Genomic DNA, 144,179 nt, shown 5'->3' with positions numbered 1-144,179 from the left:
ACATGCTCTCCAAGAAACATATCTTCCCTTCATTATTACAGTTCTACTACACTATGAATACAAGGCCATGCACCATGTGGATATGAAATAATAATTCATTAATAATTACTTCTGGGATAATCTCATCATTTAAAATTTAGCTTTGTGAAAATTTATACAGTGTTTTAAAAAGAGTAAGGAACAATCCCTTGGATTGTGACAGTGTATAAGCAAAAATAAGCTGATATTTAATATATTTAAAATTGTTTGTCTGCTCTAACTATTGTATGAACATCACACACACACGCGCACACACACATATACACACACTCACATATTCTGGTTATATCCTAAGTATAGTTCAGTGCTAAGCAAAGTGAAAAAGTCAGAAAATAACAGGGCAGAGATTACAGCAAGGTTACAGTTGGGGGCAGGGGAATAGCAGCTCCTACAGAATAATAGGTTTTAAATTGGAGGTCTTTACTTAAAACCCTCAGGAAATAAAAAGGGTCAAAAAAAAAGGGAAAATTGCATAAGTGTTATATTACTTAAAAAGACAATCTCGTTTCTCTTTCAAAAATTGCTGTATTTTTTGGAAGATGCCTTTGACAATGGATGTCATCACTTAAGGACCATTGCTCAGTGAAAAAGTGATCACGAAACCTGACTTTTATGGTACTTAAATGTTTCTGCCAGTTTATAGAAAATGATGACATTTTGACCACTTTGATTTAAAGAATTGAAAACTCAAAAATGTAAATTAAGAAATTAAACTAATTCTTAGTGTTTTTTTATTTTGCAATCGTGAAATATTTTTAAACAATATTTTTAAACGTCATTTTAAATCAAATTAAAACTTTATCGACTAGCATCCAAAATGAAATTGTGTGATGTGTTTAAAAGAAAAGCAGTCTGCTTCTTCAGTCGCAGGGAAAACAAACAACTAATCAGGGCAGACCTCTCCATGTCATTTTATTTTTACACATTTACTTTAAGAATCCTCTTAATATTGATAGCATATGCTAAAATCATTGTCTGAACTAAGGTTTTGTAATGTCAATCAGAAAAGAATAATGTGTTTTAATTTCTTTTCTATGTAGAATTTAAATAGGTATTACATAAGAGACAAGAACTCAAACTTAGTCAATATGTTCCATTCATGATCATTGTAAAGACATGGGATTAACAAAAGCTCATGCATTACTTCCTAACTAGATATACAAATGGAACTTTGTTTCATAAATTTGTTATTTCATGAATCACATGCCTGGTACATGGTATTCTCTCATTTTTTAAAAAAGTAATAAATTATTTTTCCTATAGTCATTAGCCTGTAAATTCAGTAGACATAAAATTCAGTAGACACTGAAGGCACGAGTTCAAGTGAATTCATGCTATGAGATTTTATAAATGAAAAAAAAAAAGATGGAGTAAGGAAGGAGAAGTCAGAATGGCAACAGTAACCTTGGGGTTGATGTCACCCATTCTTCAACCAGTTTCATGGTGTTTAATACCTCTGCTCCCCAGGTGGGCAAAATAGGATTGGGTGAAAGATAAATACAACACCAGAAGAGGACAAGAGCTTGAGTCTCAGAAAAAAGTAAAGAAGATGCAGGAAGAATTAGACAAAGGCCACAGATGAAACAGAGAAAACGACAGAGAATTTGACAGTTATTTTCTAGTGAATATTCAAAGTAGGAAAAAAGTTAAATTCAAACTGTTTTCTTCTGTTTGTATTTCACTAAAGCTTATTATTATATTTAGGAGAAGGTGTATGACTGACATCAAAATTTTGGTGATTGCTTATTCCAGATTGGAATAATAGCTGACATTTGGGGGAGTTTATCATGAACCAGGCACTGGGATCATTATATTATGTATATCATTTCGTTTAATCCTCATAATGACTCTAAGACATGGGCACTATTATTATCCCAATTTTATGGTAGGCAACTGGGCTTAGAGATGTTACATAACTTTAAGTTTACTTATTATGGTAAGCTCATGCAGCTAGTTTCAGTCTGAGGCAAGACTTCAGACTCATGTTTTTTTAATCCAAAGTTTTTAAACCCCTAGGCTACTGAAACTGCAAGATTAATGAAATTCAAATATGCCTTTGAAATCCAAGTGCAAATTTCATTTATTAGTAATCGCCAATGACTCAATTTAAGTGTAAACTCCTAATTAAACAAATAGTTTAATGTGTGTGGTGCGAGCAGAGAGGTATTTTGTAATTTTTTTCTCACATTCATTTTCCCTAATGAAGACATTTAGCTAGGATTTTAGCCTTGACGAATGTCATATGAGCGTATAAATATCTCAACACAGGTTAACATATGTTTTCAAATAAATGTATATAAATATCTGCATATTCATTTAAATAGATAAATACATGTAGATAATGTATGTGAGAATATACTTAGAAATCAATATATAAACTTGTATGTAAGAAAGGTTTTATATCTGTCAGTCCCCAAATCAATGGGTAGATTTAATGCAAAACAAATTTTAAAAATCTAACATAATTTTCAGAGAAATCATCAAAATTATTTGTCATTTCATCTGGATAAATAAAGAGAAAGAGATTACTTGCTTTGTTAGGCATTGAAGTGTTATAAAGCTTAAATAATTAAAGCACTGTGATGAGACCAATGAATAGAAGAAAATAGTAAGGCTGCAGTCACTGTGTGCATACAGTATATGATAAAGCAAGTATCTTAGACCAGTGGAAAAGACCTTGGTTATTTATTAAACAATACAGGGGAAAGTGAATATTTGTGGAAAAAACTAAGTTAATTAAACTGCTGCTTTCATGAGGATATAAAGAAGCTAGAAAACTCAAAAAATGCTAATATATTATCACTGAAATATGGTCAAAAACCATTTTTTAATAATCACAAAGTTGATTAAATTTTATTCAAAGATTATCACTCCTTTTTTTCCTTTGTAACTAAATTCCCATTAGTGTACTTAATCTAGTATTCTGCATAAATCTTAGATTCATTAAACAATGCTGTTTATATAAGAATTAAGGAGTACATTTTAAGAATATATCATCTTTTTCACTTGCTGTATATATATATTTCCTGTTGCCCTCTTTCCTTCTGATACTTTCTGAGAGCAGGAGGCTACCTTTTCTGTTTTCTTAGAGGAGAAGCTGCTCAAGTTTAAAACTGGGATGTGAGTAAACAATGGTGAATTTATAGCCACCTTAGACCAAACCCTTTGCAAGGCACTAGACCTTGGTCTGTGCCCGTCATCCCTGCTATAGATACAGACAAAAGAGAGGGTAAGGAATGCAGGTCCTGGGTTTGGGCTCACAGTCTTATAAGATGGGTATAAGTCTTTAAAATATCATTGAGAGATCTTTTATTACTGTGAGTTCTGTTGAGTTTGTTACCCTGCAGAGAAATGCCGGTAGAAACTTACTTGTCCTTCCTGCTGGAACAGTTATTTGGAGTGATTGCAACTGGGATTTTTCCTACTATGCTGGATTGGGGGTGGGGCGGGGGGGTAGGGGATTGGTTTTGCCTAAACCTTTATTCTTCCTTTCTCTCCTGGAGAAACTTTCTTTAGTGGGGCTGGTAATTTTAATTGTGGTTTCTGAATATCGAGGGCATGTTTTATAAAGTATGTATCTTAAATCCAAGTTATCATCTTTATGGCTTTATTTTCTGCTTGTTGTCTTAGTGGCAACTTTATTTTTTTTCTATTTTTAAAAATTTTATTTATTTATTTATTTATGGCTGCGTTGGGTCTTTATTGCTGCGCACGGGCTTTCTCTAGTTGCAGTGAGCGGGGGCTGCTCTTTGTTGCAGTGTATGGGCTTCTCATTGCGGTGGCTTCTCTTGCTGCACAGCATAGGCTCTAGGCACGCAGGCTTCAGCAGTTGTGGTATGCAGGCTCAGTAGTTGTGGCACGTGAGCTCTAGAGTGCAGGCTTCAGTAGTTGTGGCACACGGGCTTAGTTGCTCTACGGCATGTGGGACCCTCCCGGACCAGGGCTTGAATCCATGTCCCCTGCGTTGGCAGGCGGATTCTTAACCACTGTGCCACCAGGGAAGTCCCCAACTTTTTTTTTAGTTATGAAAATTTTCAAGCATATGGAAACTGTGAGAGAATTGTATAATGAACATCCATATATCCATAATCTAATGTACTCTAGATCTTAATTTATTAATATTTTGGTTTTCTTGTTGACATATTTTATATCATTCCCTCTAAACTTGCTAGCTTCTTTTGTAAGGAGGGACATTCCTTCATCAAATATAACTCTCTGGTTACCCTGAAAGACAGTTTCTACTCGAAAGGCAAGGTAAATTTTTAAATCTTTCCCTTAAATAACTACATTTCAGAGTCAGGAGTTGGTGGTAAAGTGATCTCCAATAGTAGCAATAAGGGGATTTTTGTCGTTGTTGTTTGCTTTTTTTAAAGCACCATTATAGGCTCATAGATTTTTATATATTAAATTGTGTAAATCAATTACAGTTATTCTTTTTTTTTTTTTTTTTTTGTGCGGTACGCAGGCCTCTCACTGTTGTGGCCTCTCCCGTTGCGGAGCACAGGCTCTGGACGCGCAGGCTCAGTGGCCATGGCTCACAGGCCCAGCCGCTCTGTGGCACGTGGGATCCTCCCGGACCAGGGCACGAACCCGTGTCCCCTGCATCGGCAGGCGGACTCTCAACCACTGCGCCACCAGGGAAGCCTCCAGTTATTCTCTTTGATGCTTAAATTGTTCAACTGTGGGCTGTAGCCACCCACCAATTTTCTTCTGGCTTGATTACCCATTTCTCATAGGGTGGGAAGCATGATTTGCTGAGAAGGGCTGCATTAATGGAGAGTATGAAATTAGGCTTAGAGGTGGAGTGATATCAAACTTAGTTACCTTTACCAAACAGATGGCAAGGAGAAAAAGCTGAGATTAAACCAGAAGGGAAATATGCAGCGTTATTTTGACACGCTACTTTCTTTTCTAGATGCTAAGTATGATTTTTAATGGATACTTAAAATTATTTTGTTCTGCTACCCATTAAGTTGGGAAGAGCTTCCTTGAGCTCAACTCTTTCATTCATATTTTTGTCTGGATTTAAGGGAGAAGTGTAAGCAATCCTATGAGCCATTTGTTTTCTCAGAGTGAGATGATTTGCAATGGAGAAATATCTCAAGATGATGTTAACTATTTTCCAATGAATTCCAAAGTGTTTTCTGAATTTATTGTCAAATAAGTTATACTGAAAAATATAACTAAAACTTTTGGTTTTCTTGAATTTTTTCCATGTTGAACTTCAAATCCTCTATAAGAATGATTACTTTTCATACTTAGGCAGGAGGAGATCAAACTATTTGGGTCATTTGACCTATCAGTATCAGAGGAGTGGATACTTTCAGTGGAGAGAAATGTAACACATCTGCGCAATTCAATTAAATTATGAGACTAAGCAATGAAACTAAATTCCAGTCACCTGAAATCTAAGTACTAAAATATTCCAGCCTTCAGAGAAATATGAAATTGGGAATAATGGTTAATGCTCATTAAATTATTTGTGTATCTTCTTTTATCAAGCATAGGAGATGCTACTGCTGTTATGATAAGCTGCTATAACAAATAATGGCCATTTTCCAACTCACCAATATGGGATTGAGATGAAGGAAATCTGAAAAGGAAGACCCCCACAGGTGTACTTAAAGATGGAAGGATTTGGTCCCTTTCAGCATTGACTTTCCATGGATTATTATATCCCCAGGAAAGTTTCAGGAGATGTGTGTTTAAGCCTTGGAAAAAGCGGTTTGCATTCATTATTAACAGCAATAGTAATAAAAAAAAAAAGTGTCAACACATTGTATCACCACATTCTGTTCCTAACGTTTATAAATACAGTCTCTAAATTACACATAATTTACCCTACGTCAAAATGAAACTAAACCAAACAAAAACAAAAAATTATTTATATTTGATTTCTTGCCTTTCAAAATTCTTCCGACTTTTAAAAAATATGTGTGTGTAAAAGGATTGATGGAATAAGATGCCTTTCATGTAATTAATATTCTTCTTTGGCAGAAGCAAGAAGACGGAGAATGGAGAAAACAATAAAAGAAAAGGGAAGACAACCACCTGCTGAAGGTCAAGCAGAGGGGCTGCACTGGATTACTTAATTCCGTAATATCACAATAAAGGTAGCCGTTACTTTTATTGTAGCATATTGGTGCTTCTAAGAGCACTAACAGTGAGAAATAAATGAAAATGGCTTTAGATGCTGCAGATGACAGTGGGAGGCCAGGTTTAATTCACCCTTATGAAGTCTTCTTGAATTGTGTCACTTGTAGAATTTGTACTTGACTTTTGGAAACATAAAATGTTCTTGCCACTGAGAACTAATTAAGAAATCTGGCCCTCTGTGACTGAGCTCATTTTGTTCAGGTTGACTGCATGTTCAAGTTTGACTCAAGATGCGCATCTAATGTATACTGTGACCGCCTATTTCAGATGGATTAAGATAATTGCTTAGCTCAACACTAGTCTGATACATTCTGTGAGAATGGCATTCAAAGCCCTTAACTGAGACTGCTACCAAATCACCACTCCAGGTTTTTAAGAAGCTTGAAGTGCAAAATTTAAAGTTTTGCTTTGGAATGAATGCATAGTAATCCCAGGCTACCATTAGCAAATAAAGAGGAGGATGTACCTTGCAGCAGGTAACAACATGGATGGATCTTGCAGACATTAGGTTAAGTGAAAGAAGCCAGGCACAAACCGTAGGTACTTATGACTACTTATATGAAGTTCAAGAACAGACAAATGTAATCTGTGCTGATAGAAGCCAGAATGGGAAATGGGTATTGACAGGGGCACCAGGGAAACTTCTGGGGTAATAGAAATTTTCTGTATCTTGATCTATAATGGCGACTCAGGGTATAGGTCTATAAAAATTCTCTGAACTGTACCCTTTCTGCATTTTACTACATGAAAGTTATAGCTCAATGAAAATAACCAAAAGAATTTTGTAAAAGTACTTAAGTTTAAACTGATTAAAAACAAAATAAAATGAAAAGTTCAGATTATTTGGTCAAAGGCCCCAAATAATTTCATCTTCACAGTGCCATCATTTGAGTGCTGTAAAAGGTTATGAGCTCCCGCTTCTGTATTTAACTTGCCTTTTCTGCTATGCAAACTCAGCAAAGGCATCAAAACTTAGTCCATATGAGCAAATTTAGTGCACTCAGTCTCCTGTGTCTTGTTGTGTCAGGTGCATGTCAAGCAGAGAAGTAGAGAAGTCAAGTCTTCCATGAGGGCTAGGACCACAAGACTGGCCTCAGGAATTCATTCATGGAATAAATATTTATTGGTGCTCTCTGTGAGCCAGATGCTCCTACAAGCACAGCAGATACATGGGGGAACAACTAACACAAGATCCATACCACCGTAGACCTTCCGTTCAGGATTAGGGAAGAGAAGAAAACATGCAACTTAAACAGAAAAGCACAAAATACTCTCAGCTGGTGGTGAGTGCTAGGTAGGAGGGACCATTTGAGATCGGGTGGTCTGAGAAGGCCTCTCTGAGGATGTGGCACTTGATCGATGACCTGAGTGATGAGGCAGAGCTAGCCATGCAGAAAGCAGGGAAGCTGAACCAGGAGGAGAGAGCAACAAGTCAAAGCCCCAGAGGAGAGCAAAAACTTGACATGTTTGACAAATACAAAGAAGGCCAGGGAACTAGGGGGGACATGGTATAAGAAAAAATAATAGTCTTGGAGGCCATTTTAAAGAGAATGAATTTAATTCTAAATACAATAGCAAACCATTGGAGTGTTTTAAGTAAGAGATAGTACAGATGGAGAGAAGTTAAACTTGAGGCATATTTGGAGGTAGAACCGATCAGGGATGTATGGATTAAATAGCGGAGAAGAGAAAAAAGGAGAAATTTTAAATAACTGCTTTGTTTTAGGCTGCTGGCTGTAGTGATAATGATGTCATTCACCAAGATGAAGGAAAATTGGGGATTAACAAATTTGAGGGGAACGTGAGTTCATTTTGGACAGACTGAGTTTGAGCTGTGTTTCAGCCATCTCACAAATGAGCATATTTGACTTCAGTATATGAAATAGTAGTATGACATGAGGAAGATCAAAGACATCATCCAAGTGAAAAAACAACTTCGAGTTTATCCCTCAAAATGATGGGCCAATTGTATTTTTCTTGAATGAAGATGACAGAATTTTGAGAATCAACAGGGAGAGGTGTTAACAACAGTATCCTGCTGAATTCATAAGACAGTAACATACTAGAAGGAGTAAGGGACTGGACTCATCCACACCATTGTTCTATCATGTGGCAAAACATTTCCAACTTTTTGGATGATTGCGGAGTGAAAAGTTCTGGAGTTTTTCAAAACCTAGGACTAGCAAAGGTGCTATGAAACAGCACTCTAATACACCGTTGTCAGAGATGCCTGCCAACTGGTCCCACATTTTTAATTAAAATTGAAATGTGTCAGCCCTTTGGCAAAGTATAATCACTTCTATTAATTTTTCCAAAAGATATTTGAAAAGGTGTATAAAATTATTTATTTTTGCATTGATTTGCAAGCAGTTCTAATATATGTAACTAGAAGATTGGGTAAATAACTTTTGGTTTCTTATACATAATGGAATAGTATACAGCCATTAAAAATAAAAATCTGTATGTACTGAAATAAAAGAATATAAAGTGTGTAGGTAAGGGAAAATTCAAATTATAGCAAATACAGTCTAATCTCATTTTGAGTGAAAAAAATATCTAGAAGAAAAGATCAAATTGTAGTTAATTTTTTTCTCCACGATTGGGTTATTTCCATGATGTATAGATTTTTGTGGTAACCACATATTACTTTTGTGAAAGAAAAGAACCATAAAAATATTTTTCAAAGCTATCCAATGCAGAATTCATATGAAGCAGAGTATATGAAACTTAGCTTTTCAGTGTTAGGAGTGCTGAAGCAAAAAAAGTCACAAAATCTGATATAGTTTTGAGGGGACTATGGCTTTTACCAAAAATTAAAAAATAAAAAAAATAAGACTTTTGAATATAAGCTTGAAACTAGACTTACAAGAAATGTGGGCAAAAATCTATGCTAACACCTGAGCACCCCTCCTTCCTCCTCTACCTGGTATAATTTCCTCCAACCAGACTGTAGTCCTAGCTAAGCCATCACAGGGTTCACAGTTTTTCTCAAATGCTCAATCACTTTGGGAAGGAGACCACTTAGTTTTCTGATTTTAATTATTTTATACATGATTATAAAGATGGACCAGAAGAAGGCTATGTATCTTCAGATGAAGGGTTCATATCATTAAAATTATTTTGAAGGGAAGAATTTTGTCATAGAAATGTCAATTCTTCCAAAGTTACTTTATACATCGCATGCAATTCCAGTTAGAATCTCAAAAGAGTTGCTTTTTCGCTAAATTTCTTTTGGAAAAGTAGAGGTCTGAGAATATTGGAGTTAATTATGAAAACACAGAATCATGAGGGAGGACCTGCTTTTATAGGTAATAAAACATACTATAAAGCCATTATATTCAAAGAATATTTTCTTCACTTGAGAATAGAAAAATAGATCACTGGAATTGAATAGAGAGTGAAGAAATAAATCCCAATATACTTGACATATAGTTTATTTCAATGTGAAAAATGTTTATGAGTTAATGTATGGTGTTTTCATAACTGGCTACTCATGTGAAAAAACTAAGGTGGATCTCTACCTCACCACATGTACAAAAACAAACTCCTGAAATGCCTAAAAGCTAAAATATAAAACACAAAACAATAACAAGCTTAAAAAATTGTATCTCTTAACTCCTAACTAAGGATTGGAGAGATATATAACAAAGACAGGAGACCCAAAAACTATAAAAGATATATTCGACTTAATAAAATTAAGATATACTTCTACTGCAAAATAAAAGGCAATACTTGAACACATATAAAAGATAATCTGTTACAAATTAATTTTTTTAAAACCAACCAATCCCAATAAAAAAGCGGACAGGGCCTCCCTGGTGGCGCAGTGGTTGAGAGTCCGCCTGCCGATGCAGGGGATACGGGTTCGTGCCCCGGTCTGGGAGGATCCCATATGCCGCGGAGTGGCTGGGCCTGTGAGCCATGGCTGCTGAGCTTGTGCGTCCGGAGCCTGTGCTCCGCAACGGGAGAGGCCACAACAGTGAGAGGCCCGCGTACCACAAAAAAAAAAAAAAAAAGCGGACAAAGGATATAGACAGTTCAAACAGAAGTTAATCTAAATGGTCAATAAGTACATGAAAGACGCTTAACATTCAAGCTGAAGAACTAATAAGCTGTTGGCTAATACTGAAGAGTGATAACAAGTACTTCTTTATCATCCTAAGAAATTACTACAAGCAACTCTATGCCAATAAAATGGACAACCTGGAAGAAATGGACAAATCCTTAGAAAGGTATAACCTTCCAAGACTGAACCAGGAAGAAACAGAAAATATGAACAGACCAATCACAAGTAATGAAATTGAAACTGTGATTAAAAATCTTCCAACAAACAAAAGTCCAGGACCAGATGCCTTCACAGGTGAATTCTATCAAACATGTAGAGAAGAGCTAACACCCATCCTTCTCAAATTCTTCCAAAAAATTGCAGAGGAAGGAACACTCCCAAACTCATTCTGTGAGGCCACCATCACCCTGATACCAAAACCAGACAAAGATACTACAAAAAAAGAAAATTACAGACCAATATCACTGCTGAATATAGATGCAAAAATCCTCAACAGAATACTAGCAAACAGAATCCAACAACGCATTAAAAGAATCATACACCACGATCAAGTGGGATTTATCCCAGGGATGCAAGGATTCTTCAATATACGCAAATCAATCAATGTGATACACCATATTAACAAATTGAAGAATAAAAACCATATGATCATCTCAATAGATGCAGAAAAAGCTTTTGACAAAATTCAACACCCATTTATGATAAAAACTCTCCAGAAAGTGGGCATAGGGGGAACCTACCTCAACATAATAAAGGCCATATATGACAAACCCACAGCAAACATCATTCTCAGTGGTGAAAAACTGAGAGCATTTCCTCTAAGATCAGGAATGAGACAAGGATGTCCACTCTCACCACTATTATTCAACATAGTTATGGAAGTCCTAGCCACGGCAATCAGAGAAGAAAAAAAAGAAATAAAGGGAATACAAATTGGAAAAGAAGAAGTAAAACTGTCACTGTTTGCAGATGACATGACACTATACATAGAGAATCCTAAAAGTGCCACCAGAAAACTACTAGAGCTAATTAATGAATTTGTTAAAGTTGCAGGATACAAAATTGATGCACAGAAATCTCTTGCATTCCTATACACTAATGATGAAAAATCTGAAAGAGAAATTATGGAAACACTCCCATTTACCATTGCAACAAAAAGAATAAAATGCCTAGGAATAAACCTACCTAGGGAGACAAAAGACCTGTATACAGAAAACTATAAGACACTGATGAAAGAAATTAAAGATGATACCAACAGATGGAGAGATATATCATGTTCTTGGATTGGAAGAATCAATATTGTGAAAATGACTATACTACCCAAAGCAATATACAGATTCAATGCAACCCCTAACAAATTACCGATGGCATTTTTTACGGAACTAGAACAAATCATCTTAAAATTTGTATGGAGACACAAAAGACCCTGAATAGCCAAAGCAGTCTTGAGGGAAAAAAATGGAGCTGGAGGAATCAGACTCCCTGACTTCATACTATACTACAAAGCTACAGTAATCAAGACAATATGGTACTGGCACAAAAACAGAAACATAGATCAATGGAACAAGATAGAAAGTTCAGAGATAAACCCACGCACCTATGGTCAACTAATCTATGACAAAGGAGGCAAAGATATACAATGGAGAAAAGACAGTCTCTTCAGTAAGTGGTGCTGGGAAAGCTGTACAGCTACATGTAAAAGAATGAAATTAGAACACACCCTAACACCATACACAAAAATAAACTCAAAATGGATTCGAAACCTAAATATAAGACCGGACACTATAAAACTCTGAGAGGAAAACATAGGAAGAACACTCTTTGACATAAATCACAGCAAGATCTTTTTTGATCCACCTCCTAGAGTAATGGAAGTAAAAACAAAAATAACAAATGGGACCTAATGAAACTTCAAAGTTTTTGCATAGCAAAGGAAGCCATAAACAAAATGAAAAGACAACCCTCAGAATAGGAGAAAATATTTGCAAATGAATCAACGGACAAAGGATTAATCTCCAAGATATATAAACAGCTCATGCAGCTCAATATTAAAGAAACAAACAACCCAATCCAAAAATGGGCAGAGGACCTAAATAGACATTTCTCCAAAGAAGACATACAGATGGCCAAGAGGCACATGAAAAGCTGCTCAACATCACTAATTATTAGAGAAATGCATATCAAAACTACAGTGAGGTATCACCTCACACCAGTTAGAATGGGCATCATCAGAAAATCTACAAATAACAAATGCTGGAGAGGGTGTGGAGAAAAGGGAACCCTCTTGCACTGTTGGTGGGAATGTAAATTGATACAGCCACTATGGAGAACAGTATGGAGGTTCCTTAAAAATCTAAAAATAGAACTACCATATGACCCAGCAATCCCATTACTGGGCATATACCCAGAGAAAACCATCATTCAAAAAGACACATGCACCCCAATGTTCATTGCAGCACTATTTACAATAGCCAGGTCATGGAAGCAACCTAAATGCCCATCGACAGACGAATGGATAAAGAAGATGTGGTACATATATACAATGGAATATTACTCAGCCATAAAAAGGAACGAAGTTGAGTCATTTGTGGAGATGTGGATGGATCTAGAGACTGTCATACAGAGTGAAGTTAGTCAGAAAGAAAAACAAATATCGTATATTAACGCATGTACGTGGAACCTAGAAAAATGGTACAGATGAGCCGGTTTGCAGGGCAGAAGTTGAGACACAGATGTAGAGAACAAACATATGGACACCAAGGGGGGAAAACTGCGGTGGGGTGGGGATGGTGGTGTGCTGAATTGGGCGATTGGGATTGACATGTATACACTGATGTGTGTAAAATTGATGACTAATAAGAACCTGCAGTATAAAAAAAAAAAAGAAAGAAATACATGGTAATAAGTAGCCTCATACATTGCAGTAGATCTGTAAGGTGTAGTGTTAGTGAAAAATAATAAAGCAAATGATAAGTACCTGTGATAAGATCAGCATGTATGATATACCATAAATATATATATACATGTGGAAAAGGGATATGTTGAAAGGATGGTCACCAAAATATTAATTGGGGTGATCCTGAATGTTGGGCTTTCAAGTGAGTTTTGCATTCTTCTTTATACTTCTTGAATAATTTTTTTTAGTTGGTATAATGCTAAATCCTCAAGTAAAATTTGTGACAAAATTAATTCTTATGAACTCAAAACCATCCAAATACACCCTTCTTTCAAACTTTCCTCCCCTAATTTTATTTCCAATTCAAGTTTGGTTGGTTTGGTTTTATTTTAATGGAGGGAGATGAGATGTGAGAAAACATGCTCACCAAGGAACAGGGCGTTTGGATGTCCCTGAATGAGATTCAGATGGGATGACATCATACGGCACTAAAAGTTTCCATTTCATCTCTTCTCATTCCATTTTAGTAACCTTTGACATTTGGAGGAACAAAAGCCTACAGTCATTTTCACTCTTCTCTCACTCCAGGGCCTCACACAACAATTGTCAGGCAATATTTGCACCATTGATAGAAATAACAGCCTGAACCTGCCTTTTGTCACTTTGAGCCCAAGAGAAGACAACAGAATACAGGACAAATGAGCTTTTTCTTTGACATTTCTTTAAGATTCATTCTCCTCCTCGTATTTTACATTTCCTGGTCTACTACCCACACCCCCGGTATCATCCCAAACTGAAATCTGACCTGGCACCATCTACCGGCTGGCTGGCCTGGTGGCTTATAAAGATTGGTTGTGATTAGGCACAATGTGGGCTACAATGTAAGCCTGTGTTACTAATAACAAGTGGGACGGACAGCGTGGAGAGACAAGAAGTGCTCTTTATTCTCATCTACGTTACCGGAAAAATAGACATACACAGAACCAGTGCCATGTTAAGTTTTTTAAGGCAATAAAAGTGTTTTGAATTCCTCAACATCCTACGAGTTTCAGTTTTATAAAATGTGCCATCTATTTTCTTTCTTTTCCCTCAAGTCTTTTAGCATCACACATTTAGCCTGGCTCTCTCCCTTGTCTAGAGGCCAGGGAGGGTTCCCAGCATATGCTTGTGCAAGAAAAAGGGATGTTTCCCTTCTTTCCAACCTTGCCCCCGCACTCTCTTCATGCAAAGCTGAGAAGCAGAAACGCTATACAGATCCTCCAGAATCTCCTGTGTGCAAATTCCAAAGGAGTTTAGAGTTCTGAGGAGTGTTGGAAATACACAGACCAGGAAGCCTGCCCCTTCCCTAGCCCTGTGTTCCCAAGGCAAATCCCTCTGGTCTCCATGGATACCTTTCGCTTTCACCAGAATGTGACCCATTGGCCTCTCTCCCCATTGCCCTACAGAAAAGGAGCCCAGGCATACAACAGTCACCTGGTGATCCAGGAGCCTATCGGAATCTGTCTTAGTTTAGTTCATATTTATTGCACGTCCACTGCATGCAAGGTCCTTGCCTGGAGCTAAATAGATGAATAAGCCAAAGTCTCTGACCAGGAAGAGATGGGTTTCTATCAGTACGGTCAGATAAAAACTAATAAAATAAGACATACTAATTACTATAACAGAGGCATAATCAAGGTTTGATGGAGTATAGGGAAGGGGTGATTTAGTTCTTCTTTCTGGCACAGGAAGTTGGAATAACAAAAGTGGGGAAGAACTTTAGAGAGATGTAACATTCGAGCCCGGTTTGAAAATACAAGAAATTACATAACCCGGAAGTGGAGCTCAGTGGGGCCTGTCTAAGCTGCAAGAACATCACACGCAGTGACAGCAGCTTGCCAGGGCCTGGTACGGCTCCATGGGGAGTAGCTCTGTGTCACTAAGGTGTAGGGCAGATGTGGGAGGGCCTGGAACTATAGACAGCTGCCAGGGTGTGAGCCATCTCTTCACCTTGTTAAAGAGCTGTCTCCAGCTTTTTATGGAGGAACAGACTTAGAAGCTTGTTGGAAATCAAAGGCCACAAGGAGAGAGACCCAATCAGAATGACAATGGGCATGTGGTGCTCAGTTATTGGTGCCTGTTGAAGTCAAAGAAAATAGTTTAGGAAATAGCAGAATTCCATCAGGTAGAAATGATGGAAGCCTGAGTCAACCCTGGGTGACAATGATGGGACAAATGGGCAAGGTATTTGTAAATAGAATTAGCTTAACTTGGCATCTGATCAAGGGTAAAAATGGGATGGAGGGAGAAAAGCAGCGTTATTCCCTTTGTTGTACTGCCAGTGTTTGAAAAAACACTATGATGATGTCTTCAGCTCATGACACCGTTGGGGGCTTGGGAGATTATTATACTAAGTTAGATAAATTTTGGTGATTCAGTCAGGAACTCTTCACTCTTTAGTTGATGTAGACACTATTTACAACTTCGGGCATTTTGCATTATAATTAATGTGACTTTTATGGAAAACTGTACCCTAGTAGGAAAATGACAAGTCCAATTTACAAAACTGTGTAGAATTCAAAGTAATATATCTCCAAGCAGTAGTATATATCTTCATATGCTGGAGATATGACGTCAAGATTCAGATACCCCATACAGAAATAAGACATGTCAAGCACAACAGGGATAGGACCACAACTGCATCAAAATAAACGTAGAGCTCTGACAACTAAAAGTCTTCAAGTAACAGCAACCAGTTGAAAGGAGAAAAAACCCGCCAGCCACCAAATATAAACAATGCCTTGTTTCCATATTCCTTTGTACCTTCACAGTCAAAAAGGCATCTAGGGCTTCCCTGGTGGCGCAGTGCTTGAGAGTCCGCCTGCCGATGCAGGGGACACGGGTTCGTGCCCCGGTCCGGGAGGATCCCACATGCCGCGGAGCGGCTGGGCCCGTGAGCCATGGCCGCTGAGCCTGCGCGTCCGGAGCCTGTACTCCGCAACGGGAGAGGCCACAACAGTGAGAGGCCTGCGTACCGCAAAAAAACAACAACAAAAAAGGCGTCTAGATGGGGTTATATACAATTAAAAATTATGACTAGAGATTCCTAACTGAAGAACAGCATTAGGCCATAAGCTTGTACTTAGGAAAAATCAAGAATGTTCTTTTGGAAGATGCTTAAATTGTTTTTATGTAAGGTCACAATAGTTCAGCTTTTATTTTTATCTGATTCTTGTTACTACTTATTTTTATTGTTTGGGGTTTTTCTTGGGTAAATTGGTGTGAGGTGTGGTGGGTAATGTGAAGCAAGAAGTAGTTAAGGCTAGAATTTTTGTGCCTTGGATCAGGCAGCCTCTGGACCACTATCCCTCATTCTCGTCTCTCTAAACCAGGAAGAACAAGAAGACAATTCAAACTGCCCACTGCACGTAATCCCAGCTCTGCCACTTAACGCATCTGTGACCTGGAGCAACGTCACTCAATCTCTTTGTACCTCTGTTTCTTCACCCATAAAAAGGTATAGTGACCGCACCTAATTATAGACCTGTTATGAAGATTAAGTTAGCTAGCGTAGGTAAAACCCTTAGATCAGTGTCTGACACGTATTAAGCCATAAATAACAGTTGTTGCACTGTGACCATTACTGGGGTTGCTAGTTTATTCTGGACTTTTTCTCCCTGATGTGGGCAATAAGATCAGTTGCATTTAAGTGCATAATAACACTTCACTGATTTGGAATAGTTGAAGAATAAATTATTAGCAATTTTTTAAAGATCTCCTCCCCTAATTTTTAATTCCATCCATTGTTGTTTAGTTTCTATATGCATCCACCCTGGCCCAGCCCTCAGAGCAGAAAAAAACTCAGCATAGAGGGAAGCACTTTAAAGCAACCTAAATAAGGAAAATAGCAAGTTCTGACTGACATGAGGGCTTAGGAAAGCCATAGGGCCTGGTGGTTCCTAGGGAACTGAGTGCGAGGAAGATCCTTTTAGGAGCTGGTGGCCTAAATGGGGAGTGGGGATGGGGGCGGGGGTCAGGGTGCGAGCGGACAGGGTAGGACTAGAGCAGCCGGGAGCGAGAGACACGGCAGCCCGGGGAGTAAGAGCTTCTTCCAACCTGTACTTCTTCTCCACCCCCTTACTCCATTTCAGCCTCTCTAAATTTCCTATCGACTTCATTATTTAACATTGTAATTATTCAAAATGCTTAAAACACATAAAACTATACAAGATTTTGGGTTCTGTGGAAAAGTGTCTTTCCCCAACTATTTAAAAAGAATTATATTTCTAGGGACTTCCCTGGCGGTCCAGTGGTTAAGACTCTGCACTCCCAATGCAGGGGGCACAGGTTCGATCTCTGGTTGGGGAACTAAGATCCTGCATGCTGCACGGCACAGCCAAAAAAAATAATAAAAACAGCATAATCAATAAAGTAGAGCTTAAAAAAAAGTATCTGAAAAAACGAATTAGGGCTTCCCTGGTGGCGCAGTGGTTGAGAGTCCGCCTGCCAACGCAGGGGACACGGGTTCATGCCCCGGTCCGGGAAGATCCCACATGCAGCGGAGCGGCTGGGCCCGTGAGCCGTGGCCGCTGAGCCTGCACGTCCGGAGCCTGTGCTCCGCAGCGGGAGAGGCCGCAGCGGTGAGAGGCCCGCGTACCGCAAAATAAATAAATAAATAAATAAATAAATAAATAAAATAAACGAATTATCTTTCTAGAATTTGAAAAAGAATAGATACATTTATATGTATAAATGAATCACTTTGCTGTGCACCTGAAACTTACACAACATTGTTAATCAACTATACTCCAATATAAAATAAAAATTAAAAAATATTTAACAAACAACAAAACAAAACAAAAGAATTGTCTTTCTAAAATGCAAATCCTGAAACAAAGGAGAATTATACCAGCTATGTTGGCATATCACAATGGCAGTAAGGGATTTTTACTCTTTGAGTGTACATTTCACGTTTTTATTTTACAGTTCCAAAAACCTATGCCTTTGAAAAGTACAATAACAGAAACTTTTTATAAATCAAACTTGTATTGCTCTTGGTCGATTTTGTACAGGTTTTATTTCTTTCACCCCGAGGTCCTTGGAGTTTTATGACAGGAAAATGAAGATGGTTTGGCCCTCAGGAGAATTACAAATACTTGAGGCAGCAGGAGCAGGGCCTGAGTGCAGGCCTGAGATGCAGGTGTTCAGAGTTCCAATTCCAGCCTTAGGGAGGCTTGCTGGGTGCCCTTGGGCAAGTCACTTAACCTCCCCTCGCCTCTCTTCCCTCACTGCTAAAGTGAGGGCATTAATGCTCAGTTCCCTCACAGGGTGGCAAGTGGATTAAGTAATTAGAAAACTAGAGTCTCTTCCTCTGTAACCTTTAGGAGATGAGAATTTAACCAAAGGATTCTTAAGTGTGTTAGAAAACAAAAACAAAGAAAACAGAGTGAGAGCTACACAGAACAGAAATTTAGTTATCATTACAAAAGAACACTGGAGACGACCGCTTCATTTTACCTAAGCAGAAAAAAAAAATGATTTCAGGACACATTATTTTCAAATAAAATCTCACTCTCTCTCTCTCTCTCACACACACACACACACACACACACACACACACACACACACACACACACAGATACCCTTCCCTCATCCCCTCACTGATTTCTATTTTAAAGTATTTCACTTATGTGGTCTCAAAATAGGAAACTTCTAAATAGAATCATCAGCCTTAAAACAATGTTTGAAATAATTAGGTTACAAATTCTGGAGCCCTTTAATGTGGCTGCAATTCTATAACTATCTGTGCATTGCATGTATGGCCCTATTAAATGTACCAGGCACCAATGTTGCCGGCTGTCAAGAAGCAAAATGAAAAATAGTTTTAATAGCTGCTCTTTGACCTGTTTTATATTTTATGTCAATTATAACAGCACACAACCATGCATAATTATGAAGCATAGATGCATTAAAATGTACACATAATTTGTGTTCTTATGGCAACCATTGCATTAGGCTCTAGAAAACAAACCTATTGTTATAAGTCATTTACACATTAATCTATTAGTATTAAATATCGAAGACAGATTTGTCTATCCATCTGTTTTGAATCATTGTTAAGTAAATATATCTTTTGGAGGGGTGGACAAAATCTCTACATAAATGCACTGTAGGTGCCATCTGCAACATATATTATAATACAGAGTTTAGCACCATCGTGCATAGCAACTCCAGCAAAGACAGTGCCATGTGATTGTCATTTGAATGTCATTTTTAAAAAATGATCTGGTATATGGACAGAAGGAGAAAATTTTTTTTCTGGCATAAAAATTCCTTCATTTGACTGTCCTGTGGTTTTTGGATTTCTTTCTTAAAAGCTTATCTTCTTCCTAGGATAAGAGGAAAATAATTATTTTAATGCTAGGTTAATGAACAAAAAAGTATGTTTTCTCTATTGCAAAATCATTAAAATACCAAGAAAAAAAAATCATTTGAAAGTATCTGATGAATCATAACAGTGACTCTGAGAACCAGGTAACCAAACCAGAAAATGACCTGTCCACACTATAGATGAAAAAAAGCAGGGATTTTTCAAGAACAGTTATATAACCCCGATTTTGACTTTTCAGCATACTCATGATTTTATGGACATAGAGTGAGGCTGCTGGAGTGGAGGGCACAAAAGGGCGGTGCCAAATAAGAAATAGAAAACAGATTTCCTGACTTCAGGTTTTTTCATTTAGTGTCTTGTTGCTCATAAACCTGGGAGAAGCAAGACTCCACTGGCCTGTCAGTTTTAACCCTGTTTCCCCAGCTCTGAGCAAGTGCTTTCGATGTCAGTCCCACCATACCTCCTCTCAAAGTTAGGTCTGTCCAGGAGAATGAAAAACTCAAAGGATGGAGTTGAGGGCTTGGGGTGGGAGGCAGGGTGGGGCAGGGTGCTTGGTAGCGAAGACCCGTTCCCCCCAAGTCCTGGCTAAAACCACTGCTATTTGAATTTCTCTTGAATTCACTTTAAGTGATCCCATTGCTTTCTTGTGGGTGACAGCAAGAATCGGAACAATTTTAAACACGCATTTCTGAAGTTTCATCTGAGGTGTTTGACTCCTCCGTTCCTTGTTTCTTTTGTTAAATGTCTGTAAGTATAGATGTTCAGAATTTTTATTCCATTTCCACGTAACTGGACTTTGAGTGCGGAGGCTTATATCCTTATATCACTTTCCTTTAACCTTATATGCGGAGGCTTATATCCTTTAACCTTATATGCGGAGGCTTATATCCTTTGAGTGCGGAGGCTTATATCCTATATAAGTGCGGAGGCTTATATCCTTATATCCTATATCCTAGGATGACTTCCATCTACAGTGAGTATTTAATTCACCCGTATTGAGCAATTTATAGGTGTTACATCCCTTGCCAAGGCATCGCTCAGGTATTTTTTAAGCTTTCCTTTGTTTCAATTATGAGAATTATTAAGCTTCTCTAGAACCTTGAGAATATTTGTCTCTAAATGTAATATTTCCGTCTTTAAATAACCATGTAAAATTTTAAATGTTTGGAAGAGAGCTGGAAATATCTGGCTTTGATGGACTTTTTTTTTTTTGCGGTACGCGGGCCTCTCACTGTTGTGGCCTCTCCCGTTGCGGAGCACAGGCTCCAGACGCGCAGGCTCAGCGGCCATGGCTCACGGGCCCAGCCGCTCCGCGGCATGTGGGATCTTCCCGGACCGGGGCACGAACCCGTGTCCCCTGCATCGGCAGGTGGACTCTCAACCACCGCGCCACCAGGGAAGCCCTGATGGACTTTTTAAACTTGTGACATTTTAGAAAGAAAAATTGCTCTGCACCAATACAGCTGGTTCCTATTACTTAAAATTAGCCAGTAAATAGAGCAGCTTTCCAAGGAGAGTTGCTAATGGAGAAAAATGGAAACAAAGGGAGGAGGAGGAGATGACTGGAGACAGAAGAAAAGATGGTACCTAGTAATGGAAGAGGAAGGTTCTAGTGAACCCCAATCCTAGATTTCCAGAAAGAGCTGCCAAAACTCAGACGGTGGGTATACAAACACATGGGAATTCATGTTTCTGACCCTCAATAGTGAAAAGCTCCTCTGGATAGCTCTGGGGCACGTCATGGGGTGGCCCAAGAGGCTGTAAGTGTTTTATGGAGAAGATTTTGAGTCCGGGAAGCCACTGAGAATGCACTGGAGAGGAAGAAATGAAGATCACGGGCCAAACAAGACAGAAAGATGCGCTCACTTTTCGGAGTGTTTCCAAATTTAAAATGTTAAAAGATCACCAGTTTAAGAAAAATAACAAAATGGTTAGTTCTTCGCAGGGCAAATTACTGTGTATTGTCTTCAGGGTGAAAATTATTCAGTACGTAGGCAATCCTAGACCATTTACTCGTTTTCAGCCCTACTTCCTCAAATCCATGTTCTCAGCACTTCATCATTCCCATTTGTTTAACTCACAGACGATTAACAGTGTCTGTGATTTGCTCACTCCCATCTACTAAGATGAAGTTTTTAAGCTTTTTAAAAGTATTAGTGATTCATTTTACCCATTTAAAATCTTACAGGAATGGGTTTTCTGCCTGCTATTATGCTCATATGTGTCGTGTGCTGGTTTGACAACACAGTTTCACTGACTTCCAAGACTGCTTCGTTTGTCTACACTTAATTATCCAACCCTGCTAAAATTAACTTTCCAAAATAGCATTCTTACACATGCCAGTTACAAAATTGACTACAAAGAAAGTTCTGTGCATTTTGGTGGGTAATATTTCAGGCCAAACTGTTTGAATTGGTGGCACATCTTTACCATTATATTTAAGCATCTGAACTTTCTCTCCAAATTGTCTTCATATCATGACGCCTTTATCCTTAGTGAAATCTACTTGTTTTAATCCTGTGCGACCATCTCTATCCCCATTTCCCAAGCAGTGGGACAAAAACTCTTTAGTTGAAGTAAGAATCCCTTATTTGTCACAAGTGCCAATACAAATATGGCTTTGTTAAGTTCTGCTTGACTCCTTTTGCATTCTAAGGAACTTTTTTAATAAAGAAATTTTAAAATTTATTAATTACCTTATCTATTAAGAAATGACCAATTTGACTTATCTCTTTAACATATCAGCCCAGGACTGACAAGCAATATTTGCACATTTGGCAGAAATTACCATCTCAGGAGCCTGGCTTCCCTTTGTTATTATAAGGAGGCCAACATTAATGGCAATGATTGCTGGATTGTCCCCTTGGGGAGGCACAGCTGCCCATCTGCCTGGTGCTAAACTTTAGTTTGGGACCATGGGCCTCTATGAAAAGGACAGGACCCATCTTCAAGCATAAAGCATGTGGTAGCACTTCTCAGTTCTTCAAGCTTGAGGAGGGGAGACTGGGGCAACATTGTAATGCATACCCTAATTTAATTAAAAAATAATTTTCATACAGCTCCAGATCTGAAAGTGACAAGTAATATTTAGGCAGAAGATGATACTTCATCTCATCTTTAAATATTCTTTAAATTTTACACGAAGCACCAGGGGATTTTTTTATTTGGCAAAGAAAATATGTTGTGCAACAACATGCAATCTGGCCTTCAAATTATTTTAAACTTCATCATCGAAACAATACATGCATTAGTATATAGAGTGTAAACTGCATAAGCAATTTCCTATGCATTTTAAAGTTTACTTAATGGAAGCCTGGGTGTCCATGTAAACTCTGCAGTTAGATCTGAAGGTGTATTTTCAGTGGCATTACTTCTTTGTCCTAAAGATCTAAAGATGGACATTATTTTTTAGGGGAATCTACCTAGTCCTCAAGTGAGAACATCCTGGAGTTTCTAGAAGCTTTAGCGTTCAAAGATATCGCAACCAAAAAGGTTTATTGAGTGCACTATGTGTCAAAATTGTTTAGAATCACAAGAAAAAGTTATTGAGCTTATTTTGAGAAAGTGTTCCATTTAGTTGCCGATCTTGTAGAAGAAAAAAAGAAGAGACTCAAACTGATTTAAGAAATAGCTCTCTGGTTATGAGCTTTTGTGATTTTATAAAGGCTGAACTTCCCAGGACTGGCCTAAGAATACTATGGTCCCAATTAAACTGTGATATGCAGAAAAGGCAAAGAAAACTACACCAAACTTCTGTATCTCTGAACCACCAAAGGGTAAGGAAATCAAGGCAGTCCTTGTCTTAGACACATGCTAAAAATCAGATTACTCAAACTATACAAGGTGATAACATCCAATGAATCTAGTATAACGCAGTATTTGTTATGGGCCTACTTGGTAAGAATGAAAAGGACTTATTCATTTCACTTTGGACCATCCCTTGCATTTGAACAGAAAATCGGACTGATAAAAGCTCAACATTTGGTCTGGAACCAGCAGATTGCTCCAGGGAAAAAGCACCAGCTATTGTAAAGTCAGACCAGGTTAGAGCCAATCGGCCGCAGACGAGATTGATCTTCAAAGCATTGCTGGCATTTGGGAGTTTCTGTGACAGCTACAGGAAGGGCTTTCATTCTTCTTTAACTTGGTGGCCGGCCTGCAAGCTACTATGGGAGTCCCTTCCCCCTAATCCATACTGTTCAATTGTCAGGAAAGCTTGTAAACAGGAGCCTCCATCAGTTACCTCAGAGTGGTTTGAACAAACTAACATCATAACAAGAGTGTTTATGGAAAAATGCTTAAGCACTGAAGCAGAAAGGGCTTAGCACTGATCAGACCTCTCTTCCACCTTTATTCTTCACTGTTCACATTGAAATGCAAATATCAGCGCAGGGTTTCCACTGGCTTGCCACTCACAAATTGAAAAGCAGTTTTTATCTATGCAAATGTAAGCATGGTAATTGAAGTTAATCAATCAATGCTAGCTTTCACTAAAACCTTGAACATGATTGAATAAAGTAATTATCATTCAGCAGAAAATGATGAAGTTGTAGACAGCATGAACCTTATTAAAGGAGGATTTTGAGTCACAATGGCTTAATTTAGCTAACAGCCCAGCCTGAGCCCAAGCAACATACTACTCTTGCTGCCTAGAATTGTTTTATGATTAAAAAACAACAACAACAACAATAATGAGGGTGGGGGAAGGTGGAGGTAAGGGTAAAGGAGTGTTTTTTATTATTATTTTCATAGTGCTGGATTAATAAAAACTACTTCTCCTGCTACAAAGGAGGAGCCATAATTAACTTTTAAAAGAAAACTCTAAATAGATAAGTGAACAAAGATCGTTATGAGGTTTTTTTTAATGTGGCCAACAGCACCAATGGGCTTTTAATATTTATTGTTATATTTTTAACATAAATGAATGAAATAAAGTGAGCATCTCGGAAGTCTTTGTAAAATACCCATAAAATTAGATGAATATTTCCTTATGCAAAAGTAACCTCATAAGATACATAAATCAAAGGCTAAACTCTTAAAAGTATGATTTCAAACATAATTTGTATTTTTTTATTGACTTACAGCAGTTTCAGTAACAGAATGTATGCTGCATTTTGCACAGCTTTCAAATACTTGCATTTTTTTGGAGTGCCATATATTCAGTTACTTGCTTTGATTTACAAAAAACAGACTACCAGAAAGTGTTTTCATGTTAATTCTAGGGTGCTTTTCTTTCCAGTTTCTTTATACTTTTATCTATTCTCATGTATGATTTATGTTTTTTTGAGGCCATAAAACAAAATTATTTTATTTAAACCAGAGTTGAATACTATTGTTGAAAAAATCATTTCAGGTAGCATAAGGGAAATAATCCATCTCTGGAAAATGTAATCAACAGTTAGTGTGCAACATAATGTAAACTGATTATGGAAAGAGGCTCAATTTAGCTTTTTCCAATGTATTTTTCAAAAACAAGGTTAACTAGCAATATTTAGATTAGAGTAGCCCAGCAGGATATGGTGACTCTTAAGAATCTACAGCAATTCTATTGGATTCAATTAGATTGAAAAAATTAAAGGTCTGTAATCCTGCTAATATTGTTGTACACCCTTAGGGAAGTCACTCCTCCCCCAATTTCATTTTACTTGATGCATTTTACATTTAGTTTATTTTGGATAACAATTTGTCAGATTAAATCTACATTCCCAATTGGATAGCAAAAAATACCTTTTCATTTATTTATTATTTTAGAATATATAGTGCTAGCATTTTACTCAAACACACATCTCCATGTACCCAAATTTCCTAAAACTTCAGTAAGTGTATCAGCCATCACCTGTATCAATGAATAAATTACGTGACACAAAAATAAACTCCGAAGTTTACACAAGCATTGAATGGATTGTAGTAAAAACAGTTCTGTTTTTTTTTTTCCAGCACACGTTTCCTCTGAATGTAATTGTCCTGCCTCCTACTGCTTAAGTAAAAGCCACCTCCTTATTTATTATTTTCTATTCCATCCACAAAGCATTTAAGTATCAGAGCTACTGTGGCAAAGTGACGTTAGAGTACTACATAAAAATAGTTCAATAGAATCAAGATGTCATTTTTATTTGGATAATAACGTGCATTAAAAGTATGATATTGATTGTTTACCTTAAATGCCCTAACAGCAGAAAATTAGTCATTTCTGACCTTTTATGGTTATATCCCATTGCAGGACCAACTTGGGACACAAGTTAATACATCTCATTTTCTTATTTTTACTCAGATGTGATACTAAATGTAGCAAGGAGGACCACAAGGTAGGGGTGATATTGTCTTTATTTCTGACCCTTCATTTTCTGCAACAGCCAGGAGTTATATTTTGGATTAAAAACAAACTCTTAAGTCATCATGCAAATCAATTGCCAATATATTCACAAAAGACCCAAAGTATACAGAATATTTGTGTTATGTTGTTTTAACGGTTTTTAAAAAATCCCTAGCACTCAGAGAGAGTAAAAAACATCTATATAGCACAGTAAATAATCGACCATCATATAATATGTACATTTCAGGGAAGCCTGACTTCTGATAAAATGATTTTCAAACTTCGGGAGAAAGAGGATATTTTAAGTGGGCACATCCTAAACAGTTTTACGTGTGTGTGTGTGCATGTGTGTGTGTGAATGCATTTTTTTTTTTCCAGCTCACCAATTCTAAGTTTTGGTCCTGATCTGACTGCACCATTTGTGGAACTGTACAGGACCAAATAACTGGATACATAAGAGGCTAAGAAGCTGCAAATTATTACGGCTGCTATTTTTTAACTGCTGAACGCACTGAGAGAATACAAAGTTTTGTTAGGGAACAGTTTTCCCCTTGCTACCTTGAAAACTCAAAGGAAACCCTGAAAGCCCAAATCCTAGTAAAATAAAATCGATTTAAAACAAGTCAACACTTTGTGTTCCAAGGTCTGTTGCTCTCTAAGCTTTCCCTGCTGAAGGTTTTCTATTAATTGAGCCCTCAGTCCAATAGTGGGCTCTCTGCCTCTGGCCTTCCACTGTCTACCATAGCTGTGATGGTTAAAAGCTTCTCCGGTTTGTCACAGAGTTTAATATGCACCCTACATAATTATGCAGGATTCACTGTGCTATCAAACTGCAATTCAAATTAGTTCAGGATTAAAGGCACAGAACAGTACTGCTTCCTTAATTGCATTGTACTGTGCTGATCACATTCAAATACCCATTACTCATTCCCTCTGTGGAGCAATAAGTCAGGGGGATTAATATTCAGGCAGGTGACAGGGCCAAGCCATTAAAAGGCAGTTATGCAGAAAGCATGGCTGGTTTTATTCACGTTAATGAAATCAGTGAAATGAAACTGTAATAGATTTATCAAAGCTCAGATGGATTTGCTGTAAATCAGTTTGATTCAAGCAATCAAACTGGACAATAGAGATAGTTTTCAGCTCTAGCAATGGGTGTCAGGAAGCAGCATGTGAAAAGTGCTGATATTCTTCACGTATGAATTTGATATCCACCCCATGCACAGGCCTATTCCCAAGCCACTGCTGCTAATTTTTTTGTCTTTTGAACTAGGTGCCAGTGGCTGATAAAACAGAGAGCATATCATCTTAATACAGCACTTACACTGTTTTAATTCCTCATTTTTAAGTCCCCCCAGAACATCAATTCTTTCCAACTGCTGGCTGAGCAAAAAGGAAAGTTTGATAGAGCACAAATCAGCATGGCTGCCCCGCTACTGCCCGGAAGAGGAACGCAACTTTGGCCAGGGTGACTCCATGCAATCTTCACGAATGTCTCCTGCACCAACACTTGTACAGGAGGAAAAATGATCAGATCACAATTTCAGAGTGTGATGGGCTAGGGCAGGAGGAGCTCGAAGAAGCTGAAAATTTACTTTTGTTCTGGGTCTAATGAAATAATTTGGTATCCATTAGAGGGCAGCATTAGAACAAAAACTCAGCACAGCAAGGACGGTATCCCCTGCAGATAGGCAAGCACCTTGGCGGGGCGTAAACTTTTTCAATACAGTAATATTTTCCAAGGGTAAAGCCAATGAATGGAGAAGATGGGAGCAAATCCTAGTGTTAGAGAAAAGCAACGCCAGGAACAGCATGTGCCAATGTAGCTTTAGGGAGTTTTCTGTCCTACATTAACTCCCTCTCCCTTTTTAGGGTTAAAGTAAAAGTACTTCTGTCTTGAGCTTAATGATCTCGTATTTTGCGGACCGTGTGTCTGATGGAATGGCAATGAATTGTGAAATAAGTGATCCGGTTTTTGTTTTCTTAAAAAGTGCACCATGTATTGTAGGTTATACTCAAACTACTCTAATTGGTCTAATTTTTATTTATTAGAAACAAATTGTTCAAGAACGAAAGCCAGTTTTTAATGATCCAAAACAGAAATAAATGTTCTAGTCTATTAGCTCCTATACGGAATAAATCAATATTAAAGCTAATTAACCCTTTTCAAAGGCATTTTGTCCCAGGTTTTTATTTAATGGTTCAGTGCTGCTTAAAGCATGGATCAAGCTGGATAAGCTCCATTTAAAAAATGGCCCATTTTGAAAACAGTTTAGCAGCTCACTATGACGAATATATTTATCAGGATAAACTTGACTTTTTCAGTTGTATAACTAACTGCCCAGGGTTCCTTAAAAGATCTGATAATAAAATAGAGATGAAAAGCCACAGACAAATCTGTTCATCTGGCAACGTTATAACGTGATAGGAACTGCTTTCATTCACTGCTTTTTAAAAAATATTTATCTTTAGAAATATGTTAATCGTTACTTTTGAGGATATTCCTAAGGACAGGAGGAGGGAGTCTCCATATAAGATATTTCATTCCAGGTCATATGCGAAATGCAAACCTATGATTTGTCCTTTTTGGAAGAAGCCATGATTTTTTAATAGTGTTCAAACACAGTGCAAAGCACACACCTTTCAGGACATAAATGACTACTTTGACATATGAAACCCAATGAAAATTATATACATTATTTAAAGAATTTGGCACTCTTCTCCTTTTGTTAGACTAGCAAATCACAGAATGTACTTTAATATCAAGCTATTTTTGAGTTATAAAACAGATGATATATTTTGTACATGAATTAAATTCTTCACAGTACCAGAGGAATTAATTTGTGATGTTATGAAATTTTGATTAGCCTGCTGTAAAATCAGAATTGTTTACCACAAGTGTCTGGAATCTGACCCTTACAGTCTTTCCAAACAAATAATGAAATGAACTGGGGCCGGGGGTGCGGGGGTAGGGAGGGCAGGGTAATTTATGAAAACATGGTACACCATAATTTTGCCATTTTTCTGCAATAAGGATGGCAAATGATTCATAGGATAAAATGAAATATTTCTCACTGTCATTTCAACGGATCTAAGATTTACAGCTTCTTAACTTGGATAGGAAAAACTCTGTATGCATAAAAATGAATTGTAAATTAATTAATGATGGGGATGAAAAACAACAAAAAAATTGATTTTAAGCAAAGAAGAGAAAATCTAACAAGCAACAAATTAAAAGGGAGAAGCAGCAGCTATTTACTCTAAGACCTTTGAAGGAAGGAGGGAGTGGAGAGGAAACTGCTTGCTTAAAGGAGGGCGTTAAGGTCAGGTTAAAGGAAAGTGATATGTTGATCGACCATTACATTTACATCGCTTAGACAAACAGAGGAAGGTAGCTTTTAAATCAAAATCAGATATGCCTACATTAGATTTTTAAAAGAAATCACCAAAAAGTTAGAGCCAGTTTTATAGTATGAGGTTGGATAAAGAAATCCTATGACCATGAAGAAAAAACAGCCTCCAATTCAAGATTCTCCTTTACCTAAACTGTTTTTTAATAGGCACCAAGGCCAAAAGAAAAGAAAAAAATACTTTTCCACTTCCCAACTCCTTGAAACACCGCACCGAAGGAAAGCTAGCAGCCAGGGAAGGAGCAAGCCCGGGCTCTACAGGAGTCACTGTACCTGGAGAATGAGAGCAGATTCTGCTTCAGACACAACAAGGTGGGCTTGAAGGGCTCAGAAGCGGGTGGAACCACTTGTACCACGTGCCATGCTCTACTATCCAAGTGACACTCAATCCTCCCGTCTCTTCCACTGAAACATGATATATTATCTACGACTACAGGATACGCGCACCTTAACCGACATAGTTGCAAGCAACCCCAGTGTGAATATGGGGAACTAACAGGGAACCGATGGTATGGTTTGCTAAGCAATGCAATTCGATGCCGCATGTGGAGAATGAAGATAGCCCCGATCATTTTGCAAAGGTAGTATTTTGTTTAGACCAAATAAATTTTACTATTCTGGATCAAGCATTTAACAAAATGCCAAGGTATTTATTGATTTTTGACAAGGCCCCACCGCCTTCTTAGCACAGGATCTGCAGGACTATCTCTGGTGTCATCATGGCTCACATACCTCACCTTGTGTGCACGTATTTCACAAGTGTGGTAGCTAATTAGGTACCTAAAATACAAAGTCCAAGCACAGAAGGCTCATCAACTCCATCTCCTATACAGAAATACTCTCGTTATGAGGGTGCCCGAACAATTTAAAACTTCTGTGGTCTGTTTCCTTCCTAAGTCAAATGTCATCAGGTGAAATCTGCCACCGATGATAATGCAGTGTTGACCAAGACTGCAAAATGTCGATGTGAGTATCCATTTCTCTTTCTTTGATTACCATAAATTCATTACCATAAATTTTGAAAACTGGGAGCAATGTATTTTGACAAATTTTATGTTGACAAATTTTAAAGTGCTATAAAATTTGATAAGCTAAATCAATGAACAATGTTTTGAGCTGCTATATATTTTTTTCCAGGCATTGAACAAACAATTCATTGTTCCAAGTCTGTCTGGGGTCCAGTTCTCTGGGTTATTCTATACAATTTCAAAGAAACTTCAGAAGCTCACACAGGCCTTTGAGCACGCAAAACCAAGAGGCAGCGCTTCTGAACCACAAATGGAGACGATGTTCCATATACATGTGTAAATTAAAACATATAAAATAACACAGGCATTATAAAATTTGTGTTAAAACTGGTAACAGCTTTACTGATTTACTGACAATGAAAATATATAGCATTTTTTCTGTCAGAGCATTTATCAACACTTGGCAACCCTACACTAACTTGACATGTAAGATGATCAAAATGGATTATGTAATCTTTCCCATTCATTTCTATTGATTTTACTTATGATAAAATTCATCAGTGTGCCTGGAAACGCTGAGGCTGAAAGGCTCTGGTTGACAAAAAAAAAAAAAAAAAAAGAAAGAAAGAGAGGAAAAAAAGAATTCAACAGAGTTGAATAGGATGAATGTAATTTTAGAATAGGATTGCACAGATAGAGAAGTCGTGCCCTAAAGCCTCCAGCAACAAATTAATACAAATAAACGTGGCAGTCTCATAAAATTGCATTGGTCTATGCAGGGATTCACTTTTGAGATAAAATTACAAAACTGCAAGTGAAAATAATTAATGTGTGAGTGCAATTAAAAATACAGTTTGTGAAGATATTTTCAAACTTTTTAAACTTCAACAGTAATCAAAGTTATTTCTCTGACTGCAAGTAACATCAAAATGCCAGTAAATGGCCCATTTTAATCAGTTTTATTGATTCATGCTTTCAGTTCTTATTCAGTTAAAAACAAGGCACATTAAATACATCCTCTTATTGCTCTATAAATGCATGCAGCTCATTCTGTATATCAAGAGTAATAAATAATGGTGATAAAACACCAAGACAGTTATAAAAATGACAACCCAGCCTCAAACATAGTATTTAAGAGTCCAATCTAGAACAATAACCCAACACAATACATAAAAAATGCCATATATGAAAACATGCAGTGTGTATATCGACTCCAGTACTGGGTTTATACTTGATATTCTTTAAAAGCACAGTAGGGCTCTTTTACTCCCTAAAAAGGATCGACATAATGCAAAACAGTGCAAGTTATTAGCATCGTTGACTTCAATATTATTACATTCATATGCCAAAAATCTTTACAAATACATAAAAAAAGAAATAAGATCAATGATCATTCTTACAGTATGTTTAGTAAAAGAATGAAATTTCTGTTGTACAAAGGAGTAAGCTACATATATTTTGAAAAAGACAAAACAAAGCTAGAAACTAAAGCAAAATAGGGAGCATGCATTTAGTCGTAGAAATCCTAAAGTTACACTCAGTAGAAACTGATTGAAAGCAAGAATGTTGCAGCAGCATGAAGGATATGAGGCAGACAACCTTGGCTTAACAAATAATCCAGCGTTATCACTATTGTTATGACTGTGGGAAGGGCTACTGAAAGGAGCATCCAGCTCTCCACCACAGATGGGGGTTCCTTCACCTGAATCCCCTTAATAAAGCCTCTTTAAATAAATCACTTGATAAAAGACAATCTCTACACACCTCACACCCACCCCAACAAAATCAGCTGATACATGTTTATACAAAAAGAAAATAATTCTTTTGTGCTTGGAATAAATTTTGAATCACACTCACACCTCCCCCCACCCCCCATTTCTTCTCTCCTTTTCTGAAATCAGGTAAAGAAGCTGTACAGGTTTAATTAAGCACTTACACAAAAATGCAGGGGTGCTTTATTCACAGTAAAGACTTGGAACCAGCTCGTTTCCAAGATGAGTCTCTGGGATCGGTGAAGGAGCGTATGTTTTAGAATTAGCAGATTTTAAGCAAAAGCAGATGTGCTCAAAAGAAGAAAAGTGCATTTTTCTTTGTCCTTAAAGGAACTTCACTCATAAAAAAGCATGCAGAAACAAGGCCTCTTTTCAAATACAGCTCTGCCCAGCCCAGTCAGGTTATAAGCCTTATCCCTACTGTAATGGATTCAGGGAGGATACAAGTCATCCTTGTCTTGATTTAACTAGAAAAGGAGAGAGAGAAAGAGAGAGAGCACAAATGTACAGTATCGTGGTACATCACCTCTGATGTTTTAAAGGACAGCTCTTCTATCTATTAAGGGTCACTGGGCTCTAAACAGTGAAGTTATTGTCTTGATAGAAAAACACTAAGTTACAAAGCCACATGCTTCTATTATTAAAAAAGAAAGAAAGGAAGGAAGGAAGGGAGGGAGGGAGGGAGGGAGGGAGGAAGGAAGTAAGAAAGGAAGGAAGAAACCAGTGTAAAAAAAAAAATTCACACCTTAAAAGAAAAAACTTCACAGTGATACCTGGGAGGTCACTTTCTCTGTTTTAGGTTTTCCTTTAGGCAGTGGCAAGTCTAAACTTCATTTAAAAGCAAAATGAGTTAAGGTGCTGTCTTCACTGTTTATTTCAGAGGTAGGGGTAGGGGCTTAGGTGAGTGAACCTCCAGTGTGTATATTATGGCAGACAGGCTCATACCCCACGTGAATGAGGCATAAAAGATATTCTACAATGTTGACATATATAGAAATAATAGCACAAAAGTGTTTATGTACCAGTTTGAAAAATTAAGATCTCGAGTCTGCACAATGAAAACCTGACATTAAATAAAGGGTCACATTTCCTATTTCATACACAACGTGATCTTAAAAAATAAAAAAAGTAGGTAGTTAACTTCACAAGAGGAAGCACAATGAATAAACATTCAGATGACTGGCTAAAATGCCACCAAACTATTGTAAAAGCATACATTGGCCCTTTAAATTCAGTATATTACATATTTACTAAATTCTGGGCAGATTGATTTTTTTTAAACATTTTTATTGGAGTAAAATTGCCTTACAATGGTGTGTTAGTTTCTGCTGTATAACAAAGTGGATCAGTTATACATATACATATATCCCCATATCTCCTCCCTCTTGCATCTCCCTCCCACCTTCCCTACCCCACCCCTCTAGGTGGACACAAAGCACTGAGCTGATCTCCCTGTGCTATGCGGCTGCCTCCCACTAGCTATCTATTTTACATTTGGAAGTATATAGAGAGTGGTATGGGCAGATTGATTTTTTTGTCTTGTTTTGTCTTTCTGTGAGTGTGTATGTGTGTGATGGGGGAATGCGTGTGTGTGTGCTGAGTGTGGTTTTCTCTATTTCTTTCTGTTTGAGAACTTTTCTATTGAGTACAGAAGGAGAAAGGCTTTAAGCAATTAAAATGACCTTGAACACTGCAATTTTGTGGCTTTTTATAAATAATTGTAACTAAAGTTAACTAAAAGCTATTTCTATCCTCTTTTACTATCGGTTTACAAATACTCCCCCAAATGATGCAATAACCTGAGCAAAATAGGTCATGTTTGACAGTGTCACATGCTTCAAGATCTAGGATTTGGGGATTGAAAATGGTGCTATAATATGTGGATATATAAACACAGGTTTTTAATCCTTAAATTCATTACTACTGTAAAGATTTGAGAAATTCAGTCCCATCCCAATGTATCCAACTTGCCACTTAAATGCTGGTTTTAAAGTAAGAAAAGCAAGGATCTTCCTGGCAACTGTAATAGTCAAAGAAAAACCAGCAGTGACTGGGGAAAAAAAAATGAATTGCTGAGATGAAACTATCACTGTAACTCCCAGTAAATGTCAATGCTATCCTTATATCTTGTACCTGTGATTCTGGAAGCTTTCAGAGTTTCTCTGAGATTTGCTCCTATACCAGATCTAAACTTTTTCTTCCTTCTCCAGTTTTGCCAGTCACGCTCTAGATATAAAGTCTGGATGGGGAAGGCAGACAAGCTGGAGGAAGAAGAGGCTGAGGGGTCTCCAGAAACACTATCGTTTTAATAGGTCCTACCCCACTCAACTTCTTTTAAGAACAAATACTATCAACAAGCTTAATGTCCAGAGCTTTGTGCAAATCAGGAAATGTTTCCAGCTTCTTTTGTTCAATTTCTGCCAAAATATTCTGCCTCTAAAACTGACTTAGACTAAATGAATAAACAAACAAAAAGGGAGCATGTCCAGTCTAACAGGTCACAAAATAAATGCAAAACATTAAACCAGTGTGCATTGAAAATGAGAGAAAAAAAAAGATAAAATACACTTTTAAGAAGCTAGATTGAATGGCAAATACAAATAAAGGGTATACATTGACATCCTAAAGCTTTGGAATGTTTCCCAGTGTTAAAACAAGGCAGCTATCCATATCCACTATTTTAGAGCGGTGTAAGTCATCTCTGGTTTGGTACATGATGATTTGTTGTTCCTATGTTTGTTGGCTGTGGACTTACTGCTCAGACTCACAGTCCTCCACAACTTCGGTCCACGGGGATGGGAACTCTTCCGTCGAGGTTCTCTTCTGCAGTTTTCATGAGTATAGCAAGCCGGCTTCCAGACACCCTTCCTTTTTGAACAGCACTCATCAGCTTAAAGAGAAAATAGGCAACAGATTCAGAAGGCCAACCAGCTTCCTCCCTTCTCCATGGCATTTTAATGGTTACCTTTGCAGCAGGCAGGGGTAATTAAGTGCCCCCGTCGAAAACCGCAGCAGGTACTACAGCTCACTTAAGAGTACAATTTTCAAACATTTCCAAAAGGGGGAAAGGGGCAGGTATTTTGCCACGGCTGCAAAAACTACACCTATCTGGCAAATCAGCCTGCCTTTAAATGCAAATCGAATGCATCACTTTTTGCCTCTTAATGTGCTCAGAGCATATATTTTTTGGAGTAACTCAAATATTGAATCTTTAATTCCATTTTAAAATCTTAAAAGGGAATCTCAGGGATTGAACAAAGACAAACCGTGACCTATATTTAACTACTCTTTTTTTAGTGTTACTGTACTTGACAACTTCAAGTCCCCCAAATCCAAATTCCTTAAAGACTTTTTAAAGTAATTTACATTTAAGTCCTTGAAAATGGACCCAGAGATCTACCTTAAGAATTAAAAGCACTCCACAGCCCAGATTTTAGTTAATTCATTTTTATCCAGTGGATAAAATCAGAATTAGTCTTGAAATTACATGCAGTCAGCAGGCAAACGCCTTTAATCTGGAAGGCACTGTGCAATTATCAGCATGGGGATTTTTTTTTTCCTATTCAAGTTGATGTGGTTTTTACTATTTTCTTGATCTCACTTCCTCAATCTTTCTTATCTGTTTGTTTTTTAAAGAACTGATTTAGTCATTCATCAGAAATATATATATCTGTAAATCCTCAAAATATTTTTAGGGTTATAGATTTTAGCCTAAAGAAATACATTTCTTAAAAAAGACTCTGAATAAGGGTCAGAGGCATCTGCCAAGGGGCTGGATCAGAATTTCATGACCTTATTAAAAGCTGTTTCACAAGCTATTGCTTATTAGAGATGGACTCCTACATGCAGAAGTGTCATTAGAGCCCAAACCTAAAAATAAAGTCATGTAACCATACAGTATCTATAGAGATCCTTCCATGAGGATTATTAAAAAAAAGTCTATATTCAAAATGGTGTTTAATGGGATAAACATGGGCTCTTAATCTTCAGGGAAGGAAAATATTTTATGAAAAATAAAATAAAACCCTGAAAACATACTTTGCATCTGATGAATGGTGTAACAAAGAATGCTGACATCTACAGATGGAACAATTGATTGTTTATCGTCTTGCCTCTGATTCCATAACGACTTTCAAAGTTTATCAGCGCTAACAAAACTGAGAGAGCTGGAGTTTTTTTTCTTTATCCATAAACATTGTATGATGTACCAACCTTTAAAAACTCAAAGTCTTCTTCAAACATTACATGTATCTTGAAACCATATTACGAGAAAAAAATAGTATTTGGGTGTGAATATATCTCATAAGAAATATTGTCAGCGTTTTTAAGTTGAAAATTACACTGTGTATTTGTACTTAGTAGAAGCATGAATAGTCTCTTTCATTTAGAATTGGACAAGAAATACTCAGTTATTAAAAAAGACTCTACAAGAAAGCCTGCAGATGGTTTAAATTATTTTCTACGTGTTTAACTCTATTGCACTCAAGAAAATTACTTAACACCCAAACCACATAGCATATCCATAAAATTAGACTCACTGTTTCTAAGACCCCAGGTCCTTGAACCCTAAATGCTGTTGTTTATTTACAACGTATATGAAATGAAGCATTAACTATTTATCTGAAGAAAAGTTTTCTAAACTCCTGAGACAGAAAAAAAAATTTTCTCACAGAAAAAAACAGACAAAAAATGTATGAAATGGTTTCTAATTCCCAAGCATACGTTTTAAACTCAATTTCAAATGTCCACTTAGTTAAACAGTAAGCTAAAGAACTAAACATTCTTTTTTGTAATGCTGGACACAACCTGTGAAAATTTTCTGCATTTAGATTCAACAATGCTCTTATCTGCAGCTCATCTCCAGAGAGACAATTACCATTTCCTTTGCCTTGATCTTGTTTGTTTAACTTGACACAGTGAAGAAAGGGCTGACATTGACCAAAATCCCCAGCATTAATTTATTTCATGTTCAGCATTCATCATTGCCATGGTGCAAGCAAGACCTGGCATTCATTTGAAATACCTGCCCAAGAAGCAGTACAGAAAAACCCTGGCTGCTTGGAAACCAATACATTCTTCGTAAGAGCAGAGTCCTATGGACAGTTACAAATAATGTATGGGTTTGTTGACTTTCTTTCTTTTAAGGAACTTTTAGGAATGATGTGTAGCATCCAGTAGGAAGTTAAAGTAACAAAATTTTCTTCCTTCCTGGTTATGATTAAACAACTGAGCCTTGAGTAAGTGGAAAATTAGAAATAGAAATGCTTGAATTACATGGTCTTGACCCAGGAATATAGGTTTCCTTTCTTTTGCTCTTCAGGTTCGTTCTAATGTAAGAATATAATCATTGCACGTTGGGTTCTCAAGTGAATATGATTCTCAAATGAATACAACTCTGATTTATTTAAACTTCCTCGATTAAAAATATACTTTCCACATTAGAAGTAAAGAAGGGTCCGGTGGTGGTATCCCACGGCATACTCTTTTTTTTTTTTTTTTTTTTTTTGCGGTACGCGGCCCTCTCACTGTTGTGGCCTCTCTGGTTGCGGAGCACAGGCTCCGGACGTGCAGGCTCAGCGGCCACGGCTCACGGGCCCAGCCGCTCCCCGGCATGTGGGATCCTCCTGGACCGGGGCACGAACCCGTGTCCCCTGCATCGGCAGGCGGACCCTCAACCACTGCACCACCAGGGAATCCCACGAGGCATACTCTTTATAAAGCACACTTCTGATTTAGTCCTTTAAGCCATAATTAACTTAGATTTAATCTAAATTGCCCAGCGCAACAGAATGTGTCTTATAAAAAGCAAAAGAACATGCACCACGTAAAGCCTTATCCTTAAGGGCAGACATATCAACCTTTGCTGGCTTCAAGCTTTCTTCTTTTTCAGAATGAGGTGACAACTGTGTGGACTTCAAAATCCATTCCTGAATATAAATTGATGACCAATAGATAAAAAGAAAATACACTTGTTTCCTTTCACTACAACTCACCTGCAAAAATTCATGGAGTTCAACCTGTCCATTTTTATTCAGATCTACTTCATTCAGAATTTCATGTAGTGTATTTTCATCCATTTGGACACTGATACTCTAAGTAAAAGGAAAGCACAAAATAATGAAGTTTCATTAGAAATTATGCATATCACTTTATCAATGTTACCAGCCTTTCAAAAATTCAGAGAGAAATATTACTTATAGAAAGCACTAGATGAGAAAAAAATTATCTAGTATAATCTTTACATTCTTCTGCTATCAAAGATGTTGAACCAAAAAAAAAATATTACCTCTAATACACGCTGAACATCAACAATGGTAATAAAACCTTTTTGGTCTGCATCAAACTTGTGAAATCTCTTCTTGTACCTGGAACACAACATTGAATAATGGAAAAATATACTTAGATAAGTGAAGACAAAGAAAGAGAGATACAGAAACTTATTAGAAGTACCTGTCAATGTCTGAAGGCAGTAGGCTAATTTCAGAGTGATCTGTTAACTGTTCTGATCGAGATTTATAGCCCATTTCATAATACAGAAACTTCCTGGCTGTTTCAAGTTCTTCCTAAAACACAGACACACACAAAGTTCAAAGATTTATGGAAAGAATTATTGATTTTTTTCTTCCTTTTTTTTTTCCACATGGTTTTCTAAAATGAAAGCTCATCTTCATTTTTCTGGCCAGGTCAATTTTTTATTTCCTCCAGTTTTACTGAAGTATAATTTTATTCAATAAAATTCACCTATTTGGGGTATGCAGTTCGATGTATATCCCACCACAATCAAGATATAGAACATTTCTATCCCCCTAAAAAGCTTCCGTATTCCCATTTGCAATTGATTCCTGCCCCTGACCTCTAGCCCCAGGCCACTGATCTGATTTTGTCACCAGAGTTTTGCTTTTTCTAGAATTTCATATGAAAGTGTTCATATAGTTTGTAGTCTTCTGTGTTTGACTACTTTCATATAGCATGAAAATTCTGAGATTCATTCATGTTGTTGCATGTTTTAATATTTTGTTTCTTTTTACTGCTGAATATTCTGCCACAGTATTGACTAGCAAAATCTATGGGAGATTTGGTGACAAAAGAGCAATTAGAAGTGAAGAAGACATCCAGGACTTGAACAACGATTATAATGTGGCATACGGTACCAAGACAGACATCATGGGGTTAACTAATTCTAAAATTTTGTCACTAGGATGCTGGTAGTTGGGTAGAAGTTACAGAGTCAGGAGAAGAAACAAGCTATTCTATTGAATAGTTACTCTTCCTGTTTTCAATGATCTCGGCCACAACTGATACTACCTATTGCTGAGAACACTGTCTTTCTTAGATTTCATCATGCCAGTCTCCAAACTAAGAACTTCCAAAATGACTCTATTGTGCTGTATATTGTTCACAAATAGTCTCTTTCATAAACACACACACACACACTTCTCCCCCCATAATTATACTTCTCAACCCCATTGATGTGAGTCTGGACATGTGATTTACTTTGGCCAATGGCACATGAATGGATATAATATATGCCACTTTTGAGCAAAAGCTTTATACAAAATTGCACAGTTTTGCTTAGCCTCTCTTGCTCCTGTACCATAAGAAGGGCATGAATCAGAGATATCTGAAGCCAGTCTGAAATATGAAGAAGAACCACAGCAGCTAACATGCAGCCTTCAGGTTATATGAGTGAAAAGTAAATGCTTGCTATGTTAGACCAGTGAGCTTCTGAAATTGTTATACAGTATAACATAGAAAATGCTTACGAACACAAGTCTTAAATTCCTCAGACTTCCCCTCAAAGGATCTGACTAAATCAATTTGTAGACCCAAATTCTGGCCTGTAGAATAGTGCCAGTGCAAAATGAAACAAGGAAAATAAAACAATAGCACATACTCTTGCAGGAAATGTGTTTATATTTCTTTGTTTATGTCAGTGACGAGTCCCTTTGCTCCTTTTTCTTTGGAAGATAAATTTTTTTCTGAGATTACTCCCTTCCTACTTTCCTTTCTCTTAGGAGACATATATATTTTAAAACATAAATATATATATATTATATATATATATATAATATATATATATTAGCTGAGAGAACTTTTTCGCATTTCTAACTTTTCATTTTGCTATGTAAGAACATTAGGAATTTTATTTTATTATATATGTTTATTATATATTTTTTATTATGTATAACATAAAATATTTATTTTATTACACACACATATACATGATTTATAAGGTATACATAAAACTTGCCTTTGAAGTCACCAAGGGCATTCTTCACTGGCAGATTACTCTCTTCACACAGGAAAATCCAATAGTTATAAATAAAACTATTCTTCTATTGCACCAATTTTGCCCAGTCATTTTCTATAAAACTGGTTCAACGTTTATCTCCTTGGAAGTGGCATCTCTGATACGTCCCTCCAAGAACAAGCTCTTCCTCGAGTCATGTCCCTTTATTACCTATGTAATTTATCCATACTCCATATCAAGCAAGGAATCATGGAATTTAAAGCTGAAAGGGCTTTTTTCCCTAGAAGTCATCCAAAGTACCTCCCTAACCCCACATTTCCTTTACAATGTTCCAAAAATAGAAGCATGAGGTCTCCATGTAAAGAAGAGCTCTAGCAATAGGGAGGTAACTCAGTTCCACTGAAAGCAGCCCATAAAGGGAAGACTCCAACTGCTAAAAATATTTATGCTGAGATTAAATCAATCTCTGCAATTCTTAGAATTTGTTTGGGATCAGTGCAACTTTCTTACAGTAATTTTTGTTCGTTTGTTTGTTTTTAAGTTGGGAGGGGTTGTTTTCAATGAAATTCCATGGAAGGAAAGTGAGAGTTTATTTTTTTTTAATTTTATTGAAGTATAGTTGATTTACAATGTTGTGTTAATTTCTTCTGTACAGCAAAGTGACTCTGTTATACATATATATATATATATATATATATATATATATATATTTTTTTTTTGTAGAGTAGGATCCAAGCTTTATCTTCAAGATACAGTATGTACATATATAAATATGTGGAAATGCAATGTAAGGACATGCAAAATGGTGGGGTAATACACAGTTTGTAATTTCTTATCTTTTTTTTAATATTTGAATTTTATTTATTTTTTATACAGCAGGTTCTTATTAGTTATCTATTTTATACATATTAGTGTATATATGTCAATCCCAATCTCCCAATTCATCCCACCACCACCCCCTCCCCTTATAGTAATGTTTTATAAAGTCTAAGTTTTTTTTCCCTGTATCACACCACAACAAATATCTAAGGATAGAGCTTTCCTCTTTAAGAATTTTCTTTAAGGAACTACTCTCCTGCATGAGACATGATTTTAAATCCCATCATCATGCTGAATAATCTCTCCCAAACCACAACTAGTCTGTCATATAATAAAATGATCAGAACACAACATAATACTCCAGCAGAGATCTGGCAAGTACCTAGAAAGAAGTAACTATCAGCTTCATCAATCTAGAGATATGATTTCTATTAGGCAGCCTAAGACTGTAATTGCATTTGGGGGCAGCCATGATCCACTGTTACCTGCTGTGCATTCACAGTTAACGAAAATCATATTTCTTTTTTGCATGTGCTACTGTTAAAGTCTTGTCAAATCTATCATGAATGGATGGAGTTGTTTTTCTACCTAATGCAAGGTTTGCCATTTATGTCTATTAAATTATACCTAATGTAATCTCACCCATTGCTTCAAGTTGTCACCAAACATTCACTCTCCCTCCAGTTCCTTACAGGTACACCAAAGACGCATGCCATCAATGTCGTAATCTAGGCACTTGAACCACAGTAGACTAGGTCAAGACCAAAGACAGAATCCTCATGACCTGCAATCAAAGACCTCTTCTGAGGACAGTGATCATCTGACTGGTTACAAATCCACCAATTTTAGAAGATATCACATGGGGCTTCATAAAATGCTTCATGGAATCCAAATGCATTATGTCTATAACATTTCCTCAATCTAACAAACTTGTTGCTCTTTCTGAAAACAAATATGTCTGAAATGATTTCTTACTACCTTCCAGTGATCACTACCTTCTTGCTAAATGCTGATAAAACAAACTTAAAATGCCATAACCTAGAAAACTGCCCAAGACCAATGCCAAGACCACTAAGTTATAGGTTACAAACTATATTTCCCCCCCTTCTCCCTTTTTGGAATGCGGTACTACATTTGCCTACCTTCTGTCTTCTGGTGCTCTTCCTATTTGCCATATTGCCATAATATTTTAAAGCTCAACAGTACTTAAATAAATCCCATCTGCAAATTCTCTGAGTACCCTGAAGTATAACATTTCTGGGTTGGCATAGAAACTCATTTAGAGCAGCCTCCTATTTGAATGTCTATTTCCTCTTACCAATATTTATTTTGCTCTTCTCACAATGAAAATCATTCTCCTTGACAAAAGAGGAAAAAAAGAAAAATAAATTGGTATTAAACTATGAGTTGAAAGGTTCTCTCCCTTCTCCAGCAGTCAAGGATTTGGTGCTAGTCACCTTGAGCAACGACCTAGGTTAGGCCTTACTTGCATTCTTTTCCATTTTTAACAGTTATTTTTGGTGTTTTTAGCATTTTTGCCAACACTCAGCCAATTCCTGACACTGTTCATACACATCCTTATTAGTCCTGGATACCCTTTCATTGTTGAGTACGTATCTTCCATCTGTTTGATATTTGGTGCTTATTAGCTTGCTTTGTCCATAGTCACTCCATTTCTTCACTTGCTTCCCCTTTATTCTCCTTGCTGGAATCAATTTTGAAATAATTTCTTTTTGTGAGATACCCTCAATCTACTCGAGTGATCTTCTCTTTAAAGTCTCTCAATGAAATGCATGTTTTGTCTGAAGGTTATAATGTCTACCTTACCAAATAATACGGCAGCATTTCCCAAAATACATCCTAAAGCAATATTAGTTTCCCTTTCTACCAGCCCTTCCAACAAGTGAGAGTTGGGTCCGTCTCCAAATAAATTGCCTTTTGGAAACTGACAATGCACATAAGCATTTTAAAGGCACCAAATTATCTGCATTAAAGAAAATGGTTTCATTTGTTTAACTCAGAATTTCCCAAACTCTTTTGACCATGTAGCCATCTTTTCACTGATGTTATATATTGATATTTATTTATAATTATGTATTAATTTATATAATTGTGTAAAACACAACCTGACAATGACACATTCTCTAAATGTCTTCACCAACTCCTCTGTCAGTCCCCAAGTCCCCTAGACAACACCTTCCTCCCTAACCATTTCTTCCAAGTTGGCTGCCTTTGGTCTTGAGTAACAGTTCTCTAAATCTTTCTATAAATTTTGGAAAATATACACACATTTCTGAGGTATATATGTGTTGTAACCACTCAATTAAATTTGAAGATCCCTGAAACTATGAGCTATTTATTATTCCTCTAAAATATTTGGTATAATGCTCAGTAGACAAGTCACTCATTAAGTACTGACTGGTAAAAACAACCACAATTCATCTACAGAGAGTTATTTATCACCTTGTTCCTCTTTCACTTTTGCAGGTTAAGTAATCCCAATGCTTTTAACCTTTTCTCAGAAGTCCAGCTTTCTAACCTTTAATTCTTTTTTCCCTCTCCTTGGTTCTCTCTAGACTGTCCACAGTTCTCATTAATACTCCTATGTCTCAGATACTGAGTAATAACTTTAGGTCTTTTATTTCTGTTATTTTGTTTGTTAAGGGGGATGGGAGACTATTTCTGAGTACATAAATCTGCTCATAAAATCTAAACTGAAGTTAAATCTAGTTTCCTCGGGAGGGCTGAACACAAGCAGTTTACAGAATTTTCTTCCTCCTTCTTACCTCCTACAGCCTGAATTCCTGGCACAAAGTACCTTCCTGCACATTCAGATCATTTCAACCATAATTTTTACAGGAACACATTATCGCCAGTCCTTCTATATGGTAAAAATGATTGGCAGTAGCACAAGAGTAAGTTTCATTCTTGTGTTGCCTCAGTATATAGCTTTATTTATTTATTTATTTATTTATTTTTTGAATTTTATTTATACAGCAGGTTCTTATTAGTTACCTACTTTATACATATTAGTGTATGTATGTCAATCCCAGTCTCCCAATTCATCCACCACCACCACTCCCCAGTATATAGCTTTAATTGGCCAAACCAAAACTTAAAACAGGAAGAGCTATAAACCAGTCCGGCCAATGCAGAGGCAACAGGGCAGGGTGGGAAAAGGGTATGCTCTGGGATCAGAACACCTGGTTTCAATCCCAGTTCCACAACCTACTAGTTGTATGAACTCTCACGGGGACTTTCTCCCTAAGCCTGTTTCCTCAACTATAAAATGAGGGTAAAGGTTATGCTTGACAGTGTTGTGATAGGATTGAGGAACTCTTTTCAAACAGTGATTTCTACCATCAGTACACTACATACATGGCATTAGAATTACAGGAGGAGAAAATTTTAAATGTAGGGCCATGGTTTCACCCCTGAAGACTCTGATAGTCAAGCCTTCAAATCTGCCTTTTTCCCTACCATTCCCAGGTGACAAATATGTAACCATCTTCAGGCATCTCCACCACATTGAAAACGCTTTAAGGACAAGACCTATGCCTGGTCCTTCCTTACACCTTCAGCATGTGACATACATGCTCAATAATGTTCATTCACTCATTCAATACACATTATTTAGGGCCTTTTATATGCCAGGCTCTGAGGGTACAGAAAAAAACAGATCACATCCCTTCCTTTGGGAAGCTTACTTCCGGGAGGTGAGGCTGACAGTAAATAAACTAAATGCATGGTATGTCAAGTGAGTATTGATGCTAAAGAGAAAAATGAAGGAGTAGAAGATGCCATTCGGATTGGGGGCTACTCTTTTATTCAGTCCAGTGAAGAGAGACCTCCCTGGAGTGGAGACCAGGAGGAGGTGAGGGAGTAGGCCATGAGGACATCTAGGGAAGAGCATTCCAGGGAGAGGGATCAGTAGGGCTTGAATAAAGAAAAGCAACTCAACCTGTGGGTTGGAGAGAGTGAATAAATGGGAAGAAAAATGAGGGGGATCAGAAAGGTGGTGGCCAGATTACAGAGGGCTCCTGTTATAATGATCCATGTAAGAGATGCTGATAGCCTGAATCAGGGTGACAGCAGTTAAGAAAGGGTTGAACTCTAGCCATTCTTTGAAGACAAGTATGATGAGGTTTGCTGATGGGCTTATTAGATCAAGTATGAAAATAAGATTTAGGCCCAAGCAACCAAAGAGTGGAATAAGTATTTACGACACGGAGAGGTCAGTAATGGCAGTAGTTTGAGGAAGGCAGGAGGAGATCTGAGAGAGATGGTGCTGTGGACTGAGTTGTATCCCCCTAAATTCATATGTTGACAGCCTAACCTCCCACGTGATAGGATTCGGAGATGGGGCTTTGGGGAGGTAACTAGCTTTAGATAAACCTCATTGGGATTAGCACCCTCAGCAAGAGCTCTCTCTGGCTCTCTGTGTCCCCCAGAAGGCATCTGTTTCAAAGCCAGGAGGAAGGCTCTCGCCAGAACCCAGCCATCTCACCTGGCACTCTGATCTCAGATTTCCAGCCTCCAGAACTGCGAGAAATAAATGTCTGTTATATGAGCCACCCAGCCTGTGGTATCCTGTTATAGCAGCTTGAGTAGACTAAGACAGGTGGTGTTCAGGAAGGAGGGAGGAATCAGCTGTGTCAAGGCCACTAACTGGTTGAGTAAAAGGATAACGAGAGCTGACAAGCACTCATGTTGAGCAACATGAAGGTGCCTGGGGAGTGTGACCAGAGCCACTACAGCAAAATGGCCACGAAAGAGCCTACATGGAATGGGTTCAAGAAAGACTTGGGGGGGGGGCAGGAACTAAACCAATGAACACAGAGTATTTTCTGAATAAATACATGAAAATGCCTCTGCACATCACAGTAGTTTGGTTTAATTAAAAATCATGACAGTCTTCTGTTTATTACAAGGAGCCCAGGGTTGTATAGGTGGGCATCTGAGTATCGCTGGCTTTCTTTTTTTAATTTGGATATAAATATACAATTTCAAATGATACAAATCAATAAGCATTTGGTGGTCAGGCCATAAAACCACAATTTCCTACCAAAGGCAACCTTGCAGGAGTGTGAATTTCACTGTAGAATACATTCTAAGAATGTTTTCAATGAAAACCAGAAAAGGTTCTACCCACAATTGTTATCATCTTACTTTTTCAGGAATTACGACCACAAATTTGAGAACATTTTTCTATAAGGGATTTTCCAAAAACAACCAGGAAGAATATTCGGTTATAAGGATATTTGTTACAAGAATTTGTTAAAACAAGGTATTTGTTACAAGAATATCTTTCCAGTTTCCTAAGGCCTAGCAATATTAAACACACACACACAGGAACTGGCAGGCAATCTAAAGTCACCATCAAAAACTATGCTAGCCTCCACTAACAGATTAAGACATTGCATGTCTATAATGGAAACTGGTTTTAAAGACTTCTATACAATACCTCTTTTTTGGAATCACCCCAGCTCAGTTCTCTGCCCATCAGTTCAACAATCCTGGGTAGGGCCTCCTCTGCTGCCTGGACATTTAGAAAGGCCAGGCGAGTACGACGTGAAATCATATCCACTGCAGTGCAGGCATACTCCTTAATCCCATATTTCACCTGAGTTTGAATTAAAGTAAAATTATTAATTTAGGCCTTTTTTAAAAAGGGGGAATAAAGCTTCACTTAAAATTCATGCTTAGGAGGGGCTTCCCTGGTGGCGCAGTGGTTGAGAGTCCGCCTGCCGATGCAGGGGACACGGGTTCGTGCCCCGGTCCGGGAAGATCCCACATGCCGCGGAGCAGCTAGGCCCGTGAGCCATGGCCGCTGAGCCTGCGCGTCCAGAGCCTGTGCTCCGCAACGGGAGAGGTCACAACAGTGAGAGGCCCGCGTACCAAAAAAAAAAAAAAAAAAAATTCATGCTTAGGAAAAGTGACCTTTTTCTTTACATACTCTGGTTCTTTAGAAGGCATGATACATAGTGACATCATACAAGTTCCCCATCTGCCTGCCAAAGAAGATTTGGAAACTGGGACAGTTTGGGTAAGAGTTATTAATGCCTTCTCCTTGAATAGAACCTGGTGCAAACATGTAAATTGCATCACTTTTCATTTACCATCTATAGTAATCACCTCGTTGTTCATACATGACACGGATGTTAATTTACATAGCTGATTAGGGAGGAGATATGGGGATATACGTATGCATATAGCTGATTCACTTTGTTATACAGCAGAAACTAACACAACACTGTAAAGCAATTATAGTCCAATAAAGATATTAAAAAAAAGTTATGGTCTCATCTCTTTTGGCTATCCAAAGTTTTCTGTCTCAGAGTAATCAGATGACAGAAGTCTTGCCTTCAATCAACAACAAAATGCTTACTTGACACCCATGTTTTTAAAGTGTAGTGAATTATAAATGAATATAAAGTGTCAAGTCAAGATACGGCATCAGGCAGTGCGTAAGTGGTACAAACTTGAGGAGCTACAAGTTCTTAAAAGGGGCAAACAACTGTGAATCAGTAAGATTTGAGATAGCTCCATGGAGGAGAAAGAAATCCATATTTTCTATTATTATGTTACCACTATCAATATCACTTCAGAGTTGAAATTAAAATTTTGCAAATGAAAGGAACTGTACTGGGCAGACGTTTTACTCCAGGTTTTAGCTGATGTATGCACATGAAAACTTAGCTATATATTATTTCTAAAGAGGATGAAAAGTGAACAGATGAAAGGTATCCCCTGGCACACAGGAAATGGCCACTCACGTACCTCTGCTTCAATGTATGGAAATTCTGACACAAGACGCACCCCAACAATGGGCCACCGCTTTCCCGTCACACTCGCCATTTTGGCCACCTCAAAAGCCTTGTCACCATAGGTGGCAGCAAGATGTTGGGCCACCTAAGGAAACAAAACTGCATCAGGCAGGTCCTCTGAATATCAACAGCTTCTAGGTACAAAGCAAAACAATGTACATGCTTATCTTGTCAGTTTTGTTTTTTTTTTACAGCCTGTAACTAAAAATCCTAGGAGAGTGTTAGATTTTGATTTCGTGGGAGGAAAATACTTTGGCTCCAAATGCTTAGGCCAGCACTAATGCTACTACACATGTATTACTGTATCAGTGACTGATGAAGTTTCAGCTTCATTCTGCTCCAGATATCACATCTGAAGAACAGCCTTCCTTATGCTCGAGACAGAAAGAATTTGGGAGGTCCTGTCTGCTAGGAACAAGCCAAACAAACTCCAGATTCTAAAACAGAAACCAAAACGTGCATTGCTTTTTAGGTGACTAAAGCACCTAAAAAGTGCTTTTTCCCATTAGTTCACTCCCACAGTACACAGACAGAAAAAAACCCAGCAACAGGAAACTCGAAATCATGGAGGCCACATGGTTGCCGATTCTGTTACTGGCAATAGTGAGATTAGCTCAAGAGTAAGATGATGTAGCAATGCATGCCCACCTCACTTTCAAGTCCATAATCCTGGACAAGCCTGATGTAGAGTGTAGGGCTCCAATCTTTGCCCCCTTGAAGGAAAAGCCCAACTGTTCTACTTGGTCCTGCTTTCAAATTGTGGGCCTTGACTGCAGCATTTATGGCATCTTCTGCCATAGATCGATAGGTTGTCCACTTTCCACCTACAAATACATTGATAAATAATTCATTAGGTTACCACCCCTTGTTTTTCTTATAATTAACCATTTATCAACTTATTAATAACAAAATTCACCTGTTGTTTATAACAAATGTGGCAAAGCAATGCATAAGATTTTACTCAGAATCATTAAAAAAAAAAAAAAGTCCCTGTTCTTTAACATTAAAAGGGATTCTGGTATGAGAATTTAACTCAAGCTGCTTTAGATATAAAGCACACCCAAACAACAAGGTAATATGCCATACCTGCTATAGTGATGAGGCCACTCTCACTGATATCCACGACGTGATTTCGGGAGATGGACTGTGTATCTGCAGACTTGGGATCTGTAACAAGGGGGCGAATACCGCTCCATGCTGCCAGGACATCCCCTCTTCTTACTGGGAAGGATCAATGCCAAGGGTTAAGAGGATTACTCAAAGACGTCTCAACAAAACTAAAATGATTAGAAAGCAGAAAAGAGTTCAGTAAAAGGAACATATGAATATGAACTTTTAAAAAGAGGGAGTATCCTTAAATATAAGAACTAAATGAGTGGGTAAGTTACAAGAAAAACTCAAAGAATTGTTTTGTTACAAAGATAACCTGGAGGAAAAAAGTAAAAAACTGGAAAATCACTGACATGGGTCCCAAAGAGGAAACAAAAGAAACAAATGTTAGCAACCCTCAGCTGGGACAATCTGCAGTAGTTAGAAAGAACAACAACAAAGCAGAAACAAAATAAAAACAAACCAAAAGAGGGCCTCCCCGGTGGCGCAGTGGTTGACAGTCCGCCTGCCGATGCAGGGGACACGGGTTCGTGCCCCAGTCTGGGAGGATCCCACATGCCGTGGAGCGGCTGGGCCCGTAAGCCATGGCCACTGAGCCTGCGCGTCCGGAGCCTGTGCTCCGCAACGGAAGAGGCCACAACAGTGAGAGGCCTGCGTACCGCAAAAAAAAAAAAAAACCAAAAGACATGACTTGTTACATTTCCCCCTAGAGTATATCTTGCTATCTCTACTCAGGGAAGACAAAGATACTTATTAGGAGCAGAGGGCAGTCAGGATTTCAGATCCCACTCACCCCTTGGTCCTGTGTTCTTGTACAGCGAACCTCCTATACATTTAGACACAGCAGACGCTGAAAAGTACTTAAATATATATCTAGCGAAATCTTGTGTAAAGAGTCACAAAGACTCTTTGATGTGACTGGTATATTGGACTAGTCAAAAAAAGAAAAGAAAAGAAAAAAAAAAAAGCACCTAAAAAGTACAGGGGAAAGATCCTAAAAACAAGTATTACTGCATGACAATCTCTCCATCTTGATCTCAAACGAAAAGAAATTTCTGGTAAAGATAACTTCAACTAAGGTAATCTGACATATTTTAGCTCAGCTCCTTAAGGACCACACTCTAAACCTGACTATAATCCGAAAGAAGAGGTACCCATACACCTCTATGGGGGTGTTTAATCAAACCCATATCCCAACACTGAATCTGAAACAAAGGGAGAGTAAACCTCATAAACTGGTGCAGAAAGCCTAAGGCTTGCAGTCTTGTTAACTGGTAACTCAATGTAGGGATTCCATCCCTAGATCTGCCCCTTTGAAGGTTGCATCCTCTTCAGTATGTTTAATTCTGACGGCCTCCATGCAATGGGGGTTAATTCTTGCTCCATACAATTCCACAAAAGTCTTGTAAAACCTCAACATAGATCATGCAATATTTTAATCTTTACAAAAAGCTTAACTAGGAAATTACCACTATTTTCCATTAGAGTTCAAATTGCCCTCAGAGTCAAAAATAAAACTTAGCCAACCACTTAGAACGTCACTGTGGTCACTGCAAAGTCTGCGGAGTGTGTTCTCTGAAATTCCTTAGGTAGCCACACTGATCAGGAATTTGGTTTCAGTTCTTACAGCCTTCTGACTGATCTTAAAATTATTCTGTGGAAAACTAGACTTTCTAAATTTAAAGCACATGCAAATAATCTTTGTGGCAAATGCTTTACCTTTTCTGGTATAACAGGCAGAAAAATACATCTATGAAACTGTACTGTCTGAAACAAAAAGACCAAACTAAAACACTTGAGTTTTTCATTCATGGAGGAAAATTACATAAAACATTATGTATACTGATACCATTTTTAGTCCTTACTTTTGAAATTGATACTCAAAAAAAGAAAAGAAAACACTAACAGGAAGAGTTCATAACATGTCAGGAACCTTAATTTATTTTGCCTGATATCTTAGCATTCAGCTTTTTAGCCTGAGAATTATATCAGATGAATATTGGGATTATATTTATTTAAAAAGATTCATTTAAGGATAATCAAATTTTAAATCATATTTCAAGTATGAATCAGGCTTTATAGCCTGCAGCATTTTTATGTTATTAGGCTAAAGTGTGGTTGGATCAGGTGATCTATCATCTATCAGTTTTCTCCCGACCTTGAGATTTAATGATTTTTATGGATTATTCAAAATGCCATTTGCTGCTGAAGAATAAAAGCACTTTTTACCTCTCTACCATCCAAATTAAGTAATGACCAGTCAGGGCTATGGTATAACCTAGGCCCACAGGGCACAGCATAGCTAAACACATGAAACATGAATTCTAACCTCTTGTAGAAAAGACAGCAACAAACTAAACTAACAGGTTTCTCTCTTTATTACTTATTCACACACACTGGAAACCTTGTGCCCTGTTAAACAAACTCTTACTAAAATTCTCTTTAGAAAGAGATTCAAAAGCAGTGGACAGATAGCATAGAGAACCTTCCAAAATTGCCAGGAACTGCTGCAGCCATATTGTAACCATGGGGGAAACAACCATAGCATGAAGCCTACCTGGGGGGTGGTGGAGTGAAGAGAAATAAGGGCCCTTCGCTAAAGACATTGCTCAATCACTAAATTAATCACCTCTTGAGGCTTCTTATATCTGGAGATCTTCTTTTACATGATAATACATTATTTATTTTATAATAACAAAAAACAAAAAATACAAATTCAATGACTCTAATAAATTGAGTGCTTCTCTAAATGTCTACGTAAATACCTCTAGCTTCTGTAGAGCAGCACTGTTCCGTAGACTTTTCTGCAGTGATGGAAATGTTCTGTATCTAAACTGTCTGATTCACTAGCCACTAGCTGCATGAGGCTATTAAGCACTTGAAATGTGGTCCATGCAACTGAGAAACTGAATTTCAAATTTTATTTCATTTTAACTAAATTTAAATAGCCACATGATATGCACATGTACAGGCTATAATATTGCATAAGGCAGTTCTAGAGTAAAACCACCAAGTGGTAGATCTCAGACTTGTCCTGGTTGATCATCAAGCTGGGTATTTCCCCCATGGCCACCTTGCCCATGTCTTCAATGGAGCATCCTTTCAGTGAAATTTGACAGTGGGAATATAATCTGCTGTAATAGTATGAGACACCCCACCTCAAAATACTTTATGGTCATAACATGTTCCATATTTACCATTTCAAAGTATCCTCCTCTCCTACTAATCTCATCAATTCAAAGAAATGAAAATATTTGTACTAAATTAGGTACTCCTACCCTCAAGTTCTTACCCAGAAATCGGTTCTATCATTTAGGTTGTAGCCAAGAGTAGACAGTGAACATCACCTACTTTAACTCTCCATGGTATAACATGTGAAGAAAATAACTCAACTCAAGGATTTGATGCTTCAGAGCTCAAAGATTCATCTTGATTTTCCTGGTCCTCATACCGTCAGGATAGCTAAACAAGATGGCATTACTGCTGCATTTTCCTCACCATGTTGAAAGTCTTTGGCAATGTCAATTCTAGTATTTCTCAGTACCTCAAATACTGTATCAAGTAGGAGTCATGTATCGTGATCAATAAATATGAAATGGCATATTAAAACATTCTCTGAATTTTTTATATCAAACAAGAGCTGACATTACAAAATCAAAAGCAATAATATTTTGCCTTCTGAGTCAACATGCTAGACTTTAGGTTTCTAATGACTATATATTTAAACAATTGGATATCCTCTTTTAAAACAACTGAACACTTTAATAAAACAAGATGACAGGAAACAACACTACTATTAAAGTTGAGAAAAATTATCACTTAACACCACTTATGAGAGTGGCTCACCCAGTTGATGTTTTTTTTTTTTAACATCTTTATTGGAGTATAATAGCTTTACAATTAGTTTCTGCTTTGTAACAAAGTGAATCAGCTATGCATATACATATATCCCCATATCTCCTCCCTCTTGCATCTCCCTCGCACCCTCCCTATCCCACCCCTCTAGGTGGTCACAAAGCACTGAGCTGATCTCCCTGTGCTATGCAGCTGCTTCCCACTAGCTAGCTATTTTACATTTGGTAGTATATATAAATCCATGCCACTCTGATTTTTAAGTGCCAACTGCCCAGATGTTAAAAATCCCATGAGTACTCCAGAATGTATAAAGTACTTGTTGATATTTTCAGAAGGATAGTAAGGAAATAAAATACTCCTTCTACCATCATGTTTAAGAATTATTTTTATTACAACCCTGATAAATAACTCATTCAGGTTTTAGTGTATAAAATATATAAAGAATAAAATATAAATAGTAAGGTTGAATAGACATTTTTCACAGCTGGTTGAAAAGCCTAAGTGCTGTGTAATTGTTTCCACTTATAATTAATATTTTTATTCTTAAAAACTTGGCAAGACAAGTGTTGGTTTTAAAAGTTAATAGAAAATGGAGCCCACAGGAAGTAACAATTAAGAACTAAATGTGCGCTTTTGCTTCACATCAGTTATTTAGCCATACATTTTGGGGTGCTCTTTCTCATGTTTGCCACTTTCAAAAAATCAATGAAAAGCATGTGAAAATATCTACGTGAACACAGGGGAAACAGTGTCAGAAATCAATACCTTCTCTACCAGCATGTTTAACCTGAAGAAATGAAGTGTTAATCACAGAAATAAGATACCATATTACATTTATAAACTAATGAAACTAGAAAAAGCAAAGCGCGTGACACTATAATTAAACAGCTGGAAGACATCCAAGCCTGTGTAAGTTGATAACCCTGGTACAATCTCTGGCAGTGAAAAGGCAGGTCTGCAGTGAGTTGATACGGCCAGCTCCGTTGTTAATTGAATAACAGGCAATCTATAAACACTACTAATTGCATATGTGAAAATCTGTGTACAACTAGAGAAGCTGCTTAGAGAAGCACTCTGGAAAAACTACATGGATAAAGCACTCTGCAAATCTTCTGTCTTCCTCAATCCCTTTAAGTCACAGCTTAGTTTTGCCACTGCGTCCTTCTGATTAACCTCTACACAGCGGACTTAATGATACATTTTTCAAAAGATCATTTTTCTTCCTAACCCAATACACACTGCACAGCTATCAATTACCCGTTTCAGAAGAGAACAAACAAGTAATCTAGAAAATTCAGCCTGTGAATGGAAAGCTTTCTAAATCGTGAAAGAAGACATGGTCTTATTCCCAACAGGCAAAATGCTTTTCAGAATTGTTCCGATGCATTTTGCAGAAGTGTGGCAGCCGCTGCGAACAGCATGGAGTGTTAAGATTTGACACTTTTTTTTTTCTCAAGGATATAGCCATTTGGGGAGGCTCAGAAACTGTTGTCAGAATTTTACTTATTCATCCGCTTAATAAATCCTTTTAAAATGATTATTTCAACCCTGGTGAATACAAACCATTTCAAAAGTATTTCCTCTAGGATCTACACAAATTTTTTAGTTTTTAAATCTGTAGAGAGAACTGCTTGGCCCAAGGGATTGGTTATGAGAAATGAAACCTCCTCTACTTTAACATTCAAATCCAAATAAGGCCAGTCGAGAGCAAAGGTCACTATCATTTTGAAGGTGTCTGGCAGCTTCCATGAAATGAACTGAGAGGCTTAATCCACTCCCTAGTGGATATAATATCACATCATGCGACAAACCCGGGACTACCAATTGGAATACCGCATAATATTTAGAAGCACAAGTATTAGAGCTAGACTGACTTGCATTCAATATCATGGCTCCAACATGAATGAGCTATGGGAAGGAAACAAAGTCACTGGGCCTCAGTTTCTTCATCTATAAAATGGGAATTACAAAATAAAACTAACAAGGTTGTTACAAGGAATCAGAGATAATATAAGCAATATGCTTGGCAGAGTGTGTAGCATAAAAAGTGCTCAATAACAGTAGAGTTTTAAAAAATAAAGCATGCATAACCCACTGCAGACAAATGGAAAGATTAAAATATGTGTAGCAACAGCATGTAGTCAAAAAAACTGAACGGTGCCTGAAGCCGAGTTTCTCTTTCACATTTCACCAGTATAGAAGAGAGTATTGGGTTTCACCAAAATTCCTTGGAAAAAATACAAATTTGAATGTCTTTACTTTAGATATAGACATACTCTAGATAACTAGCACTCTACCAAGACTGAGGGTAATTCCTCATATACTCGGAGGCCTTCAGTCCAGTAGAAATAAGAATGAAAACAAACCATAAAGAATCATTGCTGATTCACTGCTTTTAAAAGGATAAGTTGATAAGTAAGAAAGGTGTGACAAAGGGTGAGCATAGGGAAATAAATGAAGTACATGAAAGAGCTGTCACTTCTGCTTTTACCCTGGTTATTTGCTACCTGGAGAATTTGTAATCTCAAGAGTCCCGAGAGCACCAGAGGAAAAGCCTGATTTACAGTGTTCACGTATTAATTTCAATCCGCTTTTACCAAAAATCAAAACTGACAAAAACTCTTTGTTAGTTTCACCAATTAACCTGACTACCAAAAGGTATGTTAACTGAAAAGACCTCTATAGACCAAGCAGGTCCCAGCAGGTATTACCAAGTCTCCTACCTATTAATTAGCAGAATAAAAGTGATGGGTACAGGCTCAGTCTCTGTTCCAGTCCAAGGCTCATTTTACTGATGGAAATCCCCACCCACGATATGGACACAGCAGCCTTTTGGAACCTATACCTATTCCCAGCACAGCCCGTATAAGCAGTTAGATTTCTTGTTAGTGCATTTGAACTTTAAGAATTTGGAAACTGTCAACTATAGCTCTCTGCTCTTGAATTAATTTTATTTCTTGCTCTAACAATCTAAACTTCCTGTTCTTATGGCCCAATATAAACCCACTTTTAACAAATATCATACCCAGGTAAATGTGAAATAAGCAGGATTCATTAACAATAATCAATACATTAAAATACAATCATACCCAGATGAAGCTCCTCCTACTTTGCAAAAGGTGAAAAAAAGAGCTGAAATTGAAATGCATTTTGAGTACTTAAGTATGGATATTAAACAGGGCATGACTATTTCTTAAACAACTATGTTTGAGTGTTGAGTATGTGTGTGAAAGAGTATAAATTTAGCCACACAGATTTCAATTATGTGCATTTAATACATTTATACTATTATTATAGCTATCCAAAGAGAATCTACTCAAAATGAAATTACAACCATTATTTGAAATTAGAAGAAACTAAAACTATACAGTATGGATCAATCAATTAAACTAGGAGAATCCCCCAAACCATTTTTTAAAGCAGTTTGTTTGTAAATGTGTGATCACATAATGAAAAAAATTTTTTAGGGAAAAAGGACTCATAGATGCTGCTGAGTCACCTTAAGACAAAAATTGTGTCTTTGCATGTCCTCCATTGAAGCCAACATTATAGGAGATTCCTGATATAAACAGATGAAGACTATTTTCAAAAATCTTAAACTTTCTACCTTAATATAGAAAGATTTTCAAATTGCTACCAGCACCAAAAACCCTGAAAGCACCTATTACTAATTCATTTTGATTTAAAACAATCATGAGTGGCATACTAGATATATAACAAGCTTTGTAACTGAATAAAGAACTCTTCCCTGTAAGGAGCTCCAAGTAAGAATATATCTCAGACTATTACCTATTGTATAATGTTGTGATATACTAGACCAGCATTCTAGGGGACTACGAAAGATATCTGACTTCTGAAGTATAAATAGTATTTTGCCAAAATGAGAAGTTGGGGGAAAAGACATCCCAGAGCAAGACTTCAACCTACGTAAACAAGGCATGAAGGTTTAAAAGTGCATGACCTGATTTGGAAATAGTAAGTAATGTAATATGATTAAATTACTGAATGCACATAAGTGGAGTAGTAGAATATAAACCTGCAAAGACAAATCGTGGAAAGCCTTAGATTCCATATGAAATAGTTTAAAACTTTTCCTGAAGTTAATGATGAGATATCAAAGGGATATTTTTGTGCAGGGAAGTGATGATCAGAACTGTGTTTTAGAGAGTTCTGGTGGAAGGACCAGACTGGGTGGGGACAGAGACCTAATATATGGAGGCAAGTTAGGGGGCCAATGCAACTCTAAGTGAAAAGTGGCACAGGTGTGACCCAGAGTAATGAAAGTGAGAGGGGATTTACAGGATACTTCAGAGTGAGCATTGATGGGAGTTGGACTGGATGTGGAAAGAGAAGGATCAGCAAAGATAAGCATGCCATTTCTAGCCTGGGTGACTAGTCGGATGATGAGGCTATTAACTGAGATAGGAAATAATGTTGGGAAACTTCTGAAACTAGCACGGATTAAAAAAAAAATGCATTATACCATTTATGTCCACTGGAGAAAATGCTACAGCATCCAAGTTAAAAGAAGGTACTATGGGGCTTCCCTGGTGGCGCAGTGGTTGAGAGTCCACCTGCCGATGCAGGGGACACGGGTTCGTGCCCCGGTCCGGGAAGATCCCACATGCCGCGGAGCGGCTGGGCCCGTGAGCCATGGCCGCTGAGCCTGCACGTCTGGAGCCTGTGCTCTGCAATGGGAGAGGCCACAGCAGTGAGAGGCCCGCATACCACAAAAAAAAAAAAAAGAAGGTACTATGACATCCAAGTTAAAAGAAAGCATGCTCAGGTCAGCACTGGAAAGAAGTAAACTTTGGCTTTTTCAATTAAAACAAGTATACTTATTCTTCTTAGCTAAATCCACTGTTAATACTCCAGTTTCCACATAATAACAGCTCACTAAATTTCTTAGAATACATACCTCTATCCTCTCATTTCTCTGATTAATTATTTCCTATGGATATCCTGGATCTGTAAATCAGATCTTCCCAAGCTCTAGAAATTAAATAGCGATGCAAACATTTCATACTCTTCTGGAAGAGCATGGGTGTTTAGAGCTCCCGTAATAGCACTCCAATCTTGCCATTAGAAAGGACCAGAAAAGGACAGTATGTGTTTCATGGGGATGTGGAAAGTAGAGGGAAAAAAGGCAACTTCTTCCTATTGTGTTATAACTTGGCCCTCATAAACCTTCTAGAAGAAGTGGTCAGCACATAAGAGTTAGAGGCGGCCAGGTGTGAAGATGAGCCAGACTGGACACATGGCAGTTACCCAGTGAGAGCTGGAATGGTTTGGGAGATATAAAGTGGGAGGATAAACTTCATAAGTTACCTTCAACGTCACAACTCAAGTAGTTACGCACTTCATTCAAAATGAAGTTGATGTCTTCTTCGGAAGGAATGGGATGGTGTGTGACGTCAGTTGGAGTGTCGGTAGTGCCAGCGATAGTCATCTTTTGCCAGGGTAAGAAGAAAATAACTCTCCCATCACTGGTCGCTGGATCAAGAAGTCCCATGCTCTCTGGGCTGGGATAAAAAGAAGGGTCAGATATTTCTGAAATTAGCCGAAGTTTGCTCTTAATCTGCATTCTAAAAATGATTTTATTCACTAATTCTCATATAAACAAACAAGAAACACATGAACTGTTACTTTTATTGCCACTACCCTAATCTAGAAATTCCTAACAGAAAAAATAATTCTGGTGACACAAAAGGAATGGGGCAAGTGGGATAATAATAATAATATTCCACAGCAGAACTCAGGCCTCCCCACTCAGTAATGCAAAGGTAAATTAGGTAAGTGGGCTTCAATTTCCAGTTGTTTGGGTTTTTATATCCCTTGGACCATTCACATCAGATAATGTCAGCAGGATAAATGTCTATAATTTCTTTCATGATGGTCAATGAAGGATAGCTCTTCAACCTTTTTTCAAGTCTATGAAAAGTATTTTCCTCGGACATTTGACATCTGGCACGTCTTTCAGTTTAAGGTCTCAGAAGTACATGAGAAAAGTGAAGGGTCCAACTTTCTAGAAACTAAAATGTAATCGAAAAGTTCTTTACTCCGTTGTGCCTGAATAAGCTTGTACCACTTCACCAAATATGAGATTTCTTACTTTATTTCAATTTTGCAGAAATCTCAAGAAGCGCATCCATGAGAAAAGGGCTCAGTTTTCTACTACTACCTAAATAACAGTGTACTGGGATATAAGGTCAAAAAGTAGAGTAATATCTTAGCAGTGAAAATCTTTAAATAGGCAGAAGATGCTGGTGTACTATGCTGCTAAATCAAGGTTCAAGGATGCCTCTTCTGACAGACTATGTAAAACGTTCAAAAATATTAATCAAGAATTTTTCTAATACCTACTTAGTATTCTAAAACCAAATTGTGAAACACACTTGAAAGAACAGGCAAGTGTAAATAAACGTTAACAAAATCTGTTCAACTGTATTATTAAATCATTAGAAACTCTTGTTTTAATGTACCCATGAACCATTCTAAAACTGTGGAGGTCCTGCTAAAGCAGTAGAAGGAATCTGCAAGTGTCCCTCTCAAACAGTTGAACACTACTGATCTTCAGACAGCTGTTTCAATTTGACTGACCTCTCATAAGGAGCCAATGTTAAAGGTATTTTCTGTGAATATATTTTTAGCTTCTATTAATAACATTTCTTGAATAGGAAATATAATTCTATATGGTTTCAAGAAATCCCTCTTAAACTCACATATTTTAAAGGGCATAGGGTCAACTATTTATGCTTATCATTCCCTTAAAATTAAAAAAAAATGAAACTCAGATTCAAATATGTAAGGATGAGAGTCTAAATACTGTTTAAAAGCAAAACAAAACTGGCTTTTTTATGAAAAAGAAACCTACAGTCAGCTTAGCTAATGTATCTTCTTCATTTAAACCATAAGGAGTACTAATATTTCTTTGCAAAGACCCATCAGCCCCATGAAATGCCTGCCATGTCCACACAGACTTGCAGAAAGAAATCACTATCTGCAGCCTACATGAGACACAGGAGAGAGTAGGCCTCAGTTATTCTATTTAGCACATGCAAAAAGCACCACAGAAGTGTGTCAGTCATTTAAACCTTCAGCTAAGATCTCATCTTCACTCAGGGTTACTTACAGGAAATAATTTTACTTTTTAAAAATACATTGAAAAACTACAAATATCGAGTATTTTCAGTCTCTGTATGCCTATATTTTTTTTCTTTGTATTTGCCATAAAACTCTCTAAAGATCTTAAAAGAAACAAGTTAAAATATATTTTGTAAGCACCGAATTTGATCCTGGGTTGATATGCCCTTAGATTAAATAAGTCACTTTGTGATTAGAAATTAACTCATGAGTTCAAACTTTTAATTTGGTAAGTAGTGCTACATTTAAACAAAAGGATAAATTCCATATTCTAATATTTAAGGAACAAATTACATGTTGGTATATTTTATATATCATCATTTTATGGACCAGATATCATATTATGTGTCTAACTCAATAAACTTGATCAACATCAGCATAAAATTATAATATTCAGCAACTGAGACAAGAAATGCTGTTAGAAAAGCACAACTGCTGAATCCCTTAAAATCTTTCAGTGCAATAAAAAGCAGTTTAAAGGGTGAATGTGATGGTTACCAACACACACATAACTGGAACCTGTAGAGAATCAACTGCTTAAGTGAAGACATATGTGTCAAACATAAAATTAACAAGCACAGAGGGAAGCCAAAGCTATTAATGAATGGTATAAAAATTTAAGAATCCACTTGGAAATACCTCTCATCGGTTCTAAATTACCTAATTCATAACTCACCCTTAGGGAAAAGTTTGTTTTCTTACAAATGTTTAATTCTGCAAGGTGGCACAAAAGTTTGAAAATGGCTATCAACTATAGTGATGGTATATACAATGCGGTGAGGCATAGGTCTTTTCTCAATATGTATAATTCACTTGACATCAGCAGGAAAAGCTGGCTTCTAATTTATGTGTGTGTCTAGGATAAGATCTAATGAACATTTTCCTCATGCAGACCATTGCTGTCCTGAAGTACCCTTATTTAAACTGAAATCAATTTATTGTTAACTACTTAGCAATCAGTGTTGGAGCTAGCAGTATGCACACATGTTATAGAAAAAAAACTGACCTTTCGTCAGCAATAAAAAGCATCTGTAGGCTAAAAGGAGGAGATGATTATTTTCATGTATTTCAGTCATTTGGTGTATTGTTGCTGCTTTTATAAGAGCATCTACCCACAACTCTGATGAAAATTCCAGATTTGCTCTTAATGCCATCTTAATGTTCTTAGTGCTTTCAAAAGTAAATGATTTCTGGGCTTCCCTGGTGGCTCAGTGGTTGAGAGTCTGCCTGCTGATGCAGGGGACACGGGTTCGTGCCCTGGTCTGGGAAGATCCCACATGCCTCGGAGTGGCTAGGCCCGTGAGCCATGGCCGCTGGGCCTGCGCGTCCGGAGCCTGTGCTCCGCAACGGGAAAGGCCACAACAGTGAGAGGCCTGCGTACCGTAAAAAAAAAAAAAAAAAAAAAAAGTAAATGATTTTGGTGTGTTGAGTTTTATGAAATTAAAACAATCCAGAATGAGAAAAAGAGAGAGAGAGAGAAAGCTGCTACCATGGCACAAGATAATTCCACATGTGGAATGTTAGTTAGGGTCCTAACAAGCTTAATAAATTCCATAAAGATACCCTGAAAATAGCCCAGCAGGATACACTGCATACCTGGTCCTCACTCTCCATTTAGCAGCCTAAAGTCAATAAATCAGTGGCTCCTGAACTCATTGCATTGCCAGACTGATCAGGTTCTACTTGAAATACTAGGCCTTACGTTATTATCAGCTGGTTTATAGGGCAGCACCAGAAGGTCTGACTCATCTCTGAGGACCTAGTAGAACCCTTGAGTTATAATTGTTGAATGAGATTGAGAAATCCAGAGAACCACTTCAGGCTGAGATCTCCTGACCCCAACCCACCCAAGAGAATGACTTGATATGGAAAGTAAAACATCCCTCTGGGATGCCAGCGATACAGCTGCTCAAGGTCAGTGCTGAAAGAGGGACCAAACGCTTAACCCAGGCTGTAATCCCAAACCAAGGGACTCATCTGGAACAGAGCCTGAACAGGAACCGGGCTGCCAGACCACTCCTCTAAGGTTTCCCACAGGATGTGTAGTGGTTGTAGTTCAAGGTGCTAAAGATGGAGACATTAATTTCTCCCAAAGTAGAATGAGATCACTTACTGCATCTTAGACTGAAATAGACCCAGCTGTGACTAACACTTTCATGACTTATGGGCAGGGGCCCGAAGCTAATGCCTAATTTTTAGGATTAAGAAAGGTATTCTGTTTGGAAAATACTATTATACATGCAAGTGATATATATTTATATTTCTTAAAAACCACCTATCTGCTCTGTTATTAGCATATTATAAAGCATAGTATAGGACATATGTGTAGCATGACTTCCTTCAAGAAAAAAAACTTAAAAGGATATACATTTGTGCAAATATAAACACAAAATTTTATGGAAGGAATCAGAAGGAAGTGTGATCAAAAACTGAAGTTGGGAGCATGAAGAAAAGAGGGAGTCTTTCACTTTTCATTTTATGTCTTTCTATTTTTCTATAGTGATTATTTTTGTTTATTTTTGTCTACAGGGGTTATCTTGGCAGTAAAATGAAGAATCACATTTTGTTTTTATATTTTAATATCTATATATTTAAAAGTCCCTTATAGGCATTATATTAAAATTTTAATTAAAAAAAGCAACAATCTCAATTTGGGCAAGTTATCACAAAAAAGTTAGTTGGATTCATTCAAAAAATATTTACTGGTCATTATTATGCACCAGATAATATACCAAGAGCTGGGGATATAGCAGTCAAGAAAACAGATAAAAAGTAAATAATCATTGTCAAAATGTAAACAAATAGGTACTATCATGAGATAAGGAACCAGAAGCTGAAATGAGCAGCTTCCCAAAGTCACAGAGTTAGCAAGAGGTAAAGTGATGAACAAACCAGGAAGTTCTTTACCAAGGTATCACCTGAAGTTATTCTTCATACTGTCTTTGTCTATGTACTGGAAACAGCAGAATGCCTTCCCATTTTAATGATAGGCAAACTAAGGTTTGCAGAGTAAAATGGCTTGTCCCAAACAATGTCATTATTAAGTGGCAGAAATAACACAGGGAATAATACAGAATACTAGTAAGTGTCCTCTGACATCATGCGACAATAGTGAAGAAGATACGAAACAGAATGTATAGGAAAATATGTTGAATCTAGTAAGACCTAAACAAATATAAGGATTATGGTGATGTGTGTGTCTATAGTTTAGGTATTACATCTGTACTCTACGAAACATTAAAAACAAAACTCCAAAAAACTTACAAACTAGCTGGCCTTGCATATTTTTACCCAACACAAAATAAACATATATAATTGGGTCTGGAACTATTTTTGAAAACTTCTCTATATACAAGAAACATTTGCAACATGTACATATATTTACTTCTCTCCTTTTCATTTGAACTAAACTTCTGTTAGCAGTTTTTAAAACTCTATTAAGCACCACTGCATAAGTTTTTATTATTGAGACTGGAAGCACCTTGGTTTCTCCAGTTCTAAGTGAAAATACTAATGACTGTCTACCAATTACACGTAGACATTTAGGAAATGACAAAGAAACCTTGGAAGCTGGTGGATAAGAAATTTCATTAATATTCCTCTTGGTAGAAGTGTAATATCTTTCTCATTAGAAGTGTGTTTGGTACAATTAGGTATATCTTGGACTCTCTTCAAGAAGACTTAGTTACTGGAAAACTGATAATTAATAAGGCAGTATCATCTATTACATAGCAGGATAGCATTCTAGAAGAATGCAGATATTAAATGAAATATCATGGATCTGTACATCTGTTTTATCAAATATGAAAAATGTATATATCTTTTATGGAAAGCTATTAAAATATGGAAGAGATAGCTCTCATCCTAACCACATTACCTAGAAATTACCTTTTTACCCATAATTACATCACCTAGAGATAATCATCATTGGTATTTAACATATTTCTTTTAATCTCTTTTCTATGTACTTATATAAAGCTTAGATCGTGTTACACATACAATCTTGTATCCTCCATTCTAAACTAACATTGTATCAGTAGCGTTTTCTTAGGACACTAATGTTATTTATAATTATAATTTTTAATGAACATATAATACTCCCTCGTGCAGGCACACCATAATTTACTTATCCATTCTCCTAAGGTTAGAAACTGAAGTGGTTTGTAAAATTTCTCAACTACAAATAATGTCCTAATGAATACCTTGAGCATAAATCATTATTTCACAGAATTATGTACTAGTTTGCCTATTAGATTTACCACATGTGGAAATAAAAATGTTCCATACTCAGCATAGACACACGAATTTTTCCCCAGATGTCTTGAAATGTACATGAGGGGTAATAATTATCAATTTCTTAGTTAGGATCACATAAATGTCTCTTTTCTAATTTATTAAAAATAAAAAAATATTAAAAATTCAAACACACACAAAAATCTCAGTTTCATGTGCCCATCATCTAACTTTTAAATGATTTTCAGTTAATAGCTGCTCTTATTTCACCTCTATCTTTATCTATTTCTCTACCTGTGATTATCTTTGTTAATTTGATAAATCAGAAATAATAACCGATTTTTACTTGCTATAGTATTTTTCAAAACACATTTCAAAAGTTATAAACAAGAATACTTGAGTGGTCCTCATTTTCAGATTCTTCATAAGCAAATCTGGGTATTTTGTAAAATTAACTTTTTAGTGTCTTAATGAAAATGTCCTTTATGGACATTTTTGCAAAATTATTTTTAGGGTTTTAATGAAATTAAAATTCAAAAATAGTAAGGCTTATTTAGCCTTTGACGATAAGTACACTGAAAAAAGTACAAAAATAGATCCCAAATCACTAACTCATAGAAAGGAGTATTGCCATAAAAGCTAAGAAATACACAAGCCTGGTTTGTATTTTGTGCTTTGGAAGAGTGTTTTTTTTTTTTTTTTTTTACTCATTTCTTCTCATTTTGAACAGTGAGCTAGACCATCTATTAGTAAGAAAGGTGTGCTACAGGAATAAATATAGACCATTTCTTGCATCCCTCGTTCTCTGACGACGATGGCCAAGTGGGAACACAGGTACCTGTAATAACCAGGCATCACGATGTGGACGCCAGCACTGGGTTGGCAGATAGCTGCGGCATCCTTATCATCCATTTTGCGCACGGTGTCTGTGAAAGGTCCCGTGGCATTGATAACACACTTGGCTCTTACATCAAATTCCTCCCCTGTGAAAGAAAGCAGCGTCAATCACATACCCTGTTTGTTTCTCTGCTCACTGACGCTTTGGATTATAAATTCATCTCTTAACTTAACCTATGGTGGAGTATACTGTTTGCCACACTAAGTGACACAGGCAACCAGAGTCATTGAGAAGCCACACAAAAGGTTCGCATGTGAGTAAATTTATTGAAACCAAGTCCAAACTGCAGGAAGAAAAACATGCCACTTTTTCATTTCAGCTCTCATTCTAGTTTGCAAAACGCCCGGCATTAAAGTGCCAAATAGGAAGAAAGTGAGTAAATTAGCCGCTTTCTCCTTAAAACTCAAATGTGTGAGCAGTGTTGCCGTGAGATGATATATTTCACAGTGCTGGTTTTGAAGGAAACGATGTAATTTTGAAACTTCGCCCACACGGCCATAGAACTGGACGGGCATGAAAATCTCACCAAAGTTAAAGTGATTGACTTTAACGACAGGTAAATGCACTGCTTATGTCACCTAAATGATACTTAGAAACTTGGCACATTAGTGAATTTTCTTAATGGCATGTTTTTGTAAAGAAAACAGAATGCATTCACAGCTGTGGGAATTTTGTGGGCATTTATTATTATCATGATCATCATTATTGTTTAACACAAAGAGGAAAAATTGCCAGGTCCTACAAGGGAACATTTTCATGTGAAACCAGTCATTGTTGACAATAAGGAATATAATTAATAGGACTCTGAAATCTCGCTTCAGTAAAAGAGAAGTGACGGAAAAATTATCATTCAGTCTTTATGGAGACAAGGCAAGATGCTAAGAAATCCCTCCCCGCCTGAGCCTTCGCATACCTGTGAGCACATCCTTGCACCGCGCACCGCACACGCGCTCTTTCCCTGTCTCGGGGTCTGTCTTCTTGAGCAAGCTCATGACCTCCATGTAATTGGCCGTGGCAGCCCCATACCTGGCAGCAGTGAGAGCAATGGCAAGGTTCATCCGTGCGTCGTTGTGCTGTCCTGCAGCAAGGGAAAGCATCAGAGGAGGGACAGGAGTCACCTCGAGCCACAGACTGGTGGTACAGAAGTGTGTCACAACAGATATGTCACATCTGTCCCTGTCTCCCAGAATATACATGATGGCTGGTCAGCTCTATAGGGCATTATTTTGAAAATACATGGGTGTTCTCAGTCAGGCATTTACCTGCCATTTCTGCAAGTGCACTCTGTGTACCACAAAAGGACTAAAAATCTCCCTTTCCTACAGAGCTCACGTCAATTATTTGAAAGTTAAGAAATAAGTAATTATTCTCTCCGTTTGGGAACATATGTATATGTCAGACTTTTCCTAATACAGACAACCCGTATGCAAGAAAGTGAAGCAATTCAAAACTTCAGAATATCTGACACCCCAACTGGTGCTGATGAACAATTTTTATGAATATGTTCTCTATCTAATATTCAAAATCAAGAGCTTAATCTTTCATAGAGAATCTCTCAGTATTCTATAAAAGGATTTTTCTTGGTTTGAATTTTGATCAGAGCCCCTTAAAATGTAACACTTTTTTTTAATCGTACATAAAAGGTAAGAAATTAAGCAGGGCAAAATTTAATTACAGAACAATTCCTACCTGTATTGTTAAAGATTTATTGCTGAAAAATCCTAGTTAAAGAAAACTAAGGGGGAGGCGAAGGGGGGAAAGATGATTAATCACTTTAAAATACTGGCATCACTAGAGACTTTTTCTATTTATTATTGCCAGTGGAGTTAACGCTGACCAGGAAGAATTACTCTACAGCACAGGGGCCAAGTTCTCTGTGCCCTGAATAATTAATTACCCAGGGCTAGATGTATTGAAGCAGTGTTCAAACTCCCACACATTGGGATCAGTTCTATCAAGATAATACTGATAAAGGGATGAGTTTATAATGGATATTGTTGTTGATTTATGTTGCCAGCATACCAAACATTTAGTATAAATGTTTTATGTAAAGTTTCTTCCTTGTGATTCAGTCTGCACAGGGCCAGAAGCACTACACAGGTAATCGGTTCCAGCTAAAAGGGCACGGTTATAAAGAGAGAATCAATGACAGGATTCTGCCGCCCCTCCCCACAAATGTCTTATTCTAGAACCGCTCAACTAACGCAATCAGCCAAGGACCTTTCCCTCAAAACTAAAGCCTCTATCAAGTGGAGAACGTACGTTAAAACTCAACATGCAAAATAAGGAGTTATTTTATCCAAAAATTAATAGAATGGAAGTAGAAGAAAACAGCAGCAGCAGCAGCTGAACTAGAAGTGGGAAGAAAGAAGGGTAGCATTTCTATCGATTTCAACTCAGCACAACCCTAAAGATGCTAATAGTCAGTAGGTACATTTCAAGTTAAGTTTAAGAAGCTCACTTTTATTCACGTAGGGCTCATTTAATATTGGAATATGGTTCACAAACAGTCCAAAGAAACAAAATAAAAACTCCACTATAGATCTTCTCTTTAAACTAAAGAGATTATACATCTAAACTGAAGGAAGTACTCATCTCACCCAATCTTTCTAGTGAATTTATGTACATAATAATGAAACACCCTACGGGTAGTACAAGAAATCCAAGTCATGTTCCTAGGGTAGGGGAACTCTCACCCATCCAAGTGTGCCTTGATTTACACACAGGACAGTTCTCTGGAAAGTTATGTGAAAATCAACTATTTTAAATCTTATATGATGTCACTGTTCAAAGGAACCAGGCAGAAAGCCCACTTATTAAATGACAGATCCCTTTGTAAAGTGGTATTATCTATTTACATGATCATCTGGTAATGAAACTCTAACTTTTGAAAATACAAAATCTTTCTTTTAATACCTTTCTAAATTATAAAATCTCATTGGAGCAGTATTGGTATAGTTCATCAAGCTCTACTGTTTCTGTACTAAGATATACCTCCCTAATTAGCTTCCAAATCCCAATACTTTTGAAGGGAAACAAGATAAACCTCAGTTAAAAGTGTGAGGTGGAAACAACTTCCTTTGGTCCTTATTTTGCATGCCCATCCTGATACCTAGCAGCACCTGCCTTGACTCAAATCAAAAATGTTACTTATTTATGAAGGTCCTCACCTGCCAAAATTCTTCTACTGCCTTTATTCTACTGTATAGGGTTGTCAAATTATTTACAACTCCCTGAACGTCCATGTCACTTCACACCTTCTTGCCTTTGTCCACACTAATTCTTTTGGCTGGAAAACCATTCTGGAAGCTCTGGACAACTCCTAGTCCTCTCTCATGAGCTGATTCAGTATCTACCATGAAGACTCTCCTTATCTGTGTTGCAACCCTCCAAGGCCAAGTTGTTCATTCCACCTTCTGCACCAACACTGTACCTTGTACATACCATTTTTATAGTCTTTATGATACTAGTCATCCCTGTATCCATCGACTTAAAAAAAATAATAAGCCTTGGTTATGAGCCAGGCACTGTAACAAATGCAAGGAACCCAGTGGTGAGAAAGATCCAGGGAGATCTCGGTTCTCCTGGAAGTAGTATCCCACTGTAATTACTATATATATGATTTCCATGTCTCTTCAGCCCAGTCATGGGGAGGCAGGGTCTTACTTGTTCATCTTTTCTTTTCCTCATTAGTACCAAGCACAGAACAGGTACCCAGTAAGTGTTAAGTTTAGCCAAATTCCATTCGATGTGTTAAATAAACAGGTTTATTTATAGTCTTCTAGATTTATAGAAATCTTACATAATTATATAAAATTTTATAGTTCTTATAGATTTATAGTATTATCTCTAGCTATAGAATGGAATGCTTTGTCTCAAGTTAAAAAAAAATTTCAGACATCAGTAAGTTGGTGGCAATAAATTTGAAGGGAGCAGGGAAACCCCAGAAATGTGTAAAATCTTAACTTAAACCCAAACTAGCCCTTATATATAAGTTGAATAAGTGGGACAGAAAGAGAAATGGATATGAATGATTCCCTCAAGACTTAACCCTCAAGTTGCCCTTTGCTCTGAAGGGGAATACAAACACAGTTATTATAAGCTCCTAAAAATTGAGGAGTTAAGTAATTTGACTTCCCTCTTGGCCCGGGAGCTCACACCTCTACCCAGAAGTCCCCTCCTTGCAGACATTCAGCTTAATTCATTTACCTGCTTGGATTCAGGGCAGACCTCCCCCTCCCCGACCCACATTAAATTCACCCTTTACCCTGAGATACCCAGATGCTCCCAGTGCATGCTTCCTGTGATAAGTGGTATATTTTCACTATTCTTAACTAAATCCCCCCCAACTCCCTTTCCTGACATTTTGAAAGGTATCTATATGCCTCCTGTAATTTTGTTTCTGGAGTAAAAAGGTTTTGACAGCACTGCATGTCATTGGAATGCCATACAATAATCTCAACTCCCCCACCCAATTGATCTGCTTATTAAGTTTGGATTTTCAAATGCCTTAGAGCCAGGCAACATGATACTATTCACTCATCAGAGAATAGCTTTGCGTTGGCACTTACGCAAGGACCCAGACGGGGACTGTGAAAATCTGTTTCCTACTCTGTTCTCCTTTTGCACTTGAAATCTTACATATGTGCATGTACTGAACTTACAACTCAGATGAGAGGAAGCACATAGGAGGTGGAACTATAACTGTTTTCCCTTGTTTAGAAAAACAAAATATAAAATCCACCCACCAATGAGATGAAGGTCAGTAGTGGCAGAGAAGGATTTTGCCTTAGTCCGCAATGGCCTTGCACCCAGGATGGTGACAGATATTTTAAGTGAAAAACATTTTAAGATGTACTTTTCTATAAGATAGGCCTCAAATATAAATATTTTGGGGACAGAGCAATATAGTTCTCCTCAGAGGGTTTCAAAGTTTGGCAAAAGTTAACATGCAAAATAGCTGAAAAAAAGAGAAACAATCATTGAATGTATAAAAGGTATGAAGAATGAGTAAATATGAAAAAACCCTACGTAACAAATTAGCTGGCATTTTCCTGGCCCTTCAGATCTAAAATTCCAGGATGCTCTGAAATCCTACATACAATCTTCTTTTAATACAGCCTACTGTTAAATGGCCATTTACATAGATAGCCACAGACCAATCTACGGACCCAGAAACCATATACAAAGTTTAATCGTTAGCAAAAAATTAGTTCTTAATTAAAATAACACCATCCATAACTTTATCATCAATAAAAAACTGCCACTGTGGAAATGCTGAGAGTATTTCCTTCCACCTCCCTGACCTGGGCCTTATGTAATCATGTGGTTACTTCTAGCAGAGGGATAAAGGATGCTAGTGTGAAAGAATACCTCCCTAAAGCTTTAATCCCATTTCTCACAAAATTCACAGGGCATGCTTTATTGTCTCTGACTGACACTGAGTGACACAATGACCTCTGAAGCTTCTTAACAGTCTGGCAAAGGTAATTCAAAGGCTAACACACCAAACCCAAGCTGATTTAATATAACCATTATATTTAAAAATTTCCTTTCTCATGGGAAAAGCGCAGGTAGAGGCAGAGCAAAATAGGGGTGTGTGTGTGTGTGTGTGTGTGTGTGTGTGTGTGTGTCTTCGTGTAAGGGGATTACTAAATTCTGGTTTAAGTACATACGATGAGTAAGCTTGAAAAGGAAAAGTCAAATGAGAACATACTTTTCACGTAAATTAAAACAGAATGCAATTTCCCCTAAAACTAACTTATTTATAAAAACGATTATTTGTGTGGGGAGTGGAAGGGATCAGGGAGACGCATGAAACAGTTTAGGGAGAATGTACCTTACAAGACACAGCTCTGGGCTTGGGATGATTGGGGCATAAGTTTTGAGTGAGTCACTAACCAGGCTGGGGGAATATAAGTGATGCACTGCATTCCTCTGGGTTTCAGTGTCTTATAAATGGAGAGGAGCTGGGTGGGAGCCTCTGAAATTATACAATTCGTGTAATGGCTACTCTTCAATAGCTACCTCTCTCTTTCAAGATTTCACTTGCAATCTCTTCCTCATTTATGATTTCTCTGACTTTGGCCCAGCATGTTTAAAAAAAGATTGGGATTAATGAAGACCAAAAGATAGGTGCTTTGTAAAGGAAGTCAGAAAAATAAAATGAGAAATAATATTCTTCCATTAGATCTAGAATTATAATGAAATCTTGATTTGATTAGCTTTTATGAGCCACATACTCTACTGCAAAAATTGTCCCAATTCTTCACCCCTCCCTGTATCCATTCCCATTGCCAAGAGTCTTCACAGTGTAGGTTCCCACTTTGCCTCTGGACCCAGCCATGTGAAATTGTTTTGGTCAAGGGAATGTTAGTAGATGTGATTTTAAAAGGAGGCTCTGCCAGTGCCATGAAAATGACATATCCAGGCTAGCCTGCTGGTACCAGGAGGGCAATGAGAGGCCTGTGGTGAATTGCCCCAGTCATCCCAGCCCAGGCAATCCTACATCAGCTGACAGACAGTGAGTCTCTGCTGAACCTCCAAACATGAGTCCAAGTTCAGCAGAGACCAGAAGAATTGCTGAGCCAACCCCAGACAAGATCAGAGGAACCACCTAGATGAATACTCCAATGCATGAGCAATAAATCCTAATTGTTTTCATGCTGCTTAGGTTTTATGGTTGTTATGTGGAATTGTGACAACAGATAACTTATACAGGCAATGTAGCCAATTTTCTAATAACATCAGTCCCAGCTTAAAAACAGGTTCTATCTTCGAGACTGCATTCTAAGATGGCTATTTAGAACACAATTAATTTTCCTATAGAAATGCTATAACTAGATGGTGGTAGGTGATTAAATTGTGGCACAAGAGCTATTTAGTGCATAGGGTACCTGAATAAGGAAATTAATAATAGCCTCGATGCCCACCACCCCCCACATTCACCCTAAATCTCCAGGCTGACCAAAGCGCTCATCCTCGAATAAAACTCAGCTCTTTCACACCTCTGACTTTTCGCTCATGGTATCCCTACTCCATGGAACATCTTACCCTTCCTAGTAAAGTATTCAAATGTTCATCTTTCTTTCATGAAACCTTCCCTGACTCCTCTCAGACACAACAGCCTTCTCTCCTCTGTGCTTCTATGGCACTATGTACATATCCTTATTACAGCACAAACTATTTTCTAAATAATTGCATTCAACACTCACTCAGTTATTGAGCAAATATGTACTACATGCTTTTAAATGTGCCAGGGATTATGCTAGGAGCTGGATTTACAACAGACACCCAAACAGACATAGTTTCAGGCCTAGGGCACCCTGATTCTAATAATATCTTCCTAGGAGATAGAGGACATCTTATTCAATTTTGCTTTACCAGTGCCTAACATAGCATTTGCTACCGGGTAGACATTCAGATATTTGATGAATGCATGAATAAATGAATGAACATGATTACAGAACACAATCACAGGTCAGAGATTGTTCAAATATGGGAAATGTGCTCAGGTCTTACAGATTCTAGGAACAGCCCCTAACCCCTAACCCTACCCCCACTATAGCTGTGGTTTCCACTGAACCAAGGGACTATGGTCTCTCTACCTAGCTACCCAGCAGACAATAGAAACAAGATGTCTTCTACCACAAACTTTTTGGTCAAAGTACAAGCAAAAGAAAAAGGCTAGTGATAAAGTTAAAGCAAGCAAGGGCTTGATGTATGATCAGAACAGCAAGTGGCATATCCCTTTAACAAATATTGATTGAGGACGTATTATGAGCCAGGCATGATGATAGGCATTAGAGATCCACTGAGTAGGGAAAATAAGCTAACCCTGGTCTCTGCTCTATGGAACCACATTCTAATGGGAAGACAGGTAAAGTCAAGTAAAACAAATTAAAGACAATTACAAATTGCAATAACGGCAACAGAAGGGAAAATAGGGGGCAGGGAGAGCAACAACCTGGGGAGTTAAGGAAGGCGGGGCAGTTAGAAAAAGTGGTCAAGATAAGCAAGAAGTAGAGAAAATGCAGGGAAGATTAAGTCCTAATAGCAAGACCACCACCTATAAACTTTAATCACTGCTAATGTGCACTTATATCCAAAGCTTATATGAAGCATAAACTATCAGCAATGTGACTATGGTATTAGCACAACTACATTTGATTAAACAGTGTCTGCAAAGTGATTTTTTGTCATTCATGCTTTAAAGCAGTCACCTATAGTTTATATATATCAATACTGATCAAGAATTAGGTTTAGAAATCTTCCTGGGCTGATGTACATTTTTGCAGGAAATGTCTTCTAGTATAGACTGGTGAAACTCAAAAGCATAATATTCAAAGTTTATGAATTGGAGTAATTTGCTGTCACTTATCCATACTACAGTTCTCAGGAAGGGACACCTGTTAGCCCTGGGCGTGTAATCATTTTTATTATTAAATACAAAGGTACAATTAAATACAGGCACAGAATGTGACCTGCATCATAATTCTGCCCAGCCCTTCTCTTCACAATATCCTTTTCATTATCGCAGGCCTTTTGTTCCTTCATCTTTCTTTTGTCTCCCCCTAAGTTTTCGAATAAGCTATTTACAACCTGAATAATTAGCAATCAGCGTGGATCTGTGGTCTCTGGCCCCGTGTAAAAAAAACACTGTGAAGTGCCTTAACATGACATATTTAAGTACATAAAAGTTTCTATACCCTCAGGGCTTTCCTTTCTTGAAAAAGTTTTAAATGAATCTAATGAATAAGTTTTCTACTTTTCAGATACTTAGGAATCTAGCTAGATTTGAATTTAAAATAAAACCACATTTAAACTTCAAACAACAGAATGCTTTGGGTATTCATTTTCTCTCATCTGTGCAAAAATGTCTATACATCAGTTTACGGTAAAGACCCCCTCCCCTCCCATGCAGAACAATTAATTCTCTCTCTAGTACAAGTCAAAAATAGGTTTTCATACTTTTAAGGAAGAAAAAGGAAAAAGGAGCAATGTGACAAAAATTAATTGAAATGAAGTTGAAAAGTCAGGAAGCGTGACACACTATAGAGACTCTTTTACAGACCATACATTTATGTGGCCTAAAGCCACAGGTCATCCTCCTTAGTTGTCTGTGAGATGCACCAAAGTCACTGATAAGCACCTTTGAGGGTAAGGGTCTTTCTTAACTGAGAGCAGCCGTCTGGAATGCATGGCATCTTAACCCAAGATAACTGACCTGAGGATGCTTGAGATTTATTTCTTTAACAATTATATTTACTAAACACCTACTATGTGTCGGTCAGTGAGCTAAGTATCACTGTGGGGAGCAGACTGAAATGGATTGGCTCAGCTACCCCAGGACTCTGAGAACAAGAGCAAGTTTACAGTCCAACTTGGAAAGGTTGCAAGTTCCAAAAAGTCTCTCCATTTCTGAGCACTTTTCCTTTCTCTTTCCCCTGCAGTTTTCCTAAAATATCACCAAGCATAGTGCTCCAGACATACTTCTTTTTCTCTCTTACGTTACAGGAAGATCTGCAAGGCTTTGTTCATAGGAGTGTGGACTTAAGTTCAAGACTCATCTCAGCCAACCGTGAAACCTCACGCTAGTTGCTTCATCTAAGGCACTAATCACTCATCTGTACAGGGGGAATGACAATGGGATTGACAGAGGTCGAGGAGTGAGATAGGGAATGTCTGTTCTGACATCACTGTTCTCAATAAAAATTAACGATTATTATTAAAAGGTTAAAAAATGTACTGAAAAGTCAAGACCACTTTGTACCTTAATTAAAAGATATCACTACTGCCCAAAATACTTAAAAAATAAAAACAAAAAGAAAGCTCTGTATATTTTCTAGTTCTAAATGGTTTCTTGCTCATCAATCTGGCAAGCTTTTCCTGAAATGTGTTGACAACTAATGTCTAATCTCTGCACTTCCTGAACGGTGCCTGCTCTTTTTTGTTTCTCTTTCTTTCTCTCTTTACGTTTTACCACTGATGTGCAAGGTATTCTTTTCTGTGTGCCATCAAGGATAGGAAGACAGGGGAGTGATTTTCAATCCAGAAGAAAAACAGCATTGACAGGATAACAGAGTGTTTGGAAATATCAGAATCACCAAGTCTTCATCCAGAGGACTTCATTTTCTTTTAAAAATGGGGAGCCTCTGCCAGTTTCTACCAAGGAAATCAACACTTGCTATAAACTGAGAAAAGTCAAAAGATCCAAGTTCTAATGCCTCAGATACCCACTAACTGGATGTGTTTCTGTAACAAATAACTGTCTGGGTTTTGTTTGTTTGTTTATGCTTCCCAGCATCCCCCCTTCTCCCCATCACAGAAGCCTCGCAAGAGGTAGAGTCTACCTGTCCCCCGCACACGGACCTCTAACCCCACTCCGCCAATCAGATGCTCCCCACACAGACTTCAATCTAGAACTAGTGACCCAGAGAACCAGACGCGGAGAATTCAAAGGTGGAGGCCAAAGAGCAGCAGCACCATCCCGTACTAGGGGTATGGGGACAGAGATGTCAACAGCGATGGCAGACCGAGACACGAGGGGCGGTAATCAGCATTGACGTCTTTGGTGCACCGGTTCTGGGAAAGGATTGTGCCTGCAGCTTTGGATGCTGCCATTATTTATATCTTCAGCAGCTTTCCCAGCATCACTGCCTGTTGTTCAGGTCCTCTCAAAAAGGTTTTTTCTCCTTAAGTCAGCCCAATTTATTTTTCTTTTGCCTGTGACTAAAAACCTGGGCCAGTCCCAAGCCCTGTGCTTCAGTTTCCTTGCTGCTGGAGCCACAGAGTGGAACTTCATGATCTCTCTGGTTCCTTCCAGCTCTACCAATTTCATAAGCTGCCATCTCAAAATGTCAAATAAGCCAACTGAGAGTCGAATTCTCTAATGAAGGAAAAGAAAGCCTTCAATGGGAAACAATCGACCTCTCACAAAAGGACTGGCAAAAGTGAGCGATTCCTTTCACTTACCTAGGACCATCTCCCAGGCCCCGTCTCCTCATTTGTGTGTGAGTACATGCACGCAACTTTTTACAAACCCACTGGAATGGCTCCACCTGCCCCAGGAGTGATTCCGAGTGTGAGCTACATAATAAATAACATGGAACCGTGTCCTAAGGACCAGCTGGGGAATTCTAACTGGAAGCAACCTTTTGAGAAGCTTTATCTGTTGCAAGTGAGTCCTGTATCTTATCAGATTTCTGTCTCTAATCACGGGAAGATTCTACACCTTATCAAGTTGTTATCAAATCGGTCTGACCAGAGCCCAATGTCCTGATTGAAAAGAATGTGTACTATCACATGAACAAGAAAAGCAGGCTCTCAGCCCAGGGAGAGCACTGCGCCTGGGGACTCAGAACACCTGAGTCCAGGACACAGCAAGTCACGGACTGACTTGATGCTGGACATATCACTTTACCCATCAGAGCCTGTTTCTTCACCTGCAAAGCAGAGTTAACACCAACTTCTTTGCCACTGAAATGATCAGGTTAGAGCGTACAGGGAAGCATTTGTAAACTGGGAAGCACTGTGAGACTGAAGCTATTACTGTCAACAAAGATTTCCTTCTACTAAGTTTACCTTCCCTCTCTCCTTTTGTCTGAGATAGTCTTTTACTTGCTATGCAAATCATAAGCGTTCCTCAGTTTTCAGAATAATACTTCTGAGCAACCCAGATTCAATGTTTATTTAGAAACTTAATTTGGGGCTTGAACTCCAAAACAGGAAGAACAGTAAGAATTTAACTCTCTTTGTAACTACAAAAACAAAACTTTCAGATTCAATTTACAAATATATCTTTAACAGATATTGTTTCAAACTATAGTAAAAAATATCCAATTGCTTTTGCTTGAACTTGCTAGGTACTAAATAAGCAAAATCCTGATCTTAATTTGGTCATTTAAATAGGTTTGCCTTGCTGGAAATTTTTTTTTTTAACAGCAATCATGAGCCATGGATGGCTCATGTGAGCCACATGGATGTTTTGTTTTTCCCAGGAATCAATAAATTAAGGGCAGGGACTTAGTTCTACCCACCGCAACCATCACCACCACCGATTTACCTCCAGGAAGGACAACAGTGTCAGGCATGTAGGAAGGTGCTAAAACATTTGTTGTCTAAAGTAATCATTTATAATTCAATCGTCTGTGCATTCAGCCAGTGCCCATCAATTTAGCAGAGCCTTATCACCCTGAGAGAAGTGAAAAAATAGATATTGTGAATCCTTACAGCCAAGATCACATGATGAGGCAGAAGACCAAGGTGCAAATACTGTGAGAACCAGCTTAACAGGGCTCTTCCTTTAATGTCACTACCTACCTGCGAACAGCTAGTAGAATATCTGACATCTCCAAGATAAAAAAAAACATGAACAGAAGGTTTATACACAATGTAGTTATCAATGAAATTATGTCAATATTGCAACCACACACATCAAATACTATGCCAGATGCTCTAGCCATATTTTTAAAGCCAACAGATTTGTTCTTCTGGAAAGATGAACACAACCAAGAAAAAAAAGACTAGACATCGTAAGAAAAAAAGATCTTCTACTTTGAGAAAGTAGCTTGAGTTGTAACTTAGTGATGACTCAGTATGACTGTTCATACTGTTGAAAAGACTAGAAAATAGATAACTGCAGTCTATTATCTAATTTGAAAATGTTCATTTCTAAGTAAAAGAAAACAACCCATTTCCTGACACACGCATAAAAAAGTTTTGTTTCATTGCTCTAACCTTCAATGATACTTCAACTTCTGGCTGACCAATCTGCAACTCATAAAATTTGAATATGGACAGTGTATCAGATGACATTGAAAATTCTCTTTAATTTAGTTGGGTATAATAATGGCATGGTAGCTTTAAATTATTAAAAAATAAAGAATAATGCTTATCAGTTAAATGTGCTTTAAAATGTTCTAGGTGTGGGGATGGCACACTTTTTCTGTAAAGGCCATTCGATCTCTATTGACCTACTCAACTCTGCTGTTGGCAATACCTAAATGAATGAGCATGGCTGTGTTCCAATAAAACTCTCTTTTACGGACACTGAAATTTAAATTTTATGTAATTTCGTGCCACAAAATTTAACCATTTAAAAATATAAAAGCCATTCTCGCATACAAAATAAGAGGCAGGTAGGGATTTGACCTCTGCCCTAGGAGAAAAAAAAAAAAAGAGAGAGGGGAGGGAAAGAGAGGGAGGGAGGAAATAGATAAAATAAGAGTACCTGTGAGTTGATAATTGTTACAGCTGGAGATGGTACACATCAGTTCAAAATCCTACTTTCCTTTATGTATGTTTGCAAGCTTTGATAATAAAAACTTAAAGTTTTATAAATCAATGAAGGGAATCCTTTCACAATGTATATGTATATCAAATCATCACATTATATACTTTTAAATATCTTACAATTTTATTTTTCAATTATACCTAAATAAAGCTGGGGGTGGGGAATTAAAGCTTTAAAATGGGAAAGAGGAAGCAAAGAAGCAGGGAGGAAGGATGGAGGGAAGGAAAGGAAGATTATTTTTGCTGCCACCATCACCATTACGCTTATGGGGCTCCCAATGACAAATGTATAGTTAATCTGGTTCATGTGAAGTTTCCTTTACCCTGCCACGTGTTGTCAAACTTTCCACACCAATAAAACATGGTTGTTTAGAACTCCCTCTCTGGGGGAAAATAAACTGACAATAGAGCTAATCAATGCCCCTGTACTTGAGAAAGACACTTCCAATATTCTACACAGTTTGATTGAAATCTGCACTCAATAAATATTTAAGAGTTTAAACAAGAAAAGATTCAATAAATAGGCTATGGACTCATTTCTGATAAACTCTTACATAAATTAAAATTAAATAGTACCATTAAAACAAATTTTTCACCAAAAAGGTTTCAATGAATGTCAAAAAATGTTCCTTTTGCCTCTGAAATTCTGGAGCATGGTAACATGCAGCAAGACTCAAACGTAAAACACTAACTAAAAACAAACGAACAAAAACTAACCACACCCTCACATTGCTAATACTTCTTATAATATAAAAAAATAAACTTAGATGCTACACAATGCCCCACCAAATTGAAAATACATTTATTAGTTTTACTTTCAACTATTAAATACAAGGCTGGGACATACCATAACTATTAGTAATGTTTTCACTTTTGTTTGAAAATGAAAAGTAAAAACAATACCATGCTCCAGCAAGCAGAGTTTCTTTCCCGTATTCCCAGCAATTCTCAAAGTCTTCCTGGAAACGCTAGTCAGTGGTTACTGTCAAAGAAAGATCATACTAGTTTCTATCTGAGACGGTCAAGGTACACTCACCCAGCTAAAATTAGTGACAACCTTCAACTTGCAGGCTCAGCCCTGAGCAGTCCCTGAGTTAATCCTGATGGCACGTGACAATATACGAGGAGTCCCAGACCTCCAGAATTAGAATCTGCCCACACACTGTTACCTGCCTACCGGGAATCCCTAGACAAGGGAATCCCTGGTGTTTATCAGGCTGCAGTCTCTCCTGCCATATACACCAAGCATTAGAGTCCCTGCCCAATATTGGACTTGCACTCTATGTTCCTACTTGGACTAGAACTCTGCTCTCATCTCAGCTTGCTTGACTAGAGCTCTGACATTCTGCCTAGCTCTTCCTTCAAGTACTGGCCCCTTTCTCTCTCCATTTCAAGGAGATGCCTAGTATCCTCCATAGATTCCCCCTTCTCCCAAAGAATCCCCAAAATGCTGCCATGCACTTGACTCCACGGAGCATCACTTCACTGAGAAAACTGCTTCCCTGCTCAGACCCACCATCAGTCTCCCGCACACTGATAGGACTGGGATGAGGAGTCCTGGGGTTGCCAAGTCAGCTGAGACAGGTGGTTAGGACTGCTAGCCACTCCCCTTGGAAGACTGCTCATAGCCAGGCTAGACCTTGAGCCTGCCTGTTCCTGGTTCACCTCTCTGCTTCTACCAACCTGCCTTGGGAGAGCCCTGCCCTCAAAAGTTATTGAAGGGTGTCCATATTTTAAGGGTAAAAAACAGTTTAGCAGATCTAGCCACGGTTTAGTGCTGCCACATATAGCTATCTATAAGAGTAGGTTCTGCAAACGTCTTACTGCCTATAGAAAATACGAAAAAGAGTCACTCATCTACCCTTTATCCATACCATAGTTCAGGATACAAATTCAGGGTCAATTTTACTTTATGAGCTTCAAGTTCACCTGGTCACAAATAAAAAATTTAAATGTCAAAAATACTGAATTCTAATTAAAAACCTAAGCCTAAGAATCAAAGACCCAAACAGACTATTCACCTTAAGAGGCCAGATTATAATATACTACTCCATTAAAATACAACTTAAAATGCAGCATATTAGTCTTCAACTTAACATATGTCTCAAAACTTCTCAGGAGCACTGCACAAAGACGCTTTTGTAAAACAACCTCACAGCACTTTGATGTGACCGTATGTTCATTAAAAGGAAGTATTACTACTTACATACATAAGGTACATAATGAATTCAGTATGTGTCTAGAGTTGGCTAATGCTATTAAAGCACACGCCAAAAGCACAGACTATAAATCAAAATGCGATTTGTCAAAGTAAGATCTTAATATGATACAGGTTAGAAATAAATAAGTAAACCACTGACGTTCTGATATGGAATTAGTGAGGAGAACTAAGCCCAAACTGAGACCAGGTGGCAGGTGACATCCCTTTGTTCTATCTATAGCTTTGGCTATTCCTCTCTCTCTTCCACCTGGATAAGTACAAAATTAGCATGCACCAGGCATTCTTCACTCCCCCAAGGGTTTATATCTCTAACACTGCTTTAAAGACTGATATTCTTTCCAAAATGTTGACATAAGCCAGTTGGGCAGTTACGGATTTTTTAAAGCCCACATTACCGAAGTTATAAAAAATCTAGATTTCTCTTAAAACAGAATTTGTAAACCACTTGACATTAGCTTATTAACTCACTTCCAAATCGAGGACAATTTAACAAAAGACCAGAAAGGCTGACATATCGTAAATAAAAAGTCCAAGCCACAAAGACAACTATCAAAAATATAAGAAAATCTAGTCAGTGAATGTTGGAGTTGTCAAGGAACTGTGAGCAAAGAGACGGATACTGCTCCATGTATTATACCTTCTTTGTCCTACCTCTTCACCTCTCTTTCAGCCTGGGTTCCTTCAAATCAGCATAAAATCTCATCCAAGACTCTCCCATTAACCACCCAAATATGGTCCCTAGATTCTGAGTTCCCTGCAGCAAATGCTGTTTTCATTCACTGATGCCCACTGCCTACAGAATTCAAACTTAACTCCTTAGCATAGAATACCTGATCCTCCAGGATCCTGGCCCTGTTTGCCACTCCACACCTCTACATCACACTACATAGAGTGTGATGCTCACACGCTATACAACTGCTTCCTGTACTCCGTGTGCCTTCATGCCTTTGGCCACAATGTTCTTCCACATCCTCCCTCACTGACCTCACCTGCTATACTACTTCATCTTAAAATTTGGTAAAGTATTGCTTCCTTACGGAAGCTTTTCTAGGTCTCCACAACCACCTTAGGTATATGCCTCTTGTAGAATTTCTCACCTGTACGGCAAACCATTGATTTCAGTGTCTGTATTCTCCAAAGAGCTTTTGGAGGAAAAGAAACATTTTGCATTATTCTGTGTATCTCCAGGACCTATCAAGTTGCCTGGATTTTACATGGTGCTAATATATGGTTACTGAATAGATACATAAATAAATAAAATTGCTAGTCGTAGAAAACAAACAAACAAACTAAGAATACTATCCTAACTAGAACGATATGAATCTACACATTATTTCAACTTGCTATGCAAATCCCAAGGCTAGTACATTAAGGCCAATCTTGATGAAGAAAGTCAGAATTAATGAAAAGAAAACCTTAGAAAGGGCTGGTACTCAGTTTTACAGTCTACACAGACGTGACAATCATACAGCTTAAGCCTAGACCTAGAGTAGGCACACTTCAATTCAGAGGTAACACATGTCAACATTCAGTCAGCTTTTTCCCAAGAATCAGAAATCAGGAAGTTCAGCAGGGTTTACGTGGAAATTTGTTTGTTTGTTTGTTTTGTTTTTCCCATCTGAGTCCTGGATGGACTCAAAGGCTATGAGGTGAAATGTAGGCTGGTCAAGAAGCCCTGCAGTTTTGGGAGGAGCAGCTTCAGCAGCAGAAACATGAGGCTGAAATTCAACTACTGCTTATAAGCCATTTTCCAACATTTCTTCAGAAGCTCTCACAGCTCATGCATTAATGGGGGAAAATAAGGCTTTTCATGGTTTCCCTTTCATAGATTGATCAAATGTACATACAGAGACCACCTGAGTGGATCCAAGGGCTCCTCAGTGCTACAATGGTACAGAATTTTCTGGAGGACCCCTGTTTTATTCTGGACACAAGGATCCTGGACATAAGGAAACCTGAAAGTAATGAGAGTGGTCACAGTCCACTGGACAAGGGAGAGAAGCACTCAGTGCTTCAGTGGCTGCTGCTTCCTCCAGCCCTTGGAAACGTCCCTCCCTGTGGAGCTGGAGGATGGATTTGAAGGTCTGGGGTAACTTAACCTCCCCAAGGCCACCTTCAGCCCTCACATGCTGACAGAGATCTTCTCACCCAGACTGACTACCCTACACGAAGTGCCATAGGTCTCTCTGAGTGCGAGTTAGGAAAACATTTATGGCACCTTGTTTTAATATGTGCCTCTGCCCCAGCCGAGACAAAGCACGATTTCTATATGAAAGTAGTAGAGGTGGTAGTGCCTCTACTACTCTATGGGTAGTAGAGGTGGAGATTAGAGCATGTTTTTTCTCCCCAGCTCTCTACTACTCAATAGCCTTCTACATTCCTGTCACTTTGTTGGTTCTGCTCTGAATTCCTGAGACTTCGTTTCACCTCATTTCTGGGTGGCACTGCTCTCTGCTTTGTAGCTGCTGTTGCAGCCAGAAGAACAATTTCAATAAGAACTGACAGGATCAGGCCCCTGTGGTGTCTCTAAAATTTCAAGTTCAGTTTCTGTGAAAAAATGCTTACAATGCCATAATTCAAACAGAATTAAGAGGAGTAAATAGTCTGAAATTTGTAGCTCAAAATGCGCACATAGTGAGGGAAGACCACCTACTCAAAATCGGATGGCCCGGGAACATTGGGGGAGGGTGGCATCACGGAGAGCCACCCAGCATGCAGACGGCCCTCAGGAACAATCACATGCGCTCAAAGGCTTGAAGATACTTGAATAACAAAAAGGGGACCTAAGTTTACCCACCCCTCCTGCCATGAAATATAAGGAAGCTGCAATGGAAAGACACAAATAAAAATGACTGCTTTTATGTATGAAAAAAAGGGGGGGGAGAAGATAAGTTTCAGACAAAAGTCTAAATCGAAATGTATTGGGTAAGTTAATGATGTTCACATTTGTCAGGGTTGGAGAGGAGAAAGGGCCAAAGTTACGTTAAGCAGCAAATGTAGCAAATTAAAATAAACTTCAGAGAATGAGGTATTTAACTGCATCTAGGTATTTATATATTTTAAATATTACTCTAAATTGTATGTTTGTTTCATTATATTTGTGTTAATAATGTTTACGCTTGGCTCCTTTTAAATAAGATCTTTTGCTACCTAAAAAAATAGACATTATTGAGTGGCAAAATGTTCTTCTCTCTTTATTCATACTGAAGGATCGTGAAGACATGAGTTTTACCCAAAAGAGACGAGAAAAAGGAATATACAAATAGAAGATAGAGGGAAATGATAAAAACATATTAATCTTGCTTTCCACCAAACATGTTTCTTATAACCCCCATGTAATGTTATTTATTTTTTAAAATGTTTTTTGAAGAGGCAACTATTGAAAAGGATAATTTGGGTTTATATTATTCTCTTAAGGGGACAAGAGTAGTGAATTTGTCTGATTTGTAAATCTTGAGGGTATTCAGATTACTTTTTAAATAATAATGTATTTACACCCCTTCTTTTGCCAAAACAGATTTGAGTTAACTACTGAGGTACAACGTTTTGCACACAAAAAATTATCAAGAGAGAGAGAAAACCCTCTGGAGCCTCTTCTCGGCTGACTTTCAGTCACAATTTGTCCTCTGTAAGGAAAAGGAAAACTGCATGAAATCCTAAGCCCACTCATTACTGTATTTCTCAGGTTAAAAATGAGAAGAATTTAAAATACCTGGGAAATAGGAAGTTTCTGGTTTACTGAGAGGCTTCGGAGTTACCTATCCCAAGTCAATTCAGGGTTGTGTATTAATCATCTTTGACATAAAGACATAAAGTACAAGTTATTTGACTTGTTCTTAACCTGACAGCTGCTCATCTAATCCTTGTGCTCTTTTATCATTTTCTAATCAAAGACTTATTCTTCTGAATAGACAGTAAATTACACACTGGTAATACTTTTACAGTGAATGCAAGACTGCCTCTTTGGTTTGGGAGAGTAGAGAAGCAGTAGTTATACAAGTTGTGTGGGAAGTCAGTTGTGTGTTTTTGTGTGTGTATTTAATGTGCAAAGCTGAGTTTGTTTTAAAGTAAGTGGTTGTGTGGTTCATATCTTCTGTGGGTGGATATAACGATCTAAGGAGTGTTTTAATAATGTAAAGTGTGATATGAATAAGTATTAATAGTAATAATGAAACCAGTTTGAAATTCACATTCTAAAATAGTGGTTTATTTGGCACCAGAGAATATAATCTACCAAGGTTTCATTTATAAGAACTATGTACCAACGCCTTTTGTCAGTTTTTCTATATTACATTACCAGGGCTTGGTTGTAGAATTTCTAGTTGAAACTAACATAGGGGGGTTTTAATTGAAGAGATTTTTTATTACTGCTATTTCTTGTGAGGGTAGATACCAGCCTGGCCTTCTGTTACACTAAGAAAGCCGCTGTGTGTCATGTGCAGAGCAATTAAAAATGGATTTGACTCTTGTTTTTCTCTCTCTCTCTTTCTTTTTCTAAACGTTTATCTGTGCAAAGACTCTTGAACCCCTTGAAAGAATTCTAGAAAACATGCTAGAGTGGGTAGATCAGTGGGTACGTGGAGACTGCACCGATAGATCCGTGAGGCGTTACATTGTCATACAATAAAGTAGCAAGAAAAACAGCTCCTGAAGACCAATCACTATACCTTCTTAATTTCATATTTATTTCCCCATATTCTAATGGCAATTATTTCCTTCTCCCTTTCTTTCCAAAAATGATCTAAGAGACTATATTTCTGAAGGAGAACTTCTTTGAGACAACTGTACTGGATAGTTACTTTAAGCTTTGATATGCAGTTCATTTAAAAATTTCTTGGGAGTCTGTTTTCCCAATGTCTCTAAAACAAAAGTAGAAAATCCCTCAAACTTTTAAGTCTTAACTGTAAACTGCGATTAATGTTTCATTTCTAAAATTTTTAAATTCACCATTAATATAAAGAATATAAAAATAAAATGTTACTAAGAAGTGTATAATTTCATGTATTGGTATAAAACAGATCCATCTATTTATTTATTTATTTATTTATTTTTGCGGTACGTGAGCCTCTCACTGTTGTGGCCTCTCCCGTTGCGGAGCACAGGCTCCGGACGCACAGGCTCAGCGGCCATGGCTCACGGGACCAGCCGCTCCACGGCATGTGGGATCTTCCCGGACCGGGGCACGAACCCGTGTCCCCTGCATCGGCAGGCGGACTCTCAACCACTGAGCCACCAGGGAAGCCCAGATCCATCTATTTAAAAGACTATAGGGCTTCCCTGGTGGCGCAGTGGTTGAGAGTCCGCCTGCTGATGCAGGGGACACGGGTTCGTGCCCCGGTCTGGGAGGATCCCACATGCCGTGGAGCGGCTGGGCCCGTGAGCCGTGGCCGCTGAGCCTGTGCGTCTGGAGCCTGTGCTCCGCAACGGGAGAGGCCACAGCAGTGAGAGGCCCGCGTACCGCAAAAAAAAAAAAAAAAAAAAAAAAAAAAAAAAAAAAAAAAAAAAAGACTATAATTAACATGAATATTTAGTCTGAAGATTGGCTTTCGACACAAGCAGATGATATGTACTAGGTTTTTAGCAAGTTTAAACAAATCAGAGAATAATGACAATAATAGCATTTGAGACTCACAGCCTAATTTTAATCTCCCTATACAGGTAAAACTAGTAGATATGCCATTGCTTTGTGGTGTCCAAAGAAAGAAAATAAAATTTCATTTTCACTTATAAAAAGAAAAATAACTTAAAAATATGGTTTATTGATGGCTAAGGCTGTGACAATACATATATTTTGATCTAAGCAGCTAATATGACTATAAAATTTAACTCTATGAAATTTGGTTCCTGGATCTCTTTTTAAATTCAACTTTTCAAAACTTTGTGGCTCCTTATGTTACTAAGGAATGAAATACCCATTATATTAGGTGAAAAGAGCAAGGTATTACTATTACCTAAGAAATGGAAGGGGGAGCAAATAAAAGTGTACATAAAATATACACATATGCATACGCATGCACACACAATGAAAGGATATGCCAAAATTCTATTTTTTAAAATGTTATCTTAAGGAAAAAGAGGACATGTGGTGGAGTGAACAGGGAGAGAAGCTAGCCTTATTTGAATAGTCTTTGTTTTCATTTTGACTTTGAAGCCCTGTATTTTACACAAATTTTTTTTAAAAAGCACAGCTTTAAAAAGGTAAACATCTAAAGCAAAATTTAAATGATTTTATATACTGAGTTGATGGCATAACCACACTGATAGACACTATGAAAAGTAGCTTTAAAAGACAGTAATTTATCTATATATTCCCATTGGCATATACTCTAAGAACAATAATAACAACAACAAAAAACAAAAATCTTAAACTGGTTTCAGTAATAATATTTTTGGAGGTATGATTGATGAGATTAAATAAAAGCCATGTACTCATGAATTTAAAGTATAATTATGTCTAAGAATTAATCATATTTTTCTTCTTTAAGCAAAAAACTTTTCTTAACTCTTTCTACAGAAAAACCTAGAAATGACCAATCAGTAGCAATGAACATCCATAGCAAATAGATTATGGTCTCATTACCGTTCCCCACAGGAAGGAGTCAAAGCTTATTGGAGAAATGGCTGCTTCCAGGTCTAGTTCAGGAAAGTTACAAGATTAACCTAGAATATCTTGTCATAGCAGATAGCACAGAAGTCATCATAGACCATTAACAGCTTATCAAAAATGCTCAGGAGGGCTTCCCTGGTGGCGCAGTGTTTGAGAGTCTGCCTGCCGATGCAGGGAACACGGGTTCGTGCCCCGGTCCGGGAAGATCCCACATGCCGCGGAGCGGCTGGGCCCGTGAGCCATGGCCACTGAGCCTGCGCGTCCGGAGCTTGTGCTCCGCAACGGGAGGGGCCACAACAGTGAGAGGCCCCCGTACCGCAAAAAAAAAAAAAAAAAAAAAAAAAAAAAGGCTCAGGAACCAACTTGAGAAGGTGCCCATGGGCCAGAAAAGAGTAGTTTGAACATCAGTAACTCTAATAGACTGACACATATCAAATATATTTAAAATCATGAGTTTAACTGATAGTCAAACAAATCTCAACACATTTGGAGGATAACTCATTATTATTGAAAACTAGCATATAAATGGAAAGAATCCAGCATTTATCCAGATTTTATACAAAAATGTACCTCAAGGTAGGCAAAGAGTCGATACAGGGAAATTATAACTATTCCAACTAATAAATGAAGTTGGAATGACAGAGTTAGAAAAGTACCATTTTCTAATGACATACTGAAATTGATCTAGGCAATAATTATGACTGATTAAAAATAAAGAGGCAAGAAGACTTGTGATAGAAATTCACACCACCACCTATAAAATATTTTTGACAAAACAATTTGATCCAGCCTCCTTGTAACTTATCACTAAAGATGTCCCACCTCCTCCCCTTCCAATAAACGATGCTTCCTATTTTTCTTGCTTTTGTAATGTCCTGTCTCTTAAATCTGGGATGCCCCTGTGATCCACTTTAATTAACAGAATGTGGTAGAAATGACATTGTGTGACTTTCAAGGCTAGGTCAGAAGAAGCCTTGCATTTGAGACTTGGTCTCTTGGTACTCATTGGGGTAAGCCAGGCACCACATAAGAAGTCTATGTATAAGTCCAACCCAGCTGTGTGGAAAAGCCACAGTGAGAGAGAGATGCAAGACCAGCCCCCAGCTATTCCAGCCTTCTCAGCCCAGGAGCCAGACATGTAGGTAAGAAAGCTTTCAGAAGACTCCAGCTTCAGCCACCAACTCACTGCAACCACAGGAGAGATCCCAGGTGAGAAACACCCAGCTAACCCCATCCATCCTCAAAACTCTGAGAGAGTCCACTGATGTTTTAAGCCACTAAGTTTGGGTGTTGTTTCTTTTGCAGCAACAGATTAACGGGACAAGCCTAACATGTACAGGAAATACAGGGGAACTGTCAAACAAAACCATGAGGAAACAAGGGAAGGGATGGGAAACCTATTAGAAAAAGAATGAATTGGTATATATAAACCTTAACCAGGATTTTGTTTGTTTTATGGGTTTATTTTTTAATCAGGAGCAAATTAAGGTAATGACACTATAGTTGACATGTGATCATGACCAGGTATTTGACCTTAAGGAATTATTGTTAAACATTTTAAGTGTGGTTGTATTTTAAACAAAGTTCTTAACCTTAAAGATACAGACCAAAATATTCATGGATGAAATATTTGTTATCTGGAGGCTGGAGGGTAGCAAATAGGAATATAGATGAAATTAAGCCATGAGTTTATGTGTTGAAACTGGAAGTTCATTTTATTATTCTCATTACTTCTGCATATGTCTTGGTAAAAATGCATATACTTTGTTGAACTATCAATATTTGGCTATTTTTTGTTAAAGCATATAATGGACTTAAAACCTAATGTTAGCTGAAAGAAGCCATGATGTTATAATCTTTATTTGGTAAAGTTTTTTTTTTTTAGCCAAGGAAAAAAATTACTTTCACATCCCCACATGTCCAAAATATTGATCTAGATATTTAACTTTGCTTCCCCTTCTCCTGGGAAATAGGGATCATGATATCTCATTTCAGTGTATATGCTGAGTTTGATCAACTAAGACAATTTATGGGGAAAAAATGTTCTGAAAACCATACTCTGCTACACAAATGCAAAACATTATCCGTAGTAAGAATCACGTGTTTGGCCCAATATTTGGAATATATGCAGTGAACTCTCTCAAAACCTGAAAGCTAAGAACTCTGTCCTTAATGCATTTGGCCCTAATACCAGGCACAGTGCTTAGAAAATGGAAATTCCATAAAGATTTTTTGGATGAAGGCATAAACTGGAGGAAAGAGGGCATGGAAATTTTGGATGCACTTGCTTTTGCCTTTGATCCTGCATCTTTTTAAAAAGGGTCAACTGAGCAACAAGAGTGTGAGAGGTAAGTATCTTACTGTGAATGCACCAGAACTATTTGTTCAAACACCATATACACTACATACCCTTCTACTGGTGAATTTTAGCACTGTTTTTAAGCTTTTATATGCAGGGTACAATGTGAATTACTATCTCATACGCTACACCTGATCAAATCTACTTTTGTGTGCTTTTGATTTTCTTAAAAAAAAAAACTAAATATAAGAGAATAAAAGCCTGGTATTTAACACATGCTGGTCAAGTGAGCAATAAACAACTGCAAACTTTCCTAGAGGCTATTTTGCCCTGTCTCATCATCAGGAAGCTAAAGCATATGTTGGATGTTAGCCTGGATGGACACAAATGTGTCCTATTTATTCAAGGTTTCCTTTGAAGCCACAATTTATAAGTTTTGTTTCTTAGGGGTACATGTCAAACTTCATTTAGCATTCGTTGGTATCCAGATACACTGAATAGCAAAAAGGCAGCATTCGGGGGTAAAATATATGCCTGCTATATGAGCAATAATGTCAGTTTCATTTATGTAACTCACAGAAAACAAGAGGAGAAATACAATGGAAAAACTGACAGTAGGAAATCAAGATAAAAATTATTCACTTAATTTATAAGTGTAAAACTGCATATGGACAGGGAAAATACTAAAACAAATAGGTTTTAAATCATGTCTAAGAAGTGGATAATTTTAGAGGAAGTTCTTTTAAAATGTGCTCTTTAACCCTTAAATTTCAAATATTATATACTTATGTGAAGCATGTTTGTATGCACAATATTTTCCTTTCTCCTGAGAATGTTTTGCAAATTTTCTGGAAGAATCTGCAAATTTTAAATATACAAGGGACATCTGTGGAACCGATGCTTCGCTTTAGAACATTTTTGTGAAAAGTTGAAGTCTGATGGTCGATACAATATGCATAAAATTGACCCAGATAAAACAATTAAAATTTAAATAATTTTATACTTATAAAGTTATTTTACATTTATTATTCATTTGAAGCTCAAAACACTTCATGAGCAAAACATTATAAGCCTAAATTCATAGATGTGTAATGTGGCTCAAAACTCAATAAAATTTGCAATCCTAAGTCATCTACCTCCATATTATTGACTGCTACCACTACACTACGGTACTCTGGAAAGCAGTTTCCAAGTATGACTGGGATGCTTACAACTGTGAGACAAGTTATCATGCCACTTTCAACATATCTTTCCTAAGACTGAACTCAGGATGAGTTCAGCTTAGCTTAGTTCATTCACTTTCAATGCTCTATTTTACTCCATTATGAGAATATACTATAGGTTACTTATTCGTCTCTTGATAGATATTTGAATTATTTCCCTTTTTGAAGTTATTCCCAGTGCTGCTATAAACTTTTTGTACATATCTCCTGGTTGCCACACATAAGAGTTCTCTGGGACATAGACTTAAAATGATGATAAATTACTAACCCAGTGGTTCAAAAAAGAAAAATCAAGTTGAGTATTACAAAAGTAGAGTAAATGTCAGCATATAACTCCAATATGGTTATTTATTTATAAATTACTTACCTGTACTATTGTACTTATAGACCTTTAAACCATATGTAAAAACAGAATTTGCTAGAAACAGGTCTAAGGAAAAGTTCTCATATGTTCTTCCTACCCCCAGTGGATGGTCTTGTGCAACCCGGGAGGCTGTTCACACAACCACTTTAGAATCACCATAACAACCTCACAAGAACTGCATTAAGAAGCACAGAGACAAACTTGCATAATGGTACTGCTGTTTTGTTTGTAAATCCACACTATTCAGTTATGTATTCAATCGATTTCTGTTCTGAAGAAATTAATGTGTCTGTCCAAATTTAAAGTAGATAACGCCCAATTATAGTTCAACAATTGTGTTTGCAAATAATGTAAATGAGGATTAAAGGCACCATCTTTAGATTTGACTTATGTTCCAAGAACTCAATGGAAAAACAAAAATGAAAACATAAGACTAAAAAAAAAAAAAATCACCTTTGTGTTATTGGGTAATTGATTTTTTTTTTAAGCTTTCAAAGTAGATAAAATCAACACCTTAAAAGACTTGTCTCTAGGGCTTCCCTGGTGGCGCAGTGGTTGAGAGTCCGCCTGCCGATGCAGGGGACACGGGTTCGTGCCCCGGTCTGGGAAGATCCCACATGCCGCGGAGTGGCTGGGCCCGTGAGCCATGGCTGCTGAGCCTGCGCGTCCGGAGCCTGTGCTCCGCAACGGGAGAGGTCACAGCAGTGAGAGGCCCGCGTACCGCAAAAAAAAAAAAAAAAAAAAAAAAAAAAAAAAAAAAAAAGACTTGTCTCTAACCCAGGCTTTCCTTTATTGACATATATGATTGTGGGCGCATGCCTAGAGGAACAATAGTTTGTTCCTAACAAAAGAGTCTGGATTCCACAATATGCCTTTTGCCAGAGGCCTCATTCCCCAAAGCTCACAGCTAACTGCATCTCCTGCTGTACCTGTAACAATTTAATTGTATAAGTCAGCCTAGTCAAGCATCTCCAGCTCATGACTGGGAGACATGAAATTCATTGTCATTATTGTCCCTGTCATTTTGGATCATTATATCCTGCTGCAGAATTTTCCTCACTTCAGTGCATTTTTACCTCCAGGAGCCAGGGATTATAGCTGAGGTTGGGGGTGGCGAGGGCAGGACCATGAGCTGCATTTACCTCAGGGGAGCCCGAGATTAAATTGGCTTTGCTCTCTCACGAGCTGAATTCATCTATTTGTATGCTGTGAGTTTTAGGTTGGAATAAACATGAATATTCTAGTGAAACCTGGGCTTTAATTCCCCCTTTGAAACATGGCTGTAACCAACTTCTATTTACACTAGGAAAGCCAATGTAATTTCTCGTAGGTTGCTATTTTCATATGTGCATAAGGAATACTTAAGGGCATCATCGGGTTCGAAATAACAGACATCTCTCTCTGTCACCGCCTGGACTCTCAGAAGGAAGAATTTAAAGCTGTAATTTTGTCCTCCAGTTTCATCTTACAGAAGCTTAATGGGGTTATCTAATGGTTTTAAATATTTAATGATTTTTAATTATATCTCATTTTCTGTGCACTGGATTGGATGACTGAGGTCCAACTAGAATGGTACCAAAGATCTTCTCTGGGAGCAGGGAGATTGAAGTAAAGTTGACGGAGGAAGACCAAGTAAGTTTCTGAGGAAACTGGCTCGCCCTCCACAGCTGGCTCACATAACCTCACAGCCTGCCAACTCACCCGAGCCTGTCGTGCCTTAAATACTTTTTGCTGACGTGGGAGAGTTGCACCAGTCACAACACTCTCTACGTGGAGACCCCCTGATCAGTGGTAATGGCCACGGACAGGGTCCAGCTGGTGGATCTTTGGTAGGATATGGAGAGGAGCAGAGAGGAAACACTAGGACATGTCTCAGGCAGAAAACCAGTGAGGCGACTATATTGCTTTCTCTAACAGAATATAAAAAGAAAAAATAACCTAGTGTGTCACTTCCTATCCCAACTTTCACTTCAAATGGATCTTACTGAGAAATTTGACATTTACTTTGTCTATACTGAAAAAGATGGTAGTTATTCCTCCACATATGTGAGTTTGTTTCTCAGAGTTTAACAAAATATGGCAATGGATCATACCTATGCCAAGCACAGAAGTGCTATTATAATTACTACATTTAAAAGTATGTGGTTAAAAACATAAACTTCTAGTTATAAGATAAATAAGTCCTGGGGATGTAATGTACAACATAGTGACTATAGCTAATAATACTGTATGGTATATTTGAAAGTTGCTAAGAAATCTTAAAACCCTCATCATATGAAAAAGAAGTTTGTAATGATGTATGGTGATAGATGTTAGCTAGACTTCTGGTGGTGATCATCTGGCAATATACAAATATTGAATCATTATGTTGTATACCCGAAACCAACAAAATGTTATATGTAAATTATCCCCCAATAAAAAAAAAGATAAAAAGAAAAAAAAATGTATGTGGAATTTATCTTATTCCCTTTGTGGACTTTGGTGGAGGAAAAGACTTTGCCTTAATCCTATGCAATGATCATCACTATTTTTTTTTAGCATAAACTGTTTACATGAATAATTAAGAAAAAATTTTTGACCTTTGTACATTTTGTACTTCAGAGGGAATATCTTACAGACCTAACATCTCAGTTTTGAAAGAATCTTAAAGATGGACTCAGTCACTGGTCCCTCCATGTTAATGGTGATGTTTAGTAGTCTGTCTGACTATATTTTCACACCATTATTTTTTCATTTTTCACTGGTACTGAAGTAACTGTGTGATGGATAACTAATCAGAGCTGTTAATTGGCAAAATTTCTTGTAGATTTTAAAAGTTCATTTAGTTACTTCTGCCACTTTTTCATTATGATCAAGATCCTCCCAAGGTGGGAATTATAAAAATTATTATTTCTGTTCACTTTTAAATGGTTAAATTTATGTTATGTAAATTTCACCTCAATAAATTATTTTTTTAAGTTAAAAAAAGTTATTTCGTGTAGCCCAAATGCATTTTGAAATCATTTGGGAGACTGTTACTACATTCTCATAATGATTATTTAAGAAGAAGAGTATTTGTTGCTGTTGCTGTTGTTAAGAAATGTTTATCTTATAAATTACAACGTTTAGACTTCAATTGCAATGGTATATGCTTAGGAAGTATTTTTTCCTCTCTGAAATACTTTGGTAGCAGGATAATAATGTTATTTTTCTGGTTGAAGGGTTAGTCATCCCTTCCTTTCTGTGAGCACATATTTATTACATTTAATTCCTTTATTATATGCTCCTTTCTACCTTATTTCTATATTGGTATTTAATTTGTTCATCACATCATTAGTTTTAACAAGAGTTGCCCTATCTGTGAATACAGCTGTGAAACCATAGAACTACACTGTTTCACATTGTTGTTTTGTCTTGCCTCAGGCATGACATAGTTGGACCTGCATCATTTCAGAACAAGATTAAAAAAGAAATTATTTCCAGTGACTAGAATTATTTTTACTTTTTCAAGACTTGGGTTTCACAATCAATTTTCGAATATCAATTTGAAATTATTTTAAATAATAATTTTTAACTTTTCAATAATCCTTGCTAAACTCATAATTTTGCAACCTGTAACAAACTATAAAAGCCAATTCTAGATAAAAGAAATTCTTCTTCCTCTTGATTCTAATAGGATAGTGTTTCTCCTGCAGTATATGACATAGATTTCCCTTGGTTTCTCCATGTAGAATTGTTAAGAATCTATAATTCATAAGAATATCAAACCAACATAACACAGATGGCACAAATTCAGATATGACATCCACTAATATTCCTCTCAAGGAGGTTCAGATATGCACAAGCTAAAAAAACAAAAATAACAAATAAAAGTAGTTTGCGTTCAATATATCACATGGTAGATAAAATGGCCAAGTTCTTGAGAGAGTTTGCAAGGGAGGGATTCAAACTAAGAGGCAAAGGGCACAAACACTTTCATATCAGGATGGGCAGGGGGCCATTTGCAGAATGCCTTTTTATTCCTCCTGAATCAAAAACCTCTTTAATATAATCACCCAACAAACTACAGTGGATTAACATTAAGGGTCTGAAGCAGAGAAAGAATATTCACAGTTAAGATTGTCCCTTAACATGTAGGCTCAATCAGGGGCACCAAAAAAGTAGTTAAGTGCCCCCCACCCCATGGCGTTCAGATGCTGGAAGGCACTGTAAACTGTGAATTTTCTAGCTTTTAATGTTTGTCTAAGACCCTTGACATTTTTCTAATATTGTTGCTCCTAACACATCTTCTTGGGTTTATCCCCGTTGCCCCATCTGCACGTACACATTTTGCTTTCATATACGAAAGCCTGAAAGACAGCTAAATTGATTCAGAAACCTAACACTGAGAAGAAGAAAAAAAGGTAGGGGTAGTCTTAAGGATATCCCATGTTATGAAGTATAAATATCAAAGTCTCCTGGAAAAACAAAAATATTTCTTCATGTTAAGAGTTTAGATATCTAACACTAAATACAAAAGATCACATAGTAGGGGTAAAAAAACCTCACTGACCCTATAGGGTCTTTGTGCCACAAAATTCTAAGACTTTTTGACCATGTATAATTATCTGTGTCCAGCTATTTCTTTATAAATAGACATCCTTGGACTACTTTCAAATTCCATTCACCCTTTAAAACTATAGCAAAACTTCACAAATGGCTTTTCCTGTGTTGTTTTGTATTGTACTGTGGTCCATCTGGAGATATATTAAGTGGTTAGTTCCTTCAAATAAAAGTGTACAAAATTGTATTGTCCACACACACACACACACAAACACAAAGAATCAACATTGAACATGTGGCAAATGGGTACTAGATAATGTCACTGTTAGAAAACATCTAACTACAATAAAATAAGCATTAAAAACTGAGGGACTGGTTTAACAGATGCAATGTTCATCTCCCTTCTCACATAAATTCTATGTTCAAGAATTGTGCCCTGTGCAAAATACAAACATGTCAATTTCAGCCCAGGGGGCATTTTTCTCTAGGTTTATAACCCCTTGAAAATAGAGGTTTCATCTAGAAAACCTAACAGATCCTCAGCTGCTTTCAACATTATAATATATTCATAAGGCAAGTGTTCACTGGCAAACATAACAAATTAAATGGCATGAAGGTGGTGTCCAAATACACAATGATGGAAAATGGACCAAACCAACCATGAGACACAAAGTCGAAATCAAAGAAGAAAAGGAATATGCAAACTCAAGCAATATTAAAAGCAAAACACTATGTGGAGTGTGTGCATGTATGTTTGTGTGTTGTGTAAGATTAACATTAATTAGGATGCAAAACTGTCTCGTTAAGAATATGCTGTAAGGGTCATGAGTGGGAGAAAAGTATCTTGTAAAAATAAAAAAATCACATACCATCATAGTAGACAATTGCTCCTACCAGTTTATCCTTCTGGAGCATTGGGAAATGCTCAAGGGCTCTTGATTTGCTGAGGATATAACTGCTTTTCAGGCAATTACTTCCAGCAACCAGATCATACAGCTTAATTCCTACCCAGTAGTAAGGTAACTGCCACCACCTACAGCATAAATAGGGGAAAAGGTTTCTTTAGAAACAGAGTATAACATTATAGAATGTCGCTTTAAGATACACGACACTTTTTATTAAGAAAAGCAAAGTATACCTAGAAATGACTGCAAAAGAAACAAGAGAAGTGCCTGCCTGTTCTGACACCAGCCCAGCTGAATTATAAAAGTAAATGAATCATCTCTAAGGCAGTGGTTCTGGACCTGACTGCATATTAGATTTTCTGGGGAGCATCAAAAATAAATATAGATGCCTGGGCCTCGTGTTTCTAGGGATCAATTTAACTAGACTAGGGCAAAGATCAGAGTGACTCTAATGTACACCCAGGGTAGAGAATCATTGGCTTAAGATGTCCTAAGAAATCTATGACAAAATATAAACAAAAATTATAAAATCTGCTTCCAGGCCCCACAAGACTCATGCAGCTAGCAGAGTTACATAATTCTGTATTTCCTACCACCTGTATTCCATCTTAAGTCAACTTGATGGATAGCTCTAACCACATTCAGAAAATTGGGTTTAATAATGTTTGATTATTTGACACCTCCAAACCAAATTTCAGTTTTGGTTAACTAGGAAATTTAAAATGACACAAAATGGCTTAGGGTTTGGAGTTGATATATGTCAGTTCAGATTTTGCAGCAGGATTCTTTCTGGCTCTGCATTTTAGTCTGCAAATGACCCTCTTATGTTCCCCAGTGCAAATGTAGTTGCTCCTGTATATACTCTCAGAAACTGGAGTCAAAAACTACTAATTATAAGTGCAGGACACAGCCTCCTTTGCCTTCAAGAGCTAGCCCTTAGAGGTGGGTCAGCAGAGAGTAATATAGGAAAAGTCACACTTTTTAAAATGCAACAAAGGAAAAATTTTTTTTTTTGCTGTACGTGGGCCTCTCACTGTTGTGGCCTCTCCCGTTGTGGAGCACAGGCTCCGGATGCGCAGGTTCAGCGGCCATGGCTCACAGGCCCAGCCATTCCGTGGCATGTGGGATCTTCCCGGACCGGGGCACGAACCCATGTCCCCTGCATCGGCAGGCCGACTCTCAACCACTGCGCCACCAGGGAAGCCCCAGGAAAATATTTTTAAAGGATTAAAGATTAGGACTAATTAAAACTATATTAAGAAATACACATTGAGGAACTATTTCCATTAAAACTGTGTTCTATTGACCTCAGATAAGCAAAGAGTACACAGATGATACCAAAAGGCTTACTTGTAAATTGGGAGCATTATAGGCAATGGAGCTGATAAATGGGGAGCAATTTCTAGTAGGTTGGCACGCTCATGAAGGGCTTCTTTTACCATCCTGTACTGAAAAGCAAAACAGAGAAAATTAGTTTGGCAATAACAGATCATAATATTTTCAAATGGCAAATAGACACCCTGCCAACTGATTGATACACAGAAACCTCTCTACCTCTGAGCAAGGATAGCACCCTCCTAATCAAATTTCTAATAATACATCATGCTGTCAACCTGAAAGATTTTTTAGAAACCTTAAACTGTATTTGCATAGGAGAAAAACAGGCTGTCAGAGTTCCCAGATGTAAGACATTTTCCTGACTTGAGTTACAAGATTATTGTAACAATTTATCTTGCATTCTCTGTATTGTCCCTTTTCTCGGTCTCCCATTATATTTTCTCATGTAAGAGATAACAGATTGTTCAGATTCATGTTAAACGTTTCCTTCTTGCCTCCACTAGCCCAAGCAGAGATGATACTTAAGAGTTGCACAGTATTTTACAGACTATCATTAAAAAGCTTTTGTCTTTAGTCCTCATTATGTCTCTCTGAAGACCCAGCATTACTATCATAATACTAATTTTACAAATAAGAAAACCGAGGCTCATAGAAATTAAATAAATAAGCTGAAACACATCACAAGTCATCTGATTCTAAACCCTATGCTCTTTTCTTCACATCCATCATGATGCTAAACAGACACATAAGAGAAGGGGACAGATTCAAAACTGACAATGTCAAGTGAGTGCTGCTGTGTTTTTCATGTTCAAAAAGCAGATAGGGAGTTCAGTTGATTTTTTTTTTTTTTTCTCCTCTGGGAAATGTCATCTTCCACACTGCCTTGGCAGTTTTCAAATGGTGGCAGACTGGACACAACAGAGTGTGACATAAAAAAAAAAGCATGACTCAGATCATCTTTTCCTTAAGAATATGTCAGTGACAATATGCAGTATGATTGCATCTGCAGTTAAGAGGATCAGTTTAATATTCCTCATGTATTACAGCACAGTTCCCTTGAAACTGCTTGGGAAGTAGCAATTTGGTGGCCATTGGTGGGGAAAAAAACAAAACAAAACAATCACAATTGTTAAAAGCAACACATCCAAAAGTGATTTTGTAAATCTGCTACTTTGACATGCCTGTGTAGAAAAAGCCCCTGATTATCCATAAACATAATGCTACAGGAATAAAACTGGCACACCTCTCCTGAAAGACACTCCAGCAGAATACACTATATAGGTATTTCCAATAGGAAGAAATGTTAAAAGCCATAAAAAAAAAACTGATTTAATTGGGTAGAAAAAAGCACAGTCGCAATTTTTGTTTAACAACCAGCATACACAATTACCTGCTCAATATCCAACTTCATGATAGCCTTCTGAAGATATCTCACACCACCATGGATCAATTTAGTGCTTCTGCTGCTGGTCCCTGATGAGAAATCATTTCTTTCTACAAGGGCTGTTTTTAGTCCTGTGTAACCAGAAAACCAAATTAACTTCTTAAATTACACAATTTGTATGTAATTCATTAAAGGCACTTCTCCAGGGTAGAGACAGTCACAAGAAAAATTACTCTGAACATGGATAAATTTGTATTCCAAGTGCAGTACACTGTCTATATTATAATGAAGAGATTTTAGTCTCTTCCTGGGGGAAAAGTCAAACCAGAACTAGAAGCATATTAAACTGTGAATGAATCACAGCTAGAAAATATTACAGTGCAATTTCATGGCAGTAACATAACACTGGTGTGTTTCGAGGGTCGAAGGCAAGTCTGGCACCCATCTTTAACCATGTAGAGTTAACTCAGTATTGTTACCAATGCCTTCTGGAACTCACATTCATCCCTCACTACGAGAGTCCAGACATGTGCCAGCCTCTCAACTCCAGTCAACTCTGATGCATCGACTGTGAATCTAGACTAGCCTTCTACGTGCCGGCTCCTATTTCTGGAGTGGTGTGAAAGTGGGTATAAAATGGGAAAAGAGATCAAAGATATCGAAACAGAAGAAGAAAGAAGAGAATAACCTCTGATGCTGAGGAGTTTATAGTCTAACTGAAGACATGCAAGCACAATATTGTAGAACTACAAAGAAAAACACAAGCCAGGACAAATGGACCCAGTACAGAGTATCCATGAGTAAAGAAAAGACAATATTCTTGGTTAAGGTGAGGCTGAACAGAGACAAGTCAGTTCTAAAAATCATCCCTCCCAACCTGGCTTTCTTTGAGGGTTGCAATAAATCTCTTAGGAATGAAATAAGTTTTATTTTGTTTTGTTTTCTTGCAGAGACACCCCTGCCTCTTCAGGACTGGGAGGACCAACAGTATGACAAGTTCCATACACTAGTTAGATGTGAAATCCAAAATTTCAAAAGACCCGAAGTATACATCAGCACCAAGCCAGAAGAAAATTTCATGGCCTGCCATACTCTTGGGGGATGAGAGAATGTCATAGAATCCAATTACAATGAGAATACGTAACTGGAGCAGTTTGGGCTCACAAAGCTCATATAAGAGAACTTGTGCATGTATTCAATTCAGAGCCATTTATTACATTTAATACCAAAGGGTCGTTTTTATAACTTCTAACAGTTTAAATATCGTACCCAAATGTCATCATAAAATCAGGGCAATTCCCTTGACTCAAAAGGACAAAATATTTGGAAACTGTGGAGAGAAAAGTAGGGAACTTTGATTCAAGGGCAAAAACTGCTAATGCTCTAATGAACTAGCAAAATAACACAGAAATTACAGATATCATAGACCCAGGTCACTCTTTTTAAGCATTTATGCCAGAAAAAGATGTGTAAAATTCTCAACTATGAAAACTCTATCAATGCTTAGTAAATTTAGTACAGGATGTATTAAACACACAGAAAAATATATCATATTAGTGCATATTTTTTGAGAGCCTAAGTGCCAGGTAAAGTGCTGGTGTTAGAAATGAAATAGACATAGACCAAGATGTCAAGTAGCTCCCAACCCAAAGAGAGGCAAGTGAACAAAATGAAGCAAAGTTTCATAGGTGCTGCGTTTGAAAATGCAGAGGACTCTTTATCCTAAAGTGGGTCAAAAATTAAATTCAGGATATAAACCTCAAATTGCTTAGTCGAGATTACATTTGCAATCTCTCTTATAATGCACTGCCTTGGTGAGCTCTATCACCTTTTCTTAGTAAGTCCAACACAGAGAGTTCTTCTTCCAGTACTAAAATATACCATTTTTCTTCAGTTGAAGATCAGATGAGGAAGTTGACTTTCAAATGGCATTTAAGAGCTGAATTATTTAGAACACACCTCTTTTCCAGTCTTGGAATCAGTCACGGCATTAAGATGCCCACACCATTCGAGGCAGGGACATAAAACTGAGAGAGGATAAGCAGCTTTCCCATCCAGCCTATGCTTCCTACCTGCCCAAAGGTACCCACAGGCTGTGAGAGAAGATGCCTTAGTACCCAGTTAGCCCCACCTCCTAGTATGTAATCCCCTACCCTGGAGTGTGGGCTTAGCTAGTGCCTTGCTTCTAACCAACAGAATACAGACACAATGGTGGCAGGCCACTTCCATGGCCAGGTTACAAGAGACTGTGACTTCCTCCTGGATAAAGCAACTTGTCTTGTTCTGAGTCAGGGAACCAACAGAGCCCCTGGTCAACAGGTCACAAGGAACTGAGGCCTCAGTCCAGTAACTTGTGAGGATCTGAATCCTGCCAACCTCCATGTGAGTTGCTAGGAAGCACTGCAGCTTGTGAGAGACTGAGAGCCAGAGGGCCCATGCTAGGGCCCAGATGCGTGCCCCACTGACACTGTGTGGGAATGAATGTTCTTGTTTGAAGTCACAAAATGTGGGGGGGTAGTTTATCGATGACACAATTCCCTGTGTGAACAATAACTACAGCCAAGGTAGTTATTTTAATTGTATCTGGGATGGGGTCTTGGAGAAAGGCTGAGTCAACGAGGAGGATGTGTTCAGATGGATTGAGGGGAGGAGTAAGGGAATTATCACTGGCAAAGATCAGCTTAAGCAAGAGAAGGCAAATGACTGAAATGGCCCAGCTTATTTAGGGCCTGCTTGTCACTCAGGGGCTGGAGTGTGGGGAGACCTTCTAGTGGAACCACACAGCATGAGGGGGGCGATAAAGGGCCTAGCCTCAGAAGGCAGAAGACGGTAATTGGAGAGTGATATGAAGAGAGAATTTTATGGGTGTGTGTTATCAGGATGGATTTTTTTTTTTCTTTCCCAAACTGACACAGTGTGAGGCAGGGAACTACTCTAGGAATTAGCAAGCCATCTCAGGAGGATATTTCAGGATATTTAAGTGAGAGCTAACACTTTAAAGCCTCAAAACTGCTTTTGCAAGAATTGGACATTTAAAAAAGTTATTCACATGTACTTATGTGAAAAACCTTAGTGAATACCAACAAAAGTTAAAACGGGCTTCTCTGTCAAACCAGGCTGTTTCTTCTTGTCCCATTATTTCCAGTGTCATATCGTCAAGCTACCCACCAGAATTTCGGAAGAGAAATGATACTGCTCCTTCCAGAGCAAAATAAAAAATAAAAATTTAGTCTCTAAATTTATAGCTAAATTGATACATTAAGTACCATGTAACCTAAAAGTATTACCAAAAGTTTTTGAAACCTTAAAAAGAAAACATTTAAAAAATTTCAACTGCTTTTATGCTAAACGTTCTGGATTCCTCGTTTTTGTTAGATGAGAACAATGGAATGAGAAAGGAGGAAAGTAATGCAAAATCAAGACATTATTAGAAGTTACAACCGCTTTTGCCTTAACTGATTAACCCACTACAGCAAAGACAATGAAATTGTTTAAAGTCTTATAATGATCTTGCATAATTCCGTTACCTAAGATTTTCCTTCCTGTTTCACCTCTCAAAAATCCAAACATTTTTTCCACCTCCAATCTGAAAATAAAAGTTTAGGTTTTTTTTTTCAGTATAAAGCAAGGAAGTGAAGAGAGAGCACTGTTTTATCTTCTCAAAGAGAATGAACAGTATTTCTTTAAAATTTTTATTGGAGTATAGCTGATTTACAATGTTGTGTTAGTTTCAGGTGTACAGCAAAGTAAATCAGTTATAGATATACATATATCCACTCTTTTTTAGATTCTTTTCCATAGAGTACTCTGCACTCCCTTACAGAGTATTGAGTAGAGTTCTCTGTGCTACATAGTAGGTCCTTATTAGTTATCTATTTTATATATAGTAGTGTGTATATGTCAATCTCAGTGTCCCAATTTATCCCTCCCCCATCCCTTTCCCGCCTGGTACCATAAGTTTGTTTTCTACATCTGTGACTCTCTTTCTGTTTTGTAAATAAGTTCATTTTTACCATTTCTTTTTAGATTCCACATATAGGCAATATAATATGATATTTGTCTTTGAACAGTATTTTTAAGTGACATTCAATGCTAACATTTTGCATCTTAGGTAAAATAATTAAATTTGAAGGAGACCAAAACTAATGCATCCAGGCTTCCAGCAACTGTGCCTAGCTGGATGTGAGGCACTGGGGAAGATCTTTTCTCAGAGTGGAAAGAATGACCTCCCCACATGCCCACCGGTGAAGGGCTGGCCTCTGTACATTTATGATAATTCACTAAACTTGTTCAAGATTTTATAAGGAATAGCTTTTGCTTGTTTCTTTTCTTTTCAGAAGTTACTTTTTATGGAAAGCAGTATGTTCTATCACTGCTGAGATGAACCAGAACATTTGGGAGTGGTATGATTATTCGATTTTTTGTTTTTATAATTGATTGCTTTTAGTAGTTATTCTCATGAATTTCACTGCAGTGGTAAAGTATTAATATTTGGAGTGAGATTACTCTGAAATTCTTTGGTGGAAGAACAAGATTAGTTATAGCAGAAGAAGAAGGTCAACTTGAAATCTACCTTTCAGTCATACTCAGCCCATCTCTGAAGTTAAAGTTGTATCTATTGGGTGGGGTCAGGGATGTGAACGAAATACAGCTCTTCACAGACTTGCCTTTTCTGTCCTGAGTGAGAATGTCTAGCTACCAGGCACTTCCAACTAAACGAATTCATGGATCAAGACAGTTGGATGAATACAGAGGGATAATTACCATCTAAGGGGAGGAATGGTACGACATTTAACTTTTACAACATGAAATAGAACAGAAGCATATTTTAATACCTTTTACTGATTATCTTATTATGCATGCAAACATGCTCAATATAATAAATGCAGAGAAGTAAAGAGAACAAAATAAAACCCTCCTGTAATCACACTACTCAGAGATAACCACAGTTGACATTTGAGTGTTTAAATGTTCACATTTTCTGTGCATGTATGTAATCACATATGCACATTTTTACCAAAATAGGATCATATGATACATTCCATTTTTTTCATTTAACATTATTTATTGTAAACATCTCTCCATGTCAATACATATTTTTCTATAATTTCACTTTTAATGTGTGAATAGTAATACATTAAATATTTACAATGATTTATTTATTCAATTCCCTGTTTTTGAACACTTGGGTTATTTCCTACCTTCACTATCACAGTACTGCAAGATTATATTTTCATTTAAACTCTCTTCATCTTTATTTCATTATAATAAATTTTCAGATATGGCATTATTTAACTATTTTTAAATAGAAAGGGCAGAGTAATAGCTATGAAATAACTACCAGAGGAACCCAGGTAATAACACACAAATCAAAAAGTTTAGACACTCTGTACCTTAGTACCAATTTCTCTAAAAAATAACACTCTTGTAAAGCTGCAAAGCAATCCTAGCTTGTTAATCCTCATGATCAGGATTCTATGCTTTAAGCCTACTATTTTCTAACAGTGAATGTTAACATTTTACAGAACTATATAATATTGGATTGGTTATTATACCTATTTCTATTTTTCTATTAGAAACATATAAACCATTAATGGAGATACTATGCTAAGTTAGAACATGCCATTAACATACTTTGAGTCCCTTAAGTTCACACATGATTATGGAGGCACAAAAATGTATTAAGCCATAACACTAATTACAATAATAGAGTTTCAGGGGAATAAGGAAGTTGCTGTTGTTGTTTTCTCTTTTTACTATTTTACTATTTACTTTTTTACTATTTTACTTTTTATTATTTTATAATAAAAACAGCCAGTATTCAGAGAGAAGGAATATCCCAACAATATAAAATGATGAAAAGAGAGAATAATACACTCCAGACATAACCAAGTTTAACTATTAAAAATGTCCCATATATTCTACCAGAAATTTTTATGCTGATAAACCTGTGTACTTTTTTGCTTCAAAAACAAATACAATTAACAAACTCATTCTTCACAACTTGTTTTTCAATTTACAATACATTTTAGCCATTATCCCTGTAACTACTTATAAACCTCTCTGAATAACTGAATGGACCCAATTTATTAAACCATACCACACTTTTTGCTATTATAAATATTGCTTATAGGTAAAATTTTGACCAATATGGCACTGCGAGTTCAGCTTTAAACTCTTCCTCTCCAAACACAGAGAAAATTATATATATATGTGTGTGTGTGTGTGTGTGTGTGTGTGTGTGTATATATATATATATATATATATATTTGTTTTTTACATGTATATATATATGTACACACATACACATATACACACATACATACATATATTTTAAGGCATGGTTGATTCAAAAATAAACACCTCATGGACCAGAAATGTAGCAGAAACTCAGAGCAGTTAGGCCCAAAGCCTCTGTCTTGGTGGAATCTGGGTCTAGAAACTCAAAGGTAACCAAGATTTCAGTTCCTGAAGGGCAAGAGATAGGGAGAGGCGAAGAAGACAGACCAGTGCTGGAATCCAGGGATTGAAGAAGGGTGGAAAAGCTTCTGCTGACCACTGTCTGGGGCTGTGGACTATCTGCTGGGACATGCCCAGGAGGCAGGAAGATCGACCCAGCCTGGAGAGCAGTACCTGGGCCAGGGAACCACCAGCTGGCTGGCCAAGATCAACACAGGGCAGGAGCCTCGATCTGGTTTTGAGAAAAGTCTCTGATGGGACTTGAAGGTGGCAGCAACTGTATCTATAGAGTTTAATGTATGGAAACAGAGAGTGATACAAAGCTGATTTGATATGGAGGAAAGGAAGAAGGAAATGGAGCAAAGTAAAAAAAGATGTAAGGTAAAAAGTACAAAATAAAAGCACATGGCATCCAAATAAATGGAGATGGACCAAACTCACCTGTTGAAAGACAGATTCTATCTATCAAGCGTTAAAAAAAAGAAGAATCCAGCTAATTTTGTTTCATCATAGACATATTAAAACAAAAGGATACAGAAAAGTTGAAAACAATATGAAACAAATCCTGTCTGATATGTTATTTTTCCAATTTCACAGGTGTTTATTATATTTCTGCCACAGATAAATTTCAATTTTTATGAAATCAAATTTAACAGGATTTGCCAAAAGGAAAATGACTTTATTGATGTCATACTTAACACCTTTCTTACTCCATTTTTAAAAATTTCCATATACTTTCTTCTAATAGGTTTGTGGTGTTTTATTGTTAAATCCTTGATCCACAGAGAGCATGATAAACAGAATATAAATATACATAATATATATAAATACAAATATAAATTTGGGAAAGCGGATACTTCAACGGCGCTTATTAAATAACCAATAATGACAAATATGAAATGCTTTTACCATATCTTAAATTTTATGTATTCAGATCTATTTCTAGCCTCTTACTTTTGCTCCGCTAATCTCTCCATTCCTTTAGCAAACTATTTTAATTCAAGTAGCTTTAGAATACACTTCGATATTGATAGAGCTCTATCTGCTTTATCATTATTCTTTTTCAAAATTAATCTAGTAAATCTCAAAGGCTGAATTTTCCAGATAACTTTGGCACAGTTTCTCGAATCCTCCCCACCCTACTCCTGCCAAAGACAGTCACTATAACGTAATCACTAAATTACATCAAATTTCCAGATGAATTTTAGTAGCAATTTGCAACCTAGTCTAATTAGCAGTGTCCAGTAAGTAGCAAACTTTCATCTGCTGCAATTCTAGTGTCCTGAAATAGGATTTTCTCTACCCTCGTGGTGGGAGAGGGGCACTGGTAGAAGGCGGTGGAGATCTGTAATTCCCAAAATGCACTATCTTCCATGGCTCTCCCTTTTCTGCAGTTTTTAATGCAATAAAAAATGCACACACCTGCTCCTTTTCACAAACCTTTATTTATGCAGAAGAGTGTTGCTGTTATCCTCCGTTATGTCTGAGAACCTTGAGGCTCTCTGTAAGGTTAGGACACTTATTGAAGGTCATGGACCTAGTAAATGACGAAGCTGACTGATCCCACTTGGTTCTCATTTCATAGCTTGTGTCCTTACTCGTTATGCTATACTGTCTTAGACTCGAAGGAACTGTGGTGAGAATTCAGGAATTACTAGCCAGGCACCATTCATAAACTAGAAGTACATATACATTTTTAAACAAGAGAACTACAATTAATGTTTTCTTCTAGCAAGAGGCAGTCTTCTCTGGAATTTTGAAGCCATAAAGTTTAAGTTTATAAATAAGATTTTAAACCAAAATTGTACTGGCTGACCCCGGATACATACAGGTAAATCACATAAAATAACAGAAAAGAGCTGAAAAAAACATCTTGAAGCCCCCTGAGGGAGTGACTATATTTATCAGAGTCTCTTCATTCCAGCTCTCTTTTGGGGGCAAAGTGCCTCCTATATCATCGTGCTTCGAGGCTGGGGACTGGCCACAGAGGTTTTAAACAGAGAAGCAATTCCTATTGATCCTAGAGACCTGCAGGAGAACGCGAGGAGAGTTGTGCATATTATGTTTATAAAATAATATTCCCAAATGAAACAAATGAAAAACTGATTCCCAAGAAAATGCAGATGGTAAGAATGCAAATAAATGTTCATTATGAAAACTTCATGACTTTTTCTCTTCCTTCTATGGTCTTTGTTTATCCATTACCAAAATTGCATTTGGGCACAATATTTCATCAAAAACCTTGTGAAAACATTTTTATACGAGCCTTTTAACATCTAGCAGTTCCCCCAAAACTTTGACGTCCTGAAAAATCTAATTATTACTGGTAACTTTAAAAGATCACAGCAATTTATTTTTGTCAAATGTGACTAAAGATTAATGGATACAGTCAGGAATAATTTGGTAAAAACATATCAAACGCAGAGAAAGCAAAATTTGTTGTTAAGTGAAGCATCAAATATAATAAAAGAGCAAATTCCATGAATGAACAGCAACAATGCACAATTCATTAACCAAATGCCCATGATTATTTCACACTTCAGAGGGCTACTGATATGATCAGAAATTGTAGTAAAAGGATAAATATAGATTAACTTAAGCATCTCTATACATTTTAATTATAAATGCTACCCTCAGAGGGCTACCAGCATAATAAAGGAAATACAAACTATGGTTTATCCATCCTTTTTATAAATCATAACTCCGTATACATCAAATAAGACAGTCAGTCAATTATTTTAAAAGACAGCAATTGAAATGCCAGGAGATACTGAAAGTACATCATTTTCTTAGCAGTTACTAACTATAAGTATTAAAAATCTTGTCAACATTCTGGGTCTGAAAACTCTTATCTTTTCAAAATCATCATCACTGTCATCACCCACAATCGTCTGCTAATGTACTAGGTAACATTCTTTACTGCCCAAAGGAAAAATGTTTGTTCAGCAAATATTAATAAACTATAAGCTCCTCGAGGGCAAGGCCACATCTTATTAGTCTTTATATTCCCAGAGCTGGTTCAGCAGTTGACTCACAAGTAGTATTATTTTAAACAGCAGAATGAAACAAAACAAAAAACCGGAAACCACCTAAAGAGTCATTAACAAGAACGTCTTTGGGATAAATTTTTTAGTCATGAAAAACAATGAATACCATATACATGTAAAGATTGATTAACTATGCTGTTATTTGAAAGTAACACACTGCGAAGTAATGACTACAGTATGATCTTATCTATTTTTTTAAAAAGATATCTAAAAAATGCACAAAAGCAAATATAGGTGAGGCTTTTCAAAAGGAGAAAAGGAATAAAAGGCACTTAATCAGTAGTTGCCTTTTTGCTACTGCAATCACGGTCCTAACTCTTTGAGGGAAGCTGGCTTTCCAACTCCCCTTACCTCCCCCTACCAGTCCTAAGTTTCCATTTAAACAATTTCTTGCCTTCATGGAATCTTTTCTCATTTTCTCCTTCTGTCATTGATACCTAGTCAGTTCTCAATTTGGGATTCTACCCTATCGTGTATGTTCTCTGCCCCAACTCTGAGCAATATTAGACACACATTGGGACAAACACAAACACACACACACACACACATATCCTTTCCTAACCAGAGCAAAGCAACCCCTGTTCCTATCACATTCTCTAAATCTTTTCTACATCCAAGTCCCTACTCCTATCCATAAGTAGCACATCTCACTTCTTTTTGAGTGTTTAAGAATAGCTCTTCAGAGTCACACAGACTCCCTCTTTTATGCCTTAGAATCTTTACACTTTGTATCTGTCTCTGAGAAATGTCTCTTCTTGCCCTGCCAAAGCTAAGATGCATGTTTGATATCCCATGCCTCGTATTTTCCCGAGAGCTTGTTCCACATGCAGCTTTCTATTATTTGCATCTTAAGGCTCTCCTCTGAGTCTACAGAAATATTCAGATGGCTCCTATCTTAAAAAGAAAAGAAAGAAGAAACAATTCTTGCACATATTGCCTCCCTTATTCATATCCTACTACACCAGCAAGTTACGTCCTTTCTGTTGTATTTGTCTCTAGATCTCTTAAAAGTTTAGCCCCGTGCCTGCCTCTTCCTTATTGCCTATCCTTTCCTCATCACGAATGCTCTTCACTGTCTCAGAGGGCCTGTTCAGTAAAGTCCAAAGGCCTTTCCCCGGTATCCCAGGCCCAGCACAGCCTGGGTGATCCCAAGTGAAACACGGGCTGTTTCCCACACACACTGTTCCTCTCGCATGCTCCCTCAGATTGGCACACTTTCAGCAAGCAATGTTTGCCTACTAAAACTCTACCCGCGCTAAATAGCGGCTTGCTTTCTCCAGACCATTCTATGCAGATATAACAATGCCCCCAAGCCTCCTGAAAGGCACATATTCTCTATAGGGTAACTCAGTCTACTACAGAACTACAGAACTTGGAGCAGCCTAAGGGTGGAGCCTGGATCAAACATCTTTGTATTCTCATGTAGTACTTTGAATATTGCCATGCATAAAGCAGGCACTCAGCCAATATTTGTTGAAATGAAAGAAAAAGAACTGCTGTATACTTCAGTACATAGCATGAACATAAGTGGAGATAGCAAGAAATATTTTTCTGAACCTACTGGGGAAACGATCCTCTTGGACATAGAAAATTGTCATCTGGTAACTTCTAACCCCTGGGGTAGTCCCAGGACAATTGGGGCAGTCCCAAACGAGACCTCCCATTACACTGCCTGTGTGTCTTCTCTTGACACTCTCTTTCCCGGGACTCCAGGGAAGAGTGTTGAATTCAAACACCTTGAGGTGACTTCAACTCTTCTTTCCATCTGCCTTAGTATGTCCCAGGATAATGCAGCTTAAATTATAAACTATGGATGGAGACAGAATTATATAAATATTAGGGTCTGCCAGGAAACTGAGTATGTTCCAGGACTTATTATTGTGAATTTACCATTATTTGGAATTGACAGAAAGGACCTAGGCTGTGATGTCTACATGGATCAAAACTCAAGTGGGGGTCCTGTGCAATCACAGTAAATCTAGCGTACTTTTTGGCTTATGTGTGCCTAATCTCACGAAATTTATTTCATTTCTGTAAGACTAAAATCTACCAGATATTCAAAGTAACTAAGTCTAGAGTGGGTGTGGTAGTAACTTAATCTGAGAAAAATTATTCCATGTAATAAACTATTACCACTGAATATGAAACTGCAAAGAATACTGAACCTCATATAGTAACTAAAATAATTTGGAGTCAAAATTCCTTGCAGCAGTACCCAGTCCAATTTGATATATCTAAAAATAATCACAAAGGATTATTTCTCCAGGACAATTGGTTCTAAAAGCCTTTTGCCTTCATGTTATTAATGGCAGCTATAATACTATCTACAATTTATTGAGTTTCTACTTTGTGTGACAAGCACTGTTTTAAATCCTCTTCATCATTATGCATTTAATCCTCATAACAATCATTAACGGAAGATATTTCTTTCCTTATTTGAAAGATGAGGGACCTTAGAGAAATTAAGTAACTTGCTTAAGTGTATGTGCGTGTGTGTGTGTATACACATACATACAGCTGATAAAGCAGCTCAGCCAGGATATGTACTCAGATTTCTTTGATTCCAAACTCCACACTAATAACCACAGGCAAAAGAAGCAAATCATTAAATATATCATATGTAAGAGCATTGGTGTTCCATACAAAAATTTCTTTCTTTATATATCCTGTTGCCATTTTGAAAGAACTTCTCATAATATCTTTCCTGAAGCTGACTAATAGAGTGAGACAGAACTACAGGTTAGCAAGTCTTTTCCATTATTCAGTTACCTGAACTAGAGTTTCCCAAACTGTAGTCTGTATTTCATTGGAAAAGATTATTTTAATAGAGAAACAAAAAGAATTATTTTAATAAATTAATTCATTTTAATAGATCTTTTGATTAAAGACAAATCACTGACATAAATGTGATTTTAGGTGATACACAAATAATTTTATTTCACATAAATGTACTTTACTGTGTATAAAAAAAACTAACCAGAACATCAAATCAATGAATTCACAGGAAGATAAAGTTTTCTTTTTAAATAAATTCATTTCAGTGTAAAAGACAAACTATACTTAATTTCAAAATTGTGCAAGTACCTACATTTTAAAAACGGGAAGGTGCTTCACAAAGAATGGAAAATTAAGCAATGCAACAGAAACGTGGCTTCCCAGCACGGAGCGCACACTGTGTGTTTATATCAGAAGGACAGATGAAACCTCTACCTGTGTTACATCCACCCACACCAGAACTCACCTCTGGTGACTGCGTCCAGGGCACAGCCACTTCCTGTTGCTCCTCCTCCAATGACAAGTACATCGAATTCAGATGTGTTTTTCAAAGTCAGTATCTGAGCTTCTCTGGAAGGAGGCTCCCTGTTAACAGGTTCTGAGACGTAGTCTGCTGCTTCAACAAAGGCCAGGTTCACCTGAGGTAAAAGACCATTTTCAAATATGCATCTGGAAAGCCAATTTAATAAATTTTACGATATACTAAAAAAAGATTTGTAATGGATATAAGGATAACCAGAGCTATACCAGAGTCTACAGTCCACATGGAGTGAGTGATAGAACCAACTGCCTTGGAGAAAAAAAAAAAAGTCCTTAAAATTCTGTGAGGTTTTTTTTCCCATGAATCGTAACTATTTAACCGTGGAACACCTGGTTTCAGATTCAATATCTCAACTGATCGTTTTGGTTTCATATACAACCAAGTTCAATTAATTCCCACACTGTACAGCAATTCCCAAATACCTTGTCTAAGACAATTTATAGGAGAACATAAGGAAATGTTTTACCCGGTAGCAGCCATTCATTCAGATAACATTTAAAAGTGTAAAAAGGAGGAGGAAAAAGCACTTTATGCCTTTCCGCAATTTCTTAAAAGTATATGTTCTTCATTCCTTAATTCCCCTGACAAAAATATATTCTTGAGTTTGGGGATCTATAAGTTAAAGTCAGTACAATTAAAAAGAATCTGTTCAACAGACGTTATTATCCAGTTTAAAATCAGCTCTGGCCAATGGGAATAATATTATACAAAGATTTTAGTCAGAGGCTTCCCCATTCAACGTTTTAACAGAAAATTATAGATTTTATATATTTAATACACACTATTTCAATTTGTGAAAGCTTTAACAATAATATGATTAAAGCCAGCCATAGTCCCCTAAATGATAATGACCTTCCTTATTTCTAGTTCTTTCATTAGAATATAAGTTATCATCCTAAATCAAAAATGATGCTAGTCTTTATATATAAAAAAGTAGTAAGTCAGAGTCAAAAGCTTAGAAAAACAGATATGTATCTGTTTTTTCTCCAAAATGCGAATACTAGGCTCGTTCAGTATACTGAACAGTGCTGGTCACTGTTGCTCTAACAGTTAGTATTCCACAGATATGTGGCTTCTATTTTCTTTTCTTTAAATCACAATATCAGCACAATCCACAAGGGCAGCGTTCTTCCCATTCTGCTGAAGGGCCAGGTATGAAGCTCTGAACCACAAGGCCAAGCTTCTTCCAGAAAAGGTGGTCTTAGCTCTGACCAAGAGATTGTTCTGATAAGTGATTTTTTATTCATTTAAATAAAATAGACCAAAGTGCTCCTTACAATTGGATTTAATTATTATCAGGCCAATTGGATTTCTATTTAAAAAAACCTAAAAGCCATAGAGCACATTGAAAGAAACCTGGATTAGAATCAGAGGGTCCTGGCTTATATCTTAGCACTTGTGTTTACTAGTAAAGGGACTTTTGACCGATTATCTCTCTGGCTTTGGTTTCTTCATTTGCAACATGGGATGAAACCCCTGTGATGTCTCTATCTCTTTATCTTTGGGTTACCCTCAGTAAGGGAATAATGATATGAAAGTAGGTAGTAAACTATTAATTACACCAAAGAGGAGTTGTATTATTGTTAAATAATTTGATTCCTTAATAGCAGGGAACAGGAAACTTTCAAAACATATTTTACTAAGTATCATAAATACAAAACGTTATAATCTGGTACCATAATTTTTCAGACTATTAATTCAGATTCCAAACCACAAAAATCTTGCACTTCCTTATATAACTCCTCCTAATTGTCTGCTAATAACCATTTCCCCATGTTCATATTTACATGCATTTAAGGTAACAAGCTAAATAAATGTAACTGGCTAGGTGCTGTGGAGAATATAAGACGCCTTTCAGTCATGGTCTTCGTTTTCCATCATCAAAGGAGAAGAATGAAAAAGACCATACACACACACACACACACACACATGGTAAACACATACAAGAACAAATGCCAAAATAGAGGGGAAAAAAAAAAAAAGCACCAAGCTATGACCATTCAGATTAGAGAGGGAGAGTCTTTCATCTGAGGCTTTCAACTGGGCCATGACAGATGGATAAGACTTGAACACGAGACTGACAAGTGACTAAACTGCCAGAGCATTTTCACACATCAAAAGAATTGTGCTGACATTTGCTGCTTGGTAAGTCTTCTAGAAATAGTTGAAAATAAATGTAAGGATGGTACTATGGTAGAGTTCATTAGAACTTGGCAATACTAACAGACCCCATTCTACTCTGCTCACAGGTTGCAACCATGGAGATTAAACTCAGCAGAATTCTTCTTCAGCAAGTACACCAGATCTGATGGGCATTTCTCATGCCTTTTGTGCATCTCTCCACTGACTATGCTGTTTCTCCTGTCCTCATCCCCTGCCTCATACTTCTCATCGGTACGTTCTAACCTGTCTCATCTTAACAAACAGTAAAAAATGTCTCTTACATATATTTCTAACAATCAGCCTGAAAATTCTTGAAGTAACTGTATACCCTTGCTTTTCTACTGCCTCACCTCCTATTCACTCCCCAACTCAAGTTTAATATGGATTTTCACATACACCAGCACCACCACCATGACCAGACCACCAACACTGACCAATGTCCACTATGCTGCCAAACCCAGTGAGCACTTTTCATCCTTCATTTCAGTTGTCATCTCAGCACATTCACTCACCTCAGCATCTGGAAGATGGCAGTCTGAAATGACCTCTCTCTCTCTCTCTCTCTCCCTCCAGCCTCTTGAACTCACTCTCTAGTTTCCTTTGGATGTCTGTCTGCTGTCCAACATTAATCACTGAGGTTCCTCTTGAGTCTGTCCCATTCACTCTTCTCAGATGACTAAAAACTCTCTCTAGGGAACATCATCTTCCTCCACATTATCAGATATCTTTCATACCACCCTGACCCTCATTTATGCTCCCCTATTCCAGAACCTGGATGTCAAACCTCCTACTTGGCACCTTCATTTCGATGTCTCACATTATCTCAAAATTCTACTGATAACTTTATCCCCCCAAACCTTTTTCCCTATAAATTTTCCTCATTTCAGTGAAGGTACCATTATATATCTAGTTGCTTGTGCCACTCTCTTAAGTCTCCTACCTGCTCAGTCATTGAGTTCTATAAATTCCACCACCTAAAAAAATTCTCACATCTAGTCACATCATCTTCACTGCCTTTCAAGTCCAGGTATCTTCCCTTTCCTCTATATTAAAATGATATCCTCCTACAGGTCTTCACACAGTTACCATTCCCCCTTCCAAGTCATTCTCCATACTGAAGGTGGGGTAATCATGTAAAGACCCAAAGAATGTCATTTCCACGTGTAAAACCCTTCAAGAGCTTTTTTGACTTAATACAACATAAGGTAAGCATCTTTAGTTTCTAAGATGCGTCATAGTTTTTCAGAGTAGCTTAAATCTAACAAAGAAATGGACAATACCAAGTGCTGGTGGTGATACAACACAATTGGAACTGTCTTATTGCTGATGGAAATGCAAAATAATCCAGCCATTTTGGAAAACAATTTGAGAGTTTCTAATAAAGGTGAACATACACTTACCATACAGTGGCCCCCCCAGGTGATTTACTCAAGAGAAATCAAAACCTGTGTTCACACAAAAACCTGTAGGCAGATATTTACAGTGGCTTTATTTATAATTGCCAAAAATTATTAGAAACTCGAACATCCTTCAACTGGTGAATCACTAAACAAACTCTCATGCATCCATGCACTGGAATAATAATTGACAATAAAAAGAACAAATTACTGATAGTCACAACAACATGAATGGATCTCAAAAGCACCATGCTAAGTCACAGGCTGAGAAATTATGGCTTTCCACCCAAATCTGGCTGCTACCTATTTTAATAAAGTTTTACTGCAACACAGCCACACCCAATCATTCATGCCTAGTACACGACTGCAATAGCAGAGTGGAGTAGTTGCAACAGAGGAGGTATGGCCTTCAAGCCTAAAACCTGTACTGCTGGGCCCTTCAGAGAAAAGTTTGCCAATCCCTGTGCCAAGTGAGAGAAGAAAGACTCAGAAATCTACATAGGGCATGATTCCATTTACATGATGTTCTGTAAAAGCAAAAGTATATGGTCAGAAAACAGATCAGTGATGGTCAGGGTTTGGAGATGTGGTGGGGAGGAATGACTACAGAGAACATGAGAGCTTTTGAGGATGATAGAAATGTTCTATATCTCGACTGTGGTGGTGGTTATATGACCATATGCTCTTTTCAAAACTCACAGAACTGTACGTTATAAAGGGTGAATTTTACTGCATGTAAATTACACCCCAAGTCATACCTCAATAAACTTGACTTAAAAAAATAATAAGGGGCTTCCCTGGTGGCGCAGTGGTTGAGAGTCTGCCTGCCAATGCAGGGGACACGGGTTTGAGCCCTGGTCTGGGAAGATCCCACATGCCGTGGAGCAACTGGGCCTGTGAGCCACACTGCTGAGCCTGCGCGTCTGGAGCTTGTGCTCCGCAACAAGAGAGGCCACGACAGTGAGAGGCCCGCGCACCGCGATGAAGAGTGGCCCCCGCTCGCCGCAACTAGAGAAAGCCCACGCACAGAAATGAAGACCCAACACAGCCAATCAGTTAATCAATAAATAAATAGAAATGCTGTAGAATTATTTTAAAATAATAATAATAATAAGTAACAATATACACAGCAATTATGCACCAGGCATTATTATTAGGGTTTTACTTTTTTCATTCACTTGATCTTCACAATGACTCTATGAGTTAGGTACTACTATGATTTCCATTTTACAGAAGGAGTAACTGAGACACAGAACTTAAGCACTTGGCCTGTGATTATACAGCTGGTATATGGTACAGCTAGGAATTGAACTTATGCAGCCTGGTGACACAGACTAGTTTTACATCACTACAACATACTGATTCTATGTATAATTTGAAAAAAATTAAGAAATAGACTAAATAGTTATAATAGGATGAGATATCATCAGTTATCAAATGCAGAAAGTTTGGGGTTTTTTTGTTGTATGGTTCTGTCGTGGGGGTTTTGTTGAACAATCCTTCCAAAAATATATATTTTTTGAATATACGGTGCTATTGAGGGTAATTTATTTAATTTCTGACACTACATTTAAAACAACACTTTATTTTTGTTTATTTTTTTCATAAAAGCTGGAAAGTGTTGCAACTGAGAAGCTAAGCACCAAGTTTATTTTAGAGGCAGTAAACACAGCCTAAAGCCCTCCTTATAATTATGACAAGAGAAAGACTCATTTGGGCTTCATATGGCTTTGAGTCACAGAAACACATCTGCACTCTACCTTCCCTAGAATATGTCGATTGAGGAGAAATCAAAGAAAAGCAGTAGGAATAAAACAGTAGTGGTAAGTAACAGCACGCTTTAAGAAAGGGGGCCTTTGTGCTCCAAATTTTCTCAGACCTGCTAATCAAACTTCGCAGACAAATTAATCGAGGCAGTTGATTAAGCAGGAATCTGGACTGATCCAGAGATTCTGGGAGAAGGCTTGGAAAGGCAATATGCCCTAAGTCACCTAAGAAGACACCTCACGCACCACTGCACTTCCTCATCCAGTGGAGGCCCTCAAGGATTCTACAGACTGGAGGACAAAACAAAAAGATGAAGAGGAAATTATAATATTGCTTAACAGGTGGATTAAAGATAGAGAAGAAGCTATAAGAGCCATGGGAGGCATGAGCCAGACCTGAGAAGGTTTCCTGGAAACCACAGCTAAATCAGGTCAAGAAAGACTAATAGGCATTAGCTGGGTGAAAATGCCAGGAAAGGAAGTAGGCACAGCATGTGCTAAAACCAGAAGTCATTGTAGTGAATTGGTCAGCATACTAGTTTCTTAAAAACGTGAGTTACACATCCAATATTTAAAAATTGTTCTCCATATCTGTGAGTCTACTTCTGTTTTGTAACATTTGTTCATGTTTTTCAGATTTCACATATAACTAAAAATATACAGTATTTGTCTTTATCTGACTAATTTCAATTAGCATAATACCCTCCAGGTCTATCCATGTTATCACAAATGGGAAGATTTCACTCTTTTTTTATGGTTAATATTAACCATTAACCATATTAACCATTGCATATATATACCACATCTTCTTTATCTATTCATCTGTCAGTGGACACAGGTTGCTTCCATATTTGCCTATTGTAAATAATGCAGCAATGAACACTGGGGTGCATGTATCTTATTGAATTTGTGTTTTTATTTTCTTCAGGTAAATACCCAGGTCACCAGAGGGGAGAGGGTGGGAGGATGGGAGAAATAGGTAAAGGGAATTAAGAGGTACAAACTACTAGTTATAAAATAAATAAGTCACAGGGATGTAATGTACACCACAGGGAATGTAGTCATTAATACTATACTAACTTTGGTGCATAATCTATAAAAATATCAAATCACTATGTTGTACCCCTGGAACTAATATAACATTGTGAGTTAACTATACTTCAACTTAAAAATAATATAAATAAATAACATAAATTGCTATATTTCACATAAAAATTAGGATTTCTAGCTGAGATCAATCTTCTGAGACTGAACAGCAGCTGCTGCCCTTAGGCAGGGCTGTGCACCCTTGTTAGCCCAGGATTCCCACTCACTGGCTTCACACTTTCACTGCCCCAGCCTGGCCCCTGCAGGCATATAAGTTTGCTAAGCCTGGCCTAAAGACAGGACAAGTCCAGCACTATCAGATTCAGGATCTATTACCTAATTCAGCCACTGACGTCGGAAGAAAGGAGAGCCCAAGACACAAAGCAAACTGCCTTGTGCCTAGCCTAAGTCCAAGTACAGATCCAAAACAAAAAATTCTTATCTTAGTAGAATTAGGAGCATACCTAATATTTAATATTACTTTGATGTTGTTATTTCTGATTATATTTAATTATCGTGAGCTGTGGGGAAGTAGGTGGGGTTTTTTTAACTTGTAAGCAAAGGTTCCTCTACATTTTGAAAACATAAAATTCCTCCAGCATTCTGATAGAAAACATATGGCTTTTGTCAAGAGACTGGCACATAGAACACCTATACAGAATTGAAAGTCGAGTTCATAATCTTTGAGAGTTTACATCCCAGAGAACAAAATGGGATTCAGAATGAGATCAGTTTTACTATGTCTGTACACCATTAGACTTGCAAATTTAAAAAAATATATATCCTAGACATTTGCAACTTCAGGTGAGACCGAAAACAAGATCTAATAATTAGTGTCTATTTCTGAAAGAAGTGCATACTTAAAGACCACATGCAATTAACAACCAGGTTGTCCTGTAATCATGTAGAGTAATAATTGGAGAATAAAGTAGGGCTTCATGTAAATCACTTCTTACTGCAACTATCACTCTCTCTCTCTTTCTCTCTCTCATTATGTGATTGAATTATATATATTGATAATGGAATCATTAGATTTAAGGGGAATTGCTTCATGTTTTGTTGTCACTGAAAAATACTATATTTCCATATTCCTGGAAAGGAAATGCAATAAGCATCTCCTTAGAATGAATCCTAAGATGTTTTAATGACCTTTCACCTCCTGAATCACTTTGATTCTAAACAGTGGTGTTTCTTCTTATACTTACAGGACAGTAAGCAACATTTCTCAATATAAACGTACTGGGTGAGGGATTCATGATTACTCAGTAGGAAGACTGGCTAATGGGTGGACCGTCATCTCCACTGGGGACCAGACAAGAGAAAATAAGACAAGTCCATCTTTCTAGGGTGGCTGAGAAAAGAGCTGTAGCTCATGCTGAAGGTGCTATGGCGCCTTTAAGTGGTTGTGATTCCTTTAAGAAATCGCAAGGAAGCTCTTTTAATACCAATCACAACATAGCCAAATCATTAAATTATAAAACTTTTTTATAGCTGAAAAATAGGGAAAACCCTTTGGCTTTGTCTGAATCTACTTCAAATAAAATCACATAATTATATGATCTGAGGTTTGAGGGATACGTTTCACCAGTTTTCAAATAAGTATTTTAAAGACATAGAATATGTGTTTGGAGGTGTCTGAACTCGATATTGCTCTTCAATTCCAATAGTGTGCTGAGAATGAAAGGATCTAGAGAGGGAGCCTGAGGGCAGGGAGTGCAGAGAGGGAAGAAGAGCTGCTGCTAGCCCATACACTAACAAGTCAGGTCCCTTGGGTCTTACCATGACACAGAAGGGGGGCTTCCCTGGTGGCGCAGTGGTTGAGAATCTGCCTGCTAATTCAGGGGACACGGGTTCGAGCCCTGGTCTGGGAGGATCCCACATGCCACGGAGCAACTAGGCCCGTGAGCCACAACTACTGAGCCTGCGCGTCTGGAACCTGTGCTCCACAACAAGAGAGGCCGCAATAGTGAGAGGCCCGCGCACCACGATGAAGAGTGGCCCCCGCTTGCCGCAACTAGAGAAAGCCCGCGCACAGAAACAAAGACCCAACACAGCAAAAATAAATAATAATAAAAAAAAAAGAAGGGAGTCATCCTTTGACCAGTGAGGAAACTGAGTTTTGTTATTCTTTGGGCAAGTAACTGAGAGAATCAGAATCTGATCCCTGGTTTGACTCCAAATCCCATGTCCTCAGCTCTGCTAGGTTATCTTTCCCTGTATGTGTGGGTTACCTAGGGCTCTAGATCCACCCGTCTTGCAGGCAGCAGCATTGCAGGGAACAGCTGATGGCAGCCAGTGGAATCAGAAGTCTGAGGGAACCTTCTTTGCCCATGGCCAGACGCACTGGGCAGTGACACCCAGGGTTCCACGAAATAGCACTTTTCCTTAAAAACCTCCCTAACACATACATTTGGAAATGGATACAGAACTGAAATGGGACTCACTTCCCCCCGCCCCATCCCTCTCATGTGAATAAAATGCTGACCCAATGAGCCAAAGGACCATTTCCAAGTTTCACAATCCAGATGGCCCTTGGCTGCATTTTAATTTTAAGATCAAAATAGTTTGGGGTATAATTTGTGATGCACGTTTTCCATTTCTCTGTGAATTATTTCATCAAATGTATACACATTTATAATTTTTCTAGTTTATACTCACAAGCATATAATTGGATCTCAGAACTTCTTTGTTGAAAAATCACAAATTTTGAAATAAAGCATGTAAAATTATTTTGCCTAACATTGCCTAACACCTTAAAGCATCTATTTTCTTAATTTGCAAACTCTACCAAAAGGGGGCCTACCTAGCATTAACACAATGTAACTATTAAGCTGGAGAGGGAAGCTAGTAGACTTTTCCCAAAGCATTTCTAGAAAGTTTCCTCAGTCCCACAGTATCCCTAAAAAGTTTCTTAAGGAGGCCTTAAAATGGATAAATAGTTGAAAGTGAAATGCAAAGTCAAATCAAAATGAATGTCAATGTTGCTCAGTTAGCAACAGCCTACAAGCTCACCAGCTGTCAACGCTAATCATAGCTCAGTCGTTGACTCACTGTGTGACCTATCGCAGTACAGTTAACCTCGCGGATTTTGTATGCCAGCAATAAAATAGCATCACAAACTCCTCGAAGGCCTGATGTGAGTTATAACTCAAAGATATTGCCATGGTCCCACTTTGGGAGCGAAGTGTTAAATAAAAACCAAAATTATAAGGAAAATGATAGGATGCACTTCAAAGAACATTTCCAGCTCTGTCTGCATAATTTCAGTACTTTCATGAAACAAGCCTCTGAGAAACGGTTAACCATATAGAGTTAGTTTCAACTCGCCTTATGGAAAATACAATGCGTTCAGAATCCTCATCAAGCTTTAGATATCAGACACAGCCCCAACATATTTAGTTGTGTTTTTAGTAGAAAAACAATTCTTCCAGAAATCTAGGCACAGGGTTCTAAACAAGAGAAGAAAATTAATTATACAGTCTTTGGCATAAACTCTAACAATAAAACTGTTATCAAAAAAAATGCAGCTTATTTGTCAAACTGATTAGAAATTAAAGTCAGGGCACAGATTTAATGGCTAGATGCTTAAAACTTTTTCTCTTCTTCCAGAGAACACTGCTGGATTACACTTCCCACCCTCCCTTACAGTTGGCTAGAAATGATCCAGTGGGTCAAAAAGCTATAAAACATGGAGAAGCCACTACAATAAAGGGACATAGGTCCGTGAATAACTACAAGAAACAATTCCCCACTTATCCACACTGAAGTGTAATGTGGGTAAGGAAGAAACCTTCATTATAAGCCACTGAGCTTTGGGAGCTGCTTATTACACCAATTAGCTTACTCCACTTAATACACAAATATGAGATATATTTAGCATTACAACCCAAGATTTGCAATTCCCATACTCTGTATACAGTCCAGAATCTTCCTCTGATGGGTTAGACCCCACCATATATAGAAAAATAAATCCATAGAGACAAAGCTCCAAAAGGACAGATAATCAAATGCAAGCCCCAGAAAACCATGGTGCAGAGACATTTCTTCCTTCATGTTTAACGTAATGCTGATGCTGACAGCTCTCTAAGCAGGCAGATGAACCTTGAAGCCTATTATTCAACCACTAGTCCTTTCTCCTCCTAAATATACATTCTTCATGTGGTCTCTAACACTACAGTTCCCACCTAAACATTAAAATCAACAAAAATGAAGACTGTCTGAGAACAGTTCCTGTTATAGCACTTTTATAAGATTTTTTTAAAGAGAAATGCTGTTTATGAACCTATGAAAAATGCCTCTGGAGATGTAAGACTGTTTACTCAGAGAGAACAAACAAGTCTGGTAGCCAGAACTACCTCACAAAGTTAAAAGCAATCTGGTAAGCAGAAATCCAACGTGTCATGTGATAATTTCAGCTACATTAGTGCTCAGGAAGATTTCTACTGATTTCAAACCCACAGATACTCTTTAGCTTAGGAGCCAGAAGAATGTTTACAACTGAGGTTAAATTCTTAAAGATACTAAGTGCATTCAAAAAATAAATAGTTATATTCAATCAAAGATACTATTGAAAAGTGATACTTAAGTAGAATTTTTACAATTGAAATTTTCTCAGTTGACATCTTGTCCTAGATGCTATGCTTATGATTTTAAGTATAACTTAAAAAAAAATTTAAAGCACTTTTAGTTTTACAAAAAAAAATTGAGAGGACATTCCAGAGATTTCCCATATACCTCCTGCCCCACATACTCACAGCCCCCCTCCCCATTATCAACATCACTCACCAGAGTGGCACATTTTTTACCAAAGATGAACCTACACTGATACATCATAATCACCCAAAGTCAATAGTTTACTTAAGGGTTCACTTTTTTTTTTTTTTTTTTTTTTTTTTTTTGTGGTACGCGGGCCTCTCACCGTTGTGGCCTCTCCCGTTGCGGAGCACAGGCTCCGGACGCGCAGGCTCAGCAGCCATGGCTCACGGGCCCAGCCGCTCCGCGGCATATGGGATCCTCCCAGACCGGGGCACGAACCCGTATCCCCTGCATCGGCAGGCGGACTCTCAACCACTGCGCCACCAGGGAGGCCCAAGGGTTCACTTTTGCTGTTGGACATTCTATGGTTTTGGACAATGTATAATGACACGTATCCATCACCACAGTATCACACAAAGTATTTTCATTGCCCTAAAAATCCTCTGTGATCTGCCTATTCATCTCCCTGCATACATCCCTGGCAACCACTGATCTTTTTACTGTCTCTAAAGTTTTGCCCTTTCTGGAATGTCATATGGTTGGATTCATACAGTGTGTAGCCCTTTCAGATTGGCTTCTTTCACTGAGTAATACGCATTCAGGTTCCTCCATGTCTCCTCATGGCTTGATGGCTCATTTTGTTTTAGTGCTGAATAATGTTCCATTGTGTGGATGGACCACAGTTTATTTATTCATTCGCCTACTGAAGGCCATTTTGATTGATTCCAAGTTTTGGCAATTACGAATAAAGCTGCTACAAATATCCATGTGCAGGTTTTTGTGTGGACATAAGTTTTCAGCTTCTTTGGGTAAATATCAATAGGTGTGACTGCTGGATCATATGGTGAGAATATGTTTAGTTTTGTAAGAAACCACCCAACTATGGCATTCCAAAGTGGCTGTGTCATTTTGCATTCCCATCAACAATGAATGAGGGTTCCTGTAGCTCCACATCCTCACTAGTATTTAGTGTGCTTATGATTTTGATTGGTTGTGCTTATAATTTTGATTTCTCTTTGACTGGTATTCATCTTAAGGTTTCCCTAACCTCTACCAGTTTCTCTGGCCAGCAGTTAATGTAAGCAGCATTATGCCAATCAAAAGCTCAGCTGTTTAAAGAAAACTGGTGTTGTATCTTTCTTATTATGCCAAACAAGGCTAGGTCTATTTCAAATATTTTATATCCTATATCGGGGAAAAGAAAGAGGTATAATAGATACGAAAGACCTGCTAATGTGTCAGGTACTGTGATCATTATCTTGTATATTCTGAACTGGTTAGTGCTTGGCAGGGGGGAAAAGCCTGGGAGTAAAGTGACAGTATCCTTACCTTATAAAGAAACTAGAGTTCTGGAAACTTTCATAACCTGTGCACAGTAACAAGCTCACCAAAACCCGGCCACACTTGTTTAACAGACACATTCAGGGAGCTAAGTATCTTTTCACTTGAGGATCCATTAAAATAACCCCCAAAGTAGATCTTACTTTGACTAGATATAATCATTCCATTTTTTTTGCTGCTGCACCAATCGTATCTTTTGAATTTTGGGTCATTGGTACTACCAATCAAAAGACCCTTGTTTACTAAGATCTCTTAAAAATAATGTATTGAGAGGGAGAGACTGAGAGTAAAACAATGTTCTCAAAATTCCTATGGATTTTAACTTTCATACATCACTTTGCCTCGCATTAGCATAAGTATTTTTCCTCACAAAGGTGGTATATAGGTTTACCTATAATTCAACTCACCTAATACTATCAACTCACTAACATCACCACTATCGTGTTTTTCATGTTCCCTTAATTACCATGCATAACAAAGTAAACTATAGCCTTTAGTAATCCACTCAAAGTATAGGCTGTCTCTTACAAAGTGAGAGGCTATTTTGCAAAGCATGAAGATCCTGTCATTAACAAATATTACTACATCATTGGTTTTAGGAAAGAATAAGTTTAATTGTATTCCCCTTCGAGCTAAATTCTGATTTACCCTCAAAAACCAGGTTTACCCCCCCAAAAAAACCAGAGCTTTCTAAATTGTTTCACCATAGAATTACAACAAATAGTGTACTATATATTCATTAATTTATCAAAAAGACTATATTCACATAACTTTTTAGGAACATATCACCATATAAATCAAGTCTGCCATAAATTATATAAGCTTAGGGGCTTCCCTGGTGGCGCAGTGGTTGAGAGTCCGCCTGCCGATGCAGGGGACACGGGTTCGTGCCCCGGTCCGGGAAGATCCCACATGCCGCGGAGCGGCTGGGCCCGTGAGCCATGGCCGCTGAGCCTGTGCATCCGGAGCCTGTGCTCCGCAGCAGCGGGAGAGGCCACAACAGTGAGAGGCCTGCGTACCGCAAGAAAAAAAAAAAAAAAAGGGTTTTGTGAGCTGACCTGGCAGCTAAACACTTACAGCACTATCCCGTCACCAAAGGTGCTGAAACAACTGACCAACTTTTACAATCAACCCGTTTGTATTTGGAATATGACCTCTGCTTGTATTTTAGGAAGGAAGCTTTGCACCAGGAATATCAAATGAGCACAAGCTAGCGGCCAGGGGATGCAGAGCTTCGAGTGCAGGAATGCCAGCAAAATGTGCCTAAGCTTAAAAGTCAGCAGTTTTCTTTGCCATCAGTACCTTGGGCTTTCAAAACCAACTTATTCTTAAAGGAGGACAGTTTATCGGTTGGAATCATTTCATAAAACTGGAAAAAAGATAAAAACACAAGCCAATACTTTAAGCATTGCTCTCAAGAAAAATAGAGCATGCCTAGTCACATTTAAGGTCACAGCTTCTATAAAATGTGGCCAAATAATGGGTGTCAAGGGGCAGTTTTTTTCTTGACTATTGAAGTCAGGAAAATTTCCTCCCCTAGAATGGCTCTGATTGGCAGATATTCTCTGAGAGAGGACAGCTGAGGCCTGTGGTCATTTTATGTCAATGGCTCAACTGAGTTGGTCTCCTCTCCCCCCTCACACACCCCTCTCTTTTTTTGCCAATCCCTATGGTTACATCCAAAACTGCTACCCAAAATACGCTCACGGCAGTGGCTTAAAGGGACAGGAATCACTACAAAAAGAATACACACACTTGGGCATATGTCTTATGCAACTCTTTGATTGAATATGCCTATGGTGATTTTTCTCAAAAGAACTTGTCAGATTAAAATTATAAATGACTTGAAACTGCTGGTATCTGTTTTGTTTGGCTATTAGGGTGGTCAGGATGTCTAACTTAGGAAGGAGAAAATGACAAAATGTCCCAGGAATCAATAGACCCTTGTTTTGCTTGATTTTACTGACTAAAATTAACCCCTAACTTGATGGATTGGAGGCAGTATCAACTGCTTATTCTATTCTGTGAAGTAGAAGAGAAGTCAAACAACAACGACAACAAAATATATTTCTGAAACAGTATTCCCTAGGTACAAAGTGAAGTTATAAACTTGGAAATAGAACATGCTTACTATTGCTAACAGACATGAACCCTGTACAAATTTAGCAACAACTTACCATACTAGACATCGTGACCTGTGGCACTGGCATTTTCCAATATCGTTTCAGATACCACTGGTAAAAGATGGCAGAAGTAATCTAATCTGTTAAAGTCCATGTCCCAAACAGAACTGCACTTCTAAAATAGCCTGAGCAAAAACAACATCTTTTCACACTTACTTTTAAGGAACCAAGGAAACATTTTAAAAGAAATAGTGCATCAAGCATGTTCAGCAGGTGAGAATGAACTTCAATAGCAAGTCAGTAATACCTGCAACATGTATACCTAGGGAAACCTTAAGAGTAATGTGCTCACAGTTAAGAATGAAAAAAACCAGCACAACCTATTCAATATCGTCCATCTTTAGGAGGTAGCACTAGAAATTAGCTTCTTTTTTATTTATAAGCCAGCAAATTGATTCTTCTTAATATGTGGTTGTTTTTTTTTGTTTGTTTGGTTTTTTTTTGCGGTACGCGGGCCTCTCACTTCTGTGGCCTCTCCTAATGCGGAGCACAGGCTCCGGACGCGCAGGCTCAGCGGCCATGGCTCACGGGCCTAGCTGCTCCGCGGCATGTGGGATGCTCCCAGACCGGGGCACGAACCTCTGTCCCTTGCATCGGCAGGTGGACTCTCAACCACTGCACCACCAGGGAAGCCCTTAATATGTGTTTTTAACGTGGTATTTCCCATTCAGGACATAGGACTCCAAGCAACGTGGCTGGCTCCACCACCATGTAGCACAAAGAAACAGAAACAACATGTACAAGACAGCCCAGGCAGGGCTTAAAGGTTCTCACAAAAATGTAGGATGTGAGTAGTTCACAGATAGCCCAGCTACAAATAGCTTCCCAAATTCCTTCACCTCCATCTTTGAATCGGGAATGCACCAACCAACTGGTATCACAAAATGCCCTAATGACATAGGGAAGGGGGAATAGGTGATTAATACTAACTACTGAGGTTAGTATTTCAAGGCTGAAAAGAACAAAAATATTCACCAAAGTTATTTCCTGGCATCAATTTGAACTATGGGAAGGCATAGTTGTAGTGCAAAGGGGAAAAAAAACAAAATGAAAATAAACTGAACACTTTAAATTATTTGGAAACTTCATACCAATCTCATTTTCATAGCTTTCTCCCACTAAAAATTTTACCCAATATAAAGTAATAATACTACATAAGTAACTAAACCTTTCAGAAATAAACCCAAGATTCCGAGTTGAGCCTTTTGTATAGGCTCTTTCTTTTCCATTTCCTTTCTCAGCTGCCTGCCTTCTAATAAGACAAACTCTTGGCAGGAACATAGAAGGTATCCAGACATTTGGATGAATTAGACAAGGAAAGTATAAATGAATAAACCCTGGCACTCGGAAATGAAGCAGTCTTTTAAAACCAAAGAGCCAAAACAGAGGCTAAATAATATAATGCTTTCTGACAAAGAAATTTACTTTTTAAAAAATGAGATATACACAGTTCTCAAGGATCAATAAGGCAGTATTCTAAATTAGTGTCTTTCAGATCAGGCTGAGACAGTAATTGCTAAACAATACCATTAGCCTACACACGCCCCATACACAGTTCTTTAACAGATTTGTTTCATATTATAATCAATACATGTACAGTTACTTACTTGCTTCCTTTTGTAATGAGCAAACTGAGAAAGGCCTAGAACAGTTGCAAGAGCACCTCCTCCAACAAGAATAGTCCCTCTCACTGCCTTTTGAAATGCCATTTCTTAGCCTACAGAGACAAAAAAAGAAACAAAAGAGTTATTTGGGATTTTTTTTTTTTTTTTTTTGCGGTACGCGGGCCTCTCCTGCTGCAAAGCACAGGCTCCGGACGCGCAGGCTCAGCGGCCATGGCCCACGGGCCCAGCCGCTCCGCGGCATGTGGGACCTTCCCAGACCGGGGCACGAACCCGTGTCCCCTGCATTGGCAGGCGGACTCTCAACCACTGCACCACCAGGTAAGCCCTATTTGGGATTTTTATCACATAATAATCCAATAACAAAAAGAGACTGCCTATATTATGAAATTATGTTAAACTAGAAAAGAAAACACACAATAAGGAATTTGTTAGTATACCAATTTGTATACCACAATTCAAAAACAATACACAAAAAAACCAAGAAACTGACTTTATAAAATGACCGTCCAATAGGAATTAAAGAAAGAAAAATTCAGAGACAACTGAGGTTATTTACATAGTATAAAGTCAAGAGAGCTGTGAAAAGAAATGTGTACCTGACAAAACTTCATGCTGTACTTGTAAATTTGTTCAACCACTAATCCCCTCCACGAAAAGAACTGGTGGAAGTCTTCTGTCACTCAACAGGACAATGAACCTCATGCCTGCTTTGGGTTCTTTGGCAAGTGTTGAATTCCACTCTGGTACAACTCCCTTCCTGAGTTTTCCCCTTCCGAATAAAGCTCTCACTAAAACCAAAAGCCAACACATTTACGTTTCTATCCCTGGAAGAGTCTACACTTTACAGATTAAAAAGTAAAAGAAAACCATGCCATGATCCTTTTACAAAATGACAAATGTAACACTGCTATAATTCCTTTCATTAAGGGAACTTAAAAAAAAAAAAAAAGGTTTCTTCTAGCCAGAGTTGCATGGCACCAAAATTTCAAGGGGAAACCCTCCAGATCAAGCACTCCTTCGTGCTCACTGTATATTTCTATAAAGTCTTGTACTGTGTTAGCTCTTGACTTTCTTTCTTCTCACTTGTTAAAAAAAAAAAATTCCACTATTGGATTGATGGAGTTTCTTAATTTTTTTTTTTTGAGGACTTAAATAGTCTAAGTTTTTCAGAAGCCAAAAAAATAAAATAAAATAAATAAAAAATAAAAATTCCAATGAAAAACATCTTACTCCCTTTTATTCTGCTAAACAAACCAAAAAAACAAAACAATAACACTGTGTAATCACCTAAAAACAATTCTAACTTAGAGTTGATATTTAGCAATTTGACCTACCTAAGTCTTTCACTTACAAAAGCAGCTGGCACACCCACGTGTTACAGGGAAGTCACTACCCTACTTTCCTGAATGGGTGGAGTTCTGACCTGTCTGGACAACATACCTTATGCTTTACAGATATCTCACAACTCAAATTATTTAATATGAAGTCAATTTTAACCTAGGATAGTAAAAAACATATAGTATCTCAACATGAATTATGATACAGTTAAAATATTTGAGTTCAGGGACTTCCCTGTTGCACAGTGGTTAAGAATCCGCCTGCCAGTGCAAGGGACACAGGTTCGATCCCTGGTCTGGGAAGAGCCCACATGCCGCGGAGCAGCTCAGCCCGTGTGCCACCACTACTGAGCCTGCGCTCTAGAGTCCATGAGCCACAACTACTGAGCCCATGTGCCACAACTACTGAAGCCCACGCGCCTAGAGCCCATGCTCCGCAACGAGAGAAGCCACCGCAGTTGAGAAGCCTGCGCACCGCAGCGAAAAGTAGCCCCCACTCGCCATAACTAGAGGAAGCCCATGTGCAGCAATGCAGACCCAACACAGCCAAAAATAAATAAATAAATAAATAAATTTATATATTAAAAAAAAAAGTTTGAGTTCATCTTGACTGAATAGAATCTATTAGCATAACTATCCTAAATCAAAGAATTTCAAGTGCAGTTGGTAACTATGACTCTACAGAAAATCCATTTTGGAATACTATAAATTATATACCAAAATAAAAGCTGGCATTTCTTAAAATTTTATTTTTCTTCTGATCTCATTCTTTTCTGACAAACTCCTAAATTCTAAGACTCATCTTTATTTTTAAGATTCTCACCAGAAAAATATTTCACATGCATATGTTCTTTATTGCTGGAGGTCTCTTCTTTCCCATCCCTTCTCTGCATCAGCCATCCCCTCTCTCCCAAGTTATGCAAAAGAGTTGGTGTATGTTGGCTGGGGCTTCCATTCATCATTCAGTCAACCCTAAGAAAAACCTAACGTCCACAATTGTTCTGATGGTGAAAACCGCAACTGAGCCAACTTGGAAGGCACCCCTTTGTCATAGCTCAGCATCACCATTCCTAGTACTGCTATAAATGTTCATATGGGTGCCCTTCACACAACAGAAACCCTAGCAGCCTGGAGATAGCATGCTATCCCCTGGCTAACTGGGCTTCCCTGACAATTAGAGACAGAGAATAGAGACCTAGTTCTGATTACCTAAACAATGCCTGTGCCCACCCCATACAGATAGAAGCCTGGCAGTCCCTTGGATGTGAGTTTTGTAGGTGGTTGACTTTAGCTCAGTATCATTGCTTCTGTCTTGTTGATAATGTCATTGATGACCTCACAAAGGACACCACACATCAATATAGCTAACTGAGGAATGTTATACAACACAGTCATAAAGCGTCTCAGCAGAGGTGTTCATTCAGCCGGTTAAGTTTGGAGCTAGTTTTTCCAATTGTGTAGCTCCCCATATTCCCTGCTCCTTATTATATTGCCTCAATTTGATTTTCCTGAAACCAAAACTTGCTAAGGAGGATATCTTCATGGATTTTCTCAATGAGCCACAAATACTATGGAAGAACTGCATTGACATATTATTTTGCAGAGTTATTGATAATATTGGCTATAATAAAGTTTCTTTTTTCAGTATTTTCATAAAATAACCTATGCTTAAATATTATTATTTCTATTGTGATCAAATTTATCCACAAGATAATCTAGCTGGTTGTAACAAATAAATCACTCTTACAAAAGCACAGAATCAGTCGACTTTACCTGACTCTCCCAAGATGATGATGATAATGATGATGATCATCATCATCATTAATGTTATAATGACAATAGTTGCCATTTACTGAGTTATTTGCTAGGAAATGGGTACCATGCTTTTAATTCTTTATATATATCAGCTCATATCACCCTCACAACATCCTAATTTCATAAAAGAGGCACTTGCAGTTCAAAGAGAGTAGGGGATTTGTCCTAGGTCATTCCCTAGTAAGTGACAAAGCCACAGCTTAGTCTTTGCTGCTAATCACTAGGTGGTTCTGCCCTGCCTTTGCTCTGAAAAGCCAACCTCTCCCCAAGAGCCACACCATATTTTGCTATTACTCCCAAAAGAAAGCCCTATTCACAAGCAGTCACCCAAAGTGTACAGTTCCTCGGCATTAGGTTCCTCTAAGGCAATGAGGAAAACTCTGACAAAATATCTGCTAGTAACCTTCTGCCAGATAATGTGAAAACTTTGTTTTAATGTTGACAAAAAGAAATGTAAAACCAGATTAACGTTAAACTATGTGCTGTGAACTACTTATACCCACTTACATTCCATTATAAGGAAAAAGGTTTTCACAATGATGACAAAGAGAAAAAGATTGCTTCCTTCTACATAAAAGCTGCAACCAGGAAGTTAGCAAAGACTGGGAATAAAAATGTCAATAAATCTTTACCTTTTGCAACTAAAAGTATGAGAAAGTCAGAGGTAGAAGAGAAAACCAGAGGTAGAAAAGAAAACCGGAGGTAGAAAAATCATCTAAAAATAAAATTAGCTTAGTTATCATAGCCTGATGTCTATGTTAAATAGCCTGTGAATAAATCACATATACATTGACTCAGGACTGGCTCCTGCATTTGCACAGACCAATGCCAGCCCTCTAATTCTTTCAAGGAGAACACCAGGCAACTAAACAAAACCTTAAACAAAGTTAGTCAACTAAATATATCTGTGAGTTTATCAACTGCTCTCAAGGGGTTTACAATCAATTTGGAGGATTAAATATCAAAGTCTGTCTTATAACTGTCTTATAACTACATGTGCTACACTGAATGTTATTAATACTCTGATAGACAGAAGACCCTGAATAGCCAAAGCAATCTTGAGAAAGAAGAACAAAGCTGGAGGCATCTCAATTCCCGACTTCAAACTATATTACAAAGCTATCATAATTAAAACAATATGATACTGCCATAAACACAGATACATAGATAAATAGAACAGAATAGAGAGCCCAGAAATAAACCCATGCATATATGGTCAATTAATTTTCAACAAAGGAGCCAACAATATACACTGGAAAAATGACAGTCTCTTCAATAAATGGTGATGAGAAAACTGGACCAGCCACATGCAAAAGAATGAAACTAGACCACTTTCTTACACCATACAAAAAAATCAACTTAAAATGGATTAAAGACTTAAATATTAAGACCTGAAACCATAAAACTCCTAGAATAAAGCATAGAGGGTAAGCTCCTTAACACTGGTCTTGGCGATTACTTTTTTTTAATTTGATACTAAAAGCAAAGACAACAAAAGCCAAAAAAAAAAAAAATGAGTGGGACTACATCAAACTAAAAAACTTCTGTACAGCAAAGAAAACCATTAACAAAATGAAAGGCAACCTAATGAATGGAATAAAATACTTGCAAATCATATATTTAATAAAGGGTTAATATCCAAAATATATAAAGAACTCATACAACTCAATAGCAAAAAAAAAAAAAAAAAAAAAAAAAATTCAATTTAAAAACAGGCAGAATGACTAAGTAGACATTTTTCCAAAGAAGACATACAAATAGACAACAGGTACATGAAAAGGTGCTCAACATCAATAATCACCAGGGACATGCACATCAAAATCACAATGAGATACCACCTCACACACACACACACACACACACAAAATGAGGTAAGTGTTGGCAAGGATGTAGAGAAAAGGGAACCCTTTTGCACTGTTGATAGGGATGTAATTAATGTAGCCACTATGTGAAAACAGTATGGAGGTTCCTCAAAAAATTAAAAACAGAACCACCATATAATCCAGCAATTCCAGTTCTGGGTGTATATACAAAAGAAACAAGATCACTATCTCAAGGAACTATCTGTACCCCCATGTTCAATCCAGCATTATTTGTAATAGCCAAGACATAGAAACAATCTAGAGTGTCCATCAAAGGATGAATGGATAAAGAAAATGTGATACACACACACACACACCACACACACAAACACATACACACACACACACACACACACACAGAGGAATATTATTCAACCATGAAAAAAGAAGGAAACCCTGCTATTTGCAATAATATGGATGAAACTTGAGGGCATTATGCTAAGTGAAATAAGACACACAGGGAAAGACAAATACAGTATGATCTTACTTACATGTAGAATCTAAAAAACCCCAACTCACAGAAACAGAGAAGAAATTGGTGGTTGCCAGAGACAGGAGGTGGGAGGTGAGAGAAATGGATGAAGGTGGTCAGAATGTACAAACTTTCAGTTATAAGATAAATAAGTTCTGGGGACGTAATGTACAGCATAGTGACTAGTTAACAATACTGAATTGCATATTTGAAAGTTGCTAAGAGAAGAAATCTTCAAAGTGCTCATCACAAGGAAAAGAAATCGTAACTATGTGAAATGATGGATGTTAACTAAACTTACTATGATAATCATTTCATTATATATATATATACATATATATAATGTTATATATGTTATATAATCATTATATAATCATTATAATGTTATATAATCATTATGTTTTATGTCTTAAACTAATACAATGTTACGTGTCAATTTTATCTCAATAAACCTGGAAGAAAAAAAAAACATTTAAATTACAGCCAAAAGAAAGTAATAGCTCAAAGTGGTTTGAAAGTAATAGCTCAAAGCACTATCTGATACCATTTTCATCAACCAGAAGATATAGCGCAGAATAAAACTAAGATGCTTATTTCTCCTTTGTTCTATTCTAACTCAAGCATTGAGTTATCATGCCCTCAAATAAAGAAAGGAATCACTAAATGGACAGTGATTATACTTCACCTGAATTTCTGTGACTTGGGTTCCCTCAAAATTAGTGGAAGGGTGGAAGGGTTTATAAATAAAGCAGGCCGTTAAATTACATTATTTACTAAACCATGTCAATATCAAATTAAAAAAAAAAATCAGTGACTATCCAGTCAAGATGGCACAGTGAATTTATGCTTCAGCTCATCCTGTATGCTCTAAACGCATGGTAATGGCAAACAAAATAGAAAAAAAATAAAATAAAATAAACACAAACATATATACACATACATACTCTGATAGAAAAGAAAGCAAGGTACTATATCATTGCAGTGAAAAGAGATTAATTCTCACTAAAAGAATTAAAGAAGGTTTCAGAAGACAGGATACTTGAAAAGCCTCTTGAAGAAGAAAGGATTTGGAGGGGAGTGAGTACGGGCAGGTCTGGATTGAGAAAGATTTGGAGGAGAAAGAGGAACATCATGGTAATGTTCAGGAGGCATGCGAGTTGTTATCTGGTTTGGCTGGAGATGATGTTCATTTGAAAGTGAGGTTTAAAAAGAAGTCCAGGGCAAGAGATAAGAACATTCTGTACATGTGAAATAAGATATTTTTCTATGATATTCTGTTGGACATGAGAGCTGAGATTCCAGACGAAGGAAGCAAGCTGCTTCATCTCATGACTTATGAAGAATGTTCAAGTAGATTTTGGTGTTGAAGCTTATGATGAAGACTGAGGGACCAACTGGAAGGCAATAAAATAGTCCCCACATGAGAAGATGAAAGCCTGGTTTAGGACAACACTGAAAAGTACTAATGCAGACATTGATGCTTTGCAGAAATCTCTAATGACAGCACTCAATTACAGACCATTACAGAATCTGACAAGTGATTACAGAAGGAAACAGGAAGAAACTGAAGGTCATAAGGGGCTTTAGCCTGGGTAATGGGGGATTTGCCCCAACATTACAACATTAAGAATCAGAAAGAGAAGCAAGTTTAAGGGAGAAGAGGAGTTCATTTGGAAGCAAAAATATTTAAGATCTTGACAGAACACCTACAGAGAGAAAAGAGCAAACATAGAGATAGGAGGGTCTTAAACTCACAAGAGTCGTCATAGCAAAAGCTATGGTGTGAGGAATTTTCTGCCTAAAACTGACAGATATACCTGCTCACAATAAAATGTACTTATTGCCAGCAAAACAAAAACTGGACTTGCCACTTCTCAAAGTTTGCTGACCCATGCTTCTAGCTAACTCTGCAAGTTATCTGGCTCCACAGGATTCTTGGCTGTCCTTTTAGGACTCTCATTATAGATAGAGTGACTTCGACGATGAAGACAACCGCTCAGACCGTATCTTAAATAGTTCCTGAGTGCTCACCACTTCTGCCTTCCTCCTACTCATTGGTAAGGCTACTCTACCAGCTAAATCATGCATTTAGATGACTTAACCACACACTTGAGGATTAAAAACAAGAAATAACCACCCACTGGAAACGGCTGGGGTTCCCCTTGGCAACTACTCACAAGCAAATTTATTCCAGAACAAAAGCACACTTCCTGGCCCCGGAATTCTCAAAATAGAGTCCTCAAACTCCTCCCCCTGTCTTGCAGTCCTAGCTTCTCTCTTAATTCAGCATAAATAAAAATCTATCCAAATAGATTTATCACTCCTCTGTGGAAGGATCCCTTCACTTCTACAAAAACTCTCCTATCCTCTGTTCTCTTGCATAGAAACAGCTATTTCCATTTTAACCTCCATGCTCTCCATTAATTTAAGAAAAATTGAGACTTCTCAGGGTTTTGAGTCTTATGCCAGCACAGATGCAAACCTATTTCTTTCCATCCCTCACAAGAATTATCAGTGTGGGTGCTGGGGAGGAAGGAGGATAGCTCAAAGATCATTTTCAGAAGAGTCATTTCAACCACAAGCCTTGTCCCTGGCACATGTGTTCTCTGGCAAGATATAAAGGCATTCTATGCCCCTCTGATCACCTACACTGAGAACCCAAGATGAACAAGGCATTTAAAACATAAAATAAAACTCCCAGAATGTAACCTAGATGTAGCATGTGCTACTTCACTCAGCCCTTTACCTAAGCAGATGCAGGTCCAAAGGTAGGAAGACGCTCCTTACACTTCAGTTGTGCAGCCACCCTCCTTGTGGCTGTGCATGGAAAGCCTCCCCCTCATCTATTTTGAGTCACGACACTCTGTCAAACCCACAGATGGCACAAGTCCGAGCGCAGGGCCTCAAGATCCACCTGCACACAAATTCAGTGACTTAAGGGAGAAAGTTGCATGAATCTTACTAAATAAGGGTGCAGGGCCTCATCAGAGGAAGTCCTACCCAGAAAGTCATGGAACTTGACAGCAAGTTCACAGCAAAATGGAAGAACAGGGAGTGAACGCAAAAGCACCTTCCCACCCAAGTAGTTTTAACTATAAAAGTCAAGGTTTTGGGGGTGCTTTGAACTAGGCATGTTTCAACATGCAAACCCTTTATTCTTCCAATTGATGTGACAGCAAATGTTATGCATACTTTCCTATAAGAAACAACATAACAGTTTAGGCACACCAAGCCTAAGCCTGATAAAGTGCTTACACAAACAAGTACCGATCAAAGCACACCAAGTACTACTGCCTCTTTCCCCAAGGTTGACTTTATAGAGGGGAGAATGATTAGCGCTCTGCCTACAAACGCATCCTCCCCAGCCAAGCAGAGAGGAACTTCTGCACACATACATCTTACACAGCAGCATGTGATCCCTACAGAAACACAGAGTGAACCCTCAAGCATGCTCTTTGAAAGCTGTCAGACATAAATGAACAAAACAGTCAACATCAGAGGCCCATCAGCCTGTTCTTTGCAAACAGAAAGGGGCCCTAGTCCATAAACTGAAATTGAATCATTCTTTTTTCAGTTGCTTTAAACATTTTTGAAAAGGATTTAGACCAAGTCCTGATAGAAAATGGACCTAAGGGTTATCCACAAAAGATTATCCCAATGGAAATAAGTGAATGTATCAAATCCTGAGAAACAGGAGACACTTAAAAGTGTCTTCACCTTCCCTAGGCCTTCCTCTATTGTGTGTGTGTGTGTGTGTGTGTGTGTGTGTGTGTGTGTGTGTGTGTGTATATATATATATATATATATATATACACACACACACATATACATACATACATATATATTTTTCCCTAAACCACAAACACCATAATAACAATGATAACAATTTACAGCCTACAGTTGTAAAAAATACATACACTGAACAGGATATCAAAGGACAAACAAAAAGATTTTTCTGAAATCATTGAGAAAAGCATTCTCCTGAAAAACAAGATAAATGAAAGGACCATGTAAAAGTCAGCACAAAACTTATAAATGTAATGAGTCCTCAGGCTCTGGATGTCCAAAATTTTGGCCTGTGGCTGATAAGGAAGCTCAGGCAACGTAATCACACGTGGCTGGCACAGCACCCAAACCCTAGCTTGGTCCCTGTCTTTCACACCCTATCCACAAGCCAGACTGCTTTAGGGATGGGCAGGTTCCATTTCCAATCAATTTCCCCAGGAAATCCCTTGCCAGAAGGGCCCAACCCAAAAGATGGAAAAAAAAAATCTCAATGACTGGAGAGTATTTTAAGAAAGACAAAAGAGAAACAGAATCGGGCAACAAAGAGAAAATGAAAGAAGACAAACACTATATTTGTATTGGTCCACATAGCTTCAAGCCAGAAGGTACTTTGGAAATGATTCCTACTAGTCACTCTGGGGCACCTTTAGGTCAATTATATCATTTTAGAACAAACACAACACACAGCTACAGATGACTGAGAGAGAGGTTAGCCCAGGACCATCCCTCAGGCTCAAAGGACAGCAGGCACCTGGAAGCTTGACAGAAAGAGTTGGCACAGAAGAGGGCTGCACTGCTTTCAGAGGTTCAAATCAGACTTTAAGAAATGTAAGCACAAGACACCCCCCCCCAAAAAAAGAGGAGAAAATAAAGTCAACCATTTAAAATGAGCCAGTTAGAAGCCTCTATCTGTTTATAAAAATTCAACTCAAACATTATCACATGAATTCTTTTGGTGTAATTTTTGGTTTTTTTAATTTAATATGCAATGCCACAACCAATTAAAGCATTTACTTCACAAAGTCCTCCAAAATGAAAACGTATCAAAAGGGAAGAAGGCCGCAGAGGAACAAGAGGATACATGCTCACACTCTAACTGTCATTTATTATGTAAGATGCAATTTTAAAAAAAATAAATAGGGTTGCCAAGGCAACTTCCATATTACGTATTTATGTTTTCTGCCATTTCTAAAATGCATACCAATACTATAAAGTCACAGATTTGACCCTTTTCTCTTATTTTCATAAGGTTCACTCTAGAATTACAAGAAATCAATGAAGCCCATCTCAGCTAATAATAGATTTATATTCATTAAATGCAAATGATCATAGTTTAATTCATAATGGAATGATTTCCACTGTATTTGCTCTCCATAGAATTGCTATTAAAAATCATGAAGAACTATAATTAGTTCATGCAGGTGAACTTGTTTTCCATTTTAAAATCATTTTAAAACTGAAATTAATATATATTCTCTATCATCTTAGATATTTAATGGGTTTTTGTTTAAAGTTGTAAAATCCTATCAGTGATTTTCCATAAAAATATATGTCTGCCTTCTTTGTTTACCATATGTAATTTAAGGTAATCCTGAGAGGCATAAAATAAAATGCCCCTTATAAGAGAAATTCTGGAGCATTCCTTCCCCAAAATGCCCACCCCTTATAAAGACACAAGTCAGGTTAAGGAATTGAGTGGATAGCATGCCAACTATGAAATAATAAACTTGCATTTATGTATCAACTAATAAGAAATGCCTCACTTAAAAAGAATACAGCAGACAATGTAAAAAGCTTTAATTCTGTCTTGAAGAAGAAGAAATGTTACCAGTGAATCACACACAAAAATAATTCTTTAGGCAAACAGACCACACTAGTCCTGTGATTTTTTTTTTTTTTCCTTTGGCTGCGTTGGGTCTTCTTTGCTTTCTCTAGTTGCGGCGAGCAGAGGCCACTCTTCGTTGTGGTGTGTGGGCTTCTCTTGTTGCAGAGCACGGGCTCTAGGCACGCGGGCTTCAGTAGTTGTGGCACACAGGCTCAGTAGCTGTGGCTCACGGGCTCTACAACACAGGCTCAGTAGTTGTGGCACACGGGTTTAGTTGCTCCGCGGCATGTGAGATATTCCAGGACCAGGGATTGAACCTGTGTCCCCTGCATTGGCAGCTGGATTCTTAACCACTGCGCCACCAGGGAAGTCCCAGTCCTGGGCTTCTTGCAGTCTTTCTGCCCCTTTACTAACCCTACTGTTGGGTTAGGAAAATGGTTCACATTCTTCTAGCAGCATAAACCCCCTTTTTTTAGATTTTACATTCTGTTATAGAGTCTACTTCAGTAATTAAGACAAGAAGAACCCCTTTACTTTGTTATAGAATAAACTGCAAATCAAATAACAGAGCTCAAAATATCTGCCTTTACACTAAAATATATCAAGCCTCTCCTCCAGATTTATTATAAAAATAACAAACCCTTATAAAGTAATAACAATCATGGCTGTTGACTACACACCCTAAAATGTTCCATAAGAAAACATCTACTTCATTATATAAAAAGGGTTTAGGTGCTATAAAATAGTGTGCAGGCACTGTGAATCAAATGAAAAGGTTTTTAACACATATAGATGATAATGAACTTTAGTCAAAAGAAATATACCCTAAGAAAATTTCAATTAATTTAGCATGTTCACAAAAAGAAGTGCTTAAGATAATTAAGCTTCTATTTGCCTGGATCTTAATCAGAGATCTGTTTTGTTGTTATCCAATATCATATATTTTTAAGAAATATGGCATTATGAATTAGGAAAAACTATCTACTAAATATAGGGATTTTTTTAAGGCTCAAAAAAATCTTATAAAGAGACAAGATCATTTTTCCAAAATCTCTTTTTTTTGAATAGCACAGATGTAGAAGGTTTGAGAATCTGCCTTAGAAAGTTATAAGCACAAACAAAACTTTGAGAAACTGGCTTTTTTTTTTACTTCAAAATGCTGATGCCAATTGAGTTAACTCAGCTTTATTCATTATTTTTATCACCAAATACAATGAAAATGTACCAATTCTTTCCAAAGTTCCAGTAGCAATTGCATTATATATGTCATTAAAAATGCATTTTAGGAAATACTTGTTGAAAATAGTTTATGAAATCTGGGCTCATAAAAAACTATGATATAATTTTTATGATAATTAGTTATAGCACAATAATTTCAGTTAATTTAATTTACTTACATTGTAAATAAAAAAGTTCTAAATTTAATTACAGCTCTATTACAGCTCTATTAATGCATAAGACATCGTTGGGAGTTATAACAGAGACCAAAAAGTGTATGGGGTGGGGAGACCATTTATTCTGCTTCCTTGAGCTGGAGAAAATCCCCAGGAAATAAATCTAACCACTTTTTACATCCTGTAACCACTTTTCCCCTATAGCCTGCTGAAATTTGCATTTAAAATTCACTCCCATACATATCTAATAATCCATTGCATGTATAAATCTAACTATCAACAAAGGGTCAAATTACACACAAAAAGCACAGATGCAAAGAAAATCTAAGATGTACTACAACAAAATAATCAAATTTTATACTATTTAGCTTAGTGATGACACTCCCTAAAAATGTCTCACCCTTAAGGAAGTAAGAATCAGATAACAGGAGAGAAAGACTGCAGTAATTCATATTTCTACCAAAAATTTCTTTCAAAAGTATGGAATACATATCATACAACAGTTTGTAAATGCTCCATCCCCTGGCCCCTCAGAAAGGAGAAGAAAAGATAGTAGGTCTTCACCTATGCAAAAGTAATAAACAAAGCTGTATTTCCATCTCAGTCATCTTGGCTAAAACAGTCTTGGTCATGGAGAGGACTGGGGCTGGCGGCGAGAACTCAGCCTGAAGGGGACTAATGTGCCACAGCTAGCCGGAAGGGAGTCCAGGAAAACTCTGGAGCTGCCGAAGAGGCAAGAGACTTTTTCTTCCCTCTTGGTTTCCTGGTGCGCGAGGAGAGGGGATTAAGAGCGCTGCTTAAAGGAGCCCCACAGACGGGCGCGAGTCACGACTGAAAGCGCGGAGCCCAGTGACGGGCGTGGGACGCTGGGGCTGCTGCTGCCGCCGCCAAGAAGCCTGTGTGCGAGCGCAGGTCACTGTCCACACCGCCCTTCCGAGAGCCTGTGCAGCCCGCCACTGCCGGGGTCCCGGGATCCAGGGGCGGCTTCCCTGGGAGAACGCACGGCGCGCCTCGGGCTGGTGCAACGTCACGCCGACCTCTGCCGCTGCAGGCTCGCCCCGCACTCCGTGCCCCTCCCTCCCGCCCGGCCTGAGTGAGCCAGAGTCCCCGAAGAGGCTGCTCCTTTAACCCTGTCCTGTCTGAGCGAAGAACAGACGCCCTCCGGCGACCTACACGCAGAGGCGGGGCCCAATCCAAAGCTGAGACCCAGGAGCTGTGAGAACAAAGAAGAGAAAGGGAAACCTCTCCCAGCAGCCTCAGAAGCAGCGGATTAAAGCTCCACAATCAACTTGATGTACCCTGCATCTGTGGAATACATGAATAGACAACAAATCATCCCAAATTGAGGAGCCAGGAGTCAGTGCTGTGCCTCTGAGGTGGGAGAGCCAACTTCAGGACACTGGTCCACAAGAGACCTCCCAGCGCCAAACAACTAGCAAGACAGGAACACAACGCCACCCATTAGCAGAGAGGTGGCCTAAAATCATAAAAAGTCCGCAGACACCCCAAAACACACCACCAGACGTGGACCTGCCCACCAGAAAGACAAGATCCAGCCTCATCCACCAGAATACAGGCACTAGTCCCCTCCACCAGGAAGCCTACACAACCCACTAAACCAACCTTAGCCACTGGGGACAGACACCAAAAACAACGGGAACTACGAATCTGCAGCCTGCAAAAAGGAGACCCCAAACACAGTAACATAATCAAAATGAGAAGACAGAAAAACACACAGCAGGAGAAGGAGCAAGATAAAAACCCACCAGACCTAACAAATGAAGAGGTAATAGGCAGTCTACCTGAAAAAGAATTCAGAATAATGATGGTAAAGATGATCCAAGATTCTATTTCCAAGATCCAAAATCTTGGAAATAGAATAGACAAAATGCAAGAAACAGTTAACAAGGACCTAGAAGAACTAAAGATGAATCAAGCATCGATTAAAAACACAATAAATGAAATAAAAAATACTCTAGATGGGATCAATAGCAGAATAGCTGAAGCAGAAGAACGGATAAGTGAGGTGGAAGATAAAATAGTGGAAATAATTGCTGCAGAGCAAAATAAAGAAAAAAGAATGAAAAGAAGAGAAGACAGTCTCAGAGACCTCTGGGACAACATTAAACGCACCAACATTCGAATTATAGGGGTTCCAGAAGAAGAAGAGAAAAAGAAAGGGACTGAGAAAATATTTGAAGAGATTATAGTTGAAAACTTCCCTAATATGGGAAAGGAAATAGTTAATCAAGTCCAGGAGGCACAGAGAGTCCCATACAGAATAAATCCAAGGAGAAATACGCCAAGACACATATTAATCAAACTGTCAAAAATTAAACACAAAGAAATCATATTAAAAGCAGCAAGGCAAAAACAACAAATAACACACAAGGGAATCCCCATCAGGATAACAGCTGATCTCTCAGCAGAAACTCTACAAGCCACAAGGGTGTGGCAGGACATAATTAAAGTGATGAAGGAGAAAAACCTGCAACCAAGATTACTCTACCCAGCAAGGATCTCATTCAGATTTGATGGAGAAATTAAAACGTTTACAGACAAGCAAAAGCTGAGAGAGTTCAGCACCACTAAACCAGCTTTACAACAAATGCTAAAGAAACTTCTCTAGGCAAGAAACACAACAGAAGGAAAAGATCTACAATAACGAACCCAAAACAATTAAGAAAATGGGAATAGGAACATACATATCAATAATTACCTTAAATGTAAATGGACTAAATGCTCCCACCAAAAGACACAGATTGGCTGAATGGATACAAAAACAAGACCCATATATATGCTGTCTACAAGAGACCCACTTCAGACCTAGAGACACATACAGACTGAAAGTAAGGGGATGGAAAAAGATATTCCATGCAAATGGAAACCAAAAGAAAGCTGGAGTAGCAATTCTTATATCAGACAAAATAGACTTTAAAATAAAGACTATTAGAAGAGACAAAGAAGGACACTACATAATGATCAAGGGATCGATCCAAGAAGAAGATATAACAATTGTAAATATTTATGCACCAAACATAGGAGCACCTCAATACATAAGGCAAATACTAACATCCATAAAAGGAGAAATCGACAGTAACACAATCATAGTAGGGGACTTTAACACCCCACTTTCACCAATGGACAGATCATCCAAAATGAAAATAAATAAGGAAACACAAGCTTTAAATGATACATTAAACAAGATGGACTTAATTGATATTTATAGGACATTCCATCCAAAAACAACAGAATACACATTTTTCTCA

General features: G+C 37.7%; 1 protein-coding gene across 1 annotated transcript; it reads right to left on the bottom strand.

Moving 5' to 3' along the window:
- Positions 1 to 34,754: 34,754 nt before the first annotated feature.
- Positions 34,755 to 128,503, bottom strand: GPD2 (glycerol-3-phosphate dehydrogenase 2; the record flags this gene model as incomplete). Its single annotated transcript, XM_079710357.1, has 16 exons — positions 34,755 to 34,880; positions 37,984 to 38,082; positions 38,277 to 38,355; positions 38,441 to 38,553; positions 46,525 to 46,683; positions 47,841 to 47,972; positions 48,536 to 48,711; positions 48,974 to 49,108; positions 58,181 to 58,374; positions 65,067 to 65,211; positions 66,040 to 66,204; positions 96,524 to 96,687; positions 97,910 to 98,007; positions 99,288 to 99,412; positions 112,029 to 112,200; positions 128,402 to 128,503. 16 exons carry the CDS (start codon positions 128,501 to 128,503, stop codon positions 34,755 to 34,757), a joined length of 2,184 nt encoding a protein of 727 aa, XP_079566483.1.
- Between the last annotated feature and the right edge of the window lie 15,676 nt (positions 128,504 to 144,179).

This window comes from Hyperoodon ampullatus (genome assembly GCF_949752795.1).
Source record: "Hyperoodon ampullatus genome assembly, chromosome: 8".
NCBI classification, from domain to species: domain Eukaryota; kingdom Metazoa; phylum Chordata; class Mammalia; order Artiodactyla; family Ziphiidae; genus Hyperoodon; species Hyperoodon ampullatus.
Note: the sequence above shows the minus strand (reverse complement) of the source record. Positions and strands in the feature narration are given on the sequence as shown.